The sequence below is a fragment of the Scyliorhinus canicula genome, chromosome 24 (genome assembly GCF_902713615.1).
Source record: "Scyliorhinus canicula chromosome 24, sScyCan1.1, whole genome shotgun sequence".
Lineage (NCBI taxonomy): Eukaryota > Metazoa > Chordata > Chondrichthyes > Carcharhiniformes > Scyliorhinidae > Scyliorhinus > Scyliorhinus canicula.
In genome coordinates, this window is record NC_052169.1 from 17,517,912 (window position 1) to 17,642,854 (window position 124,943).

Genomic DNA, 124,943 nt, shown 5'->3' on the forward strand with positions numbered 1-124,943 from the left:
GGTGGGTATCACTGACCAAGAGGACGCTCGAAGCCGCCCGGTTTGCTTCCAGTTATTTATTAAGACAACAAGCAACAGAAAGGCCATATATTCAAAATATATCCCGAGGCTTCCAACAAGGCCTGACGCTGGGAACGGAGATATCGGTGGGCGTCGATCGCTCACATCTGGTCGCAGTCAACAAAAGCGACGGAAGGAAAATTTAAAAAGTCTTTAAAGAGGAAAGCACTAGATGATAAATTGGGGAGATTCCGAGTGGGAATGTATCCCAGCAGTTGAATGACAGAGCCCTTTCACTGACTGTATCACAGTCACATGATTGTCATTATGCATCAGTAATGAGACACCGGAATATAAAGATGGCGGGGGGTTGGGGGGGGTTGCAGCAAGGAGTGGGGGGGGGGAGGGGCCATGGGGGTTGGTGAAGAAGGTTACATTCATGCAGTTTTATGATCAAGATTGCATAGCTGTTCAAGAAATGGTCTTTTTTTTCTCCTCGGTACTGGCGCTGTGCTCTGCCTGATAGTTAGCGAAAAGCCATCCAGCTGCCGCATTGCAAAATGCAAGGAGTAGAAAAACAGACCCTGTCACAATAACAATGTGTCCCCCCCTCCCCCTCCCCCCCCCCCCCTCTTGAGAGTGAGACATGTGTGTAAGTTTGCGTGTGTGTTTGTGAGTATGCATGTGTTCTTGGGCGTCTGTGAGTGGGTGCTTGTGTGCTCGTGTGTGTGAGAAGATGTGTGCCTGTGTGTTTGTAGGTGGCCGTTTGTGTGTGTGATTGTGTGCGTGACTTTGTATTTGTCTGTCTGTCTGAGTCTGTGTGTAGCTGTGTGTGTTTGTGTGCGTGTATATGTGTGTATATGATTGCTTGTATTTGAGTGTGTGCGTGTTTGTGAGTATGTGATTGTCTGTATGTGTATGTGTGAGTGTTTGTGTGTTTGTCTGTGTGTGATTGTGTATGTGCGTGTCTGAGTGTGTGTGTATGAGTGTGCATGTTTATGAGCATGTGTGCGTGTACATGAGTGTGCGTGTTTGTGAGTAGGTGTGTTTGTGTACATGAGTGCGCGTGTTTGTGAGTATGTGTGGGTGTCTGAGTGTGTGTGTGAGTGTGTGTGTGTATATATGACTGCGTGTTTATGGATATGTGTGTGTGTACATGAGTGTGCGTGTTTGTGAGTAGGTGTGTGTTTGTGTGTCGTCAGGTAATTTTGCACAAGTAAAAGGGACAGGGAGGTCGGGTGGGATAGGGATAAAGGATTGAAGTTTTCACACGCCAAACCTTGCATACCTGCGTAGAGCAGTCACCAACACCAGCCAGAATGTCTTTCAGGTAGGATGGGAGGGAATTTCCTTATCAGCCCGTTCACCATTCAATAAACAACCGTGAATAAACAGTAATACTTTAGACATCTGCAGCAAGCAAATAGAAAACTGTGAAGAAATAGAAATGTTTCCTTGCAACCCCGATAAAGCATCACTGCCTGTACTGATAGAAAATACTGACGTTAAAGAGTTTATAGCCCTAGGGGTTTTTCCTGTGCTTCCTATAGTGCGGACCTTCGCACCGTCACTGTCCATCTTGGCCTCCAGTAGAAAGTCCGAGAATAAACTTCTGAAACATAAGAAAATGTCAGGAGATTGCCAGATGCTCTGGAATGTCCATGGTCCCGGTGAAGTTCCCGGTTACAGAGGCCTCAGAATGTCAAATCGAGCAGCCGAGAGAGAGAGGGAGAGCAGGGAGCTCTCAATTTACCGCCAACCCAGCCAGGCTCCCTTTCTCAGTCCGGCAGACATGGAGGAGAGTTCCACAGGCTCCGTGTCTTCAGCTGAAGGGGGCTCCATCTCCCATCAAAGGGTCCCAAGAGGTTATGGCATCAGAGGGCAGCCAGTCGTGATCTCCTGTGTACCCATCGCATTGCCCGTCCCGTCAGATCCGAATGTGGAAGGTGCTGGAGAAGCAGAAGAGACAGAAAATGCAACTGAGAAAAGAGTTGAAATTTTAAATAATGATTGCCCCCCACCCCGATAAATAAACTCCACACCCTCCACCCACCCCTACCCCAACCCGCACACGCAACCAAAACGGGGCCGTCCTGGTTGGTAAGCGATCTTTACAAATTTGGGTCTCAATCGTCAGATGTTCTGGAAGGTCCATGTGAAGGTCCGGGCTACCTGCCTACCTCCAAATGAGCCATCAATTGCACGAGAGACGAGTTGCTTTACAAAAGTTAGGCTTTAATAAACTAGAACTTAGCTCTGCGGTTGTCTACAATAAAATGGACGACCGCCGGGCGTTTGACTATTTATACCTCGGCAAGGAGGCGGGGTTAACTCAGCCTCTCGACCAATCGGTCCAGAGGCACATGACCAACCAGGGCCAATGGTAAGCCGGTGTTCTGCCCCAATGGCAGACAGCTATGCAAATCATATCACCACACCTTTATTTCCTACTCTCTTTTCCCGACAGCCACTTACGTGGTGGCAGAAAAAAAAAATCGCTTTCATATTGCGTCACTGGCTAGGCCGGCATTTGTTACCCATCCCTAAATGCCCTTGAATCGAGTGGCTTGCTCGGTCATTTTAGAGGGCAGTATGGGGTCAGCCACATCACTGTGGGTCTGGGGTCACATGTAGGCCGGACCAGGTAAGGACGGCAGATTTCCTTCCCCAAAGGGTGTTGGTGAACCAGGCGGGTTTTTTGTGACAATGAATGATAGTTTGATGGTCACCATTACTGTCTATTCCAGATTTGAATTGAATTCAAACTCTATCCAGCTGCCATGGTGGGATTTGAACCCATGTCTCCATGTACTAGGGCCCAGGCCTCTGGTTGACCAGTCCAGTGACTCGGAGAAGTGAATCTTGATCTCAACGGTGGTGACCTAGTGGTGCACAAGAACTAGTAGCAGGAGTAGGCCATAGGGCCCCTCGAACCTGCTCCCCCATTCAATGAGATCATGGCTGATCTTTTGTGGACTCAGCTCCACTTTCTGGCCCGAACACCATAACCCTTAATCCCTTTATTCTTCAAAAAAACTATCTATCTATATCTTTAAAACATTTAATGAAGGAGCCTCAACTGCTTCACTGGGCAAGGAATTCCGTAGATTCACAACCCTTTGGGTGAAGAAGTTCCTCCTAAACTTTGTCTGTTTCCATAGCTAGTTATTCCTGGAACAGGTCGCTAGTCTGTCGCTTCAGAGGGAGCCACTCATCATCAAGCGAAGCTCTTACCGCCAGCCATTGGTGTGCTTGGAAGGATTTGCAACTTGATAATTATTTGGCTGCGTTACCTTCCTTCACCATCAAGTCCTGGAGCAGGACTCGAACCCGGAGCTTCTGAGAGGCCACCCACTGCCCCACAAGACGGCCAGAGAAGTGAATGTTACCTACTAAACCATCATTGGCACATGCTCTCTTAGGGTCAGGTCATTCCTTGGCACTTGGGGCAAATGTTATTTACCAAACCTGAATATTGTCCAGATCTTGCTGCATATGGGTATGGACTGCTTTAGTATCCAAGGAATTGCGAATGGTGCTGAACATTGTGCAATCATCAGCAAACATCCCCACTTCTGACCTTACGATGGAGGGAGATCCATTGATGAAGCAGTTGAAGATGTTTGGGCCTGGGACGCGACCCTGAGGAACTCCTGAAGCGATGTCCTGGGGCTGAGATATTTGCGTCCAACAACTACAACCAAACGTCCCTTGTGCCAGGAATGACTCGAACCAGTAGAGAGATTTGCCCCAGATTCCCATCAAATTCGCTCATGCCCCTTACTGCCACACTCGGGTCAAATGTTGCCTTTAGGCGAAGAGTCTTTGACCTTTAACCTGAGCAAGGGTCATAATGGACTGAACTGGTGGTGCAACTCTAAATATCTTCCCCTTTTAGAACATAGAACAGTACAGCACAGAACAGGCCCTTCGGCCCTCAATGTTGTGCCTAGCCATGATCACCCTACTCAAACCCACGTATCCACCCTATACCCGTAACCCAACAACCCCCCCCTTAACCTTACTTTTTTTTATTAGGACACTACGGGCAATTTAGCATGGCCAATCCACCTAACCCGCACATCTTTGGACTGTGGGAGGAAACCGGAGCACCCGGAGGAAACCCACGCACACAGGGGGAGGACGTGCAGACTCCACACAGACAGTGACCCAGCCGGGAATCGAACCTGGGACCCTGGAGCTGTGAAGCATTTATGCTAACCACCATGCTACCCTGCTGCCCATGAACTGGAGCTATTGAAATAGAAAATAATCTTCATCTGACAATGTATATTTAAAAAAGAAGCAATGTGCCTTGATGCAAGGGACAATTATTAATTTATGAACGAGTCAATATATATTTACAGATGTGTCAACTGATGTTATGAATGGATCAATGAATATTACTGAAAGGATCAATCATACATTATGAATGGGTTACCACGTTATCCATGAATGAGGTATTCTACATCATTCTGTGGAAACGATAGCTGGGCACTATTGGACTGAGTGAGTCGGCAGTGATTTTAAACGTCACCGGGGACATTTCTGGATTTTTGCACGTTTGAGATTGGTCTGATCACGGGCCATTCTTTAGGAGTAGAATGTGAGCCACTAATTCTATTCCTGTTCACTCATTTACTTCACCCCCCCCCATCTCTGCCAGGGAACACTGCCAGGCACACATCTCCGTTCTAACCTACCTGAGGAAGTCGGGTGCTCGGCCAATCATATTCTCGAAATCTGGATAGTTAAGCTTCCCGTCACCATCCAAGTCAGCTTCCTCGATGACTTTCTCACACACCAGGGTTACCTCTTCAGGAGCGAGTTCCTCCCGGGTCAACTTATTGAGGGTCTTCTCCAGGTCGGACTTGCAGATGAAGTTGTCCGTGTTGAAGTCTGTTGAAGGTAAGCAAAGTACGTTGCGAAACGTATACAAAGCCGCATAGGGAAAGAGCAACCTGTCCACCGAGCCCGCATCCTGCTCACAATGGCCAGTAGATCATGACTAGACACTTTTCAGCTTGCCCCACTCATCACAGGCAGGCAAATGCCTGGCAGAGGCAAAATACCCTGGAGAGCTCCTGTCCGATTCCCTAAGACACTTGCATCTCGTCTACTTTAACTGTTAATCCACTTTGTCCACCTCAGTCAAAAAACAGCCCACCTCCCTTCTGAAGGCCCGACTATTATCATAGATTATCATAGAATTTACAGTGCAGAAGGAGGCCATTCGGCCCATCGAGTCTGCACCGGCTCTTGGAAAGAGCACCCTACCCAAGGTCAACACCTCCACCCTATCCCCATAACCCAGTAACCCCACCCAACACTAAGGGCAATTTTGGACACTAAGGGCAATTTATCATGGCCAATCCACCTAACCTGCACATCTTTGGACTATGGGAGGAAACCGGAGCACCCGGAGGAAACCCACGCACACACGGGGAGGATGTGCAGACTCCGCACAGACAGTGACCCAAGCCGGAATCGAACCTGGGACCCTGGAGCTGTGAAGCAATTGTGCTATCCACAATGCTACTGTGCTGCAAATGTAGCCAACCTGACGGAATTCATTTGGAAATAAAAAATAACACTCTTGCTTGTTCTAGCTCATTTCTAGAATTAAACTCTGGGCACCGTTGAGCCTAGTTGGCTTAGACAGCTAGTATGTGGATCGGATTATTGCCAACAGCATTGGGTTCAATCCCTGTTCCGGCTGAGACAGACCTGGGGCCTATCTCTGACTGCCCACCTGTGGAGGAATATAATATTCGGTGGAGAAGAGAAGTCAGATTTTGCTCAAAGGGAGTATATATTTTTTTCTATTTTTGTTTATAAATTTAGAGTACCCAATTTTTTGTTTCCAATTGAGGGGCGATTTAGCCTGGCCAATCCACCTACCCTGCACATCTTTGGGTTGTGGGGGCGAAACCCACGCAGGCACGGGGAGAATGTGCAAACTCCACACGGACCGTGACTCGGGGCTGGGATCGAACCTGGGACCTCGGCGCAGTGTGGCAGCAGGGCTAACCACTGCGCCACCGTTCAGCCCCTAACTCATAGGGAGTATAAAGAGAGATGGTTGGGGCACTGGGGTGCTAAGTATAAGTCAGATTTGGTACAGTCTATCATCGAGGCAAAAGGATTAATGTCCAGTTTCATCCTTCTGGACTGGGGGTTTATTGGGACACATTCAGGGTTGTGGGGCTCAACATTTTGGACTAAGGTAAGGAGAAATATCTTCACTCGGAGGCTTAAGAGAGTTTGGAAATTCTCTGTCTTAGAGAAACCGTGGATGAACACGTTGAAGTATTTGAGAAAGGAGGGAATCCAGAGACCTGCGGCGGGATTCTCCGTTTTAGCGGCAGAGTGTTGATGCCGTCGTAAACGCCGGAGCGTTTTACAACAGCGTCACCTGGCCGCTAGGAGCAGCGACCCCCCAACCCACAGGGGGCCAGCACGGCGCTGGAGCGCTTCACGCAACTCCAGCTGCCGATACGGGCTCCAGCACGGCCGGCGTGGGTCCGCGCATGTGCGCCACGGCTGGCGCGGGTTCGCTGATGCGCGTGGGTTGTCGTCTCCGTGCCGGCCCCACACAACATGGCGGAGACCTACAGGGACCCGGTGCAGAGGAACATAGACGCCCCCCCCCCCCCCCACGGGAATGAGCTCGCCAGCCGATCGGTAGCCCCCGATCGCGGGCCTGGCCACCGTGGAGGCCCCCCCCCCCCCCCCCGGAGTCGGATCCCCCTCCCCCCCACCAGGACGGCCCCCCCACCAGAACGGTGAGGTCCCGCTGGGTAGGACCACACGCGAACAACGCCGGCGAGACTCAGCGGGCACTTGGCCCGTCGAGCGCGGAGAATCACTGGGGGACCGTGCCGGAGAATTGGCGGCCCGGCGTCGGAGCGGCGTGCTGGGATTCGTGGCCCTCCCACCGATACTCCGACCCAGCGCGGGATCAGACAATCCCGCCCCTGGAGATGATGCGGGAAAGTGGAATTGTGTAAACCTTCATCTATGGCGGAGCAGGTTTGAGGGACCACGTGATTTATCCTTTATTCGAACGCTCATCAACTACATGATGTTTATTCGTCCTCTCCATTGCTTTAGCAAGGCACATAATTAACCAAACACATTTTCTCTTTAACAAATCCCCGCTTGCTTTCATTTATCATCCCATATTCTACCGGTCAATTAATGGTGTCCCGTTTTGCTGCCTTTTAACGTTTCCCCAGCACTGACATTCGTTTATCATTGACGGTTTTAACCCTTGCTATTTTTTGCAATCCTCCAGCTGTCTGCTTCCACTGAGGAGAATTAAAGATGAGAGTGGGCGCTGTCTTATTTTATGTCAATAGAACGCCAATGTGCCAGCTTAACCAGCAAGTCAATGGCATTTTGACAGCGGGGTTCTCGTTAGATCCCGGAAGAGAGCCCGTGGGGTGAGTTTAAAACTTCACTTTGCCAAGCTAAGGACAGCAGGGGAACTTCATCCCAGGCCTCAAGAAGGAAGCGTGGGCCTTCCCTCTCTGGTCTCCCTCCCCAACTACCCGCTTCCCAAAATGCTGACTGCCCCAGCTCCCCCCCCCCCCCCCCCCCCCCCCCCCCCGCACTTGTTGGGCTCAACCTGCCACCAGCCCTCCGGCCATTTTGGTCACACATTCAGCCGGCCCCGTGCAATAAAAGTGACAGGGCTGCCTCCCAGACTCTCGCTAGCCCCGATTCTCACCCCAGAGTTAAAATGACTTCTCATTTAGAGATCCCCCTCAGACAGACTTCAATAATAAAGCAGAGGTTGTTTGTTCAAATCGCAGGATTGAAAGGGGAATATTACCAAGTGTGTGACTATTCTAAGTGTATTTCTGAAAGAGGATGGTGATGTGTTGGGCACTCTGGATCCGTGGAAACTGCGTTTACCTCAGCAGCAACACATACAGGCTACCAACACTTGAAATGGTACAACACTATTTTATTAAGCTAGGAACTGTTGAACATACTTTCACTGTGGGTCGACACTATGATAGATTAAACTAAAGACCTATGCCTATCCTCACCAGTCTATGCACTCAGCACATGGTGAGGATCTGTGCTGCAGGCTGTGAGCTCTGTCCTTCTGAGAGGCTGCATCCCGAATGAGCGGGAAAGCTGATGCCCTCTGTCTTTATAGTGAGTGTGCTCTAACTGGTGATTGGCTGCGGTGTTGTGTGTGTTGATTGGTCTTGCTGTGTACCAATCAGTGTGTGTGTGTGTCTGTGACAATATTGGGTTCTTTACCCGTCAGTCCGGCCTCAATAAAACTCGAGATGGATTTGTAAGTATAGTATTATTTATTTTTAACCAACTTGCAAGGCTGACTCCCTCCACAGAGGTTCAGAACACACAGGCGGCCTTCTGAAGCTCCAGAACCGAGTGAAATCGGAGACAAAGACGTTTCACATACAAGATTCCCATAGGTCATCCGATACACCTCCTGACCTGGCCATATATCCTGATTGGCTCACTTTGCATTCCTCAACCCTGGGGCCTCTTGTTACCCAGCATCCTTTTCCCCATCCTCCACGAGGCGCCCCTCCCCCCTTCCTTGCCATGCTTTCTCAATCCCTTTGTCCTTTGTTTGTGAACTCACTCCTATCCGACTGGCTCACATCTACATTATTGTAACTAATATTTTAACTAACTATTTTCTATCACATTCGTCTGTTCAATTCCTCATCTGCACCAGGATATACTGGTGTATGTTATGACAGATCGGTTATGATGTGAAACGTGTTGTCTGGCCCTGTGTTTCTGATGGCCCTGTTTTGGTTCGTGTGCCCGTCTTGTTCTGCTGTGATGGAAGTCACAATGGGTTCAATAAATAGAGGAAGTGGTTTCCCATACCATAGATTTTAAAGGCATAAATGGCCTTCAGCTCCCGTGGAGCCATTTCACTGAGCACAGAGAACATATCCACAAAGTCATTGAAGCTCAGATTGCCAGCTCCATCCTCGGAAAACGTCTTCACAATTTGTTCTCTGAAGGGATTCTCCTGTGGAAACAAACGTGCCGGGTTTTAGTCGGAGCGAAAGCTTTTGGGGTTCTCTCCCTCATTCCGGCGCTCCCGATCGGATTTATTCTGCTCGGATTTCACCTGACAGCACCATTCCGCCATTAACCCTTTGTGCCCCCCCCCCCCCCCAACCTCGGAGGCTGTGGTCACCATGACCCTGAAAGCTGACTTTGTTACGATGTGAAATGTGAAGACTGGTTGAAAATATTCATGAGGGAACAGATTGGGGAGCTCAACCAGAGGCTGGGATAAATTCTTTATGAAGGCAATAAAACGGAGAGCTGTAAGTTCAGGGAGAGCGAAATTAGATCAAAGGACATTCACTATTACAGCAAGCAATTAAAAAGTAATCTTCAAATTGTCCTCAGTGTTTTTACCTGGTACCATGTTTGCGTACTGCACTGAGTGATGTCTTGCTTGAAGTTTGGACCATTTCCACTCGGGCTCTGCCGAGTGTAGCAACCTCTGCAAGGGAGGAAGATTGCTACGCTGTGTTATTGGGGTCTGGACACACCACGCTGTCAGTGCAGTGTCCACCCTGAGCGATTACATTAGATCATTTGCTCGTCAGTCAGGAAGGCAAATGCAATGTTAGCATTCATGTTGAGAGGGCGAGAATATAAGAGCAGGGATGTACTTCTGAGGCTGTATAAGGCTCTGATCAGACCCCGTTTGGAGTATTGTGAGCAGTTTTGGGCCCCGTATCTAAGGAAGGATGGGCTGGCCTTGGAAAGGATCTTGAGTGTGGTGATATGCATCACTGTAAATACACAAGGGGTTAATATAGATACACTAAGACTGAGTAAACACTAGAGGGAGCACTAGAGACATCATGACACACAGACATTCAACCAATAGGTCAGTAAGATAGGACACGACCAATGGGCAGTCAAGACAGACCCAGAGGTGACACTACCACAAGGGGGCTACCCATATAAAAGGACAGGGCACACATGCTCTTTCTCTTTCCATAGGTGACACTCAGAGACACGGGGCAGATCAGGGAAGCATCACACCCACCACATGGCTTAGAGCAGACTGGTTAGTTAGACTGAGTTACTACAGCAAGATTAGCAGGAGAGTCGAACCCAAGTAGGAGAATTATTAACTGTTCAATAAATGTGTTAAACCTATCTCCAAGTCTGAACCTTCCTTTGTCAGAGCATACATCAAGGAAGCAACTTATGCTACATGAACAAACATAACACAACATAGAGGAGGTTGACAAGAATGATCCCGGAATGAAGAGCTTGTCGTAGGAGGAACGGTTGAGGACTCTGGGTCTGTACTCTTGGAGTTTAGAAGGATGAGGGGGGGACCTTATTGAAACTTACAGGATACTGTGAGGCCTGGATAGAGTGGGTGTGGAGAGGATGTTTCCACTTGTAGGAAAAACTAGAACCCAAGGGCAGAGCCTCAGACTGAAGGGAGATCCTTTAAAACTGAGATGAGGAGGAATTTCTTCAGCCAGAGGATGGTGAATCTGTGGAACTCTTTGCTGCAGAAGGCTGTGGAGGCCAAATCACTAAGTGTCTTTAAGACAGCGATAGATAGGTTCTTGATTAATAAGGGGGTCGGGGGTTATGGAGAGAAAGCAGGAGAATGGGGATGAGAAACATATCAGCCATGACTAAATGGTGGAGCAGACTTGATAGGCCGAATGGCCTAATTCTGCTCCTATATCTTATGGTCTTATGGTCAGATCTTTAACGATGAAACATACATACCTATTAGGTATCCACAAGCAATAAATAATATTCCAGTCACACAGCATTCCGACTCTCCAGGAATGATATGCATTTGGTACGAATGCATGTTCCTTTGCACAGAATCCAATTATTTTAAAATCAATGGGTGGAAGTTACTAACCAAAAAGAAAATGCTGGAAAATCTCAGCAGGTCTGGCAGCGTCTGTAGGGAGAGAAAAGAGCTGACGTTTCGAGTCTGATGACTCTTTGTCAAAGCTAACAGACAGAGAGAGTGGGAAATATTTATACTGTGGAGTGGGAATGAAAGATGAGTCACAGAAACCCAGGGAAACCGGGTGCTAATGGACACAGAAACCCAGGGGAAAGAGTGTTAATGGCAGTCCCCAGAGAGAACAAAAGATGTGAAAGGCCAAGCAGCAGAGAAACTGACATCAGAGGGTGAACTGTGACAGATGTAGATGTGGGGGGGGGGGGGGGGGGGGGGGGGGGGGGGGAAGCAAAGTGGAGAAAGGGTAAGGAAAGGTGGATAAGATGGAAGGTGTTTAACATATATTAAGAAAGACAAAACAGAAAGAAGTGGTAAAAGACAGTAAAAATGAAATGGGATGGAAACAAATGGGCCGAGGTGGGGCAGAGCTGATCATCTGAAGTTGTTGAATTCGATGTTGAGACCGGAAGGCTGTAGCGTGCCTAACCGGAAGATGAGATGTTGTTTCTGCAGTTTGCGTGGATTTTACTGCCCTCCCTGAGGTGAGTTTGTTGACGGGGGGCTGATGGAGGTGGTGTCCCACCATTTTCCCGCTTCCACTGCGATTAAATCTAGAGCAGGAAGGCTCCCTGCCCCGCCGCCTATTAAGTGGTCAGTTAATCCCGGCGTAAGGTCCTCATTCCTGCATCCGCAGGTAGGAAAGTCGCCGCAACCTGTCCTCACTCACCTGCGGCCTAGATTTCTGGGCAAACCTAGGCCTCTCCCTGGGCGCATTGCAAACAGCTGACAGCCCTCCCGCTGGCACTGTCTCCAGTTGGAAGGTACCGACTGATGTGTTGGGCATGTTGGCTCGATGTGGACTGCACTCGATGCAGGGAAGTTAGAAACAGACGTCTAACACTGGAGAAGATCCAACACTGTTTTATTCAACTATAGAACTGATAAACATATTCAGCTGTGGGTCGACACTATACTGAATTGACTGGAGACCTAGTAATAGCCTGACCAGACTTACTAGCTACCGCATGGTGTTTGCACTGGCTAGCTCGTGGACTCTGACTGTCTCAGTGGCTGGGTCCAGAGAGAGCGGGAAACTTATTGCCCTCTGGCTTTATAGTGGTAGTGTCCTGTCTGGTGATTGGCTGTACTGTGTTGTATGCTTACTGGTCACCCTATGTGTCAATCACTGCCTGTCTGCATCTCATTATATACATGAGTGGATATTATGACACCGGCCTCTGATTGGTCTGCAGTTCTAAGTGGCTCGGATTTCTGCCCCAGGGCACCATTGGCAACTAATACAGGGGCCCTTCCACAAAGGAGGTGAAATGCTGCACTCTCGTCACCAGCAGGTCTGACCCCTTGTGCCTGCAGCAACTTCTGCCCAATATGCTACAAGAAGACTCTAATGCTGTCTCAAACTCAGGAGACGCTTCAGGACTGGGCGCAGGTCATTGGTTTCTGGTCCCTTCCTGGTGAAGATAATGTCCACGTGATCCATTTTCGCTAAATCAGTCCATATATTCAAGATGTGTTTGATTTAACATTGGGGCTTTTCCACCTGCCCTCTCCCTGTCCATTAATGGTTCAGTCCAGCATGACTTCATAATCACATGGATTCAGAATTGAAGGAACCAGGAGCCCTGGTAAAACGGGCCAATAAGGATTGGGGAGATGGGGTATTGTTTGGGATGATTGGAGTCAGACTTGGCACACAGAAAGATAGTAGTTGATTTTGAGGTTAGTCAGGGTAATGTTCTCGGCCCAATCATCTTCAGCTGCTTCATCAATGACCTCCCTTCCATCACCAGGTCAGCTGTGGGGTTGTTCGCTGATGACTGCACAATGTTCAGCACCATTCGCGATTCCTTAGATACTGAAGCAGCCCATTTGCAGCAAATCTGGGCAACATTTGGGCCTTTGCTTGAATAGTGGCGAGGAACATTCACGCCACACAAATGCCAGGCGATAACCATCTCCAACAAGAGAGAATTTAACCATTGACATTAAATGGCATTACCATCACTTAATCCGCCATTATCAACATCCTTGGGATTACCATTCACCAGAAACTGAACTAGGCGAACCATATAACTACTGTGGCTACAAGAGCAGGTCATAGATTGGGAATTCTGCAGTGAATAACTCACCTCCTGACTCCCCAAAGCCTGTCCACCATCTTTGAGGTACAGGTCAGGAGTGTAATGGAAAACTCTCCACTTGCGTGGACGAGTGGGCAGCACGGTAGCACCGTGGTTAGCACAGTTGCTTCACAGCTCCAGGGTCCCAGGTTCGATTCCTGGCTTGGGTCACTGTCTGTGCGGAGTCTGCATGTTTTCCCCGTGTCTGCGTGGGTTTCCTCCGGGTGCTCCGGTTTCCTCCCACAGTCCAAAGATGCGCAGGTGAGGTGGATAGGCCAGGCTAAAATTGCCCTTCGGTTAGGTAGGGTCACTGGTTTATAGGGATCGGGTTGAGGTGTGGGCTTGGGTAGGGTGCTCTTTCCAAGAGCCGGTGCAGACATGATGGGCCGAATGGCCTCCGTCTGCACTGTAAATTCTATGAAATTCTACTCGACACCATCCAGGGCAAAACAGCCCGTCTGATCAACATCCCATCCAGAATTTGAAACATTCACTCCCTCCACAAGCGACACACAGTGGCAGCCGTGTGTACCAACTACAAAATGCACTGCAGCAACTCACCAACAGTCCTTCGACAGCACATTCCAAACCTGCAATGTCTACCAGCTAGAAGAACAAGGGCAGCGGATACATGGGAATACCACCATCTGGACGTTCCCCTCCAAGTCATACACCATCCTGACTTGGAAAGTCATCGTTCCATCACTGTCTCGGGATCAAAATCCTAGAACGCCCTCCTTAACAGCACTGTGGGAGTTACTTACGTCACATGGACTGCAGCGGTTCAAGAAGGCAGCTCACCATCCCCTTCTCAAGGGCAATTAGGGATGGGCTGCTGGCCTACGCAAAATTGGCTGCAGGTCAAGGTTGAATTAAAAAAATAGACATTTTTAAAATGTAGGGTGTGCAACCAAGACATTTTGGATGGTTTAGTGCAGGCCTGAGCACATAATGCTCGATAATACAGGTGGCCGATGCCCAACCGCATTTAGTATATAGATTGTCAGATTATATAGACTGTTAGATTGTGATAAAAATCCAATTGGTTTCTGTAAAGTATAGGGAATGACCTATTGATAATGAATGTCGCCAACTTGGGTGGCACAGTGGTTAGCACTGCTGCCTCCCAGCGCCAGGGACCCGGGTTCGATTCCAGCCCTGGCTCGCTGCCTGTGCGGAGTTTGAACGTTCTCCCCGTGTCTGCTCCGGTTTCCTCCGGGTGCTCCGGTTTCCTCCCACAAGTCCAAAGATGTGCGGGTTAGGTGGACTGGCCATGCTAAATTGCCCCTCAGTGTCCCGGGATGTGCGCGTTAGCTAATGGGGTTACAGGGATGACGGGGGAGTGGACATGGGGAGATTGCTCATTCCAGGGGTCAGTGCGGACTCGATGGGCCAAATGGCCTCCTTCTGCACTGTAGGGATCCTATGACTCCAGATCAATCAGATTATTGCCAATGCTGGCAAGTTATCAGAATGGTGAGAGGCTGTTTTCTCAGCACCCGCTTAAAAAGAAACAAACACTGCCTCTTTGCAGTGAGCTGAATTAACAATGTGACTATGTTTGATGCATCGAGGGTAATTGGTTTGCTTAATGGATAGTTTGTGCCTGTTTGCTTGAACTCAGCTGGTCTAATAAACGGCTCACTTATTCCCTGTCTGCCAGTTCATTATCATATTCAGATTGCAACATCTTTATCTAATGTCTTTGCACGGGCCAATATATTTCTTGATGTTGCGCTTGCTTTGACTCAATGTTGTCACATCAATAAGTAATTTGCTTTATGAGCCAAATAGATCAAGGCGCCAGAGATTCCAGCCTGGCTCATCCTGAAAGAGTCTCTGTCGTCTTGTGTGAGCAAAATGCTTATTATTTTTCTTTTGCGGGGAAGATTTGGCGCTTTCAGCTCACTGCAAAGAGGCAGTGTTTGTTTCTTTTTAAGCGGGTGCTGAGAAAACAGCCTCTCACCATTCTGATAACTTGCCAGCATTGGCAATAATCTGATTGATCTGGAGTCATAGAATCCCTACAGTGCAGAAGGAGGCCATTCGGCCCATCGAGTCCGCACCAACCCTTGGAATGAGCAATCTCCCCATGTCCACTCCCCCGTCATCCCTGTAACCCCAAGACAGGGACTGCGACCTCAGCATGGGAGCCAGGTAGAGCACAGAAGGAGGCCATTCTTACCCTCTGCCTGTGCTGTCCCTTTGAAAGAACTTATCTGATTGTTCCCACTCTTCCCTGCTCTTTCCTCAGAATCCCGTAACTTGTTTTTCCCTTTTCAAGCATTTATCAGGTTCCCTATTGGGGACTGGCTGCGCATTCCAGATCATAACAGCTCGTTGTATTGAAAAGAGAACTTCTACATTTTTCTCTGGCTCTTTTGACAATCTTACTGTTTGGGCCTTCAGCCGATTTACCCACCTGCCAATGGAAACGGCATCTCCTCGTAGAACCGATCAATTGTTCGCAACATCGCACACCTACATTAAATCTCCTCGTAACCTTCTCTACGGACCTGCGGCACAGTGGTTAGCACTGCTGCCGCACCGCGCCAGGGTCCCAGGTTCGATTCCTGGCTTGGGTCACTGTCTGTGCGGAGTCTGCACGCTCTCCCCATGTCTGCGTAGGTTTCCTCCGGGTGCTCCGGTTTCCTCCCACTGTCCAAAAAGGTGCAGGTTAGGTGGATTGGCCATGATCAATTGCCCCTTAGTGTCCAGGGATATGCAGGTTAGGTGGGGCTGTGGACATAGGGTGGGGGAGTGCGCTTAGGGAGGGTGCTCTTTCGTTCGGTCGGTGCAGACTCGATGGGCCGAACGGCCTCCTTCTACACTGTAGGGATCTACTCTGATGAGAACAATCTGGGCTTCTCCAGGCTTTCCATATTAAAGTCCCTCATCCTTGGTACCCCACTCCCTTTAACGCCCTGACATCCTTCCTAAAGTACGGCCAACAGAACTCAATACTTCAGCTGAGGCCATAGCAACGATTTATAAAGGCATTACTTTCTCGCTTTTTTATTCTCAATCTCTATTCTTAAACCAGTGTCTTGAAGAAGCCTGACCAACTTGTCCTAGCACCTTGTGATACTTGTGCACACACAGCCCTGGGTTTGTCTGCAATTGTGCCATTTGATTTATCTTGTTCCTCCCTATTCTTCTTTCCTCATTGGAGGGACTTCTATGAGATGATGGTGTCCTGCCTCTGGCAGCTGAGGGCCAGTGAGAGACCCACGTTGCTTTCATCTCTCATCAAGGCCTGTGGGCGATGAGCCAATCAGGCACGTAACTGGCCACCAGGGGGCTTTCTTTGGGATCAGGATGTTATGCCTCACTTGTACAGGGCATTGGTGAGACCATGGATGCGATTCAATGGGCTCAAGCTAAAGTCCGCTGAATGGCGCCTTTCGTGGGGTGCTTCTGGGCGCCGTCATTTGCTGCATTGCTGGGTTTTTTTTGGTCTCGGGAGTTTCCACTGAGACTGCAATTAGAGGGCTTTCCCGCTCAGCGCCGGCCCTAGGGTTGCTGGCGCCCTGGGCAAGCTGAACTTCGGCGCCCTTCGGGAGGGGCGGGGGAGTGGGGGGGCGGGGGGGGCGGGCGGGGGAGGGGGAGCCGGGGGAAGGGGGGGCCGGGGGGGGGGGGGCGGGGGGGGGGCGGAGGGGGGGAGGGAGGGGCGGAGGGGCGGGGGGGCCGGAGGGGGGAGGGAGGGGCGGAGGGGGGGGAGAGGGAGGGGCGGAGGGGGGGGGCTGGGGGGGGGGGGGGGGGGGGGGGGGGCTGGGGGGGCGGAGGGGGCGGGGGCCGGGGGGGGCGGAGGGGGGGCCAGAGGGGGGGGCAGAGGGGGGGGGGCCGGAGGGGGGGAGGCGGAGGGGGGCCGGGGGGGGGGGGGGCCGGAGGGGGGGGGGCGGAGGGGGGGAGGGGGCCGGAGGGGGGCGGAGTGACCTGGTACATGATTGGGGCCCACCGATCAGCGGGCCGGTCTCTCTGTCGGCAGGCCTCCTTTCTTCCACCGGCGAGCCTGGATCCATCCGCCATGTTTGTGCTGGGCGGCCTGGGGGAGGGCGGCCACCGCGCATGCGCTGGTTGGCACCGGCCCAACTGCGCATGCGCGGGACCCGAGTCTTTTACGCGGCGCCGGGTCTCTGACGCCGGTCACGCACTCCTTGATGGCGCCCCCTAGCACATGGCGCCCCGGGCGACTGCCCGAGTTGCCGGTACCTTGAGCCGGCCCTGTTCCCGCTGGTGAGCTTTGCAGTTCAGCGCGTCATTTAAAAAAAAAATTAATTTAGAGTACCCAATTATTATTTTTTTTCCAATTAAGGGGCAACTTAGCGTAACCAATCCACCGACAATGATCATTTTTGGGTTGTGGGGGTGAAACCCACGCAGACACGGGGAGAATGTGCAAACTCCACACGGACAGTGACCCAGGGCCGGGATTCGAACCTGGGACCTCAGCGCCGCAGTCCCAGTGCTAACCACTGAGCCACATGCCGCCCTATCAGACTGCCATTGTGACCAGTTACCCCGATCTTTCTCCCGCACTTTAAAGCCCACCCAGTTTCTGTGACACCCCTCACCCCCTCCCCTCCCCCTTCCAACCCGGGGAAGCTCTCTTCTCTTCCCCCTCCCTTCCCCCTTCCAACCTTGGAGAGGCAACAGGGAAGCTCTCCTCTCCCCCCACCCCCCCGCCCTACACCCCTCCCCCCCATACCTGGAAAGGCCCTTGGCAGTGTTAACCTGGCATCCTGATACCCTGGCAGTGCCACCCGGGCACCTGGCAGGGTGGCACCGCCAAGGTGACTGGGTGCCGGAGGAGCGTCAGGATGTCACCCTGCTCTGTCCCTGACAACCCACCGGTGGGGGGGGGGGGGGTCTGCAATGGCCCAGGAGGCCTCCACAGGTGCCATTACGACGAGTCGCAGTTTGTGTGGGCCAGTATTAAACGGAGCCCTGACGAGATCTCCCAGACACGGCAGGTAAGTCCTGGCCATTGGGTGAATCCGTACGATCTGGATCTCGGCCGGCGAGGGTTGCACCTACATCCACTTAGATGGGGCCTTGGCTTAAGATCTCAAGTGAAAGACGCCCCATTTAACAGCGCAGCACTCCCTCAGTACTGCACTGGAGTGTGAGCCGTTTGGATTATTTTCTCAACTTTCTGGAGTGGGCCTTGAACCCACAACTTTCTGACGGAAGGTTTGCGGGTCAAGCAAAGAGTTAAGTTTCAATGGAGCACAATCAGGTTCAGCACGATGGCTCATAAACTCGCTCCTATGTCTTATGGTCTTATAGCTTGAGGGCCGACACTCCACATCGGGCTGATCAGGAGTCTCTCCCGCTCTTACCGCCAGTCATTGGCGTGTTTGGAAGGATTTACAGACTCGATGGGCCGAGTGGCCTAATTCTGCTCCTATGTCTTATGGTCTTTGCAGCCAGGAGCAGTTGACGATCCGACTATTAGGAAAAGTGTTGAATTCTTAACATTTATTGAGGGGGATCGAATACAAACGTGTGGGGGTGGGGGTAGGACAAGTGGTACAGGACTCGAGTGACACCACATTTGTAGTACGTTGAACAGTATTGGACACCTGATTGAAGGAAGGCTGTTGGAAGCATTTCAGAGAAGGTTTACCAGACTACTATCGGGATTGGTTGGACAGGCTGGGCTTGTATCTGCTGGAGTTCAGACGAATGAGAGGTGACCTGATTGAATCATGTAAGATTCTGGGATGGGGGAGTGGGGGGGGTGGAGTCTTGACAGCGCCAATGTGGAGAGGATGTTTCCTCCTGTGAGAGATTCTAGAACTAGGGAGTCACTGTTCAAAAATAAGGGCTCGCCCATTCAAAACAGAGATTAAGGGGGAGATTACATCCCAAAATTTCTAAGTTAATTTGTTAATTCGTTTCTCACGGGGCAGCACGGCGGCGCAGTGGTTAGCACTGGGACTGCGGCGCTGAGGACCTGGGTTCGAATCCCGTGTCCGTGTGGAGTTTGCACATTCTCCCCGTGTTTGCGTGGGTCTCACCCCCACAACCCAAAGATGTGCAGGTTGTGGCCCCCTATAGGGGCCAGAATTGCTGACCCTGAGGCCATGTTGACGCTGTCGGGAAACGTGCCAATGGGCCACCCGAGGATCAGAGAATCCTGCTCCTTGTCACTGCCCAGCTGGCATCTTGGCATCGCCACCCTGGCACTGCTAAGGTGCCCAGGTGGCACTGCCAAGCCAGCAGGAGCACTGCCTGGGTGCCAGAGTGGCAGTGCAAGGGTTCCCTAGTACCAGGATGGCACTGCGGGTCGGGGGTGAGGGGGGGTCATGCCCATGAAATGAGAGTTGAGGGGGGGTTTGAAGGGTTGCGGAGTGCAGGGCAGGTAAGTAGGGGCCTTTGGGAGGTTGTGGGTGATGGGTGGGGGTCCTAGAAGGGAGGTGGTTTTGTAAGGGGGCTTGGGGGGGGACTTGAAGAGGCCAAGGGGCCCCATAGCGGGCTGCCCTCACTTGGGATGTGTGGGGTAGTGTCCTTGTGTGTGGAGGGTGACATTGCCCATGGGTGCAGGTGTGTGGGTATGAATATGTGTGGACATACGTATAAGACCATAAGAAATAGGAACAGTAGGAGGCCTATCAGCCCCTCAAGCTTATTCCACAATTTAATAATATCAGGGCTGATCTAACACACACCAAATCCACTTTCCTGCCTTCTCTCCGTAACCCTTAATTCCCCAGCCAGGAAAATGCTCAAGGACTCACCCTCCACAGCTTCCTAGGGTTAAGAATTCCAAAGATTCGGGCGGCCCAGTGGCGCAGTGGTTAGCACTGCTACCCAATAAAAACCCACCCAATAAATTTACACCCTGGTAAAACTTGCTGACATAATGCGCAAGTGTATTGGTGTCTATTTCTTTTGGTCTGTTTAGATTCAGGATACATTTCGAGGCCAGGTCCAATGAGATATAATTCCTATTGGCAGTAATGCCAAAATATTATGCTAATGGTTAAATTTGAAATGTTTTACACAAGTCTGATAATTGGTTTCCTCATCAGAAGACGCTTTACTGTTTCAATAAATGTTCACCTGGCATGTTGCAGCTAAATCCTGCCAGGAAGTGACTCTCTGTAAGATGAGTCGGAATTATCTAGTTGTCCTTGATTCATGAGCTCTTTTTTTCTCTGTGTTCTGGGCGTCTCTGATGAGGCTGCCGTTTGCTGCCCACCCCTAGTTTTACTCTTCATTGGTTCTTGGGATCTGGGCCACCAGCCCTTTATTGCCCTTCAGAAGGTGGTAGTGAGCCGCCTTCTTGAACCGCTGCTGTCCATGTGATGTAGGTACACCCTCAGTGCTGTTAGGGAGGGGTATATTTCCAAGTCAAGACGGTGTGGGCAGGCAGTGGTACTCCCCGAGAGGTCATGGGTTTGGAAAGTGCTGCCATAGGAGCCTTGGTGAGTTCCTGCAGTGCATCTTGTAGACGGTACACACGGCTGCCACTGTGCATCAGTGTGGAGGGAGTGAATGTTTGTGGAAGGGGTTCCAATCAAACGGGGTTGCTTTGTCCTGGATGGTGTTGTTGGAGCTGCACTCATCCAGGCAAGTAGAGAGTATTCCATCACACTCCTGACTTGTCCCTTGTAGATGGTGGACAGGCTTTGTGGGATCAGGAGGTGAGTTACTTGTTGCAGGATTCCTAGCCTCTGACTTGTATCCACAGTATTTATAAAGCTATTCCAGTTCAGTTTCTGGTCACTGTTAACCCCTTGTTGATGTTGATAGTGGGGGATTCAACATTCAGTGACGGCCTCGTCAGCTCACAGAGCCAGGGTCCCGGCTTGAATTCTGGCCTCAGGTCACTGTCTGTGTGGAGTCTCCACATTCTCCCCGTGTCTGCGTGGGTTTCCTTCGGGTGCTCCGGTTTCCTCCCACAGTCCAAAGATGTGCAGATTTGGCAGATTTGCCATGTTAAATCACCCCTTAAGTGTCCAGAGATATGCAGATTAGGTGGAGCTATGAGGTAACGGGAATAGGACTGAATAGTGGGTCTAAATAGGGTACTCTTTCAAAGGAGTATTGCAGACATGATGGGCCGAATGGTCTCCTTCTGCCCTGTCGGGAATTTGTTCTAAGTCAGGAAGTAACAAAGGCATGGTTAGGTCTTCAGTAGCAGCTCAGATGTGATGGTGGTGGTTTTAACGATGACGTGGCTGGAAGCTCATTTCGGGATTGACCATCGCACTAGTGTGATTCTTCACATCTTCTGCCTGGGACATTTGGGCAGAATTTAATATATAGGTGACAAGGGTTCAGCCCAACCATGGGAGAGCCAGGGGGAAGCTCCTGCTGCCTTACCAAGGGGTACCTGACACTTTACTATAATCAGCGCCGGGCCCCCCACAGAATTAAGTCCCCAGTCTTGTGGCATTCCTGCTCCTAGTGAGCTGGCAGCCAATCAGAGGCTGGCGGCGCCCCGGGGAGGGGCAGCTACTGCCAGTGATTCAGTGGGGCCTTCACCAGGGGGGGGCATCCTTGGAGACGGGTGATGAGTGAGGGTGGGTTGAGGGGTCACGGGGAGGGGGGTCATCAGTGAGGGATGTAGGAGACGGGGTCAGGAGCAATTAAGATCGGGGGTGGTTGGCTCTCATTGGGCAATCCCCCCCCCCCCCACCCACGCTCCACCCACCTCCCTCCCCCGCAGGGTAAGGTAAACCCGGCTGGGATTAGCAAGCGGCCTTCAAGAGGCAGGTGTGACTTTGTGAGAATCGGCGAGCAGAATGAGCCAGGAGACGGGCTCCTCGGAGTCAGCCCATTCCCGCCACCGAATAAAATGGGGGTCAGTTTTCCCGTGGGCGGGAATCGGGCTCTGTCACAATTCCGTGAGGCACCTAGCTTTGCTCCGGCAGACTCCATTCAATCCCAGCCATTATTTCGTATCTCGGTGTGCCTGTTCTTCATTCCCAATAACATAAAGACTCAAAGCTCCCAAGTCCCCACCCAATGGCAGCACAACCCATTATTCTCAACGCATCACTCGGCAGCCGACTCAATGATCCAGTTTGTTACGGAATGCTGAGCAAAGGCTCCTCCCGGAGTCATGAAAATAACTGTTCGTCTCCTACAATTCCTACCTTGTTAGATAATAAAGAACAACACTGACATTAGAAAAAAAAAAATGAAATTCGCTTTATTGTCACGAGTAGGCTTCAATGAAGTTACTGTGAAAAGCCCCTAGTTGCCACATTCCGGCACCTGTCCGGGGAGGCTGGTACGGGAATCGAACCGTGCTGCTGGCCTGCCTTGGTCTGCTGTAAAAGCCAGCGATTTAGCCCAGTGAGCTAAACCAGCCCCATTAGCTGCGTGGCTCAGTTAATATTACCCTCTTCAATGATGGAAGCACTTCAGATTGATGGAGGATGTGTTCGACAGTGAGTGGAGCTGTTTACGAGGATGCCTCACCCCCCCCACCCACCCCTCTCCCCCACCGTCCACCCCCCCCCCTCCCCGTCCGCCCCCTCCCCACACCCCAGCCCCCACCCTCACCCCCACCCCCACCAATCCAGTACCTTTAGTTCTGGCATGTTTGTTATCAGCTGTATTGGAATTTTGACATCTGGCTCTTTGGTGTAATCCATTGGCACTATGTGTGGGGCCATCTCATGGTATCTACCGTGCAACCTGCAGAGAGACCAGAGATAACCTTAAAGAACCTTGACAACGTCCATGCTCAATTCCGACTTGGCACGCCCCGAGGCTTTGCCAGCTTTACAATCACAGTACATCTGCTCCGCACTTTGTAATTAAGCCTGTAATCGCCGAAGCTGGGACAATTTGGCAGCGCCTACAGTTTTATCCAGCTTAAACGACCCGGGTGGACAGGAGTCGAGGAAGTAAAATCCACGCCTTGAGAGGGTTTTTTTTTTAAACAGCCTTCCTGCGTTTCTACATACTTGTGCTGACTTGCATTGCCATGCAGGACAGCGCATCAGCGTGCAGGAGGAGGCCATCGAGTATGCATCGACCCTTCGAAAGACCACCCCACCTAGGCCCAAACCCCCGCCCTATCCTCGTAACCTAGTAACACTAAGGGGCAATTTTGTTATGGCCCATCCACCTCACCTGAAATGGAAAATGGAAAATGAAAATCACTTATTGTCACAAGTAGGCTTCAAATGAAGTTACTGTGAAAAACCCCTAGTCGCCACATTCCGACGCCTGTTCGGGGAGGCTGGTATGGGAATGAACCCGCGCTGCCGGCCTTGGTCTGCTTTACAAGTCAGCTATTTAGCCCACTGTGCTAAACCAGCCCCTGAACTGGGCAGCACGGTAGCATGGTGGTTAGCATAAATGCTTCACAGCTCCAGGGTCCCAGGTTCGATTCCCGGCTGGGTCACTGTCTGTGTGGAGTCTGCACGTCCTCCCTGTGTGTGCGTGGGTTTCCTCCGGGTGCTCCGGTTTCCTCCCACAGTCCAAAGATGTGCAGGTTAGGTGGATTGGCCATGATAAATTGCCCGTAGTGTCCTAAAATGTAAGGTTAAGGGGGGGGGGGGGGGGGGGGGGGGGTTGTTGGGTTACGGGTATAGGGTGGATACGTGGGTTTGAGTAGGGTGATCATTGCTCGGCACAACATCGAGGGCCGAAGGGCCTGTTCTGTGCTGTACTGCTCTATGTTCTATGAACCTGCACATCTTTGGACTGTGGGTGGAAACCGGAGCACCCGGAGCACAGACACGGGGAGAACGTGCAGACTCCGGGGAGAGCGTGCAGACTCCGCCCACACAGCTACCAGACGTCGGAATCGAACCCGGCTCCCTGGCGCTGTGATGCAGCAGTGCTAACCACTGGGCCACCGTGCCGTCCCTTCTGAGCTGTCATTTCAATTCAATCCAATCTCCTCCTCACTCGGCGCGGGTTTGACCGCCTTTCAGCTGGACCCGCCCACACCCACGTTGGTGAATCTGATTCTGGGTGTGCCAATGTAAAGGGCAGTGTGCCCCGAAGTACCCCAGGGCTATTTGCCTGATCTCCCAAAGCAGAGCAAAACGTCTTACAACACCAGGTTAAAGTCCAACAGGTTTGTTTCAAACACAAGCTTTTGGGGCACGGCTCCTTCCTCAGGTAAACTCAGGTCCCAAAGCAGGACTGCTCCCTGGGTGGGGCACTGTTGGGCAGTACTGATCTCATTGCACCACGGGTCAACGAGTGAAGGAGAGCTGGGTTGAAGAGGGGCAGGATCGGGGGAGGGAAGCTGCTTATTTACACGGATTTAATTATTCAGATGCACCAGGGGGGAGGTGACAGGTTGGAGTGGAGATGACTGCATTAAAAAAGAACAGTAAGAGGAAGGAGCAGTGCTCCGAAAGCTAGTGTTTGAAACAAACCTGTTGGACTTTAACCTGGTGTTGTAAGACTTCTTACTGTGCTCACCCCAGTCCAACGCCGGCATCTCCACATCTTAAAAAAGAACAAAGCACTTAACGAGAAACAGTAACATCGGCAGTATTGGATTAAAAATAAATGAGGCCCGATGGATTGAAAGAAAATCAATTGAGAATAAAATCCACAGAGATACATGGGACCCGCAGGGAAGAGCGTTTGTTACACAGGAGATTGGTAACGTGTTGGGGAGCCACTGCCTACGAGGGTGGCGGAAGCAGAGATGGCCCACGGTTTCAAAAGGAGAATTGGGTGGAAACTGGAGGAAAGTATGCTTGCGGGACGATGGGGGTCGTGTGGGGAATGGGACTGAGGGGAGACAGCATGGACTGAATGGGTCAAATGGCCTCTTTCTGTGTCATAAGCAACTCTACCAACTCTGTCGTTTTAGAAGAGGGAATACAAAGCTAATTTTTCTTGTGTGTCTGTGCTGAAAGCCTTCGCTATGAAGGCCCCAACTTAGGAATTAAGGCCAGGGTTCAGATCGCACTTTCTCTGATGGGATCGAGATCGCAATAAAGTAATATTCTATTGCGTCTTTCAATCTCAGGTAGAATCATAGCATAGCTTCAGCACACAGGGAGGCCATTCCTTCCATCGTGTCCATGCTAGCCCGCTGAAGGGGCAACTCTCCAATTTCCTGCCTTTATCCCACAGACCTGCAAATGTTTCCTCTCAGATAATGATCCCGAGTCTCTATGTGAAAGCCTCAGTTGACCCTCGCCTCCACTACACACACCAATGGACATCTTTACCTTTTGCCTTCTCATTTTAACCTTTGGCCAGGTGCTCAGCTGGTTTGCAGTGGAATTTGGAACCACAGGAACCACATTGGATGTAATGTCCAGCGGTGACCTTCCCTGCTCCCGTTTCCAGGGAGTAGCATTCTTCCATACAGCTCTCACCTGGCCACAGCCACCTTCAATCCATCGTCCTCTGTTTAACCTGGCTTTGTCCAACCTACCATTTCTCAACTTAGAATTGTGACAAAACCATTTCTAACCAATAGTTTTACAGTGGCAAGGTGGTGGATTTTTGCAGTTGAGAATTACAGGGAGCTTGTTGATGATATTGTTCAGGTTTGTTTATGCCAATCACATTGTTAAGGTTAAGAGAAACAGGTGATGGGTATTAATTGTCTTTGCTCACAAACATAAATAGGGGACGACTGGGACAGTGGATTGGGTGGGAGGAGAGTCAATAGACACTCTCAATAAAATAAATCTCTATGTCTTGGTTTTGGCTACAGTGAAGGGACTCAATTCTTTGAGGATACCCGATGGCAAGAGGAGGCCCAGAAAAGGAGCGTGAGAAAGGTATGCTAGTGGTCTGGAGCACAAATACCGATATTATTTACCGGAAACACCTACCAAGTGTGTGGTCGAAGATACGGTTCTGGCATTGGGCTCATCAGCCGTGCAAGAACCCACAGAACCCGTGACCAGTAACATGGAGTTTCTTAGGTAGACAATCATACTTGGTTAGTGTTATAGACGCCTGATCAGCTCTCAACAGTGCCTGACAGACTGAACCAGAGCCGTAACCTTTTTTAATTTTTAATTTTTAAAAATAATTCTTATTCAAATTTTTCAACAACAAATTTTCTCCCAACAGTTAAAGTAAACAAGGTGTAAAATTAAACTGAAACAGAAACCCCCCCACTACAAAGTAATAAATTAATAACTAATAACACGCCGTCGCAAAAACAAACCCCCTTAACAAATCCCGAGCCCCCCCCCCCCCCCCCCGGGTTGCTGCTGAGACTGACCACCCTCTACCTCTCCACCAGGAAATCGAGAAAAGGCTGCCACCGCCGGTAGAACCCTTGTACCGACCCCCTCAGGGCAAACTTGACCTTCTCCAGCCTGATGAACCCGGCCATGTCATTGATCCAGGCCTCCGGGCTCGGGGGCTTCGCGTCCCTCCACTGCAAGAGAATCCTACGCCGGGCTACTAGAGACGCAAAGGCCAGAATGCCGCCTCCTGCACTCCCGGCTCCGATGCTACCCCAAAGATCATGAGCCCCCAGCCCGGCTCCACCCTGGAACTGACCACGTTGGACAAAGTCCCCGCCACCCCCTTCCAAAACCCCTCCAACGCCAGACATGCCCAGAACATGTGGGTGTGGTTCGCCAGGCCTCCCGAACACCTCCCGCACCTGCCCTACCCCCCAAAGAACTGGCTCATCCTGGCCCCAGTCATGTGCGCCCTATGCAGCACCTTCAGCTGAATTAAGCTGAACCTTTTTAAATTTTTAAGACGGTGCAGAAGATCGTTCATTCCAGGAGTGACAATATAAGAAATAGGGTTTGGTTATTTTATAAACAAACTTTATTACAACAAAAGAAAATAAAACAATATTTAAGCGTTTAACCTTCAACCCTAATAATAGATTACATGCAGTTTCTGAATCTTAACAGACTAGTTCTCATTAAACAGCACTATATCAGAACATGCAGCTCTCATGCCACTCTTATAGACAGGCAAAGATGAGACTTGTATTTACAGCGCACTTTTTCTTCTGTCAGGGTCATTCTTTCAGAACACTTTTCTAAAGCCTGCCTCGGTGGCAACTTACATTACCTCTCTCGGTGAATTTCCAAAGCCTTCTCCTCTGTAACTGTTCAGCACAGCCTTCTTTCTCTCCGTCTCCCTAAGCTCTGCCCAGCCCCTCAAACAAAGGTTCTCTGATGGGCTTTGCAGACTTGCACCCATCAGCAGATTGATCGCCCACCCCCGTTTATCACAGAAACACAGAAAATACAGTGCAGTTGGCCCTTCAGCCCATCGAGTCTGCACCGGAGCATGTAAAACCACCTGGCCTGCCTACCAAATCCCATTTGCCAGCACTTGGCACATAGCCCTGAATGTTATGATGTGCCAAGTGCTCATTTGGGTACTTTATAAAGCATGTGAGGCAACTCGCCTCTACCACCCTCCCAGGCAGAGCTTTCCAGACTGTCCCCACCCTCTGGGTAAAAAAGATTTTCCTCACATTCCCCCTCAACCTCCTGCCCCTCACCTTGAACTTGCGAACTTGTAACTTGCCCTTCAACTGAGCTGAACAGCTGTTCCCTATCCACCCTATCCACGCCCCTCACAATCTTGTCCACCTCGATCAGGTCACCCCTCAGTCTTCTCTGCTCCAGCGAAAACATCCCAAGTCTATTCAACTTCTCTTCATACGGCAGCACGGTAGCATAGTGGTTAGCATAAATGCTTTACAGCTCCAGGTTCGAATCCCGGCTGGGTCACTGTCTGCGCGGAGTCTGCACGTCCTCCCCGTGTGTGCGTGGGTTTCCTCCGGGTGCTCCGGTTTCCTCCCACAGTCCAAAGATGTGCGGGTTAGGTGGATTGGCCATGCTAAATTGCCCGTAGTGTCCTAAAAAGTAAGGTTAAGGGGAGGTTGTTGGGTTATGGGTATAGGGTGGATAAGTGGGTTTGAGTAGGGTGATCATTGCTCGGCACAACATTGAGGGCCGAAGGGCCTGTTCTGTGCTGTACTGTTCTATGTTCTATGTTCTATAACTTGAATGTTCCATCCCAGGCAACATCCTGGTGAATCTCCTCTGCACCCCCTCCAGTGCAATCACATCCTTCCTATAATGTGGTGACCAGAATTGCACACAGTGCTCCAGCTGTGGCTTCACCAAAGTTCTATACAGCTCCAACATGACCTCCCTGCTTTTGTAATCCATGCCTCGATTGATAAAGGCAAGTGTCCCATATGTCTTTTTCACCACCTTATTAACGTGACCTCCCGCCTTCAGAGATCTATGGCCAAACATGCCTCGGTCCCTTTGTTCTTCGGAACTTCCCGGTTTCAGACCATTCATTGAATACCACCTTGTCAAATTACTCCTTCCAAATTACTCCCCACACTTTTCAGGGTTAAATTCCATCTGCCAGTTTTCTGCCCATTTGACCATCCCATCTGTATCTTCCTGTCTCCCAAGACACTTGACCTCCCTGTTAACCAACCAGCCAATCTTTGTATCATCTCAAACTTACTGATCCCACTCTCCGCATAGTCATCTAAGTCATTTATATAAATGACAAACAACAGGGGGCCCAGCACAGATCCCTGTGGTACACCACTGGACACTGGCTTCCAATCACTGAAGCAGCCGTCTGTCATCACCCTCTGTCTCCTACAGCTAAGCCAATTTTGAATCCACCTTATCAGGTTACTCTGTACCCCATGTGCATTTGCCTTCTTTATAAGTCTCCCATGTGGGATCTTGTCAAAGGCTTTGCTGAAATCCATGTAAACTACATCAACTACACTACCCTCATCGACACACCTGCCTGGTTACATGCTCAAAAAATTCAATCAAGTCTGTTAGGCGTGACCTCCCTCTGAAAAAGCCATGCCAACTATTCCTCATCAAACTTTGCTTCTCCAAAATTCCTTCAGAATTTTCTCCAATAGCTTCCCTACCTCTGATGTGAGACTCACTGGTCCGCTGTTCCCTGGCTTATCTCTACAACCTTTTTGTAAATGGTGGGACCACGTTAGCTGTTCTCCAGTCCTCTGGCACCTCCCCTGTTTATACAAACAAACAGAGCCATGCTATGGATATGCAACTAACCTCCCATTAGCGGACAAAGAGGCCTTCAGACTCTGTAATGGGCTAATAGCTGGTCAGGCAGGAATGTCCCGAAAAACAATGGATCTAGGTATCCTGTGTATTGCCATTAACATGTTTAAGGCTCTTTATTAAGTCAAAAATATGAATTAAATGAATTAAATAAGCACCAGAAAATCCCACCCATTGTGTTTATTTCTTCATAATAGGCAGGGTACAGACAATATCAGTTATCCTTGATTGCAATCCCCACCTGGAATAGTGTCCATTGTTAACTATGCTCCCAATCCTGTTGTCATCTTTTAATAATAATAATAATAATAATAATAATAATAATAATAATCTTTATTGTCACAAGTAGGCTTACATTATCACTGCAATGAAGTTACTGTGAAAAGTCCCTAGTCGCCACACTCCGGCGCCTGTTCGGGTACGCAGAGGGAGAATTCAGAATGTCCAATTCACCCAACAAGCACGTCTTTCGGGACTTGTGGGAGGAAACCGGAGCACCCGGAGGAAACCCACGCAGACAACGGGGAGAACGTGCAGACTCCGCACAGACAGTGACCCAAGCCGGGAATCGAACCCGGCACCCTGGAGCTGTGAAGCAACAGTGCTACCCACTGCGCCACCGTTTTAGCACTCAGGCCTAAAAGGTTTCCATTCTCGAGCCTGCCAACAAATGCTACAATCTCCATTGAATGCAGCCCTCAATAAATCGCAAGAGGCGGACCACATCTAAATCCTGTTGGAGGTTTTGTGTGCCTCCGCTGTGGGGGTGGGGAATGCAGGCAACCTTAAGCTGTTACCGTAGCAACGTGAGTCCCGTCTGATTAATGAAACAAGAGAGTGGAAGTGTGCAATGTTATTGGCGAGCAGAGCACGCTCTTTGGACTGTTATATATATTACCCGCTAATGTTTCTTCATATTGGCATAATTTGAATAGAATTTACATAATCTTTTACAGAACAAGCCATTCGGACTAACTGACCTATGGGATGGTTTGCATGTTCCGCGTGAACCTTCTCCCACTCCTCTTTATCTCACCACATCCTCCATGTCCGATTGAATTTTTCTCCCTCAAGCTTCCCCTTAAATGTCTCTATATTATTCACAATTTTAAATAATCTGTGTGGTAGAGAGCTCCACATGCTAATCCCTCATTGAGTAAAGAAGGGCTGGATTTGGCACTCCCACTGTTGGTCGGTTTGAGGTTGGGGGAGGTGGGATGGTGGTGGGGTGTGTAAAATTCAGCGGGTGGCATTTCCTGTCTGACATTTCATGGGGTGAGGAGGGGTGGCTGTGAGGCCCACACCATGGGCTGGCTGCTCCGGTCGCCATTTCCGCTGAAATCGGGGGGCGGCGCCACTTTCGCGATACTCCGCCCCCTCCAAAGCAGCAGAGTACGCCGCGCTCGACGGCCTCAGGACATTGCCTGAGGCCCGCCCCCCCCCCCCCGATTCTCCGGCCCCGACCGGCCGGGTTCCCGACGGCGCGGGACACGTGTGGCCTCATCCGTCGGGAACCCGGCGTGGCGACTGCGGACTCGGTCCAGCGCCGCCATAGCCGGGGGAGGGCCGATCTGCGGGCGGGGGAGGGGGGACACGGACGGACATTATTCAGGGCTGGAGACACTGTGGGGGGAGGGGGGGGTGGTCCGGGGCCGCCGGCTGGCCGAAGGAGGGGGAACTACTTCACGGGCCGGATCCACAAGCGGCCACAGCCATGAAAGCACGGTGCGGACGCTGCAGGCCGCCGCCCTGCGCATGCGCGGCCACAGACCCGACAATTCTCCAGGCCGTATTGGCAGCTCGAGACGGGTGCTCTACGCTGCCTCCCTGCTCGCCCCCACCAAACAGAGGATCGGTGGCCGTTATTGCGCCAGTTTTCTTGGCATAAAACGGCACCATTCCCACGCCAGCGTGGATATATAGCCCCAGAATTGGAGAATCCAGCCCCATGTGGCAGCTTTAGCTGTGGAGGCTGGTGTTCCTGACAAGGGCGGCAGAGGAATCTCCTTTGGCTGTCCCTTGAGGCACCCTCCCCACCCCTCGCCTCCCTCAGAACCCCCCCTCCCCCAACATTTTATTCCTACCCCCAACCGCTTGACCATCCGCCCCCTCCCACCATCCCCACCCCCTCTCTGAGTCCCCCCCCCCCCCCCCCCCCCCCCCGGGGTCCCCGGCCTACCTGGGCTCCTCAGCGCGGTGGGACAGCCTGTAGTACCGGCAGTGGCCACTGCTCCTGGCTGGTGCTGCTGGGATTCCAGGGTCGCCGGCCTCTGAATGGCCAACGGCTCTCTGAGGCGAGGCTTCCGAGGCGAGAGAGAGGCGGAAATCCCACCTTAAAGTGATCAGTGCTGTGGGGTAGCCATCGGAATCGAGGGCAGGCTCCACCCCTGAGTGTTATGGGTAGGGGGCGGCCCCGGGGGGGGGGGGGGGGGGGGGGGCAGCTTGCCGTTCCATAAAATATAACCCCAGATTTTTCATGAATTCCATATTGGATTCATTTCCCTCACAGGACGGTGGAAGTCTTTGAATATTTATAAGGCTGAGCTAGGTAGATTCTTGATAAGCAAGAGCGTGAAAGGCTATCGGGGGTCGGCAGGAATGTGGGGCTGAGGTTACAGTCATGATCTTATTGAATGGTGGAACAGGCTAGAGGGGCCGAGTGGCCTCCCCCAGCTCCTACTTCGTAGGTTTGAAACATCAAAGCCTTTCAGTTCTTCCGAGGAACTCTTTTAAAGCAACTGTCATGTGAGAGTACCTTTAAGAAATAGGTGTTTATTACTGCAGTGATGTCAGAGAGTGGGTGGAGCTGGGCTGTCTGTCAGCTTTTTACTTTCGTTTTAGGCTGTTTGCTGCAGGGTACTAATAACAGTAGTGACTTTAACCTGATGTGCTTCTGGTAAAAGGTGTTTTGAGTCTTATGGATGTTAAAAGGAGAGCTTACGGATTACTTAGTGTTGTATTCTTTGGGGGTTGTATTTGAATTGATGGTTGCTACGATGTTCACTGTATGTTTTAAAAAGGTTAACTTGGGTTCATAGAATAAACATTGTTTTGTTTTTAAAAAATACTTTTCCATTTCTGCTGTACCACACCTGTAGGGTGGGTCGTGTGCTCCCCATACCACAATCTATTCAAAGTTGTGGGTCAGGTGAACTTCATGATGCACTTTGGGGTTCTCTACACTCTGGCCCACAACCCTTTTCCCCCTTGGATGGGTGGCAGTCTTAAAAACAAAATAGTAGGGAAGGTATCTCCAGTCCTGACTGATCGCCATCCCTCAACCCGCATTGCGAAAACAAACCTTACGGATTTTGGGATCTTGCTGTGCACAGGTTGGCAGCAGAATTTCCAACGTTGTGTCGAATATACAGACAGAATCAGCATGACCAGTTTATGCCGGTGCCCATGTTCTCTTGAGCCTTCACTCCATCTTCATCTCAATCTGTCATTGTAACCCTCAGCTCCCTTCCCCCACCATGTGGATTGTCCCACTTCTCTTTACACGCAACGATATTATTCACCCCGACCCACTCCCTGTGGGAGCGAGTTCCACATTCTCACTTCTCTTTGGGTGAAGCGGTATATCTGAATTCCCGATTGGATTTCTCGGTGACGGTCTCTACCAATGCTCCTCCCCCAACACGTTTGATGCTGTAGGGTCATGGCCTTGAGGTCAGGATCAAAATCCGGATCCTGATCCCCCGGTGTGCTGGTAATAGTCATTCTAAATAATCTCCCAAAGAAAGGTCAGCTGGTAGCCGGAGGGTGCGCTCGCTGTCCATTTAAGGCCATGTTAGAGAGAAAGAGGGCGCCTGGAGGTGAAGGTGCCTCTCAGCACCTACACACCTTGGGTGACCTGTGGAGCACCATGGTGTAGGGGAGGGCCCCTACATGGTCTGTAGAGCAATCCAGTGTAGGGGGCCTCACAGGACGGCCTGTCAAGCAACATGGCTTAGAGGGCTTAACAGGATGACCTGTGGAGCACCGTGGTGTTGGGAAAGGCCTCACAGGATAGGCTGGAGAGCACCATGGTGTCGGGGAGAGCCTCATAGGACAGCCTGTGGTGCATTGTGGTGCAGTGGGCCTCACTGGATGGCCTGTGGTGCATTGTGGGGTAGGGGATGGCCTTACAGGGTGGCCTGTGGAGTACCAGGGTGTAGCGGGGTGAGCGAGCTCACAGGGCGGCCTGTGGAGTACCAGGGTGTAGCGGGGTGAGCGAGCTCACAGGGCGGCCTGTGGAGCACCGTGTTGTAGAAAGCCTCACAGGACAGTTTGTGGAGCACCATGATGGAGGAGTGGGCTTCATGGGGTGGTCTGTAGAGCACATGTTGTAAGGACGCCCTCTCAGGGCGGCCTGCAGCCATGTGAGAATGGCGACAACAGGGGGTTTGGTCTCTAATTTGATTTGGGATGCTGGCTCTCCACCTCAGCAGCACGGTAGCACGGTGGTTAGCATGATTGCTTCAGGGTCCCAGGTTCGATTCCCAGCTTGGTTCACTGTCTTTGCGGAGTCTGCACGTTCTTCCCGTCTGTGTGAGTGTTTCCTTCGGGTGCTCCAGTTTCCTCCAACAATCCAAAGATGTGCGGGTTAGGTGGATTGGCCAGGCTAAATTGCCCTTAGTGTCCAAAATTGCCCTTACTGTTGGGTGGGGTTACTGGATTATGGGGATAGGGTGGAGGTGTTAACCTTGGGTAGGGTGCTCTTTCCAAGAGCCGGTGCAGACTCGATGGGCCGAATGGCCTCCTTCTGCACTGTAAATTCTATGACTCAGATCATCGGCCTGAACAGACCCTTGAATGATGTTAACAAGATAACTCCTCCCCCCCCCCCCCCCCCCCCCCCCCCCACACACACACACAGCTGCCATCCTGTCTAACCAGCTTTCAGAATAATAGCCCGGAGGCGGGTAGATAGCAGCAAGCCTGCTGGCCGACAGTGAGACATTCACCGTAATATCTGTGATCCACACACAAACCAATGGAACTTCCGACAAACCCACAGCAACCAGAAACGTAAACACTCATAAAACATCCTCATAAAAGACGATCGCAATAACTTCCTTCTTTTTTTGATGTAATATGCCTTTAAGAGAAAGCAGCATATTATCACTTTAAGGGAAGTGGGTCATGTGATATTGAGGGAGGGCAGCCTATTTCTTGTTGAGTTCGGGGATGATTTGCTTCCACTGTGTTTCGATGGGTTCTGGGGTGGCTGATCGAGCCAATGTGGCATCGCCAGACCCGGCCACATGTGGGGCAGGTGCTTGGCGGGTGGAGCAGATGGGTCATTGGGAGGTCTGTGCGCTCCCTCCGACGCCTCAACTTCGCCTCTGTGTCCCCGACAAAGCGCCTCGATGTTTTTGGGTGTCTTCCCGAATGAACCTTCTCCATTTTGGTCGTTGACAAGCCAGGGACTCCCATGGGTCAGCAGGGTGTTTGGTCATGAAGATTCTCGGGGAATTTGGCCGGTTTTCGGGGTATAAGCTAAATATGGGGAAAAGTGAGATGTTTGCGATCCAGGTCCCCTCCCATGACCAACCCGTGCGAGTCCAAGTCCGGTATCTTCCCCAGCATCCTCTTTATAAACTCCACATCAGCCCAATTTGGCGCATACACATTTACTAATCCCACCTGCACCCCCTCCAGTTTCCCACTGAGCATAATGTACCGACCTCCCACATCCGAGACTATTCTACCCGCCTCAAACACCACCCGCTTATTGATCAGGATCGTGACCCCTCTAGTCTTTGAATCCAGTCCCGAGTGAAAGACCTGACAGACCCAGCCTTTCCTCAATCTAATCTGGTCAGTTGCTCTAAGATGCGTCTCCTGCAACATTACCACGTCCGCCTTCAGTCCCCTAAGATGCGCGAACACACGTGCCCTCTTGACCGGCCCATTTAACCCTCGAACATTCCAGGTGATCAGCCTAGTTAGGGGGCTCATTGCCCACCCCCCCCATTCGCCGATCAGCCATCCCCTTCTTTGGGCCCGCCTCCAGCCCATGCTCCGCGCTTCCACCGGCCCGCCCCCAGGCAGCCTCCGCCCCCAACCTCCTCTCTGTCCCTTGGCCCAAGTCCCTCACTCGTCAGCAGAACATTTACCCCCCTCACCCCCAGTAATCCAACCCCTTTGATACACCAAGCATTTGCACCCCCCCCCCCACTGCGCTTCAGTGAGCTAGCCCGCCCAGCTAGCTTGGTGGCCCCCATCCCTGGCGCCGGATAGTCTCCCACCTATTGTTCCCTCCCTACCCTCCCCCCCGCTCATACAAACATACTCCAACATCAAACAATCCCCACACAATTGCCCGACAGAAAATAAAAACAAAATCTAAACAAGCACACCTCCATCCCTCAACAGTACAAATGAAAACCTTAACTCACTCAGTTCTACTGCTGGTCCCAAATCAATGCAAAAGGCATTACAAACAGCTTCCACTAAACAAAAAACAAGAAACTTTTTTTTTTAAAAGAACAGAGAAACAGGAAGAAAAAAAAACATGAACACTGCAGCCAAGTTCAAAAGTTCTCAGTCCACCATCTTTTCACAAAGTCCAGCGTGTCCTCAGGCGACTCAAAATAAAAGTGTTGTTTCTCGTACGTGACCCAGAGACGGGCCGGGTACAACAGTCTAAACTTCATCTTTTTCTTAAAAAGGATCGAACTAATCTGGTTGAAGCCTGCTCTTCTCCTGGCCACCTCCACACTCTGGTCTTGGTAAACCCGCAGGATACTGTTGTCCCACTAACAGCTCCGTGTCTCCTTGGCCCACTGTAGAATGCGCTCCTTATCCAAGTACCTGTGGAATCTCACCAACATTGCCCTCGGGGGGGGGGGGGGGGGGGGGGGGGGGGTCTCCCATTCGCGGCTTCCTCGCGAGTGCTCTGTGAGCCCTGTCGACCTCCAAGGATCAGGAGAATGCCCCATCCCCCAGCAGCTTCTCAAACATATCTGCAATGTCTGCCCGAATGTCCGTTCCTTCGGACCCCTCCGGGAGCCCAACGATTCTCAAATTCTGCCGACGGGACCTATCCGCTAGGTCCCCCATCTTCTCCAGGAGCTTCTGCTGCTGGTCTCTCAGCATCCCCAACTCCAGCTCCACCACAGTTTGATGTTCCTCCTGCTCAGCCAGCGAGGTGGAGGTGGAGCCTCCTTCTCCACCTTCTGGATCGCCCGATATTGGACGTCCAATCTAAGCTCCAGCCGCTCAATCGACTCTTTTATCGGGTCCAAGCAGTCCCGTTTCTGCTTAGCGAAGACTTCCTGAATAACCTGCATCAGCTGCTCCGTTGACCGCTGGGTCGACAGACCAGGGGTCCGGTCCCCCGCCATGCTGTCTCCTACTGCAGCTTCAGCCCAAGCCTTCTCTGTCTTTCTGTTTCTGCCTTTACGAACACTTCTAGTCCTTCTCTCCATGCGCCGATGTGGGAATTCAGTACACAATTGCCTCTGTCATCAGTTTTACAGTTCAAGTCCGGTAGAAAATCAGGGGAAAGGTCCAAAAGTCCGACCCGAGCGGGAGCCACCAAATGTGCGACTTACTCCTTCATAACCGCCACCGGAGGTCAGCCATGATCTTATTAAATGGCGGAACAGGCTGAATGGCTTACTCCTGATCCTTGTTTGTACGTTCATCTTACCCAAGATGCCCCATCTTACAGACACCATGTTACAACCCAGGATAATCCTATCCCATCATGCATTTGAATGTTAATCAGACACTCTGCTGCTCTGTTATTCTCGCTGGAGTTCTTTGTGTGGTCCATCTACTATTTATAACCTGCGAGACGGACACTTTGGTTTCACGTGTCTGCACATCTAATGCTGGCTGGTTGAATACTGTGAGCGATGCAGTGCCATTTCTTCTGCCCTTGGCCAATCATTCTGTTGCTCTGAACGTGTCCACCCTGGGTCTGCGCGGATCAGTGCACCCCCCCCCCCCCCCAACCCCCAACCCCCTAACTGACACCCCCGAACTGTGGCAGCGTCTTCGAAGCCAACCAACTGTTCTGGGCAGTGCAACATCCCAAGGTTTCCAGACGTTCGTCAAATTTCCCCAGCAACATGGCAGAGAGTAGATGCCCCCCCCCCAACCACCACCACCATCGCAACCCCGACTACAAACCTCATTGGCCATTTGAAAGCCGTTGCTAAGCTATTGGAGCAAACCATAAGGCGTTGGGAATCACCACCTCTCCTCTAAGGAGCTGGATTTATATAATGCCTTAGACAAGCTTAGGACTTCACACAGCACTTTCAAACCAATTAAATTCTTTTGAAGAGTAGCCACTGAGTAATGGTGATAACATGTCAGCCAACCCCACTGCAGCAACCCCACAAGGCTCCTTCGACAGCACCTTGCAAACCTGCAACCTTTACCACCTAGAGCAGGGGTGGGCAAACTACGGCCCACGGGCCGCATGCGGCCCGCCATAGGTCTTTATGCGGCCCACCAAGATCAAGTCATTAAAAAAAAAAATTAAAAAAAATAAAAAACTTTAATTAAAAAATTATTTTTTTTTAAAATAAGGTTAATTGGGGGGGGGGGGGTGTTGGGTTATTGGTATAGGGTGGATACGTTGACTTGAGTAGGGTGATCATTGCTCGACACAACATCGAGGGCCGAAGGGCCTGTTCTGTGCTGTACTGTTCTATGTTCTCTATGAGGCGCCCAGAATCATAACCGGGTGAAGCGCCATTTTTGAAAAGTAGAGAAAAAGAGGGCTAAAGGCAGGATGCCGCCGGGGGAAGCGCTGAGGTATATGCCGCACGCTGATTGGTTACAACCGGGACTATTAATTAATATACTATGCGGCCCTTTAAAATTGTGAATTTCTGAATGTGGCCCTTGCACAGAAAAGCTTGCCCACCCCTGACCTAGAGGGACAATGTCAGCAGACACATAGGGACACCACCACCTGGAGGTTCCCCTCCAAACCGCACACCATCCTGACTTGGAAATATATCGGCCGATCCTTCACTGTCACTGGTTCAAAAATCCTGGGACTCCCTCCCTAACAGCACTGTGGGTGTACCTACACCACATGGACTGCAGCGGTTCGAGAAGGCAGATCACCACCACCTTCTCAAGGGCAATTAGGGACGAGCACTAAATCCTGGCCTAGCTAGTGACTCTCACGTCCCATGAATGAATAATATTTAAATAAAAGATCAGATAATCTATCCTTATTGACGTTGGTCAATTATCAGAAATGGCTGGGTGGAAAGTAGTTTGCCACAGTATGAATGAACTCCAATCACTTTGAAGCTATTTTTAATTCTAGTTGGTAAGAATCACCCACAATGTTATTCAACGGATACTTAATGAGGTCTGATCAAATTTCCCCTCTCTGTCAGTTTAACAAAGTCTGGAATGACATCTATAAACTAAATACTATCCAGCCTGCCATGCAGAGTGAGAGACTTGAAGCAAGAGTCTTATGCATCTGTCACTGAGATTACTGGTTATTTTCAGGCTCATATTTTAATTATTTATCTGGACCTCCCAGCTTATTGGTCAAGAGACCAAGGGAAGCCATTTTAACTCGCACTGGCTGGCACATTCCAGTCGATCATGCTGGTGAACTGGCAAGCAGGAACTTACTGCCCTGTTTGTGTCTCAGCCATTATTATTGTGATAGGGCGAAGGGACTGAACGATATGCCCCCTGAGTGTGGGAATGGGGGTTGTTTCTGTTGTGTTCTCTACTCTGCTTTACCTCGATGGCTTGGATGCGCAGTGTTGAATAAAGAACACAAAGCTTTGTTAACGAACAAAACTAAATTTATTACACTACTAACTAAGATTCGTTCACATTCCTGAAGTAGAAGATTTCTATATTAAACAATGCTGTGTCTAACTAATAGACTTTCTCAAGTACAACTGTTCTCTATGCCTGACACTCTTCCAGCTCTCTCCTAACTCGTGACTCCAGAATCCCTGAAGTCACATGATATATATGACTGTTCTGTGGTTCCCTCTAGTGGTAAGAAGCATTATCATTAACTTGTTAACTCTTTACATCCCAGTCAATAGACATATCATTATAGTTTCCTTTGGCAGGAAGTGAGGAGTCGACCCCTTCGCATTCCTCCCTCCACCCTCCTGATCGAGGGTCCTGTGCTGCCCTATGGGAAGAAGACCCTGCCCTCTGCACTGACCTCCCTCACAATACCCGTCCTCCCTCACCGGTGCCTGACTGACCCCGACAAGACCACCTCACTGCGGTGATATGCATCACTGTAGATACACAAGGGGTTAATGTAATGTAATGTAAGTACATGTAGACCAGCTAGACACTAGAGGGAGCACCAGAGACATGACACACAGGCACTCAACCAATAGGGCAGTAAGATAGGACACGACCAATGGCCATTCACAATACACACAGAGGTGACACTACCACAGGGGGGCATTACACCAACCCATATATAAAGGACACAGCACACATGATCTTCCTCTTTCCAGTGGAGACACTCAGTGAGTACAGACACAGGGTTGATTCAACATCACACCCACCCTGTGGATTGTAGCAGACTGGTTCGTCAGTCTGAGTAGCTATAGAAGGATTAACAGTAGAGGCGAACCCGAGTAGGAGAATTGTAAATAGTTTAATAAACGTGTTGAAGTTATCTCCACGTCTGAACCTTCCTTTGTCAGAGTGAACATCAAGGAAGCAGCTTATGCTACGCCAACAGCATAACAAGACACTCACTACCTGCATGCTGTGGTCATTTGTGGTTGCTCCTTGTCCAGGTCTTCCTGCAGTCCCAGCAGTGGCCACCACTCCCAGTGGTGCTGCTGGGTCTGAACAGCAGCCAATCTCTGATTGGCTGATGGCTCTTAGAGGTGGCATCCTTGCCCTGAAGGCTTCAGTAGCCCTGACAACAGATAGTCAAGTACCCGACGGGGATCCTTGACAAATCCCAGGAATGTCTGCAGTAGAGCTGGCACTACATCTCCAGGTTGGGGGGGGGGGGGGGGGGGGGGGGAGGGAATGGGGCACCACCACGACCATTAAATTCAGACCAGTGAATGATTTCTGACATCTGAGTCAGATCCACAGTAGGGGGCACTATTCTATCTTCGTTTGCATCATGAGGAACAGAGCAATGCCACAGTAGGTCATCTAGTGATGATAAAAATACCCTTCATTGCACCAGAAACAACATCTTAAATCTGTTTTCGCCCCCCCCCCCATTTTTGATAGACTGCGCTGCACTGTCAGTGGATTAGATGTTAAATTGAGGTATCGAGTTTAACATCATTTGAAGAAGAGCAGGCGTGCTTTCCCCTGTGTCCCGCCCAATATATATCCCTCAAGCAACATCAGCGAATCAAAAAAACACAGGTGGTCTCAATACCATTTGTGGGATCCTTCTGTGCGGCCCGCGGCTGGCATGAGCTCTACCTTACTTCATGAACAAAGTCATTGACTGAGATGCTGAGGTACTATAGAAATGCAGGAGATGTCCTTCACAGAGCAAGACCAGGATGAAACTGAATTGAAATCGACAGTTAATATACCAGAAATGGCAGACTGTGTGCCTCCAGTATTTTTTTTAATTAAGGGGCAATTTTCGCATGACCAATCCACCTAGCCTGCGCATCTTTGGGTTGTGGGGGTGAGACCCATGCAGACACGGGGAGAATGTCCAGTATTTTATTTTTGACGTGTCAAGTCCTTTGCCTCTTGGCGGGCACAAGGGGGTTTCCATTTTTATTGTGACTGGCTCTGCCCACAGGGAATGATTTTTTGATCCTAACTCTCTGGGCAGGAATCCTATGGGATGGGTGGGTGGGAACGCTGGCCCAGTCCGACATTGGGCCCCCGCTGCTTCTAGTGGATTGTGGCGGATCACATGAAAGTAAGTGAAGTCTCCATAATCCCACCAGATGACCATTGACTGCTTTCCCCTTTGGAGACAATGGGGGAGGAGCTGACTGGTGGTGATTTAACCTGAGGATCGCCGCACCTCAGGCGAGAGGGGCTAGAAGATCAATCTTCTCAGCATCGGCCACGTCATCTAGGTTGGGTGCTACCATGTAAATCTCAAATCTCTGTTTGAGTGCACGCCAGTTGGCACTGAGATTGCCGTTGTACCTGAGCTGCTGAGGAACCGGATCATCTTGCCTGGGTGCTGTTGCTGGTAGTCACGGATCTTGCTGATTTCAACTATATAGATTCAACAGGCACTACTGGTACCATGTTGTGTTATGTGCTCTGGGATAACACAGGCTGCAACTCGATGCAGCTTAGACCAAAAGATACTCCAGACTTTGAAGTAAGTTCAATGTGATTTATTGAACCATTAGCACAGTTCTCTATGAGTTCCACTCTCCTGCTAATATTGCTATAGTAACTCAATCTAACTAACCCGTCTGCTCTAAGCCACGTGGTGGGTGTGATGCTTCTGATCTGCCCCTATCCTACTCTCTAAGTGTCGCCTGTGGAAAGAGACAGAGCATGTACGCCCTGTTCTTATATATGGGTTGTGTAATGCCCCCTTGCGGTAGCGTCACCTCTGGGTGTCTTGACTGCCCATTGGTCGTGTCCTATTCTATGTGTTCATTAGCTTCGTGTCTGCATGTCATGACATCTCTGGTGCTCCCTCTAGTGTTTACTTAGTCATACTGTATTTACATTAACCCCTTGTGTATTTACAGTGATGCATATCACCACAGGCGGGGCCTTCATAATAATAATAATCTTTGTTGTCACAAGTAGGCTTACATTAACACTTTAGTGAAGATTCTGTGAAAAGCCCCTAGTCACCACATTCTGGCGCCTGTTCGGGTACACAGAGGCAGAATTCAGAATGTCCAAATTATCTACTAGCACGTCTTTCGGGACTTGTGTGAGGAAACCGGTGTGCCCGGAGGAAATCCACGCAGACACGGGGAGAACGTGCAGATTCCGCACAGACAGTGGCCCAAGCTGGGAATCGAACCTGGGACCCTGGAGCTGTGAAGCATCAGTGCTAACCACCGGGCAACGTGCCGCCCATAACCTCAGCCGGTACGGGAATTGAACCCTCGCTGTTGGCCAGGTAACTGAGCTAAACCGACCCCCGCAGTGATTACTGCCGAACACATAACCTATCCTCAGACAACATTGCTGAAGTTAAGCGAACTTGTGCCGAATCTAGTGGAGCAGAAAATGGGGGATGGGTCGTTAGGCTCTTGACTTGATCAGATCAACCATATGGATCGTCTTCACCCCTGACCTTTGACAATGCCCAGCTATAATTCCAAAATAACGACAACCGCTCCACAGCTCTGAACACTGGAAGCAAAAGATTAAGCCATATAATCCCTCAATAGTGAGCATAAACAGCGCTTTTGATGACCATTAAAAGTTAATGTATGAAAACATCTCATTAAGTAACAGATGACTGAAATTAATCTTGTATTCCAAGCCATTATCTTTTCTTTACAGCTTCAAACGAGGGTGATTGTGCTCGCAGTTAAAGGGAACAATGTGGATGTTGACAAGGGAGCAATGTTAAGAGCTACAGGACTGGAATCGAAACGGAGGAAGCACAGCTGGCAAAATGTTTCACTCGGAGTGGAATGTTGTTGCTACCTGCCGGCTGATTCAGCAAAGACTTCCTCGTAAAGTGAGGACAAAGGGGCAGACTGGCAGAGTTCCATCGGCTTAGAGAATCATAACATCCTCTTGCTTACTGATCCTGAACCCTTGGAAGATTCACTCGCACGGCGATTCTCACAGCCAACAGCACTGAGCAAAATATCTCACTGTTACTTCAGCATTTGCAGCGTAACAGCCTTTTTGGGGGCACGCATCCCCCCATTTTAAGGGGGGAAGGGTACAGTACCCGCGTGAAACTCGTAAATGGACGAACCCAAACTGACCGCGCACCGCCCCTCTCAGCCTCCTCTCGATCATCGGCAACGTGATAGAAAGCGTCGTCACCGGTGCTCTCAAGCAGAACGGTGCTCAGCAATAACCCACTCGCTGATGATCAGTTTGGCTGCCGCTAGGGACACGCGGAGCCTGACCTCATTACAGCCTTGGTCCCGCCGTGCGCAAATGAGCTGAACTCCAGAGGTGAGGCGAGAGCGACTGCCCTTGACGTCAAGGCAGCATCTGACTGAGTGCGACGTCAAGGAGCCTGAACAAAATCAACATCGGTGGAAATCAGGGGGGCATTTCTCTACTGGTGGGGGTCATTGCTGGCGCAAAGGAAGATGGGGCTCTATCATCTCAGTCCCAGGTCATTGTTACAGGAGTTCCGCAGGGTAGTGTCCTATGTCCAGTCACATTTAAGAAGCATTTAGGTGCGCACTTGAAATGCAGTAGCATCTAACACAGACCAAGTGCTGGAAAACGGGATAGAATAGACGGGATAGATAGTAGGGGCAGCGCGGTAGCATGGTGGTTAGCATAAATGCTTCACAGCTCCAGGGTCCCAGGTTCGATTCCCGGCTGGGTCACTGTCTGTGCGGAGTCTGCACGTCCTCCCCGTGTGTGCGTGGGTTTCCTCCGGGTGCTCCGGTTTCCTCCCACAGTCCAAAGATGTGCGGGTTAGGTGGATTGGCCATGATAAATTGCCCTTAGTGTTGGGTGGGGTTACTGGGTAATGGGGATAGGGTGGAGGTGTTGACCTTGGATAGGGGGTAGGGTGCTCTTTCCAAGAGCCGGTGCAGACTCGATGGGCCGAATGGCCTCCTTCTGCACTGTAAATTCTATGTTGGGTTACGGGTATAGCGTGGGTTTGAGTAGGGTGATCATGGCTCGGCACAACATCGAGGGCCGAAGGGCCTGTTCTGTGCTGTACTGTTCTATGTTCTATGTTCTAGACAAGTGTCTGATGGCTGGCACCGACACGATGGGCCGAATGGCCTCTTTCTGTGCTCTAAAACACAATGACTCTCCGATTAAGCAGCAACTGTACTTTTCCCAAAGTGTCTTGTGGTGCCCTCTAGTTGTGAAAGGTACAAACATACGAACAAGGATTAGGAGCAGTCCACTCAGCCCCTCAACCCCCGCTCCACCATTGAATTCATGGCCGATCTGATGGCGTCATGAGAATGCCGCTTTAAGAAATGATTGGCTGCTCATGTTACTGCAGTGACGTCAGAGTGTGGGTGGAGCTGGGCTCTGCTTTTTAGTTTCACTTTGAGAAAAGTTTGGGTGTGTCTGTGTTTTTCTGGCTTCGTCTCCAGTGTTGGAGCTGAAGCCAGACAGAGCAGACACGGGGAGAATGTGCAAACTCCACACGGACAGTGACCCAGGGCCGGGATTCGAACCCGGGTCCTCAGCGCCTCTCTGCCACGAAAAGATCAGCTGGTGAATTCAGAATTATAAATGCTCTCAGTAGTGAATGTAAACCTGATGTGTTTCTGTTAAAAGGTGTTTCCTCTGTCTGCTGATTGTTGTTTGGGAAGTTATTAAGGATTACTTAGTGTTGTATTCTTTGGGGGTTGTATTTGAATTAATGGTTGCTAAGATGTCCACTGTATGTTTTAGAAAGTTTAACTTGAGTTCATAGAATAAACATTGTTTTGCTTTAAAAAATACTTTTCCATTTCTGCTGTACCACACCTGTAGAGTGGGCCGTGTGCTCCCCATACCACAATCTATTAAAAGTTGTGGATCAGGTGAACTCCATGATACACTTTGGAGTTCTCTAAATCCTGGCCCATAACAATAGTAACCTCAAATCTGCATCCCGCCTACCCCCCATAACCTTACTCATCAAGATGCTATCCACCTTTGCCTTTAAAATATTCAAAGATTCCACTTGCACCACCTTTTCAGGAGAAGAGTTCCAAAGACTCAAAACACTGTGAGAAAAACGATTCTGCCTCATCTCGGTTTTAACTGGGCGTACCCTTATTTTTAAACAATGAGCCCCTAGTTTTAGATTCTCCTGCAAGAGTTAATGCCCCCCTTCAGGCGAATTCACTGTTTTATTTGCCCTCTTCTTTGTCTCTTCCCTCAGTCCCCATCCCTGTTCAGCTGCAGCTCAGTGAGTGAGTTAGTAGGCTGTAGGCTCAAGCCCCACTTCAGGTGCACGATCTCGGGCGATGGCTCCAGTGAAGCACTGCTGTCTTTTCCCGAAGATCTTAAATCGAGGGGCGGCAGGGTGGGGCAATGGTTAGCATTGCTGCCTACGGCGCTGAGGACCCGGGGTTCGAATCCCGGCCCTGGGTCACTGTCCGTGTGGAGTTTGCACATTCTCCCCGTGTCTGCGTGGGTTTCGCCCCCACAACCCAAAGATGTGCAGGGTGGGTGGATTGGCCACACTAAATTACCCCTTAATTAGAAAAAAATTAATTTAAGAAAAAGGTCTTAAATCGAAGTCTTGCCAATCCTCTTTGGTGGAAATGGCACGGTCTGGATGAAGAGCGGTGGCGGGTGAGGGGGGGTATCCACGATGTTCATTTATCCCTCGGCCAATATCGGGAATAAAATGGATTCGAGAGCCATTGTCACATTGCTTTTTTGTGGGATCTTGCTGTGCACAAATTGACTGCCGCCGAGTTTCCCGCATTACAACAGCGCTTTCAAAAGTGCTCCATGGGCTTTAAAGCACTTTGAGACTTCCAGTAGGTGCTATATGAATGCAGAAACATCTTTTTGTTTTCAGGGTATTTTGATTGAAGTTGTTCCATTTTAATAAATAACAGAACAAAACAACAGGACTGGTAATTGATGTGTTGGGTAAGCTGGATCTATGTGGACTGCGCTTGATGCAGTGTAGAGAGAGACAGCCTTCCAACACTTGATGAGATGCAACACGATTTTATTTAACATCTAACTATATTACATGCTTAACTGTGGGTTGACACTGTGCTGACTTGACTGGAGACCTGAGGGAAGCCTGACCAGACTAACTGACTACCACATGGTGTTTGCACTGGCTGCTGCTCACGAGCTCTGACTGTCTCAGAGGCTGGATCCCGAGAGAGCGGGAAAACTGGTGCCCTCTGGCTTTTTAGTGGTTGTGTCCTGTCTGGTGATTGGCTGCTGTGTTCTGTGTGCTCACTGGTCATCCTGTGTGTCAATCACTGCCTGTCTGCGCTCCATTATATACTTGGATGTATATTATGACAGTAATGTCTCAACATCCGTAGATACAGAGGAGCACAGAAAAACAGCAGTAACGCTGGCCCAGTACAATCACTAAACTCAACTTGGCGCCTCTACACGCATTACCTGAGGACAAGGGAGTTGAAGACAACGTAAACATGGTAAAATGGGCAACACCTTCCCACACGGCGATTGCTCACAACTGCCGTGAGAATTCGGGATAAGATCTTCGCGCCTTGTTCGGGCTCGATTACAAATCTCCCTCAACGCCAGCATCACCAGAGGCATCAATAAACACACTGTGATGTCCTCTCAGGTATTGGATCTGTCTGCACCCTTGCAGGAGCCAATTACGAATTCTTCACCCCACAATAACCTTTTGGCAACCAAAAATATTTCATGAGAACACCAGTTCTAAACGGAGGTTTAACATATACCACAAGACGTGACAAAAGCCCTCAGGCACAGTACAGACCAATCACCAGTCCGCATATTTATACAGAGAGGACCAGAAAGCATCTCACTCTGATGTAAACTCCATACAGACACCCAAGATCTGGCCAATCATTATGGGGCTGGTGCAGGACATTGTGCGCTATCAGTGCGTTTAACATTCCGGCAGCATTTACACCGGCTCCTAATCACCCCAGCCTGACCTCCCACAAAGAGATACGACCATGCCCCCCAATCGTACGCCCACAAGCGAGCGCGGCGAGGTGAAATATGGGTTGCATAGAAGTCATCGCAAGTGTCGCAATGGCTGAATTTGATGAGGCGATGTTTTCATTAAGATATTAACTCGGCAAGTGGTTTGCTGGGGGAGGTGTGTGGACCCACCCCTTCACATCTGTCAACAGCGACAGGAATCCTGTTACAGCAGGTTTTGCGCCTGCAATGTTAATTATATCCCAGTCTGCCTTGCTGCTACATTAGCGCAAATTAAGAGTATTCCCCTTAGGATCTTTGACCACAGTAAGCAATCAAAACCCTCCTGTAAATGGTTGAGAGATAATATACATCTGGTGATAATATATTCCTTCCAGCCATAGTGAACTCAAGGGGGAAGAATTGTATAGAATCCCTTGGGCTCTATGACTCACATTGAATGTATACGGTGAATATTACACGTATGACAACTGGATTCAGAATCACAGAATAATACAGCGCAGAGGAGGCCCGACAGCCCATCGAGTCTGCACCGACGTGTGAAAAACACCTGACCTGACTACCTAATCCCATTGGCCAGCACTTGGCCCATCGCCTTGAATGTTATGATGTGCCAAGTGCTCATCCTGGTACTTTTTAAAGGATGTGAGGCCACCCGCCTCTACCACCCTCCCAGGAAGTGCGTTCCTGACCGTCTCCACCCTCTGGATAAAAACGTTTTCCCTCAAATGCCTCAAATGTAGGAGTGGGTTTAGCACAGTGGGCTAAATGGCTGGTTTGTAATGCAGAGCCAGGCCAGCAGCGCGGGGTTCAACTCCCGTACCAGCCTCCCCGAACAGGTGCCGGAATGTGGCGACTAGGGGCTTTTCACGTAAAGTAATTGAAGCCTACTTGTGACAATAAGTGATTATTATTATTAAATCACCGCTAAACCTCCCGCCCCTCACCTTGAACTTCTGCCCCTCGTAACTGACCTTTCAACTAAGGGTATTATTCTTACTAATGGTATTGAAGCATCTCAGAGTGCAATTTGACTGAAGGAGACAACTTCAATACCATTGCATCATTTGTAATGACCATTTTGAAATGCCTGTAATGTTCTTTTGATCGTGTTGAAGCACTTCAGAGTGCAACAAGGTTTACGTTTAGACAACTTGAATATTATTGCACTTACTGCGACGGCCATTTTGAAATATTTGTGATGTTCTTCCAGATATTTTACAAATAAAGTATATTTTTGCAAAAAAAAGGATAGTAATAAAAAAAAGAGATATTTGTGGAAATTAGGCACCAATTTTCAAATATGAAAGCTCCCACAGAATACCGATGAGATAGTGACCAGAAAAAGTGTTTTTGGTGTTGGTTGAGGGATTGGTATTGGCCACGAGACTGGAGGAGGCTCCCTTGTGCTTCTTTGAATGGCCCGTGTGATTTTATTTTTCCTTCTCGAAGAGCTGGCGTGAGTTAAGACATCAGAAAGAAGGAACCTCCAACAATGCAGCGCTCCCTGAGTACCGGACTGTGAATGTCAAACCTAGATTACGGACCCATGTTTCCAGAGTGGGTCTTAACACTCACAATCTTCTGACTCAGGAGGTTAGGGTGCTCCTCGCAAAGCCATGGTTCACAGCCCATGTCCATGTGCATCCAGGCAGCTGTATGTGGAGCAAAGACAGACCTTTCTCTGCAAAGACCTGTCATTGAGGGGTATGAACACTTCTACTTCACCCTACAATGCTGGGGGATCCTGTGATACTCCTCAATTCCAGACTGAACGAATGACTTACCACGTGGGAGATGACAGACAGCCATGTCCACGAAGACCACCAGTGAAAACCAAGAATGGGTCTGGCTCAGCGACTGATGGGCTGAGTTCTACAGACAAACAAGGGGCGAGATTCTCTGAAATTGAGGCCAAGTGTTCGCGCTGCCCTGAACATCGTCGCGTTTTACCTTGGCGCAAAAACGGCTCGGGCACGACCTATTCTGGTCTCCCACAGGGGGCCAGCACGCTGCTGGAGCGGTTCACGACCACTCCAGCCTCCTTACGCGGCGCCCATTTGGCGCCGCGCCAACCCGCGCATGCGCAGTTGGGGGCAGCTCATTCCCGCGCATGCGCAGTTGGGGGCAGCTCATTCCCGCGCATGCGCAGTTGGGGGCAGCTCATTCCCACGCATGCGCAGTTGGGGGCAGCTCATTCCCGCGCATGCGCAGTTGGGGGCAGCTCATTCCCGCGCATGCGCAGTTGGGGGCAGCTCATTCCCGCGCATGCGCAGTTGGGGGCAGCTCATTCCCGCGCATGCGCAGTTGGGGGCAGCTCATTCCCACGCATGCGCAGTTGGGGGCAGCTCATTCCCGCGCATGCGCAGTTGGGGGCGGCTCATTCCCGCGCATGCGCAGTTGGGGCAGCTCATTCCCACGCATGCGCAGTTGGGGCAGCTCATTCCCGCGCATGCGCAGTTGGGGGCGGCTCATTCCTGCGCATGCGCAGTTGGGCCGCGCCATCCTGCACATGCGCGGGGAATGTCTTACGCGCACCGGCTCCTCACCAACATGGCAGCGGGGTTCTGGGGCCGGCCGCGAAAGGAAGTAGGCACAGGGGGGAGGGGAGAGGCCGGCCCACCGATCGGTGGGCTCCGATCGGCAGGCCAGACCCCATCGGAGGCCCCTTCCCCCCGGTGAAGGAGCCCCCCTTCCCCCCCCCACAGGCCGCACCCCCAGCGTTCCCGCCGGCAGCGACCAGGGGTGGAACGGCGCCGGCGGGACTGTCATTGTTTTCTCAGGCCACTCGGCCCATCCAGGCCGGAGAATCGCAGCTTGCCGTTTGCATCGATTCTCCGAGCGGCCCGGCGCGATTCTTGCGCCACTGGTTTTCGCGGGGGGGGGGGGAGAATCGCGTGCGGGTGTTGAGGCGGCGTGGCGCGAATCGCGCGGCACCCCGGCGATTCTCACACCCGGCGTGGGGGGGGGGGGGGGGGGGGGGGGTAGGGTGGGGGGGAGAATACCGCCCTAGGTCTAGTATTCAATCTCAGGAGTATTTTTGAATTGGCAACCTTTACTAATGTCATAAGGAATAGCTCGCTTGCAAACAAATATTCCCAGTTTTGGAATATCAAAATATAAACAGCGCTCTATATCATGGTTATTTTACAAGACTTGACACACATAATTCATAAATAAAATTAATCATGGCCAATTTTATAGAATGTGCTCTTGGCAAAGGATCTTACCCAGCAGAATGCACCATCTAAAGTTTGCATAACCCATTGCCAGCACAATTTCCATTGATTAGTTTAAATTGACCTGCATTTCATAAATTTACTTGACTATTATAACCTCGACAGCCGCTCGCTGTATTTCCCAGTGTACTCCCGCCCACCTGTGGCGTCCCCATTTCCCTGATCTAAGCCTCTGAACGGCAAAACTCCTCGTGGTTAACGTTAGGTAAAGCAAGCCAACACCAACCTCGATGAAGATGAACATAGAACAGGCCCTTCGGCCCTCGATGTTGTGCCGAGCAATGATCACCCTACTCAAACCCACCCTATACCTGTAACCCAACAACCCCCCCCCCCCTTAACCTTACTTTTTAGGACACTACGGGCAATTTATTAAGGCCAATCTACCTAACCCGCACATCTTTGGACTGTGGGAAGAAACCGGAGCACCCGGAGGAAACCCACGCACACACGGGGAGGACGTGCAGACTCCGCACAGACAGTGACCCAGCCGGGAATCGAACCTGGGACACTGGAGCTGTGAAGCATTTATGCTAACCACCATGCTACCGTGCTGCCCATGAGTCCAGGAACTGTTAGGATCCCCAAGGGGAACCCAACTATTTGAAATTTGTAAAGCAGAGGAAATATTGCTGCACTGCAGGAGTGATAACACTGACCAATAGGTAACTTTTATGTCCAAACAATTTTTATTTTAAACACAGAAATAACCACACCGCCACCTTTTCAAGGGCAATTAGGGATGGCCATCAAACGCTGGCTCAGCCGGCGTACCCACATCCCACAAAAAAACCCCTTGCGGTAATCCCATGTCACAATTTATGCCTTGCTTATGCACACATTTCAAAATTCTGCCATTTGTAGGACGGGTTTAGTGTCCTTTATCCGCAATTCCGAAAACCACATCCAAAAACCAGGCGGTTTTGAACCTCATCGACCTTTAGCACAGGAAGTGTTTGACCCAAGACGTCACAACCCAACCCTCACCGACCGCACCTGTCCTTTGTTGCGGGAAGATTAACATTTTGTCTGCGCCGTTACCTTGTGAACCCTCAGCTACAAGCAGAAGCACGGATCGCGCTGGGGACGGGAACCTATTATAGGTTCCCCATATTTATTATTCAATGATAGATCTTACTTTTCCAGACATTTTATTTACTTTAGACCGCAGCTAGCCTAGGCTCCAGTCATCGTAATATAAGTAGGTCGAGGCGGTATCCGAAAGCTGAAATTGTCTTGAAATCCGAGACGCAATCAGCTTGGAGGGTTTTGGATAACGGATACTCGACCTGTAAAAGTCTTTCCGTATTAATCCTGCAAAAGACGTGATAAAGTATTGTGTCTGGTCCAGACTAGATAAAGCCCAGTGCAGCGTTTAGTCTAGCTAAGTGTCAAAAGCTGCATCCAATGAAGAAATGAAGTGGAGACTTGGGAATGTGAATTGATACAGTCGTAAAGGATAGTGGTAGATATAGGCTTATACGTAGCTGCAAGGAAACGTACACTGAGAAATCAAAAAGGACAACGCACTATGAAGCATCATCAGGGGTTAGGCCAGTTCTAAATGGCTGTCAGTAATGTCAGCGAGATAGATTTTACCACCCAGGTGGCAATTTATGAAGGAAACTGTCAATCGCTTCCATTAGGAGCATGTGGGACTTCTTTTTTTTTTAAATTTAGATTACCCAATTATTTGTTCCAATTAAGGGGCAATTTAGCGTGGCCAATCCACCTACTCTGCACATTTTTGGGTTGTGGGGGCAAAACCCACGCAGACACGGGGAGAATGTGCAAACTCCACACAGACAGTGACCCAGAGCCGGGATCGAACCCGGGACCTCAGCGCCGTGAGGCGGTTGTGCTAACCACTAGGCCACCGTGCTGCCCTCCATGTGGGACTTCTTAAACATTCCTCTATAATCTTCATTGAGATGATGGTTAATAGCCAGGCAATAGAAATGGTAATCTATCCCAATTTCCTTAAGAATCTCTTCGTCCACAAGTTTGACAGCGAATCACTGATTCAGTTAGGAAGGGCAGCACGGTGGCCAAGTGGTTAACACTGCTGCCTACGACGCCGAGGTCCCAGGTTCAATCCCTGCCCTGGGACACTGTCCGAGTGGAGTTTGTACATTCTCCCCGTATTTGCGTGGGTCTCACCCCCACAACCCAAAAGACACGGTAGCATGGTGGTTAGCATCAATGCTTCACAGCTCCAGGGTCCCAGGTTCGATTCCCGGCTGGGTCACTGTCTGTGTGGAGTCTGCATGTCCTCCCCGTGTGTGCGTGGGTTTCCTCCGGGTGCTCCGGTTTCCTCCCACAGTCCAAAGATGTGCGGGTTAGGTGGATTGGCCATGATAAATTGCCCGTAGTGTATGGTTAATGGGGGGATTGTTGGGTTACGGGTTACGTGGGTTTAAGTAGGGTGATCATTGCTCGGCACAACATCGAGGGCCGAAGGGCCTGTTCTGTGCTGTACTGTTCTATGTGCAGGGTAGGTGGATTGAACACGCTAAATTGCCCCTTAATTGGAAAAAATGAATTGGGTACACTAAATTTATTTAAAAAAAGATTGTTCAGTAAGGGCGTGACGACCACAGCCAAGTGATTGGAGAACAACTGGTAACTCCCACTGTTATTGGAGTTTAGCGTAGGAATTGCTACTCTCTCGTTTAAGTTACACTTTTCACTTTAAAACCATAGATCCTTCCAATGTGCAGGATTGGCTAACTGCACCAAATTCCGATGGCTGCTTCCGTGGATACTGCCTGGCCGTGTTTCCAAAATCCTGGCTGGGCTTCTCCCGGCCCACACCGGGCTTCTCCCAGCCCACACCGGGCTTCTCCCAGCACACACCGGGCTTCTCCCCCAGCCACACCGGGCTTCTCCCAGCCCACACCGGGCTTCTCCCGGCCCACACCGGGCTTCTCCCCCAGCCACACCGGGCTTCTCCCGGCCCACACCGGGCTTCTCCCGGCCCACACCGGGCTTCTCCCAGCCCACACCAGGCTTCTCCCCCAGCCACACCGGGCTTCTCCCAGCCCACACCGGGCTTCTCCCAGCCCACACCGGGCTTCTCCCCCAGCCACACCGGGCTTCTCCCCCAGCCCACACCGGGCTTCTCCCAGCCCACACCGGGCTTCTCCCAGCCCACACCGGGCTTCTCCCCCAGCCCACACCGGGCTTCTCCCGGCCCACACCGGGCTTCTCTCCCAGCCACACCGGGCTTCTCCCGGCCCACACCGGGCTTCTCCCCCAGCCACACCGGGCTTCTCCCAGCCCACACCGGGCTTCTCCCCCAGCCACACCGGGCTTCTCCCCCAGCCCACACCGGGCTTCTCCCAGCCCACGCCGGGCTTCTCCCAGCCCACGCCGGGCTTCTCCCCCAGCCACACCGGGCTTCTCCCAGCCCACACCGGGCTTCTCCCCCAGCCCACACCGGGCTTCTCCCAGCCCACACCGGGCTTCTCCCCCAGCCACACCGGGCTTCTCCCCCAGCCCACACCGGGCTTCTCCCGGCCCACACCGGGCTTCTTCTCCCGGCCCACACCGGGCTTCTCCCCCAGCCCACACCGGGCTTCTCCCCCAGCCCACACCGGGCTTCTCCCAGCCCACACCGGGCTTCTCCCAGCCCACACCGGGCTTCTCCCGACCCACACCGGGCTTCTCCCCCACCCACACCGGGCTTCTCCCCCAGCCCACACCGGGCTTCTCCCAGCCCACACCGGGCTTCTCCCCCAGCCCACACCGGGCTTCTCCCGGCCCACACCGGGTTTCTCCCAGCCCACACCGGGCTTCTCCCCCAGCCACACCGGGCTTCTCCCAGCCCACACCGGGCTTCTCCCGGCCCACACCGGGCTTCTCCCAGCCCACACCGGGCTTCTCCCGGCCCACACCGGGCTCCTCCCAGCCCACACCGGGCTTCTCCCAGCCACACCGGGCTTCTCCCGGCCCACACCGGGCTTCTCCCGGCCCACAGCGGGCTTCTCCCGGCCCACACCGGGCTTCTCCCAGCCACACCGGGCTACTCCCGGCCCACACCGGGCTTCTCCCAGCCACACCGGGCTTCTCCCCCAGCCACACCGAGCTTCTCCCCCAGCCACACCGGGCTTCTCCCAGCCCTCACCGGGCTTCTCCCACAGCCCACACCGGGCTTCTCCCCCAGCCCACACCGGGCTTCTCCCCCAGCCACACCAGGCTCCTCCCAGCCCACACCGGGCTTCTCCCAGCCCACACCGGGCTTCTCCCCCAGCCACACCGGGCTCCTCCCAGCCCACACCCGGCTTCTCCCGGCCCACACCGGGCTTCTCCCCCAGCCACACCGGGCTTCTCCCAGCCCACACCGGGCTTCTCCCCCAGCCACACCGGGCTCCTCCCAGCCCACACCCGGCTTCTCCCGGCCCACACCGGGCTTCTCCCGGCCCACACCGGGCTTCTCCCCCAGCCCACACCGGGCTTCTCCCCCAGCCCACACCGGGCTTCTCCCCCAGCCCACACCCGGCTTCTCCCGGCCCACACCCGGCTTCTCCCGGCCCACACCGGGCTTCTCCCCCAGCCCACACCGGGCTTCTCCCCCAGCCCACACCGGGCTTCTCCCGGCCTTCTCCCCCAGCCACACCGGGCTTCTCCCAGCCCACACCGGGCTTCTCCCCCAGCCACACCGGGCTTCTCCCGGCCCACACCGGGCTTCTCCCGGCCCACACCGGGCTTCTCCCCCAGCCACACCGGGCTTCTCCCCCAGCCCACACCGGGCTTCTCCCAGCCCACACCGGGCTTCTCCCCCAGCCACACCGGGCTTCTCCCAGCCACACCGGGCTTCTCCCAGCCCACACCGGGCTTCTCCCAGCCACACCGGGCTTCTCCCGGCCCACACCGGGCTTCTTCCAGCCCACACCGGGCTTCTCCCCCAGCCACACCGGGCTTCTCCCCCAGCCACACCGGGCTTCTCCCCCAGCCACACCGGGCTTCTCCCCCACCCACACCGGGCTTCTCCCAGCCCAAGCCGGGCTTCTCCCGGCCCACACCGGGCTTCTCCCCCAGCCACACCGGGCTTCTCCCAGCCCACACCGGGCTTCTCCCAGCCACACCGGGCTTCTCCCGGCCCACACCGGGCTTCTTCCAGCCCACACCGGGCTTCTCCCCCAGCCACACCGGGCTTCTCCCCCACCCACACCGGGCTTCTCCCAGCCCAAGCCGGGCTTCTCCCGGCCCACACCGGGCTTCTCCCCCAGCCACACCGGGCTTCTCCCAACCCACACCGGGCTTCTCCCGGCCCACACCGGGCTTCTCCTGGCCCACACCGGGCTTCTCCCCCAGCCACACCGGGCTTCTCCCCCAGCCACACCGGGCTTCTCCCCCAGCCACACCGGGCTTCTCCCAACCCACACCGGGCTTCTCCCGGCCCACACCGGGCTTCTCCCCCAGCCACACCGGGCTTCTCCCAGCCCACACCGGGCTTCTCCCCCAGCCCACACCGGGCATCTCCCGGCCCACACCGGGCTTCTCCCAGCCACACCGGGCTCCTCCCCCAGCCCACACCGGGCTTCTCCCCCAGCCGCACCGGGCTTCTCCCCCAGCCACACCGGGCTTCTCCCAACCCACACCGGGCTTCTCCCGGCCCACACCGGGCTTCTCCCCCAGCCACACCGGGCTTCTCCCCCAGCCACACCGGGCTTCTCCCACCCACACCGGGCTTCTCCCGGCCCACACCGGGCTTCTCCCCCAGCCACACCGGGCTTCTCCCACCCGCACCGGGCTTCTCCCAGCCCACACCGGGCCAGAGAATCTCTGGGCCGGCCGCGAATAGCGCGATGCCGCCCCGACGCTGGTCCGCCGATTCTCCTGGTGAGTGGAGAATCGACGCCATTGGCGCCAGCACGGTCGGCGTGGTGCCGGTTGGGGGCCGCTCTCCGCCCCCCCCCCGCCGATTCTCCCGGGATGGGCCGAGCGGCCGCTAAAAGAATCCGAGTCCCGCTGGCGCCGTCCACGTGTGGCCTTACCCGGCGGGACCTGGGCGTACATCCATCCGGGGGCCGCCTGGTGGGGGGAGGGGGGGGGTCCAACCCGGGGAGGGGGGGTGGGGCCTCCGCTGTGGCCTGGCCCGCGGTCAGGACCTACCGATCGGCAGGCTGGCCTCTTGGGCTGGGGGACTACTTTGCTCCTACAGCCCTAGGCCATGTTGCGTTGGGGCCAGCAGGGATAAGGAAGGCACTGCGCGTGCCCGTCGGTCGCAGCTCGAATGCACAGACCCGCGGCGCCCATTTGAGGCCAGTATCGGCAGCTGGAGCGGCGTGGGTCACTCCAGTGCCGTGCTGGCCTCCTGTAGGGCTCTGAATAGCTGCTCCTGAGGACCTGTTGACGCCGTCATGAACTGCGTCGGGATCCGAGAATCTTGCCCTCTGTTTTTCTCCACTTGCTCATTAATTCAGGTTTCCTCATTTGATTAGTTCTGCCGAAGATTCATATCCCACTCTGGAAGATCCATATCCTACTCTGGAAGATCCATATCCTACTCCAGAAAATCCATTTCTCACTCTGTAAGATCCATATCCCACATGAAGATTCATATTCCACTCTGGAAAACCAATTTCCCACACTTAAAGGTCCGTAACCCATTCTGGAAGATCCATATCCTACTCCCGAAAATCCATATCCAACTCTGGAAGATCCATATCCCACTCTGGAAAAAAAAAATCCGGCAATGCAGCACGGTAGCATTGTGGATAGCGCAGTTGCTTCACAGCTCCAGGGTCCCAGGTTCGATTCCGGCTTGGGTCACTGTCTGTGCGGAGTCTGCACATCCTCCCCGTGTCTGCATGGGTTTCCTCCGGGTGCTCCGGCTTCCTCCCACAGTCCAAAGATGTGCAGGTTAGGTGGATTGGCCATGATAAATTGCCCTTAGTGTCCAAAATTGCCCTTAGTGTTGGGTGGGGTTAATGGGTTATTGGGATAGGGTGGAGGTGTTAACCTTGGTTAGGATGCTCTTTCCAGGAGCCGGTGCAGACTTGATGGGCCGAATGGCCTCCTTCTGCACTGTAAATTCTATGAAATCCAACTCCAGAAAATCAATTTCTCAGTCTGGAAGATCCAGGTCCAACTGGATATCCTACTTCTGAAGATCCATAACCCACTCCTGAAGATCCAATTCTCACACTTGAAGATCCATTTCCTACCCCTGAGGAGTGTGGGAATGTAGCAGGAGTGGCAAGTTCCCTCTCTGAACGACACGAGTGAACCAGTTGGGTTTGTACAACAATCACCAGCGTTTCACGTTAACTTTCCTTGTACCAACTAACAGATTATTGAATTCAGTCTCACGATTTACCACAGTGGACTCTGAACTCAAGACCACTGGATGTTCTGAGTTCAGTACGGCAGCCATTAGCCTCCAGTCCCTAACTGTACTTTATAAATGGAATTGAGATGTCAAAAGACACACTGGCAGGAACCCCACGGCGAGGGTTGGCCGTCGGCAGGACCAGGCGACCCCACCGGCCAGGAGGGCTTGAAAATTCACACCTAAAAGAGATCGGAGGCAGAAATCCTGGAGTTTCATAGATCATCGATCATAGATATAGAATTTACAGTGCAGAAGGAGGCCATTCGGCCCATCGAGTCTGCACCGGCTCTTGGAAAGAGCACCCTACCCAAGGTCAACACCTCCACCCTATCCCCATAACCCAGCAACCCCACCCAACACTAAGGGCAATTTTGGACACTAAGGGCAATTTATCACGGCCAATCCATCTAACCTGCACATCTTTGGACTGTGGGAGGAGACCGGAGCTCCCGGAGGAAACCCACGCACACACGGGGAGAACGTGCAGACTCCGCACAGGCAGTGACCCAGCCGGGAATCGAACCTGGGACCCTGGAGCTGTGAAGCAATCGTGCTAACCACTGTGCTACCGTGCTTCCCTCAAAACAATTGGATATGGCAATGGATCCAGGCTGGGCCTTTCTGGGTGGATTTTCATTTTTATTCTCGTCCGGGGATGTGGGCCTCATTGGCCAAGACGAGCATTTATTGCGCCGCCCCCCCCCCCCCCCCCCCCCGAATTCAGTTAGAACAAAGAACAATGCGGCACAGGAACAGGCCCTTCGGCCCTCCAAGCCTCTACTGGTCATGATACCAACCTTGGCCAAAACCCTCAGCACTTCCTTGTGCTGTATCCCTCTTAAACCCATCCTATCCATTAAGAAGTCTTACAACACCAGGTTAAAGTCCAACATGATTGTTTTAAACACTGTCTTTCGGAGCACTGCTCCTTCCTCGGGTGAATGGTTCACCTGAGGAAGGAGCTGCGCTCCGAAAGCTCGTGTTTGAAACGAACCTGTTGGACTTTAACCTGGTGTTGTGAGACTTCTTACCGTGCCCACCCCAGTCCAACGCCGGCATCTCCACATCATCCTATCCATGTTAGACGAGGGATGAGATTTTATGTTTAAATCAATTCATGCGATTTGGGTTTCGCTGGCTGGGCCCATCCCCACTTAACCTTGAGTGGCTTGCTGGGCCATTTAAGAGCCGATGGCGACGCCCCCTCCCCCACTGTAGCGGGACGGGCGATCCACACAAATGCCGTCGGGAACCAATGGCGGACTTCCTCCGCTGCGGGAAACACGGAAAATCCTGCCCAGAATCACGAGAGCTTCCTCTGCAATTAAAAAAACATTCTCTTCATTTCCCTTCTGGTTTTTGTGTCAATTCTCTTCCACCTGGGTTATCTGGGACCTGACCCTCCTACCAATGGAAATAATTACTCTTCATAAAACTCTCCGTGATTCTGAGCTCCTCGTATTAAATTGTCAATTAAACCTTCTTCTGATCCAAATCGAATATTCCTAGAGTCTCCAGTCTCTCCATGCACTCAAGGGCTGGATTTTCCATTCTCCTCTGGGAGGGGAGGGGTTAGGGGTGGAGGGCAGGGGAAGGTGGACGCACATAATACCTAGCGGGTGACCTTCCTGACACTGACCGACCCACCCCTGATCTATCATGGGGGCCAGGAGAAGGTGTGGGACCGCACTCTGAATCCACGTTGGCCGGAATGCTCCGGAACCTTCGCTGGCGACCGGATTCCCTGGTCCACATTTCCCGGCGGTGTGGGGTGGCTTCAATTGGGAATTCTCATCGGCAGAGAATCCGGCCGCCTGCGAGCGGCGCGCCGTCTCCCGCCGCCGGGAAGCACGCGGCTGGGAGGCCGCAGAATCTGCCGCGTTATTTCTGTGAGAGGAAACCTTTCCACACAGCGAGTGGCTGAGGTCTGGAATGTGTGGCCTGGAAGTGTGGTGGAGGCAGGTTCAATTGAGGCATTCAAAAGGGCATTGGATGAGTATTTGCATAGAAACAGTGCGCAGGGGTGCGGGGGGGGGGGGGGGGGGGTGAAAAGGATGGCAATAAAGCCATGATGCTTGTTTGGAGGGCCAGTGCAGACACGATGGGCCGAATGGCTTCCTTCTGCACTGTAGCGATTCTGTAATTCTGATTTGTTGGTGTCGAATGCAACGACATTACATCTTAGATGGATGTCTACTTCTTTACTGGCCTGAGGTTTACTGGATTGATACCGCAATGAGCGGGTTGTCTTATGAGGAAAGGTTGGACAGAGTGGGCCCGTTTCCACTGGACTTTAGAAGAGTGAGGGGGCGACTCGATTGAATTATATAAGATCCTAGACGGTCTCCACAAAGTGGACGTGGAAAGGATGTTTCCTCTTGTGGGTGAGTCCAGAACAAGGGGGCACCGTTTTAGAATTAGGCGCCGGCCTTTTAGGACGGACATGAGGAGATTTGTTTTCTCTGAGGATTGTGCAGCTTTAGAACTCTCGGCCTCAGGGGTGGTTGAGGCCGGAGAGCCGGGGGGGGGGGGGGGGGGGGGGGGGGGGGTTGGGGTTTGGGGTCACTAAATATTTTTAAGGTGGAGGTAGATAGATTCTTGTTGGGAAAGGGAATCAAAGGTTATCAGTGGGGGGGGCGGGGTAGATGGGAGTGTGAAATTGGAAACACAAACAGATCAGGTATGATCTTATTGGATGGTGGTGCAGGCTCGAGGGGCCGAATGGCCTACTCCTGCTCCTATTTCATGATTCTTCAGCATCCAAGATGAGTTGGTATATATGCATATGCACATATATAAATATATGCACAGGTACCGGTATTAGCACAGCACATTTCGCAATCTCAGGACCAGCCATGGTGTTTAAGTGAAGTTCTTTTTAAAATGTAGTCATTGTTGCAACGGAGGTACTGGGATTGAAAGCAGGAGATTGGGTAACAGAGGCCAAGACCGTGGAACAAAGCAATAAATCTGACAAACTGATCTGTCTTGAGCCAAGTTGTAAATCGAGCAGTCTACAAATGAGAAGATCTCTGAGTTATGTCCTATGTTACATCGAGGACCGGGTGACTTCCAGGCAAAAGTGAATGACTTGTAAAAGTAAGAACTTGCAACGAGGTTGGGTGGAATGGCGGAGTACGTCCCAGGGTGCAAATGGCCAACTCCCGTTCCTCGTAGGCCAGCTTTGAACTGTGTCATGTGAGAGTACCTTTAAGAAATGGGTGTTTATAAATGGGTGTGTATATAAATATCTGGAGTGAGAGTACCTTTTAGAAATAGGTGTTTATTACTGCAGTGATGTCAGAGAGTGGGTAGAGCTGGGCTTCCTGTCAGCTTTTTACTTTCATTTTAGGCTGTTTGCTGCAGGGCGTGTTTTAGTTTCGTTTTCAGAGCTGGATAGCTGCAGTCACAGCCAGAAGGTGTATGAATCTCTCTCTCTGTATTCTAAAGACTGTAAATCGATCCTTTGGTGATTTAAAACTAAAAATTGCTCTTAATAGTGACTTTAACCTGATGTGCTTCCGTTTAAAGGTTTTTTAAGTCTTCTGGATGTTAAACGGACAGCTTAAGGATGACGTCGTGTTGTATTCTTTGGGGGTTGTATTTGAATTAATGGTTGCTAAGATGTTTACTGTATGTTTTTAAAAAGGTTAACTTGAGTTCATAGAATAAACATTGTTTTGCTTTAAAAAATACTTTTCCATTTCTGCTGTACCACACCTGTCGAGTGGGCCGTGTGCTCCCCATACCACAGTCTATTAAAAGCTGTGGGTCAGGTGAACCCCATGATGCACTTTGGGGTTCTCTAAACCCTGGCCCATAACAACTGTCTGTCCTATTAACTCAAAAGTATCTGGAGCCTCTGTGCTCAAGGTAGTCTTCAATTGCTGAATGCAAGCTAAAACCTTCAGAGCAGGGTCAATAAATCTAGTCTTCATCAGAACCTTCGGGGTTACGCACTATGGGTGTGTTATAACCCGTATGTGATCTACGGCATCGGAGCAATTATTCTCCCCGTGAATCTCGTTGAGTACTAGCCCCCCAGATAGTAGGCATTGATATAAAGGTCTGACAGACTTGGAACTGACGGCTCAGACCCGGCTGGGATCTGAAGCGTATTGTACACACTATTACTTTGCAATAAGATTAGTTTTATCCACTTGCCTTGGACTCGTCTGTGATCACTAAAGGGTGTTATTTAATCCAGACAGTGGTCTTGCCCGCCAGCCGAAGAGTTGGTGAGACCCCAGCGTCGCCACCTTTGTGGAAGGCCCACCAAATAAGCGACAATCAGGCACTACCAGTGCTGCTGATGCCCCCACTGGCACTGCCAACAAAAGGACCAGCTGCTGGCCCCCACGGCTGGTGGGCTTCGGGGACTGGATACTGCCCACCCCCCCCCCCCCCCCCCCATCCTCCCCCTGTCGCAGCACCCCTCCCCTCATCCCCACAGGGGTCCTTTATCCAAGAAAAGTCCCATTGCTGGCCACTTAAGTGCCCGAGAGGCATTTAATTCTGGCAGGGCTCCCCAAAAGGAACGACACGGGGCTGTCGCCCAGATCTCCGGCAGGCGGGCGAGATGCCCATCCTCCGCATTGAAGGCCACCCGACCTTTGGGCCAAGACGTCTCACCTTTCCTTCCATTCCGTCGGAAGACCCTGTGTCACTCGCCAGAAGATTGCCACTGACGGGTTCTGCTGATATTAGGGACGCCCTGCGCTGGGAATCCGACCATTGAAACACAGATTGAATAAACTAACTGGGCAGAATAAAAGAAACAAGGGCAGAAGAAACATTGCAGGGCCATGGGGGAGGGGGCGAGAGCAGTCAAGAGAAACTAATCGGAAAACGCGTCGAAAGAGCCTGTACAGACACGATGGGCCAAATGGCCTCCTGTCACATTCTCCGAGTCAAAGATTTTACATCCATCAATTTCCTTTCAACAAGAAGTACTTTCTTTCCTGGTTTTCCACACCTATTGCAGACATCTGCAAGAGTGAAAATGTCAATCAATTAGTGGGTGTCCAGTGGCATTGCTCATCCGTAGTCTCTGATCGGGAGTCGAATTCGCTCCTAAAGTGGGGTCATCTTTATTGTGACTGTTTTCCTTGAAGCCACTGGGAAACTGCAGCTATGGGACCCCCCCCCCCCCCTCCTGAGCGGGAGGGGGCCTGTTGTTAGCCAGCTACGGCATCTTCTGATCCCTCCGCTGTCAATGGGATTTTCAAATGCATCCACCTTCCCCCACCCCACCCAGAAAACCAGCGGCAGGGTTTCACCATTGGGGGGGACTGGAAAACCCCCTCTCTATATTTCCTCGGCACAATCATTTTCTCGGGGAATACCTATTTGTTTTTGAAAACTTATTTTTTTCCTAAATGGGATGTGGGCGTCGCCGACACTGGCCGGAATGTGTTGCCCGTCCCTAATTGCCCTTGAACCGAGTGAGTTTCAGAGGGAGGTCAAGGATCACCCACATTGCTGTGGGTCTGGAGTCACATGTCAGCCAGACCAGAATTCCTCCTGTAAAGGCGGCCATCAGCGAACCAGATTTGAACCCACGTCTCCAGGGCATTAGCCAGGGTCTCTGGATTGTTAGTCCAGTGACATTACCCCAGGGATCAGTGCTGGGTCCTCTGCTATTTGTGATTTTTATGAATGACTTGGAGGAGGGGGCTGAAGGGTGGGTCAGTTAATTTGCTGATGACACCAAGATTGGTAGAGTAGTGGATGAGGTGGAGGGCTGTTGTAGGCTGCAAAGAGACATTGACAGGATGCAGAGCTGGGCCGAAAAATGGCAGATGGGTTTTAACCCTGATAAGTGCGAGGTCATTCATTTTGGTCGGACAAATTTGAATGCGGATTACAGGGTCAACGGCAGAGTTCTGGGGAATGTGGGGGAACAGAGAGATCTTGGAGTTCATGTCCACAGATCTCTGAAGGTTGCCACTCAAGTGGATAGAGCCGTGAGGAATGTGCAGGAACAGAAAGATCTTGGGGTTCATGTCCACAGATCTCTGAAGGTTGCCACTCAAGTGGATAGAGCCGTGAGGAATGTGCAGGAACAGAGAGATCTTGGGGTTCATGTCCACAGATCTCTGAAGGTTGCCACTCAAGTGGATAGAGCCGTGAAGAAGGCCTATAGTGTGTTAACGTTTATTAACAGGGGGCTTGAGTTTAAGAGCCATGGGGTTATGCTGCAACTGTACAGGACCCTGGTGAAACCACATTCGGAGTACTGTGTGCAGTTCTGGTCACCTCATTATAGGAGGGATGTGGAAGCATTGAAAAGGGTGCAAAGGAGATTTACCAGGATACTGCCTGGATTGGAGGGTATCAGGAAAGGTTGAGGGAGCTAGGGCTTTTCTCATTGGAGCGAAGGAGGATGAGAGGCGACTTAATAGAGGTTTATAAGATGATGAGGGGATAGATAGAGTGGTAGACGTTCAGAGACTATTTCCTCGGGCGGATGTAATTGTTACAAGGGGGCATAACTATGAGGTTCGGGGTGGGAGATATAGGAGGGATGTTCGAGGTAGGTTCTTTACTCAGAGAGTGGTTAGGGTGTGGAATGGACTGCCTGCTGTGATAGTGGAGTCGGACACTTTAGGAACTTTCAAGCGGTTATTGGATAGGCACATGGAGCACACCAGAATGACAGGGAGTGAGATAGCTTGATCTTGGTTTCGGACAAAGCTCGGCACAACATCGAGGGCTGAAAGGCCTGTTATTATCATACAATTTACAGTGCAGAAGGAGGCCATTCGGCCCATCGAGTTTGCACCGGCTCCTGAAAAGAGCGCCCTACCCAAGGTCAACACCTCCACCCTATCCCCATAACCCAGTAACCCCATCCAACACTAAGGGCAATTTTGGACACGAAGGGGCAATTTAGCATGGCCAATCCACCTAACCTGCACATCTTTGGACTGTGGGAGGAGACCGGAGCACCCGGAGGAAACCCACGCGCACACGGGGAGGATGTGCAGACTCCACACAGACAGTGACCCAAGCCGGAATCGAACCTGGGACCCTGGAGCTGTGATGCGATTGAGCTATCCACAATGCTACCGTGCTGCCCATGTTCTGTGCTGTACTGTTCTATGTTCTATTACCGCTATGCCACCGTTGCATCCGATTCTTCGGAGCAAGTCTGCACCATACCCAGTGCAATGCCTCTCCTCTCACTGCTTCTGATATCAGTGTAACCTTATCAAACACAGAACTTCGGCGACCTTGACAATACAGCATTGAAGTGCAAAGTAGCTGATCCTAGACCTGGCTGGAATGGATGCGCGGTTACAAAACAATACATCTAGTGTCATCACTTTCCTCCTACCTGGTAGCACAGTGCTGATGTTACTTCTTGGCTCCAATCCTGGTTCTAGCAGCTGGTATCAATCATGTCCGGATTCCTGGCTGAGGAACACTGTCCTCAGTTCCAATTACTCTGTGACTCGCGGCCCAAGCAGACAATTACAAACCACACATCAGAGGTACCCCTGCTGGGCGCTTGACTAGTTGGTTCATAAGTTAGTTGATTGCTTGCTTGGCTAGTACATGGTTAGTTGGTTAACTGATCGGCTAATTTGTTGATTTCTAGATTGGTTGGTCCCCACCCCACTTGATGGCCATGGGCCAAGGGCTGGAAAATGGGATTAGAATAGAAAGGTGCTTGATGGCCAACATAGACATGATGGGCCGAAGGGCCTATTTCCATAATGTAAAAACTCTATGATTCTGAATGACCGCCCTCAAATTGCCTTCCAATCCCAGTGGACATAATCATTAAAGAAAATAATCCCTTCAAACAATCGTGTGAGGGACCATTGACGTTTAAATAATTAACTGACAGAACTACACCACAACAGTTCAACTTTTTAAATATAAACAATCATTATTGTATCTAAGAATTGAACAAAGCAAGCACTATTAACTTAACACAATAGTTTATAATTTTTAACAACTCAGTTCTACTTTTTACTTCCCCATCCCCTCCCCAAGAATTCCTCTGATATATTATAATAATTTTGAAGGTTCATTCACTTCTGTCGAGGTCAACCTAAAGGTATGCCACAGCCCCCCAGGAATCACTTTTATTTCTCCTCAGTGTTTTCAGCCATTCCCCAGGTTTTAAATTGCATTGGGATCCTTCCATTTTGGTTCAGCAATCCTCCAATTTGTCTTCAAGGACCTCGGGCGGGATTCTCCGGTGCACCAGCCGTGTTTTCTGATGCGGCGTGTCCCCGCCAGCAGTGGGATTCTCCGTTCCCGCAGCTGGCCAATCGGGTTCCCCATTGTGGTCACCCCGCGCCGTCGGGAAACCAGCGGGCGTGAGTGCGCTGCCGGCGGAACAGAGGATCCCGTCGATGGAAAATTCCGCTGCTTATGCCTGCCGTTTCTTCAGTTCAAGCATGGGCTTCACTTCCTTCACGCTCAGCAAACACTCCCAGGTTCATAAAGGTCCTCTATGCGCCCACAGTTGCTGGTCCCAGAGCTGATCCCCTGCTCCTTGCTGTCCCAAGCTAACTGAAAACTCTCCTGCCACAAGGTTCTGTGAGGACCACTCTACATTTCTCCCTCTAGCTTCGAGCTAAGCAAACCTTTCAGCTCCATTTCCCCTCATGAATTCCAAACTGAGCTCGAGCCTCACCCACATTCAATAAAGGATAAAGTTAGTACTTTTGCTACTTAAATGCAGGCCCGCCTAGCATTTATTCTCCTTAGCTCTTCCAACTCATGAACTCCAGTCTGTATCCAAACTGTAACTGTCTTCTGTGTGAAAAAAACTCAAATAAATTAAACCAAGGAACCTTTGACCCCCCCACAGACAATCTTTATGACAACATGGAATGCTTTTGGATGTCTTCAAATAGAACAGTAAACTCATAATTTACCTTCAAAACAACTCTTTGATTTGTTAACCCACACAAATATTGTATATTTCTAATGGAGTTTGATGACCCATTCGCCAGACAGGTTAATTAAGCCTAGACATGTTTAGGGTGTTCATCAGTTTTTCAGTTATCTTACATTTAATCCCTTAATTTCTAAAAATAAAAGTTATTACCTAAAACGTGAATTATGGACTACATATTCGCAACACCGTTAATGCAATGGATTTAGTAATTACTGCAAATATTTCAACGTTAGTTTCAAACATTTTCTCTTTGTCGAAAGGATTTCTGAGATAATATATAATATTATTTCTTTAAAACTATCTGTTGTAAGTTTTAGCTGTATGTGCGACATATCATTTAGCCATGCAGTTATTTGGTCTCCTTATTTAAGGAAGGATGTAAATGTGTTGGAGGTGGTCCAGATGAGATTTACTGGATTGATTATCATAGAATTTACAGTGCAGAAGGAGGCCATTCGGCCCATCGAGTCTGCACCGGCTCTTGGAAAGAGCACCCTACCCAAGGTCAACACCTCCACCCTATCCCCATAACCCAGTTACCCCACCCAACACTAAGGGCAATTTTGGACACTAAGGGCAATATAGCACGGCCAATCCACCTAACCCGCACATCTTTGGACTGTGGGAGGAAACCCACGCACACACGGGGAGGATGTGCAGACTCCGCACAGACAGAGACCCAAGCCGGAATCGAACCTGGGACCCTGGAACCATGAAGCAATTGTGCTATCCACAATGCTACCGTGCTGCCCTGGATACCTGGAATGAGTGGGTTGTCTAATGAGGAAAGGTTGGATAGACTGGGCTTGTTTCCACTGGAGTTCACAGGTGTGAGGGGTGACTTGATTGAAGGATATAAGGCCTTGAACAGTCTTGACAAGTTGGACGTGGAAAGGATGTTTCCTCTTGTGGGTGAATCCAGAGCTAGAACCAGAGAATAGAATTCCCACAGTGCAGAAGGAGGCCATTCAGCCCATCAAGTGTGTACCGAACCTTGAAAGAGCACCCCTACCTAGGCCCGACCATCCCACCCCATCCCTGTAACCCCACCTAACCTGTACATCTCTGGACACTAAGGGACAATTTAGCGCAACCAATCCACCTAACCTGCTACATCTTTGGACTGTGGGAGGAAACCGGAGCACCCGGAGGAAACCCACGCAGACATGGGGAGAATGTACAGACTCCACACGGATAGTCACCCGAGGTTGGAATTGAACTGGCGCTGTGAGGCAGCAGTGCTAACCACTGTGCCACTATGTCACCCTAAAATGGCTTTGTCGCTGGGTGGGATCGAACCACCAACCTTTCGGTTAACAGCTGAACACACTAACCGACTATGCTAACGGAGAGCTAGGGGGCAGAGTTTTATAATTAGGCGTTGCCCTTCTCAGGACATAGATGAGGAGAATTTTTTTATCTCTGAGGATCGTGCAACGTTGGAACTCACGGCCTCAGAAGGTAATGGAGGGCAGGGCCATTGAATATCTTTAAGGTGGAGGTTAATAGATTCTTATGAGGGAAGGGAATCAACGGTCATCGGTGGAATCAGAAACTTAAACAGATCAGGGAGGATCTTGTTGAATGGTGGGACAGGATTGAGAGGGCCAAGTGGCCTACTTCTTCTCCTGGATCATGTGCTCATTTGAAAAGGTTTGAAGATTTGTTAGCCATAGTCTATCCTGCCAACCCCTTTCCCCAATTCCCCGCCCCTGGCCCTGGCTACCACCCCATAAACCCCACCCCCACATCTTCTCCGTCTATTCGCTGGCGGTGGCATTCTTTGGTCGCTCAGACAGTGCACCCCCGCCCACGGGTTTCCCGGTGGCCTGGGGGCAGCTTCGATGGGAAATCCCATTGACAAGCGGCGGAGGTAGAAAACGGCACGGCCAAATTCTGCCTCCTCGCTGGCAACGGTAAGATAGATAGATAGAACAGTACAGCACAGAACAGGCCCTTCGGCCCTCGATGTTGTGCCGAGCAATTATCACCCTACTCAAACCCACGTATCCACCCTATACCCGTAACCCAACAACCCCCCCCCCCCCTTAACATTACTTTTTAGGACACTACGGGCAATTTAGCATGGCCAATCCACCTAAACCGCACATCTTTGGACTGTGGGAGGAAACCGGAGCACCCGGAGGAAACCCACGCACACACGGGGAGGACGTGCAGACTCCGCACAGACAGTGACCCAGCCGGGAATCGAACCTGGGACCCTGGAGCTGTGAAGCATTTATGCTAACCACCACGCTACCGTGCTGCCCCTAATGGGTAGGGTAATGGGGCGGATTTGCGACGGAGAATCCCATGTTCTCCAGTCTATCCACAGAATGAAAGACCCTCAGTCCAGGTACCATTCTAGCAAATCTCTGCAGCCTCTTCGAAGTCCAACTTAAATGACCAGGATTTCACTGGTGACTAATTTCTTGGTTAATTTTGATACATTGATGCTCATGTATCTCCCTTCTCAGTTATTGCATCCATCCAATCACACTGCAGATTGTATCGAAAGGGCACTAAATGATTCACAGGATCCCTAGGGATACTGTAAATGTGATATGGTCACAGTGCCGAGATATACCAGACTTTAAGTCATCAGCCACGATTAATTTCTTTAAATGGCCACTTGATCTATATCAGCAATCTAGCGGTACACGAAATTGGAAATACAAGAAGCTGACTCAAGCGATGTCTCCTGTAACATTTCACCGTTTCCCTCTTTGCTATTTCAGGCCTTGCTTTTATCCTGCTTGAGATAATGTAACTCTTTCTACACTCCTTTCCTGAGCATCTAATCCTTGAGCTCACCATCTCCCGCCTCCGTCACGTATACCCGCACTCGCAGGATTGACTTCCATTAAAAAGAAATTTGAGTACAGTTTCACACTCCATAGCTGCGTTAGGAACTGAAGGAGGCCATTCAGCCCCTCGGGCACAACCTGCCATTCAGCCCCTCGAGCCCAACCTGCCATTCAGCCACTCGAGCTTAACCTGCCATTCAGTCAGATCATTGCTGGTCAGCAATGAAACAGTGGTTTTTGAGGGTTTTAAGAGAAAATCATTCATGGGATGGGCCCAGCATTTATTGCCCATCCTTAATCACCCTTGAGGGCATTTAAGAGTCGATCTCACTCACATTGCTCTGGAGTCACGTGTGAGCCAGACCAGATAAGGATGGCAGATTTCCGGATGGGGTTTTTCAATGATTAACAAAGCGTTTTTAATTCCAGATTTTTATGGAAGTCAAACTTCACCATCTGCTGTGGTGGGTTTTGACCTTAGGCCACAGAGCCAGGGTCTTTGGGTTAACAGACCGGTGAAGATGCCATTTGCTACGTGTCATGTGAGAGTACCTTTTAAAAATGAGGTTTATCGAATAGCTGTAGTGGGTGTACCTTTAAGAAATGGGTGTTTATTAGAGAGCTGCAGTGATGTCAGGGAGTGGGTGGAGCTGGGCTGTCTGTCTGCTTTCCTTTCCTTTTAGGCTGTTTGTTACAGGGTGTGGTTAGTTTCGTTTTGAGAGCTGGATAGCTGCAGGCAAAGCAAGGAGCTGTATAAGGATCTCTCTGCAAACTAAAGACTGTCTCCAAATCAATTGGGTGATTTCAAAGTGTTACTGCTCTCAGTAGTGAATTTAAACCTGATCTCTGTGTTAAAAAGGGTCTTTTGTCTTCCGAATGTTGTTTGGGAATTTATTAAGGGTTATCTATCGAGTACTGTATTCTTTGGGGATTTATTGGTGTTGATAGTTGTTAAGATGTTTACTGTGGGTTTATAAAGTGTTAACTGGTTTCATAAATAAACATTGTTTCAACTTAAAAGTACTGTAGATTTCTGTTTGCATCACACCTGTAGAGAGGGCCGTGTGCTCCCCATACCACAATCTATTAAAAGATGTGGGTCAGGTGAACTCCATAATACACTTTGGGGTTCTCTAAACCCTGGCCCATACACATGGGCACCACAGACTTCCCTCCCTGGCTTTGTGGGTAGCTGACTTGATTGTGCCTGGTATCACATTTGACCCGGAAGTGATTTTCCAAACCTCCGCCTCATCACGATGACCCCCTGCTTCCGACTCTGACCTATGGCTCTGCATGTGAAGGGGACGCAATTCATAAAAAGCAGACCCCCCCCCCCCCCCTCACCTCTCCCCTGGCAAGATTTTGGAAGGTCCAGGCACCTGAACCACTTGAACATTTGAACAGCGATTAGTATCGTTTGAACGCAATTTGTGAATCCTTTTCGTTGAAGAAAATATGGTGTTGTCCTGGAACCATGTAAATCAGTAGAGGTGCCAAGGAAATCTATTTGATTAATAATGATAAATTTCGATGTAACCCAGCCAAAATGAAGATAAATTTTGTTTTCTTCATGTCAGACTCTACAAGATGAAAAATGCCTCACAGCACTCAACCGCCACTGCACTTGAAGCCCCTTCTTCGATGTTAGCGAATTAAACCAGCCAGGGATCTTTAGCATGCAGATTGCTAATAAATCCTTAAGGAAAGCTGTACAGAATGGGAATCGATGGGACGTGCAGCATCGAAGGCATCAGCAGGCAACCTGCTTTGAGACCTTTTTAGAAACTTTCACAAGGTATATAATGAGGATGTAGGACAGGGATTGCCAGGTGAGTGGAGGTTAAGGAGTAAGGTGAGAGATGAGGGGGCTGAGCGCCATTCTTTGACTCCTGCCAATTGCTTTGCTGCTACTTCGATGGGCCAAATGGCCTACTTCCGCTCCCATGCCTTATGGTTCACTGAACATTCGTTGCTAGCTTGGATGGGAACAGGAGGAGGCCATTTAGCCCTTCCAGACAATCCCACCATTCGATGATCTAGCTCCATACGCACCGACGAACAGTAGCAGCAGTGTGCACCATCGACTGTAGAACCTCACCAAGGCTCCTTAGGCAGCTCCTTCCAAACCCACGACCTCTACCGTCGAGAAAGACAAGGGCCGCAGACGCAGGGAAACACTGCCACCTGGCGATTCCCCTCCAAAAGTCACTCACCACCCTGACTTGGAAATATATTGGCCGTTCCTTCACTGTCGGTGGATCTTGGAACTCCCTCCCTAACAGCACTGTGGGTGTACCTACACCACATGGACTGCAGCCGTTCAAGGAGGCAGCTCACCACCACCTTCTCAAGGGCAATTAGGAATGGACAACAAACGCTGGCCCAGCCAGCGACGCTCACATCCCGTAACTGAATAGAATACGCTTGATGGCCTCATACCTATTAACACCAATCCTGAAGCATTGCAGTCCATATGGTGAAGGTACAGTGAAAGTGAAAATGGGCCGAATGGCCTCCTTCTGCACTGTGGGAATTCTATGATATGATGAGTCAAAGGCCTCTCCCTGTGCTGTTAAACTTCACTCCAAACCTTGCTGGCTCTCTTCGAACAGCTACTAATTTTCAAATTCTGAGTTATAGACACTGGTAATCTCCTCCAGCAGATAACAGACTAATTGGTCTATAATTCCCTCTCTCACCTTTCTTCAGCAGTGGAATGACATGAGCAATTTTCCATTCGAAAGGAATAATTCCCTGTTCAAGAGAAACTGTGGAAGATTATAATTAGAGGAACTGCAATGTTCTCACCTGTCTCATTTTAAAACTCAGAATGGAAATCACCTGGTCAGAGGGGTTTGTCACTCTGGAGTAGCATTCAGTTCTCCCGTTACTGCTATTTTGCTCACTTTAACGCTGGTTCCTGCCTCAATAACCATTTACATAGAAAATTACATAGAACAGTACAGCACAGAACAGGCCCTTCGGCCCTCAATGTTGCGCCGAGCTTTGTCCGAAACCAAGATCAAGCTATCCGTAGCTGTTACAAGGGGGCATAACTATAAGATTCAGGGTGGGAGATATAGGAAGGATGTCCGAGGTAGGTTCTTTACTCAGAGAGTGGTGAGGGTGTGGAATGGACTGCCTGCTGTGATAGTGGAGTCGGACACTTTAGGAACTTTCAAGGGTTATTGGATATGTCTGACATACTGGGGGCATATCGGACGTATATGGGCCGTTCCGTGCCTATCGCTGGGTCATAATCCCTGGAAATCCCTCCCTAACAGCACAATGGGTGCACCTACACCTGACAGGCTGCAGCGGTTCAAGAAGGCGACTCGCCACTACTTTCCTGAGGGGGAAGACAAACGCTGGACCAGCCAGCAACGCCCAAATCCAGTGGAAGAATAAACAAATACAGATCTCTCCTCCCTCCGCTTTCAATTTCAACTCCGCAAAGTAATTATTCAGCTGACCCGCCATCTCCTTGTTTTCTTTGACAACATCACCATTATGTTTCAGAGGGGCCCAGAACACTTTGGACCACCTTTTTATGGTTATTGAGCGGGACTTGTGAATACCAGATCACAGGGTCTTCTGACTGGGATGGTTGCGGGTTTGAATCCGGCTCCAGGCACCTGAAGGCCTGATCTAGGATCCGAGGTATTAGCATAACTATAAGCATGACAAGGGTTAATGTAGTACCATGAATAGCCACAAGAGGGAGCTGCAGGTACTACTATATAAAGCAGTGATCCTGGACCTGAGGGAAGGAGTAAGCAGGAGATAGCTAGTGAAGATCATAGAGCAGTTAGTGTGAGAAGGTTGGATTATAGTTATACTAGTGAGTGAGATTAGCACTAGGTGAGCGTAGTTAGAGGTTATTGATCAATTTTGTATTCTAAAAGGACTAAGTGTCGAAACCCAGTTTAGTAGGGCAGCATGGTAGCACAGTGGTTAGACTGTTTCTTCACAGCGACAGGGTCCCAGGTTTGATTCCCGGCTTGAGTCACTGTGTGGGGAGTCTGCACGTTCTCCCCGTGTCTGCGTGGGTTTCCTCCGGGTGCTCCGGTTTCCTCCCACAAGTCCCGAAAGATGTGCTGTTGGGTAATTTGGACATTCTGAATGCTCCCTCTGTGTACCCGAACAGGCGCCGGAATGTGGCAACTAGGGGCTTTTCACGGTAACTTAATTGCGGTGTTAATGTAAGCCTACTTGTGACAATAAAGACTACTGTGAATAAAATCATAGCCTTGTTTAAGTAAAAGCTACACTGTGGTCTGTGTGGAACACTATGTGATCCATTCTAAATAAGCAACACACAGAACACAGGAGGGTCGGATGGTCGGCGAGGTTCCCGGGAGGTGCGGCACTGTCCTGGGATGAGTGCCGGAATTCTCCAGCCATTGGGTTTTGCCTTTCATGGGATTCCCTGCCGCGTGGAATAGCTTCAATGGGAAATCCCATTGACAAGAAACAGGAAGATAGAATCCCTCGGCCAGGGAATGGCACGCAGCTAAGAAACACGCGTGTAATGAACTCCAATTGGCTTTATTGGTTGGCCAATTGGAGTATGAGCTCCCTCAATGATAACTCATTGAGGAAGCCCATATAATAACCTGTGTAGGCTTTGTGAGCCAGTCTTAAGTTGACTGGACTGCTAGCAGCACTGTTTGTAGCTGCTCCTGTAATATCGTTATTGTAAATAAATATTGGTGTGGTGACGGAACTCCTGCCTCCCGTGGATTACTACAACGCGGCTGGGGGGGGGAAGAATTCAGCCCGAGATGTTAAATTGAGTCCCCGGCAGCCCCCATCATGTGGAGATGGGAGGTCCCACGGCGCTATTTCAAAAAGGAACAGGGCAGGGGTCCCAGAACATGTCCCCAAAAGTTGATCTGGTCGGTTTAGTTTCACTGACGTCTGTGGGATCTTGCTGTGCACCAATTAGCTGCCGCGTATCCTGCACTACAACAGCGTCTGCACTCCATTGGCTGTCAAGAGCTTCAGGGACACCCTGAGGTGCTGTAAGAACTGGTTTTGTTTTTGGAAGAGACAGAGTGGCTCGTTCGTCGCCGATGGTGTGTCGTGTCACGTGATTGGCTGGAAAATGAGGGCAGAATTTCTGGGTTACCAGTGACCCAAAACTGGTCTCGCTACACAAACACCGTGGCTACAAGAACAGGTCAGAGGCTGGGAATCCTCCGGCGAGCGACTCACCTCCTGACTCCCCAAAGCCTGTCCGCCATCTACAAGGCACAAGTCAGGAGTGTGATGGAATACTCTCCACTTCCCTGGGTGAGCGCAGCTCCAACAACACTCAAGAAGCTCAACACCATCCAGAACAAAGCAACCCCGCTTGATTGGTATCCCATCCACCACTTTAAGCTCCCTCACTCACCTACACGCAATAGCAGCCGTGTGCACCATCTACAAAATGCACAGTAGCCACTCACCAAATCTCCTTTGACGGTACCTTCCAAACCTGTGACCTCTATCGACGAGAAGGGCAAGGCTATCATGTATTGGGAACACCACCACTAGCAAGTTCCCCTCAAAGTCACACAACATCCTGAGTTAATAATTAATAATAATCTTTATTGTCACAAGTAGGCTTACACTAACACTACAATTAAGTTACTGTGAAAAGCCCCTAGTCGCCACATTCCAGTGCCTGTTCGGGTACACGGAGGGAGAATTCAGAATGTCCCATTCACCTAACAGCACGTCTTTCGGGACTTGTGGGAGGAAACCGGAGCACCCGGAGGAAACCCGCGCAGACACGGGGAGAACGTGCAGACTCCGCACAGGCAGTGACCCAAGCTGGAATCGAACCTGGGACCCTTTCGCTGTGAAGCAACAGTGCTAACCACTGGACTAGCATGCCGCCCTTGGAAATATATCAGCCGTTCCTCCACTGTCGTTGGAACTCCCTCCCTAACAGCACAGCGGGTCTACCTACACCACATGGACTGCAGCGGTTCGAGAAGGCGGCTCACCACCACCTTCTCAAGGGGCAATTAGGGATGGGTAACAACTGCTGATCTGGCCGGCGACGCCCACATCCTGCGCAAGAAAAAAAAAATCAAGGCAGATCCAGTTTTGAGTTCGGGGGAGGCTTTCTGGGAACATATTGAGAGGCAGCTGGACTGGAACCGTTCATTTCGTTATTGTGGCAACAATTCCAATCCAAAGTGATGAGCAGGTCCGAGGAAAGATTAGTTGAATATTAACATTCAGGTGAATTAGTGATCACAAAATGGAGGATAATAGACTTTGCGAATTGAGAAACCATCCTCAATGTTGACAAACTTCCTTGGAAATCCCGTTAACTTCCTAAAGCGAGTAGAGGTCAACAGTCACTATTACACATCCTTCTCTGCCATGGTATATTTAATTAAACTGGATTTCCTTGTTATTCACACCTCAGTGTGTCCAATTCACAAGGGTTCTTCGTGCCCTGAAACCTCCTTTTAAAAAACTCCTTACGTCAACGGGTTCCCTGAAGAGTTCCATTGAGTGGGGCGTTGACAGATGTCATTAGTCTCCCAGCAGCCTGAGATCATTTGTATGGAAATGATTGATGCCTGAATCAATCCTTCATTGTTACTGAGTTGGCGTCTTCCTGCGGTGATTCACGAGCTCCAGATGGTCAGGCAGATAGGAGGGCAGGGTGAGCGAAGCTGTCCCATCTAATCAGAGGGTTGATATAAGATCGAGCACGACACTACGTGACGGGCGATGATTTGGAACACAAAGGCTTAAATAGATAGTGGATACCGCCTGCCCGTGAGCCAAGGGGTCAACAAACAAAAGAACAAAGGCCTGGCGTTCATATACCGCCTTTGTACAACCAGCAGATCTCTCACAGCTCTTTGCAACCAATGATGTGCATGTCAAAATGTACGCACTGTTGTGAGGTGGTAAGCACGGCAACCAATTTCTGCACAGGCAGGTCCAGCAAGCACCAATGTGATAATGAGCAGATAATTGTTTTTTGCGATGTTTGATTGAGGTTTCAATATCGGTAAGGGCAACAGTGAGAGCTCCCCCACCCTCCCCCGCCCTTCTCTCCTTCAGAATACTGGCGTGGGATCTTTGATATCTACCTGTGCTGGAGGACAGCAACTCTGACAGCGCAGCACTCCCTCGGCGCTGCTCCGTCCCCCCTGACCCGTATGAGTGAAGTTTAGTCTGGCTGGTGAGAGGGAAATTGGCCGCTCCCCATCATTACCCTGCAACACTGCTTGGCAACCCACGTTGAGCCAAAACGTGAGAGATTTCACGACGGTCTCCCATAATCAAACAGCCTGCCACCGCTCGCGACAGAGGACACTGCTGAAGAATGACCGATGTGAGGAATTATTGGCGGGGACGATGCGGGAGGGGGAGGGGATCATTTATAGTTCTGGATGAGAAGAGGAGCCTGTTCCCTGGGTGAAACCAACCAAAGATGATCGCAACAACGATCCTTCAGAGAAAGGCCTTACCCAATGTATCCAAGGGTACTGAGGAACCTGAGGGTGAAATCTGAGTGAATGGCCGTGGGGTGAATGGCCCCTCCTGCTCTGAATGAATCTGTGCTCCCCATGAGTGTCATCGCTCCATCGATAAGGGATTAGTGCCCAGGTGGCAGAGTTGAGAGGTCAATCGCTTCAGAATGACTGATTCCCCACTCGAAGGTGAGGAGCAGGATTGAGGTAAAATACATGCAAGGCCTGTCCTCATGGCTTCAGCCTTGGTGACAGGCCAGAATGCTCCTTCACTGATCAATCTCAAACCTTGACACACCGCGGTGCGAGGGTAGGTCTGAAACCCAGGCTTGCATTGATTCGAGCCAAATGAACACATTCATATGGATGAGCAAGGTGATACTGATCAGCAGGAGCAATCGTAATTCCCTCTCTGACCATCAGCAACAGTGACATTTTCACCTTCATTGCTGACATGTTAACGTTAGCTGTTATTCCGTCTGTTCCTTATCAATTGTCCCACATGCACACACACGTGGACGTGCCGTAATAAAGATTAGATTGGCGGGTCTGTTGTTCCTCAGCATGCTCGGCGATGATAAACGCCCTGTTCTCTAACGTTGGCCAAACAAAATGGCAGCCTCAAACCGTTTACTTTCTTTTGCTTTCTCTTCACTCTGAGTTGCCTCTGTGCCAATGGCACTCATTTGCACCGTGATCTCTTTCGGAACCGTTTGTCAGGGTTCTCCCTTCCATTTGCACCGTTTGAGGATCGTGCCAACATCTCACAACGCCTCATTCACTTGATCTGAAATCCGGTGTGCTCGCGCTGAGCAAGGTGCTGCACTCGGTGATGGCGGCAATTCGGACCGGGCGGCTACAGTTCCTTGGGGCTTCCCTCAATGCTGGATCAAATAAGGGGTCCTTGATGGCGTAAATTGGGGGTTATTTCGGCAATAAGAATCTATCTATGGAATTCCCTTCCTAAATCTGTCTACTCTTCTTGAAACCGACCTCTTTCACCAAACACCAGTCCCGATATTCCATTGTGTGACTTGCTGTCAAGTATGGACTGATAACACACAAGTGAAGATGCCTTAGGACATTTTACTGTATTAAGGACACCACAATAATGCAAACACGGTAGCATAGTGATTAGCACAATTGCTTCACAGCTCCAGGGTACCAGGTTCGATTCCCGGCTGGGTCACTGTCTGTGTGGAGTCTGCACATCCTCCCCGTGTCTGCGTGGGTTTCCTCCGGGTGCTCCGGTTTCCTCCCACAGTCCAAAGATGTGCAGGTTAGGTGGATTGGCCATGATAAATTGCCCTTAGTGTCCAAAATTGCCCTTAGTGTTGGGTGGGGTTACTGGGTTATGGGGATAGGGTGGAGGTGTGCAATTGGGTCGGGTGCTTTTTCCAAGAGCCGGTGCAGACACAATGGGCCGAATGGCCTCCTTCTGCACTGTAAATTCTATGAATTCTATGAGCGGTTACTGGAATAAGCAACAACTAACATGGATTCAGAGGGAGCAGGTTCAACCTAAGAAAATCCTGGACTTATTCAAAGAGCTAACATCTTAAGTGAAGATCACTGTACTTCAGGGTGGCATGTGGTGCAGTGGTTAGCACTGCTGCCTTACGGCTCTGAGGACCCGGTTTCGCATCCCGGCCCTGTGTCACTGTCCGTGTGGAGTCTGCACCTTCTCCACGTGTCTGCGTTGGTCACCCCCCCTCCCCCCTCCCACACACAACCCCAAAGATGTGCAGGTTAGGTGGATTGGACATGCTAAATCGGCCCTTAATTGGGAAAAAAAATAATTGGGTACTCTAAATTTATTTTTAAAATAGATCACCGTACTTCCAAAACGTAACTGATAAAGTTCCACATGAAAGGCTGTGGAGGCTGATGATCTGAAAATTTGTCATTTGAAATGGATTGTGTTCCTCTCAGAGACAGTCCACGAGATTAATTTCAGATATCTTGGTACTTATGATGCTGTTCTGCAACCAGAGAATTGTTAGTTTCTGAATCTTACAGCCAGCAACAAAAAGGTTCACTGTGATTTGAAAGTACGTACTGACCTAACCGGGGTGTAGCCTGGTGTGACCTTATTGTGATCAATCTTCTGGATTAAGCTGCCAGTGTAGAACGTAACTTACATCTCAGTATTTGATATCAAGAGTAACATACATTTCACTGTCAAGCTATTCCAATTCCAAATCTCTTCCCGCACCTAGGGATGTATTAAGGCAAACGTTATCATAGAATTTACAGTGCAGAAGGAGGCCATTCGGCCCATCGAGTCTGCACCGGCTCTTGGAAAGAGCACCCTACCCAAGGTCAACACCTCCACCCTATCCCCATAACCCAGTAACCCCACCCAACACTAAGGGCAATCTTGGACACTAAGGGCAATTTATCACGGCCAATCCACCTAACCTGTACATCTTTGGACTGTGGGAGGAAACCGGAGCACCCGGAGGAAACCCACGCACACATGGGGAGGACGTGCAGACTCCACACAGACAGTGACCCAAGCCGGAATCGAACCTGGGACCCTGGAGCTGTGAAGCAATTGTGCTGTCCACAAGGCTACCGTGCTGCCCCAAACTTGCAGCTGTTTCCATAGCTAGTTATTCCTGGCACTGGTCACCTGTCTGTCGTCAGAGGCTTCTTCAGCCAGAGGGTGGTGAATCTGTGGAACTCTTTGCCGCAGAAGGCGGTGGAGGCCAAATCACTGAGTGCTGAGTGGAGATTCTTGATTAATAAGGGGATCAGGGGTTATGGGGCGAAGGCAGGAGAATGGGGATGAGAAAAATATCAGCCATGATTGAATGGTGGAGCAGACTCGATGGGCCGAATGGCCCAATTCTGCTCCTATGTCTTATGGTCTTATAGGTTGAGGGCCGCCATTCCACATTGGGCGTGGCTGCTCTTTCCGCCAGTCATTGGAAGGATTTACAGGTTTACACTCTCAACCTGCTTGACCGCGTAATGGACACACCTTCCTCAGTCATCAAGCCTTGGGTGGGACTTGAACCCCGAGCTCCTGACTCAGTGGCAGGGTCGCTAACTCACTGCGCCACAAGACCGTCTCCACCGTTAACCTAAAAACTGCTCATTAACTTAACGTAAGCAAAATCGCTTATTGATGCAACATCCATGTTAGAATTTGGTGTTGATCCAATCTGATGGGGGGTTGGGAGAGAGAGAGAGAGGCGACTCACGTGGTGATAAGGAATACATACATACAAGCGTCCAGTGAACAGAGTGAGGGTTCATTCTGATGATCCCTGGATCACACTATAATTTACCGAGATATTGGACAGGAAAGGGCGTGCTCTGGATAATAGTGAGCACATGGTCCTCTTCTGGGCGGGGTCAGTTGACAGCATATCAGAAAGAATATTGAGTATCAAACCGACACTGACCAGCATTAATTTCTGAACGTAACCGAAAATGATTCCGTTCTAAGGAATGCTGCTCTCCGTTTCCAGGGTTATTCAAAGAGTTTCATAGATACCTTCACAGAATTTACAGTGCAGACGAAGGCCATTCGGCCCATCAAGTCTGCACCGACCCTTGGAAATTTCACCCCACCAAAGCCCACACCTCCACCCTATCCCGTAACCCAGTGACCCCACCCAACCATTTTTGGACACTGAGGGCAATCTTTGGACTGTGGGAGGAAATCGGAGCACCCGGAGGAAACCCACGCAGACACGGGGAGAACGTGCAGACTCCGCACAGACAGTGACCCAAGCCGGGAATCGAACCTGGGACCCTGGTGCTGTGTTGTGAAGCAACTGTGCTAACCACTGTGCTACCGTGCCACCCAAGAAACTTTAGTTGGAGCTGTCTTGCTAACAAGAGATAGATAGCAGGGCCACTGAAAATATTCTTGAGACTATAAGTAGCCATGAGGTTATAAGACTCACTATAAAGGCTCAGTTTTAGAGAGAAGGACAGGAAACTGCACAGTCACCCATGGTCGGAATTGAACCCGGGTCCCAGGAGCTGTGAGGCAACAGTGCTAATCACTGTGCCACGTGCCGCCACGGTTTTAAGTTTTAAGGAACTAAGACTCAGTTTTCGAGTCATCTGAATACAGAAAACATTGGCAGTGGGATTCTCCGATCCCCCTGTTGGGTCGGAGAACCCCCAGGGGGTGGCACGAATCCCACCCTGCTGCCCCGATGCCGGCAGCCGTTTTCTCCGGCACCGGATTTTCGGGCGGGGGCGGGGTTCACGCTACGCCGGTCAGGGGCCGTTGGTAGCCCCCCCCCCCACCCACCAATTCTCCAGGCCCCGATGGGCCGAGCGGCCGTCCGTTTCTGGCCAGTTCCACCAGCGTGGGTTAGACGTAGACATACATAGAACATACAGTGCAGAAGGAGGCCATTCGGCCCATCGAGTCTGCACCGACCCACTTAAGCCCTCACTTCCACCCTATCCCCGTAACCCAATAACCCCTCCTAACCTTTTTGGACACTAAGGACAATTTATTATGGCCAATCCACCTAACCTGCACATCTTTGGACTGTGGGAGGAAACCGGAGCACCCGGAGGAAACCCACGTAGACACGGGGAGAACGTGCAGACTCCGCACAGACAGTGACCCCAGCGGGGAATCAAACCTGGGACCCTGGCACTGTGAAGCCACAGTGCTAACCACTGTGCTACCATGCTGCCCATGGTCCCACACAGTGGAACCTGGCAGGTATGTCAGCTGGGACGGTCCTCAGGGGGGCGCGGGGGGATCCAACCCCAGGGGGAGCCCACCACGGTGGCCTGGCCCACGATTGAGGCCCACCAATTTGCTGGCAGGCCTGTGCCGTGGGGGCACTCCTTCCTTCCACGTCGGCCCCTGCCGGGCTCCGCCATGGCCGGCACGGAGAAGACAGTCCCCTGCGCATGCGCGAGATGACGCCGGCCCTTCAGTGCATGCGCAAACCGGCTGGCACGGCGCCATTCCCTCTGGCATCCACCTAGCCCCCGGACGTGCGGAGCATTCCGCACTTTCAGGGGCTGTTGACGCCGGAGTGGTTCGCACCGGTTTTCCCGCCGCCGTGGGGACTTAGTCCGGGAAAGGAGAATCCCGGCCCGGATCTGGGGTAGAGACAGAACAGAGAGATTCGTGTTGGAGCACAGTCTCTCATAGTGTGTGTTATTAGACCACTATCTGCATCTCTTAGTTTGGAATTATGTGCCTTACAACTTGCGGGAAATGTGAGCCAATAACAGACTATTGGACATCTTGGGTGTGGGGAATAATGGGACCAATGAGCTGACACATGAACCAATCAGAATGATGGACTGAGAAAGAAAGAGGAAATGATGGAGAAGGAAATAGTCCTATCCGCTGCACAAAAAGAACGTAAGAGAGGGGAGGAAAGAGAGGGAAGAGCGAGTCAAGAATATTAAGAAAAAAATGTGGCAATTTGAAATGAGACCATTTTTTAAATGAATCACCAACAATTCTCTCTGTAAAGGAATGAAAATCCACAGTTCTCTTTCTGGGCCAAAGAGGTTGATTGGCAGTCATTATCACGTCCTTAAAAAATACTTGTGCGACTGATTGCCAAACTTAATTTTCTGTGGCGTGCTTAATGGGCAATTAATGTCCAAATCCATCAAGTCCTTAAAAATAGCAGATAGGCAAAGTGCGATTTGTTTATGTGAAGCAGTAAATTGACCACCAGGGTCATGACCTTTCTCTGTCTCACTACAATCTTGGTTGATTTGCGCATTAATAATAAAGCCTCGATAATAGGCCTTATTTTTCAAGCCACTATTCACCTGCCACTGATATTTACTGAACTTTTCTTTATGTATTCAATTTTTAAATCCGTTATTTTGAAAATTATTTGACTGTGATTAGCTAACGTAAGTATTTTACATTATTAATTGGCCAGCCCAGTGTGTGTTTGTGTGTGTGTGTGTGTGTGTGTCACTCTGTTTCATCACCCAGTGTCTGAAGCATTCCAAGTTTGGAAGAAAAACAATTTTTTTCCTTGCCTCTTCAGGGTCGCCACCTGCTAATCAGGCTCGCAGGGAGTCTGCACGTTCTCCCCGTGTCTGCGTGGGTTTCCTCCGGGTGCTCCAGCTTCCTCCCACAGTCCCAAGATGTGCCGGTTAGGCGGATTGGCCATGATCAATTTCCCCTTCGTGTCATGGCTAGGCGGGGTTACAGGTTAGGGCAGGGGAGTGGGCCTAGGTAGGGTGCTCTTTCGGAGGGTCAGTACAGACTCGATGGGCCGAATGACCTTAGAACATAGAACATTACAGGCCCTTCGGCCCTCGATGTTGTGCCGAGCAATGATCACCCTACTCAAACCCACGTATCCACCCTATACCCGTAACCCAACAACCCCCCCCCCCCCCCAACCTTACTTTTTAGGACACTACGGGCAATTTAGCACGGCCAATCCACCTAACCCGCGCATCTTTGGACTGTGAGAGGAAACCGGAGCACCCGGAGGAAACCCACGCACACACGGGGAGGACGTGCAGACTCCGCACAGACAGTGACCCAGCACGGGAATCGAACCTGGGACCCTGGAGCTGTGAAGCATTTATGCTAACCACCATGCTACCGTGCTATCTTCTTCTGCACTGTAGGGATTCTCTGATCCTATAAGTCAGTCATGTGCAGGTAATGGCTTCTGGTCACATTTGGAGCTTTATTTTCTCAGTGTGTCCCATATTTTTTTTCCTGTTCATTGATGGGATGTGGGCGCCGCTGGCTGGGCCGGCATTTATTGTCCATCCCTAATTGCCCTGGATCTGAGTGGTTTGCTGGACCATGTTACAGTCTACAGTAGACTGGGACTGTACTCGTTGGAATTTAGAAGGATGAGGGGGGATCTTATAGAAACATATAAAATTATGAAGGGAATAGATAGGATAGATGCGGGCAGGTTGTTTCCACTGGCGGGTGAAAGCAGAACTAGGGGACATAGCCTCAAAATAAGGGGAAGTAGATTTAGGACTGAGTTTAGGAGGAACTTCTTCACCCAAAGGGTTGTGAATCTATGGAATTCCTTGCCCAGTGAAGCAGTTGAGGCTCCTTCATTACATGTTTTTAAGGTAAAGATAGATAGTTTTTTGAAGAATAAAGGGATTAAGGGTTATGGTGTTCGGGCCGGAAAGTGGAGCTGAGTCCACAAAAGATCAGCCATGATCTAATTGAATGGCGGAGCAGGCTCGAGGGGCCAGATGGCCTACTCCTGCTCCTAGTTCTTATGTTCTTATGTTCTTATGTTCAGGGGGCGGTTAAGAATCAACCACCTCAACATTACAAATGCTTCAATAAAATGTGTTCTAAAAAAAATAGAATCAACCACCTTGCTGTGGATCTGGAGTCACATGTAGGCCAGGCCAGGCAAAAACAGCAGATTTCCATCTCTAAAGGGCATTAGTGAATCAGGAGGTTTTTTGCGCCAATTATATTCAGACACCCAATTCCAGATTTTCATTAAGATCAAATTTCACCATCTGCTGTGTTGGGATTCGAACCCAGGTCCCCAAAGCATTACCCTGGGTCTCTGGATTAATAGTCCAGTGAAAACACCACTGCGCCACTGCCGCCCCATTTGAAGACAATAAGAACAATGAGAGAAAAGGCTTGCAGTTATAGCACGACTGTCATGGCCTTTGCTTGTTTCAAAGTGCTTCACAGCCAATGAGTACAATCAAGTATAGAACATAGAACAGTACAGCACAGAACAGGCCCTTCGGCCCTCGATGTTGTGCCGAGCCATGATCACCCTACTCAAACCCACGTATCCACCCTATACCAGCAACCCAACAACCCCCCCCCCTTAACCTTATTTTTTTTAGGACACTACGGGCAATTTATAATGGCCAATCCACCTAACCCGCACATCTTTGGACTGTGAGAGGAAACCGGAGCACCCGGAGGAAACCCACGCACACACGGGGAGGACGTGCAGACTCCGGACAGACAGTGACCCAGCCGGGAATCGAACCTGGGACCCTGAAGCTGTGAAGCATTTATGCTAACCACCATGCTACCGTGCTGCCCACCTGAGTATCTTTCATTCATAACTCCAAAAACTGCACCTTTCCTAAACCTCACTGACCTTCAGCACAGGCAGGCAGTCTATGATTTTATGACGAGTCATAGATTCAGACAGGTCTACAGCACAAAAAAGGCCCGTCAGCCCATCGCATCTCCGCAGGTCAAAAACAACCACCTAACTGTCCTAAACCCATTTTCTAGCTCTTGGCCCATAGCCTTGTCTGCCTTGGTATCACAAACGCACATCAAAATACTTCTTCAACGTTATGAAGCCTCCACCGCCCTTTCAGGCAACGAGTTCCAGACTCCCAACTCCCTTTGGGTGAAAAGGCTTTTCCTCATATCCCCTCGAAGCCTCTTGTTTAGCACACTGGGCTAAATCGCTGGCTTTGAAAGCAGACCACGACATTCTGAGTTCATGTAAGAAACTATCGAAATACGGTTTTCTTATTTCCTTGCTGGAGCTCCCTTTGTGTAGAAAGAGGAACAGAGAGAGAGAGAAGGAGAGATGGAAAGAAAGAGAGAGAGAGAGACAAAGAAAGAATCAGGAGGGAAGGAGAAAAAAAGAGAAAGTGAAAGAGCGAATTAAAAAATGAGCGAAGGGGGGGGAGAGAGACAGGAAGAGACAGAGATGGAAAGAAAAAGAGGAAGATTATGCGAGAGAGAAAGAACGACTGAAAGAGAGAGAAACAGAGGAAGAGAGAGTTCAAAGGTAAAATTGAGTGATGGAGAGCTGGAAAGAGAAAAGTGAGGAGGTGACAAGTAGGTTAGACCAGGGAAACCCAGTGGATGTGGTCTATCTGGATTTCCAAAAGGCCTTTGATAAGGTGCCACACAGGAGGCTGCTGAGTAAGGTGAGGGCCCATGGTGTTCGAGGTGAGCTACTGGCATGGGTTGAGGATTGGCTGTCTGACAGAAGGCAGAGAGTTGGGATAAAAGGTTATTTTTCGGAATGGCAGCCGGTGACCAGCGGTGTCCCACAGGGTTCAGTGTTGGGGCCGCAGCTGTTCACCATATATATTAATGATCTGGATGAAGGGACTGGGGTCATTCTAGCGAAGTTTGCCGATGATACGAAGTTAGGTGGTCAGGCAGGTAGTGCTGAGGAAGTGGGGAGGCTGCAGAAGGATCTAGACAGTTTGGGAGAGTGGTGCAGGAAATGGCTGATGCAATTCAACGTGAGAAAATGTGAGGTCTTGCACTTTGGAAAAAAGAATCCAAGCATAGACTACTTTCTAAACGGTGAGAAAATTCATAAAGCCAAAGTACAAAGGGATCTGGGAGTGCAAGTCGAGGATTCCCTAAAGGTAAACATGCAGGTTGAATCTGTGATTAAGAAAGCGAATGCAATGTTGTCATTTATCTCAAGAGGGTTGGAATATAAAAGCAGCGATGTGCTACTGAGCCTTTATAAGGCTCTGGTTAGGCCCCATTTGGAGTACTGTGTCCAGTTTTGGGCCCCACATCTCAGGAAGGACATACTGGCACTGGAGCGTGTCCAGCGGAGATTCACACGGATGATCCCTGGAATGGCGGGTCTAACATATGATGAACGGCTGAGGATCCTGGGATTGTATTCATTGGAGTTTAGAAGGTTAAGGGGAGATCTAATAAAAACTTACAAGATAATACATGGCTTAGAAAGGGTGGACGCAAAGAAACTGTTTCCGTTAGGCGAGGAGACGAGGACCCGTGGGCACAGCCTTAGAATTAGAGGGGGTAAATTCAGAACAGAAATGCGGAGACATTTCTTCAGCCAGAGAGTGGTGGGCCTGTGGAATTCATTGCCGCGGAGTGCAGTGGAGGCCGGGACGCTAAATGGCTTCAAGGCAGAGATAGATAAATTCTTGATGTCGCGAGGAATCAAGGGCTACGGGGAGAATGCTGGTAGGTGGAGTTGAAATGCCCATCAGCCATGATTGAATAGCGGAGTGGACTCGATGGGCCGAATGGCCTTACATCCACTCCTATGTCTTATGGTCTTATGGAACCGCAGAGAGATAAGGAAAATGTCAATGGGCAGAGCTGAAATGATTGGGGTGTATCAGAGGGGGCCCATTGACCCTCTTTGGCAGCAATGATGCATTTCTGCCCCACACACTTTTACCAGTGTGAGTAACAACTCCACACAGGTTAAGCATTTCCGACATCCCACTCCAAGTCGTACCCGGCCAGTTGAGTGGTTGGTGCAAATCGTTTGATTGCAATTCGTCTGATTGAAATGCGGTCCCAGATTCGGCAGACATGAATGAGAAATAGCGAGTGTGAATTTGGGGCAATAATAAGCAATTTCATTGCTGTGACATTCCTCGCAAAAGTGCACGACTCCAAGAGATAACTTTGTGCAATAGATTACAGCACAAGGCAGAGACGATTTATGTGCCTGGCAGGCTGATTAACTTGGTGCGGGGCTCCAAACAGACAAATGCCTTACACATGTCTCACTGGCCAGAGAGTGTAGCTCCACTGAGAGAAGGAGGCAGAGCGGGTGCTCCACGGCTGCAGTGGGAACAAGTGGAGGTTCTATACTGAGGCCAGTGAACTGAGGGAGTGCCGCACTGTCAGAGGGTCAGTACTGAGGGAGAGCTGCACTGTCAGAGGGTCAGTACTGAGGGAGTGCCGCACTGTCAGAGGGTCAGTACTGAGGGAGTGCCGCACTGTCAGAGGGTCAATACTGAGGGAGTGCCGCACTGTCAGAGGGTCAGTACTGAGGGAGTGCCGCACTGTCAGAGGGTCAGTACTGAGGGAGTGCGGCACTGTCAGAGGGTCAGTACTGAGGGAGTGCCGCACTGTCAGAGGGTCAGTACTGAGGGAGTGCTGCACTGTCAGAGGGTCAGTACTGAGGGAGTGCCGCAGTATCAGAGGGTCAGTACTGAGGGAGCGCTGCACTGTCAGAGGGTCAGTACTGAGGGAGTGCTGCACTGTCAGAGGGTCAGTACTGAGGGAGTGCCGCACTGTCAGAGGGTCAGTACTGAGGGAGTGCCGCACTGTCAGAGGGTCAGTACTGAGGGAGTGCTGCATGTCAGAGGGTCAGTGCTGAGGGAGTGCTGCACTGTCAGAGCGTCAGTGCTGAGGGAGCGCCGCACTGTCAGAGGGTCAGTACTGAAGGAGTGCTGCACTGTCAGAGGGTCAGTACTGAGGGAGTGCTGCACTGAAAGAGTGTCAGTACTGAGGGAGTGCTGCACAGTCAGAGGGTCAGTACTGAGGGAGTGCTGCACAGTCAGAGGGTCAGTACTGGGGGAGTGCTGCACTGTTAGAATGTCAGTACTGAGGGAGGGCTGCACTGTTAGAATGTCAGTACTGAGGGAGTGCCGCACTGTCAGAGGGTCAGTACTGAGGGAGCGCCGCACTGTAAGAGGGTCAGTACTGAGGGAGTGCCGCATTTTCAAAGGGTCAGTACTGAGGGAGAGCTGCACTGTCAGAGGGTCAGTACTGAGGGAGTGCCGCACTGTCAGAGGGTCAGTACTGAGGGAGTGCCGCACTGTCAGAGGGTCAGTACTGAGGGAGTGCTGCACTGTCAGAGGGTCAGTACTGAGGGAGCGCCGCACTGTAAGAGGGTCAGTACTGAGGGAGTGCCGCATTTTCAGAGGGTCAGTACTGAGGGAGAGCTGCACTGTCAGAGGGTCAGTACTGAAGGAGTGCTGCACTGTCAGAGGGTCAGTACTGAGGGAGTGCTGCACTGAAAGAGTGTCAGTACTGAGGGAGTGCTGCACAGTCAGAGGGTCAGTACTGAGGGAGTGCTGCACAGTCAGAGGGTCAGTACTGGGGGAGTGCTGCACTGTTAGAATGTCAGTACTGAGGGAGGGCTGCACTGTTAGAATGTCAGTACTGAGGGAGTGCCGCACTGTCAGAGGGTCAGTACTGAGGGAGCGCCGCACTGTAAGAGGGTCAGTACTGAGGGAGTGCCGCAATTTCAGAGGGTCAGTACTGAGGGAGAGCTGCACTGTCAGAGGGTCAGTACTGTGGGAGTGCTGCACTGTCAGAGGGTCAGTACTGAGGGAGTGCCGCACTGTCAGAGGGTCAGTACTGAGGGAGTGCTGCACTGTCAGAGGGTCAGTACTGAGGGAGCGCCGCACTGTAAGAGGGTCAGTACTGAGGGAGTGCCGCATTTTCAGAGGGTCAGTACTGAGGGAGAGCTGCACTGTCAGAGGGTCAGTACTGAAGGAGTGCTGCACTGTAAGAGGGTCAGTACTGAGGGAGTGCTGCACTGAAAGAGTGTCAGTACTGAGGGAGTGCTGCACAGTCAGAGGGTCAGTACTGAGGGAGTGCTGCACAGTCAGAGGGTCAGTACTGGGGGAGTGCTGCACTGTTAGAATGTCAGTACTGAGGGAGTGCTGCACTGTCAGAGGGTCAGTACTGAGGGAGTGCTGCACTGTCAGAGGGTCAGTACTGAGGGAGTGCCGCACTGTCAGAGGGTCAGTACTGAGGGAGAGCTGCACTGTCAGAGGGTCAGTACTGAGGGAGTGCCACACTGTCAGAGGGTCAGTACTGAGGGAGCGCCGCACTGTAAGAGGGTCAGTACTGAGGGAGTGCCGCATTGTCAGAGGGTCAGTACTGAGGGAGAGCTGCACTGTTAGAGGGTCAGTACTGAAGGAGTGCTGCACTGTCAGAGGGTCAGTACTGAGGGAGCACCGCCCTGTCAGAGGGTCTGTACTGAGGGAGTGCCGCATTGTCAGAGGGTCAGTACTGAGGGAGTGCCGCACTGTCAGAGGGTCAGTACTGAGGGAGTGCTGCACTGTTAGAGGGTCAGTACTGAGGGAGTGCTGCAGCGTCAGGGGGTCAGTACTGAGGGAGTGCCGCACTGTCAGAGCGTCAGTACTGAGGGAGTGCCGCACTGTCAGAGGGTCAGTACTGAGGGAGAGCTGCACTGTCAGGGGGTCTGAACTGAGGGAGTGCCGCACTGTCAGAGGGTCAGTACTGAGGGAGCACCGCCCTGTCAGAGGGTCTGTACTGAGGGAGTGCCGCATTGTCAGAGGGTCAGTACTGAGGGAGTGCCGCACTGTCAGAGGGTCAGTACTGAGGGAGTGCTGCACTGTCAGAGGGTCAGTACTGAGGGAGTGCCGCACCGTCAGGGGGTCAGTGCTGAGGGAGTGCTGCACTGTCAGAGGGTCAGTGCTGAGGGAGCGCCGCGCTGTCAGAGGGTCAGTACTGAGGGAGTGCCGCACTGTCAGAGGGTCAGTACTGAGGGAGTGCTGCACTGTCAGAGGGTCAGTACTGAGGGAGTGCCGCACTGTCAGAGGGTCAGTACTGAGGGAGTGCCGCGCTGTCAGAGGGTCAGTACTGAGGGAGTGCTGCACTGTCAGAGGGTCAGTACTGAGGGAGCGCCGCACTGTAAGAGGGTCAGTACTGAGGGAGTGCCGCATTTTCAGAGGGTCAGTACTGAGGGAGAGCTGCACTGTCAGAGGGTCAGTACTGAAGGAGTGCTGCACTGTCAGAGGGTCAGTACTGAGGGAGTGCTGCACTGTCAGAGTGTCAGTACTGAGGGAGTGCTGCACAGTCAGAGGGTCAGTACTGGGGGAGTGCTGCACTGTTAGAATGTCAGTACTGAGGGAGTGCTGCACTGTTAGAATGTCAGTACTGAGGGAGTGCTGCACTGTTAGAGGGTCAGTACTGAGGGAGTGCTGCACTGTCAGAGGGTCAGTACTGAGGGAGTGCTGCATTGTCAGAGGGTCAGTACTGAGGGAGTGCCGCACTGTCAGAGGGTCAGTACTGAGGGAGTGCCGCACTGTCAGAGGGTCAGTACTGAGGGAGAGCTGCACTGTCAGAGGGTCAGTACTGAGGGAGTGCCACACTGTCAGAGGGTCAGTACTGAGGGAGTGCCGCATTGTCAGAGGGTCAGTACTGAGGGAGTGCCGCACTGTCAGAGGGTAAGTACTGAGGGAGTGCCGCGCTGTCAGAGGGTCAGTACTGAGGGAGTGCTGCACTGTCAGAGGGTCAATACTGAGGGAGTGCCGCATTGTCAGAGGGTCAGTACTGAGGGAGCGCCACACTTCAGAGGGTCAGTACTGAGGGAGTGCCGCACTGTCAGAGGGTCAGTACTGAGGGAGTGCCGCACTGTCAGAGGGTCAGTACTGAGGGAGTGCCGCGCTGTCAGAGGGTCAGTACTGAGGGAGTGCTGCACTGTCAGAGGGTCAATGCTGAGGGAGTGCCGCATTGTCAGAGGGTCAGTACTGAGGGAGCGCCACACTGTCAGAGGGTCAGTACTGAGGGAGTGCCGCACTGTCAGGGGGTCAGTACTGAGGGAGTGCCGCACTGTCAGAGGGACAGTACTGAGGGAGTGCTGCACTGTCAGAGGGTCAGTACTGAGGGAGTGCCGCACTGTCAGAGGGTCAGTACTGAGAGAGTGCCGCACTGTCAGAGGGTCAGTACTGAGGGAGTGCCACACTGTCAGAGGGTCAGTACTGAGGGAGTGCCGCACTGTCAGAGGTGCCATCTCTCAGGCGAGTGGTGGACCAAGGCTGCGTCTGCTTTTCCGATCCCGCGATACTATTCGAAGGAGAGGAGTGGGTTTTATCCCTGGTGCCCTGACCAATATTTAATCCTCAACTATATGATCATATATAATAGACATTTTTGTCACCAGTTGGCTTACATTAACACTGCAATGAAGGGTGGCACGGTGGCGCAGTGGTTAGCCCTGCTGCCTCACGGCGCTGAGGACCCAGGTTCGATCCCGGCCCTGGGTCCCCGTCCGTGTGGAGTTTGCACATTCTCCCCATGTTTGCGTGGGTTTCGACCCCACAACCCAAAGATGTGCAGGGTAGGTGGATTGGCCACGCTAAATTGCCCCTTAATTGGAAAAAATTAATTGGGTACTCTAAATTTAAAAAAAACCCGACTGTAATGAAGTTACTGTGAAAAGCCCCTAGTCGCCACATTCCAGCACCTGTTCGGGTACAGAGGGAGAATTCAGAATATCCAATTCACCTAACAGCACGTCTTTCGGGATTTGTGGGAGGAAACCGGAGCACCCGGAGGAAACCCACGCAGACGCAAGGAGAACATGCGTCTCACAGCGACCCAAGCCGGGAATCGAACCTGGGACCCTGGAGCTGTGAAGCAACAGTGCTAACCACTGTGCTACCGTGCCGCCCTGAGCATCGTGGAAACAGATTTTCTGGTCAGCTATCTCACTGCGGTTTGTGGGGCGTTAGCTTTGTACAAATTGACTCTCATATTAGAACGGTAACAACACCACAAATGTGGTTAGCGGATTGTCAAGCAATGATGTCCAGAAGTCATTAATTGGCTCGAGACATGCAAGTTCGTTCTTCCAATCAAGAGGAAGTTTGGATGAATCCAGTTCTTAAAAATGTCAGATCACATTATTATTTTCGTTCGTTTATGGGATGTGGGCATCACTGGTGGGGCCTGCATTTATTACCCATCCCTAATTGCCCTTGAACTGAGGGCATTTAAGAGTCAACCACATTGCTGTGGGTCTGGTGTCACATGTAGGCCAGACCAGGTAAGGACGGCAGATTTCCTTCCCTAAAGGGTCTGAGTGAACCGGATGGATTTTTACGTTTCACGGTCATTATTCAACTCTTAATTTTGATTGAGGTCACAATGTGACCCTCTGACATGGTGGCATCGAATCCAGGCACCAGAGCATTACCCTGGATTACCAGTCCAGTGACCATACCGCTGCCTCCCCTCCGCTGCCTATGGCTAATAGACAGATCCATTGACATCCATTCAATGCCAGACGGGGTGTATAACAGGCAGGAGATTCTGCGCAGCGGAGCCCCAAGCGTAACCCAGTGATGTTGTCACTCACCGAAGGATCTCTTTGCGAGTAAAAAACGTGCAGTCCTGAAAGAGAGAAAACAGCAATTGTTACTCCGCGTGCATGGGAGATGGTCGCCATGACAACCTATCACTGTACTGAGGGAATCCATGCCATGACAAAAGTTTTTCCCAAGGCACTCAACATCCACAGCCCTGCCCCAAATGACAAGTCTGTCCTTCAACCGTTAATAATTCAGGGGCGGAATTCTCCGACCCCCCCCCCCCAACCCCCCAACCCCCCCACCCCCCGCCGGGCCGGAGAATCAGCGCCACGCGAATCGCACCACGCCACCCCAACGCCGGGACGCAATTCTCCGTAGTACGGAGAATCGGCGCCATTGGCGCCGGCATGGTCGCCGCACGTCAATCCGGGTATGCGCCGACTCTCCGGCACAGGCCAGTGTGCCGATTCTCCGGCCCGAATGGGCCGAGCGGCAGTCAACAAAAAGCCAAGTCCCGCCGGCTTTCTAACATCCTCCGAGCTAGCGGGACCTCGGCATTGAAGGGCCCGGGGGGGGGGGACCAAGCAGACCAAGACAGGCCAGCAGCGCGGGTTCAATTCCCGTACCAGCTTCCCCGAACAGGCGACGGAATGTGGCGACTAGAGGCTTTTCACAGCAACTTCATTTGAAGCCTACTTGTGACAATATGCGATTTTCATTTCATTTCAATGTGACTGGGACTTGACGCAAACGTTTAAATTAAATAATCCTGTGTTTTTCCGAGACCGTTCCTTGGATTGGATTGGGACCTCTCCGTTGCTGGGATTGTCATATTAGATAAACATCGAAGGGGCAGCACGGTGGCACAGTGGTTAGCATTGCTGCCTCACGGCGCTGAGGACCTGGGTTCGTATCCCAGCCCTGGGTCACTGACCGTGTGGAGTTTGCACGTTCTCCCCGTGCCTGCGTGGGTTTCACCCCCACAACCCAAAGATGTGTAGGATAGGTGGATTGGCCACGCTAAACTGCCCCTTAATAAAAAAAAAATTTTTTGGCAGACCATCCTTTCCTGGGACAGCCACACCTCGCTCCCCCCCCCCCCCCCCGTCAAAAATCACGCCATCTTGATCAACAAAACCCCCACTCGTGGGGCATGATTGTACTTTCTCCCCGCCAACAGGTTAGTAGGCCAGGGTGAGGGGGGATGGGGAGGTATTGCGGGGAGGTGCTGCAGGGGGGTGCTGGGGGAGTGGGCGAGGGGAGGGGTGCTGGTGGGAGGGTGCGGGTGGGGGAAAAGGGGGCTGTTGGGGCTGGCGGCAAGGTTGAGTGCAAAATTTCTCGGAAGGCCTTCCTGCTGGGTATCCGCCTATCCTAACCTCTCCATAATTTTACACTTGGACAGGTAAGGCCTACACCCCAATTGAGGCCCTCAAGCGGCCAATTTGTTGACCCCTTGAAGGGCCATTTTCCGCCCGTCCTCAATGTTTAAGCCATCGGGAGGAGCTCTGGGATGGGGGACGCGGTGGGGAGGCGGGGAAGCTCGAAACCAGGTAGCAGCCTGGAGACTCTAGGCCAGGGGTGGGCAAACTACGGCCCGCGGGCCGCATGCGGCCCTCCAGAGGTCTTTATGCGGCCCACCAAGATCAAGTCTTTTTTTTAATGTTTTTTTAAAATTAAGGTTAATGGGGTGGGGGGGGGGGGGGGCTGTTGGGTTACTGGTATCGGGTGGATACGTTGACTTGAGTAGGGTGATCATTGCTCGGCACAACATGTGTTTCATGTGAAGTTTCTACTTTAAAATATTAATTAATAAAAATTAATTGCTTTTTTTTTCTTTAAAAACCTTTTATTTTGGCTATTTTAAATATTAATTATTTTACTTAATATACTATGCGGCCCTTTAAAATTGTGAATTTTTGAATGTGGCCCTTGCACAAAAAAGTTTGCCCACCCCTGCTCTAGGCCAATCCCGAAGGATTGGCAGCCTCACTGTAGAGGCAACCTTTCAGGAAAAAGCACAGTTGAACTTTGAGGCCCTTGTTCCCTTCTGGTCACATTTGCATTTGCATTTTTAGCACATACAGATTAACAATCCGATTCTGGTTTAAAATACTTTCAAACTGGGAGATAACACAGCCAGAATAAGAATTAAAACCCGGCGAATCTCGAACCAAATAATTAAAAGGGACAGCGCCAATAATGCGGACGGTAAAAACGCCAGCCTGTTTGCTTGAGTAAGCCATGTTCAATATAATATCACAAAGGAAGTTTGCTAATGTTCTTATAAGTGTAAAGAAATTTGTCCAAAACATTTACTGTCTGGGGACCGATATTGGCGAAGGTTTGACGGGCGACTCTGATATTGCACGGGGTGAAATGTGAAACCGATGGTTGAGCACTTCAATTAAGAAGACTGAAGTCAATCTAGACCTAGGGCAGGATTATTTAAGATGTCTAGTGTTTCAAGATGATCTCTTACACCTGACTCCCTTTAATTATTAACCTTCTCCACGACCCCTTATGCGCTCTTCCATTCCCCAGCTAGTCATCAGATTGTGTTACTCCAGTTGCCTGGCAGTAATAATGGTGACTGGAGCTGAAACAAGAGCCAGATTCAATTTAACGTTCAATTACTGGTGTAAACGGCTGCGAGCCACGGAACATCCCCGCCCTTCTCTCTCTATTTACAAGGTAGAACTTTCAGAGTTTACTTCCCAAAAAGCGACGCACTTTCAGAAATGTGAAATGAAAAGAAATTTGCTTATTGTCACGAGTAGGCTTCAATGAAGTTGCTGTGAAAAGCCCCTAGTCGCCACATTCCGGCGCCTGTTCGGGGAGGCTGGTACGGGAATTGAACCCGTGCTGCTGGCCTGCCTTGGTCTGCTTTAAAAGCCAGCGATCTAGCTCAGTGTGCTAAACCAGCCCCAAATGTGGCCTGTGTCGTGGGTTCAGTCCTTCTGCAGGGTTTTACACTCCCTCGTCAGCAGGTTTGTAGGTTTGGGGTGGTGGGAGCCATAGGATTTCTCGGATGGCCTTTATCACTGGGTTCCTGCCTGCTCCAACCTCTTCGCAACTTCATACTAGGACAGGCGTGGTCTGGTCCTGGATGGGGTCACCCCTACTCCACGGCCCATCTCCCGCTCACCCCCCCATCACTCCCTGCTGCCCACCAGGCCTGGCAGAGCATCCTCCCCTCCATGCCCCGCCAGCAGCAGCCCACGCTCATGCCTCTGCAAGTCCGACCTCCTCTCTTTCCCTCATCAGCCATGGTACCCCTTCCCGATTTTCAAAACCATAAGCGAAACCCGTCGTTGGTAATTCCCATCCCCCCCCCCCCCCCCCCCCCCCCCCCGAGCATCGCGGAGACCCTGGAGAATAAGAATAATCTTTATTATTGTCACAAGTAGGCTTACATTAACACTGCGATGAAGTTACTGTGAAAAGCCCCTAGTCGCCACATTCCGGCTCCTGTTCGGGTAGACAGAGGGAGAATTCAGAATGTCCAATTCACCTAACAAGCACGTCTTTCGGGCACCTGGAGGAAACCCACGCAGTCACGGGGAGAACATGCAGACTCCGCACAGACAGTGACCCAAGCTGGGAATCAAACCTGGGACCCTGGTGCTGTGAAGAAACAGTGCTACCCACTGTGCTACCGTGCCACACTACCGTACCAGGTCAGGTACGCTAATGATATGTGGACAGCATTTAGAACAAAGAAGAATACAGCGCAGGAACAGGCCCTTCGGCCCTCCAAGCCTGTACCGGTCATGATATCACCCTTGGCCAAATCCCTCAGCCCTTCCTTGTGCCGTATCCCTCTATACCCATCCTATCAATGTGTTTGTTGAGATGCCTTTTGGACGCTGTTAATGTATCTGCTTCCACAACCTCCCCAGGCAACGCGTTCCAGGCACTCACCACCCTCTGTGTAAAAGACCTGCCTCGCACGTCTCCTCTAAACTTTGCCCTGTTGACCTTAAACCTATGCCCCCTGGTGACTGACCCCTCCGCCCTGGGAAAGAGTGCCTGCACATCCAATCTATCCATGCCCCTCATAACCTTGTAGCCATTTACTGTACGTGTGGAGTAGAACACATTGACACCGCTGTCGAGGTACCAGAGCAGGGCATTCGGATGCCTGCCGTGATTTTTTTAAATTATAAATTTAGAGTACCCAATTCTTCGTTTTCCAATTAAGGGGCAATTTAGCCTGGCCAATCTACCTACTCTGCACATCTTTGGGTTTATGGGGGCGAAACCCACGCAGACACGGGGAGAATGTGCAAACTCCACACGGACAGTGACCCAGAGCCGGGATCGAACCTGGGACCTCGGCGCCATGAGGCAGCAGTGCTAACCACTGCGCCACCGTGCCGGACACCCGCCGTGATTTTGGCTTCACCACCGATACTATGCCTAATCGCCCCTCCCTACTTCGACGTTGGCCGACAGAGAACCCCGCCCAGTTTGAGATCTTTCTTTAGGAAATGTGTATTGCATTTGGAAAATCATCGGAGTGTATGCCCCGGGATGGTTGTCTAGTAACGACATGCCATTTGCCACTACACAAATGTTCAGCAATATTATCATTCATGATGGGCCGAATGGCCTCCTTCTGCACTGTAAATTCTATGATGCTATGATCAGCAATGAATTTGGAAAAATAAATGTAAAATGATCAGATTCTGTCCAGCAATTTCTGTTCCCTTGGTTTTATTTATGGAGCGCGATCAAGCGATTGCGTTGCGCCCGAAAGGTGGCTGGTCATGGGACTCCAATCTGGTTAGATTGCGCCCAAAGTCTCTCACTCTCCCTTTGTCTTCTGTCCATGACATCTTTATCAATCTCTCCCGAGTTCCCACCTATCCCTGTCCTTCTACTCTGCTCCACTTTCCCCGCCCTCCTCTCCAGCTGTCGGATCCATCACATTTCTGTCCCCTCTTTAGCTCCGAAAAAGACTCGCGCAGTCAACCCCATGATCAAGCGAAGAGTGAAGATGCAAATTTGCCTCAGGAATTGAAGAGATTGCAATTGTCGAGACGAGGGAGGATCTGATTCAAAATCCGAGGAAAAGTCTACCCCAGGATTGGGAATTTGACTGTCTTACAATGATTTTGCAGACAGAAAAAAGATTACTCCTCAAATATTAATCTGCTTGTATATAATAGTCGTGTTAGCCTTTAACTTTTCTCTGTTATCTGAGGGAATACAAGTGGATTTGGATACAGGGACCTTTAGACTGTTGAGTAAAGATAGACGTTAAAGCAATGGGTAGTTAAGTACCGAGCCCACCGATCATCGGGCCGGCGTCTCTAAAAGACGCACTCTTCTCCCTCCGCCGCCCCGCAAGATCAAGCCTCAAGCTGCCATGTCTTGCGGGCCAGCGGAGGGGAAGACGGCAACCGCACATGCACGGGTTGGCGCTGGCCAATCTGTGCATGCGCGGCTGACGTCACTTTGGCGGCGCCGGCCCATCATTCCCGGCGAGCCACTTTGACGCAAGCGTCAAGGCCGAGCGCTCGGAATTCACGCGCCTCCGCTCCTAGCCCCCCCGGGGGGGGGGGGGGGGGGGGGGGGGGGGGGAATAGGGGGCGAGGAGCGGCCTCCGACGCCGGAGTGAAACACTCCGGGTTCCACTCCGGCGTCGGCACTTAGTCTCCCGTTGGGAGAATCGCGCCCAAGGTCTTTCCGACCTTTCAGTCGCACCTTCCTCCTTGTCGCTGGGGGGGGGGGAGGGGGGGGGGGGGGATGTTGTCGGTGATGGAGTTGGGGGGGGGGGGGTCGTCTCGGCCATTTATCGGACGATTTTGGAGGAAGATGGTGAGGGGGGGGGTGGTTTTGTGTTGGGTTTATTTTGTGCTGTAATGTTTTTCAAATGTTGAAATGTGAAAAATGTGAATAAAAATACTGCAGATAAAGCTGAGGGTGGAGTTTCATAGCCGCATCGTGATGGGGTCAGACGCAGCAAGCCGAACCATTCGAACGTCGATTGGCTTTGGTGGGAGGGGCCGTGAAATCCCATTCCGATTCTTTCAAACTTACGTATTGGATCCGGGACCAGCTGATTGAAATTCTCGATATTTCGGGCGGGATTTGACGGGCTGATGAAGTTGCCGATCAGTTGGAAAGCCAGCCCGTCGGAGCACCTGTCAGTCCCTCGGGGGAGGATGGACATAGGATTGTTATGGTGCAGAAGGAGACCATTCGGCCCATCGTGTCTGTGCCAGCTCTCCAAACGAGCATCGTGACTTTGTGCTGTCCCCCTGCCTTTACTCCTTGGACCCCTCACATTGTTCCGATTCAAATAGTCATCTAACGCCCTTTTGAATGCCTCGATCGACCCTGCCTCCACTACACTTCCAAGCCGTGCAATCCAGACCCCAACCACTCTCTTAACTGCTCAGCATGGGGCTGTCCCGCAGGTTGAGAACCCCGGCGGCAGAAACCCCGCCCACCGTGAGCTGCTGACCAATCAGAGCTCAGCAGCTCCTCAATGTCATCAGCTCTGCTTGGAGCAGTGCCAGTTGCCGGCAATGCACCCACTCGAGACCCAGAATCGACAAGGGACCCCAGGCCAAAGGTGAATGATGGCGGGCTGAGGGGGGGGGAAGGGGGTGGTCACACGTTGGACATCATGTGCAAAGGTGCCATTGCGGTCAGATGCAAGGGGCGGCCCATATAGGCTTTCAGTGCCCAAAACTGGGTCCCCTAATCAGGCCGCCTGGCCGAAATTCTCCCTCCGTTCTCCAGTCCCGCGTAATCACCCCCAGCCAACAATAGAATCATGTGCGGCACGCTCGCGATTAAGTGAACGTGGTCGCCATATTTCCTGCCTGGATGGATTGCATTCAACCTGGCTTGCGGAGATGTATGTAATGTCGATATTTATGGATTGTCAAATAACGGGGGGACGGTAGAGAAGGATAGAGAAAAATGAGTGTCAGAACAGATACATGGAACTCATAATGGCCTAAGATATCAAGGCCAGAATGGCCTGAGATCGCTGATTAGACCAATACATACTGCTTTTTAAGTATATGTTTAACGAGTGTCTAAGTAATAACCTGTGACATCTGACGTTCAGTGTTTATGAACCGTATTGATTTAAGGAGTAAATTATAAGCAAGAATATATCGAGCTTCTGTCAAAAACTTCCCCCAAAAATGCACTCCTATTCTCTGTGAAAGGAAAAACAATTGCTGCTTTCCAAGGAGCAAGGACAACACGGTAGCACAGTGGTTAGCACTGTTGCTTCACAGCGACAGGGTCCCAGGTTCGATTCCCGGCTTGGGGCACTGTCTGTGCGGAGTCTGCACGTTCTCCCCGTGTCTGCGTGGGTTTCCTCCAGTTTCCTGCCACCAGTCCTGAAAGATGTGCTTGTTAAGGCAAATTGGACATTCTGAATTCTCCCTCTGTGTTACCGAACAGGTGCCGGAAAGTGGCGACCAGGGGAATTTCACAGTAACTTCATTGCAGTGTTAATGTAAGCCAACTTGTGACAATAATAAAGATTATTATTAAACCCTGTCTGATCAATGAGATGGATGTAAAGGATCCCATTGCATTTTCCAAAATAACAGGTGGAAACAAATGGACTCATAAGCGATAGACAGCACGGTTTTGTGAAGGGGAGGTCATGCCTCACTAACTTAATTGAGTTTTTTGAGGAGGCATCAAAGATGATTGATGAGGGGAGGGCGGTGGATGTTGTTTACATGGACTTCAGTAAAGCCTTCGACAAGGTGCCTCGTGGCAGATTGGTACAAAAGGTGAAGTCACACGGGATCAGAGGTGAGGTGGTAAGATGGAGACAGAACACGCTCGGTCACAGAAGGCAAAGGATAGCAGTAGATGGGTGTTTTTATGAATTGACTAGTGGTGACTAGTGGTGTTCCACAGGGATCTGTGCTTGGGCCTCCACTGTTTGTAGTGTACATAAACATTTGGGCAGCACAGCACACAGTGGTTAGCACAGTTGCTTCACAGCGCCAGGGTCCCAGGTTCAATTCCCAGCTTGGGTCACTGTGTGTGCGAAGTCTGCACGTTCTCCCCGTGTCTGTGTGGGTTTCCTCCGGGTGTTCCAGTTTCCTCCCACAGTCCAAAGATGTGCAGGTTAGGTGGATTGGCCATGATAAATTGCCCTTAGTGTCCAAAACGGTTAGGTAGGGTGACAGGGTTACTGGGTGGAGGCATGGGCTTAAGTGGAGTGCTCTTTCCAAAGGCCGGTGCAGACTTGATGGGCTAAATGGCCTCCTTCTGCACTGTAAATTCTATGATTCTATGATTCTAAACGATTTGGAGGAAAATGTAGCCAGTCTGATTAGTAAGTTCGCAGATGACTCCAAGGTTGGTGGAGTGGCAGAGATTGTTGAGGATTGTCAGAAGACACAGCAGGGCATAGATAGGTTGGAGACTTGGGCAGACAAATGGAAACTGGAGTTTGATCCGGATAAATGTGATGTAATGCATTTTGGTAGGTCTAACATTGAGGGGAAATATACCGTAAATGGCCAAACACTTAGAAATATGAAAAGTCAGAGAGATCTGGGCGTGCATGTCCACAGATATTTGAAGGTGGCAACACGTGGACAAGGCAGTCAAGAAAGCAAATGGAATGCTTGCCTTTATTGGACGGGGCATTGAATATAAAAATTGGCAAGTCATTTTACAGTTGTCATAGAACCTTGGTAAGGCCACACTTGGAATGTTGCGCACAATTCTGGTCACCACACTACCAGAAGGACGTGGAGGCTTTGGAGAGGGTGCAGAGGAAGTTTACCAGGATGTTGCCTGGTCTGGAGGGTGTTAGCTAAGTGGCAAGGTTGAATCGACTTGGTCTGTTTTTATTAGAAAGACAGAAGTTGAGGGGTGACCTGATAGAGGTCTACATGATTATGAGGGGCATGGATAGAGTGGATGTGCAGGCATTCTTTCCCAGGGTGGAGGGGTCAGTCACCAGGGGGCATAGGTTTGAGGTCCATGGGGCAAGGTTTAGAGGAGACGTGTGAAGCAGGTTTTTTTACGCAGAGGGTGGTGAGTGTCTTGAAAGCGTTGCCAGGGGAGTTAGTGGAAGAAGATACATTAACAGTGTTCAAAAGCCATCTTGACAAACAAATAGATAGGATGGGTATAGAAGGATACGGCACAAAGAAGTGCTGAGGGTTTTGGCCAAGGTGGCATCATGATCGGTACAGGCTTGGAGGGCCGAAGGGCCTGTTCCTGTGCTGTATTGTTCTTTGTTCGTTGTTCTCCCCAGTGTCCTGGTCAATATGAATCCTTATATTTCTTACGACTGATTTGAATTTTTGTTATTGACAATGTTCCAGGATTCTGGCACAACAGCAGTGATGGAACAGTGAGAAATTTCCAAGTCAGAGTGGTGAGTGGCTTGGAGGGGAAACCTCCAGGTGGTGGTGGTCCCCATGTATCTGCTGCTCTTGACCTTCTAGGTGGTGGATGTTGCAGGATTGCAAGGTGCTGTCGAAGGAGACTTGTTGAATTACTGCAGTACATCTTGTAGATGGTCTACACGGCTGCCACTGTGCCCTGGTGGTGGAGGGAGTGAATGTTTAAGTTGGTGGATGGGATGTCGATCAAGTGGGCTGTTTTATCCTGAATGTTAAGCTTCTTGTGTCTTGTTGGAGCTCTATGCACCCAGGCAAGTGGAGAATATTCCATCACACCCCTGATGTCTCCTTTGTAGATGGTGGACAGGCTTTGAGCAGTCAGGAGGTGAGTTACTCACCGCGGGATTCGCAGCCTTTGACCTGCTCTTGTAGCCACAGTATATATATAGCTAGTCCAGTTCAGCAAGGGTAATCCCTCAGGACATTGATAGACGGGGATTCAGCGATAGTAATGCCATTGAATATCAATGGGAGATAGTTAAGTTAGATTCTCTCTTGTTGGAGATGGCCATTGCCTGGCACTTGTACAACAGCACAGTGGGTGTACCTACACCCCATGGACCGCAGCGGTTCAAGGAGACAACTCACCACCACTTTCTCAAGGGCAATTAGAGATGGGCGATAAATTCTGGCCTCGCCAGCGATGCCCATGTCCTATAAATAAATACATTTAAAAAATATATGAGGGTGACCTCCATGCATGAATCTTTTTACCTCCCTCAGTCCTTCCTCCTCCCCCACTGCCTCTCGGCTTTGAAAGTTTACATGATCAGGACACTATGTCTTGATTTATCTTGCTTTCATTCCAGCTCATTCAAATGTGGCTGGTAACCTGCACTATGACCTTGACCTTTCACCCATGCTGCTCTACTTCAAAGAAAACGGGTGTCACATGGCTGTAGTTCAATTTAAACCTCATCAATAACTGCTGGACCATTCAATTGGCCTCACATCATTGTCCTGACTCTCCCAGAATCTTTACTACATTGGAGCAAATGTTTTTAGTGGTTCAAAGTATATAAAAAATAAGCATAAGGCTCATTAAAAAGACACGTATTAAATATTCCTGAATAATAAGAGAGAATGAATTTGAGGTGCAAGATGTCAACAGTGTTGTTTTCTGATATTATCTGAAACAACCTTTGATGTATCCAATGCCCTGCTCCCTCTTAAGATCTGCCGTGCTCGTCACTGAAACCACCCTTAGCAATTAATGAAACAACTCAGTTTGCTTAAACAATGAATTTTAAGAGTCATGATTTCTTTTGACGTCCCTGCACACTAGATTTCCTAATTTCCTTTGGTTAATGGGTATCATATTTACTTAAAAAGTGGAATCAGATAAATTGACAGCAAAGGTGAAATGAAAATCGCTTATTGTCACAAGTAGGCTTCAAATGAAGTTACTGTGAAAATGAAATGAAAATCGCTTATTGTCACAAGTAGGCTTCAAATGAAGTTACTGTGAAAAGCCCCTAGTCGCCACATTCCGGAGCCTGTTACAGGAATTGAACCGTGCTGCTGGCCTGCCTTGGTCTGCTTTCAAAGCCAGCGATTTAGCCCTGTGATAAACCAGCCATTCAGTATTTTGTGTCTGGACTGAATCAGCAGCCTTAGTCCCTACCCTTTCTTTTTGTCTGTCATGCATCCCTGAGAGTTCCTCATCCTCAAGAATCTGCCCAATTATTTATGGAATTGGCTCCTGCCATCTGACAACTTTTAGTGTAAATATCTGTCCTCTTTGCTACGGATCTTTTCCCAATGACTTCTGAATATAGCCCCGCTTCGCAGAGGGAATTGTTTTTCCATCCGAAATCTCATATCATCTTGAAAAGCCGGATATCTCTCGGTTCTAAGGAGAAAACAGGCCTAACTTTTCCACATAGCTGACGTCCCTCTTTCCCTCGTCATTTACAGGCAAACCTCCTCCGTAGCTTTTTGAATCGCTTCATTTCTTTCCCGAAAGGAGGTGGCCCAAAATGTCCCCTCTAAATCCTGCCTGACCAGTGATGTGTGACAGTGGGTGGGCATTCAGTTTAGTCTGAAATTATTTCGATTTCCTGGTTGACGTTCAAAAGGATCAAAATTCAAATTTCCATTATGCATCAGCCGGGATTATTCAGAAAATATAGGGGGCATAGGTTTAAGGTGCGAGGGGCAAGGTTTAAAGTAGATGTACGAGGCAAGTTTTTATAACAGAGGGTAGTGGGTGCCTGGAACTCGCTGCCGGAGGAGGTGGTGGAAGCAGGGACGGTAGTGACGTTTCAGGGGCATCTTGACAAATACATGAATAGGATGGGAATAGAGGTATACGGACCCAGGAAGTGTCGAAGATTGTAGTTTAGTCGGGCAGCAAGGTCAGCACGGGCTTGGAGGGCCGAAGGGCCTGTTCCTGTGCTGTACTTTTCTTTGTTCTTTAAGATAAGGGCAACCAATCGACATATTTTAGAAGGATGAGGGGGGATCTTATAGAAACATTTAAAATTATGAAGGGAATAGATAGGATAGATGCGGGCAGGTTGTTTCCACTGGCGGGTGACAGCAGAACTAGGGGACATAGCCTCAAAATAAGGGGAAGTAGATTTAGGACTGAGTTTAGGAGGAACTTCTTCACCCAAAGGGTTGTGAATCTGTGGAATTCCTTGCCCAGTGAAGCAGTTGAGGCTCCTTCATTACATGTTTTTAAGGTAAAGATAGATAGTTTTTTGAAGAATAAAGGGATTAAGGGTTATGGTGTTCGGGCCGGAAAGTGGAGCTGAGTCCAAAAAAGATCAGCCATGATCTAATTGAATGGCGGAGCAGGCTCGAGGGGCCAGATGGCCTACTCCTGCTCCTAGTTCTTATGTTCTTATGTTCTTATGTTCTTATATGATAGCATTTGTTCGGTAGTATCTTGCCTTGTTCTTCTATAAATAATAGAGGTGACATTATATGAATGGATGTAGTCCATAGGCTACCAGCTCATGGGAAATATATCCTTACTCCTCATTCTGGTACCATTCCCGACGAGGGTGACTATAGACTTCCATTGAATTGGCCCATGATGATGCTTGACGGAGTACCTCAGTTGTTTACCATTGCCTTCTGCTATTCGGCTGAACAGGAAACACTCCCACTCTTACCGCCTGCCGTCAGGCATGTCAGCAGAATTTACAAATCAACCGGTTTGTCCACATTATAAACACACCTTGCATGGCCATTCAGTCCTAGGTGGGACTCTAACCCAGAACTTTTGGCTGACTGCGTCTCAAGACCAGGAAAGATAGAGAGGAACATATGGAGAAAAACCAAAGAGATGCACTCAACAGTATTGATAATGAGGGTCTTTAATTGTACAAATATAAACTGGAATAGCAGTAGTGTACAGGGCAGAGGGAGAGAGCAGACTCTGAAATCTGTTCAGGGATGGGCGGTGCGGTGGTACAGTGGTTAGCACAGCTGCTTCACAGCTCCAAAGTCCCAGGTTCAAATCCCGGCTTGGGTCACTGACTGTACGGAGTCTGCACATTCTCCCCGTGTCTGCGTAGGTTTCCTCCGGATGCTCTGCTTTCCTCCCACAGTCCAAAGATGTGCAGGTTAGGTGGATTGGTCACGCTAAATTGCCCTTAGTGTCCAAAAAAAAGTTAGGCGGGGTTATCGGGTTGCGGGGATAGGGTGGAGGTGCGGGCTTAGGTAGAGTGCTCTTTCCAAGGGCAGGTGCAGGCTCGATGGGCCGAATGGCCTCCTTCTGCACTGTAAATTCTATGATTCGATGAAAACTTTCCTGATCAATATGTTCCTGACCAACTGAGGACAGAGGTATTGCTGGTTCTGCTTGTGGGGAATGAGGTGAGTTCAGTAGAGTGAGTGTCAGCAAGGGAACTATTCGGGGACCATGATGACGGTATTGTAAAATTCAGGTGAGCCGTGGAAAATGAGAAGGAGAAGTCAAGAGTAAAAATGCTTAATTTGGTCAAATTCATTGGGTAAATTGGAATCAAAGTTTGACAGGTAAAACTGTAGCAGGACGACAATAGGGGGTTTTGATATAATAGAGCTATGTCACATTTATCGATCTAGATGGTTCAAGTATAATATTTCTCACAAGGGGGAAAAGGTATGACAAACAAAGCCAGGGCTCTCTGGATGAGATAGTGAGTAAGGTACGCCAGAAAGAAAGAATGTGTATGACAGATGTCAGCTCGATATTACAAATGGGAGCAGGTTAAACAGAGGAAGTTCAGAGAGAAGTGAAAAAAGGAAAAAAGAGAAGCAAAGAGGTGGTGTGAGAAGAGCCTGGCAGCTAACACAGGATGATGTAAGATATACATCATAGAAACAGATCATTCAGCCTAACCAGTCCATCCTGCGGTTTAAGCTCCATGCATTCGTCCTCCCACCTTCCCACCTATCCGCATCTAATACTAAATTCAAATCCTCTATCCGTTCTTCCTTGCGTACGTGTCCAACATCCCCTTAACTGTGTTGATTCTGTTCGCTTCAGCCACTCCCTGTAGCAGCGAGTTCCACATTCTCACCACTCTTTGGGTCAAGATGTTTCTCCTGAATTCCCGATGGAATAAAGAACAAGGAACAGTACAGCGCAGGAACAGGCCCTTTGGCCCTTCAAGCCTGCGCCGTTCATGATGCCTGTCCAAAGTAAAACCTTCTGCGCTTCCGGGACCAGTATCCCTGTATTCCCAGCCTATTCATATATAGATCAAGATGCCTTTTGAAATGAGAATGAAATGAAAATCACTTATTGTCACGAGTAGGCTTCAATTAAGTTACTGTGAAGAGACCCTCGTCGCCACATTACAGCGCCTGTTGGGGGAGGCTGGTACGGGAATTGAACCGTGCTGCTGTCCTGCCTTGGTCTGCTTTAAAAGCCAGCAATTTAGGCCAGTGTGCTAAACCTTTAAACGTCCCATCATGTCTGCTTCCACCATCTCCCCAGGCAGCGCATTCCAGGCACTCACCACCCTCTGTGTTAAAAACTTGCTTCACACATCACTAAACTTTTCCCCTTGTACCTTAAGCCCATGTCCCCTAGTAATTGGCTTTTCCAGCAAAGAACAAAGAACAGATTGGATTTCTTGGTGACTGTCTGATATTGATGACCTCCAGTGATGCCCTTCCCCATAAGAGGGAACATTCCTTCCATCAAAACCTTTCACAATTTTAACGACCTCTATGATTTCACCAGTCGGCATAGTTTGTTTGAGATCCCGTCTGTCAATCCTTTTACGATATTTCTACCTGCATATTTCTGGCTTTACCCTTGTAAATATTCTCTGCAGCCTGTCCACTGCTCCTATATCCTTTTTTACAATCTGGTGACCAGACCTGCACATGGTGCTGACGTTTAGCCTAACCAAGGTTCAGTACATCATTTCCCTACTTTTCAATTCTTTCCTTTAAGAAATAAAGCCTGGTGCTTGATTTGCTTTTTTTCTGTGGCCTTTCTAACTTGTGATTTGCGTTTTAGTGATTGATGTATGTGAGATCTCTTTCTTCCTCTACACCGCCGAGACTCACCCCTTCCAAGTAATAAGTGACCTCCCTATCCTTCTGTCAAATGTGTACTTTGTAAAAATTCAGGGGAGGTGGGCGTCGCTGGGCTGGGCCAGCATTTGTTACCCATCCCTAATTGCCCTTGAACTGAGTGGCTTTGCGAGAGCTTTTTCAAGGGGCCATATACGAGTCAACCACGTTGCTGGGGGTCTGGAGTTACATGTAGGCCAGACCGGGTAAGGACGGCAGATTTCCTTCCCTAAAGGACATTAATGAGCCACATGGGTTTTTATGGCAATCGTCAATGACTTCATGGTCATCGTTCGACTTTTAAATACCAGATTAAATTTCACCAATTGCCCTGGTGGGATTGGAACCCAGGTCCCCAAAAGAGAATGAACCTGCTCTCTGGATTAGCAGTCCAGTGACAATACCACTATGCCACTGTCTCCCCAGTGAGCTATGTCACATTTATCGATCTTGATCTTCTACAGGCACATCAATAGTAAACGGTCGTAAAAGGAAGATTAGGGACTGAAAAGGAGATGAATGCAAGGACACGGGGGACTTGGCGGAGGTATTCAATGTGTATCTGGCTCTGCATCCGTCTTTACCAAGTCTGAAGATACTGCTAAAGTCATAGTGAAGGACAGATGTAGTTAAGAAAAATGATGAGGAGGCATTAGAAAGACTGGCTGTACTTAAAGTTGGTAAGTCACCAGGACCAGATGGAATGCATCTGAGGATTCTGAGGGAAATTTGCAGAGACACTGGCCAGAATCTATCAATCTTCTAGATAAAGGACTGGTGTCAGAGGACCTCATTCCAAAAGGGTGTAAAGGTAATGCCTATGACTGAACTGGAGGCGAGTCAATTTAACCTCGGTGGTGGAGATGCTTCAAGAAATTATCATCCAAGACAAAAACAATAGTCACTTGGACAAGGGCAGATTATGGACAGCACGGTAGCACAGTGGTTAGCACTGTTGCTCCACACCACCAGGGACACGGGTTCGGTTCCCGGCTTGGGTCACTGTGTGCGGAGTTGGCACGTTCTCCCCGTGTCTGCGTGGGTTTCCTCCGGGTGCTCCGGTTTCCTCCAACAAGTCCCGAAAGATGTGCTGTTAGGTGAATTGGACATTCTGAATTCTCCCTCAGTGTACCCAAGCAGGCGCCGGAGTGTGGCGACTTGGGCATTTTCACAGTAACTTCATTGCGGTGTTAAGCCTACTTGTGACAATAATAAAGATTATTATTATTAATTCAGGAAAGCCAGCAAGGACTTGTTCAAGGCAAATTGCATTTAAATAACTTGGTTGAGTTTTTTGATGAAGTAACAGAAAGGGTTGGTGAATGTGGTTGATATGGTGGATATTCACTTCCAATAGGTGTAAAGTTCAGGCCGATGGGCAGTGGCAGCATGGATATGAAGTTGACCGAGTGACAGGAAACCGAGAGTATCATTAAATAGTTATTTTTCGGACCGGAGGTGGGTATACGTTGGTACTTCCCAGGGGTCCGTATTGAGACCTCACCTCTTCTTGATGTATTACTTAGACTTGGGCAGAAAGTACACCACTCCTTACTGAAGGCCAGGCGTGAGGTGTTCAAAACAGGCAACCCTGACCTTTTCAAGAAACCTAGGTACGACCTCCGCAAAGCCACCAGGAACACTAAGAGATAATACCAGACTAAGCTAGAGTCACAAACTAATGGCAGGGACTCTTGTCGATTTTGGCAAGGCTTAAACAACACGACAGAAACTAAGGAAATTTGGCATGTCCACATTGACTCTTACCAGTTTTTAGAGATGCACCATAGAAAGCATCCTATCTGGCTGCATCACAGCCTGGTATGGCAACTGCTCAGCCCAGGACCATAAGAAACTACAAAGAGTCATGAACCCAGCCCAGCCATCAAATGAGCTCACCTCCCATCCATTGACTCTGTTTCCACCTCTCGCTGCCTTGGGAAAGGGGACAGCATAATCAAAGACCCCTCCCACCTGGATTATTCTCTCTTCCTACCTCTTCCATTGAGCAGAAGATACAAAAATTTGAGAACACGCACTAACAGATTCAGAAACAGCTTCTTCGCTGCTGTTACCAGACTCCTGAATGACTCTCTTATGGACTGAACTGATCTCCCCGTGCATCTTCACTTCTGAGTAGTATTACATTCCGTAAAAGCAAATTACTGCAGATGCTGGAATCTGAAACGTAAGAGAAAATGCTGGAAAATCTCAGCAGGTCTGGCAGCATCTGTAGGGAGAGAAAAGAGCTAATGTTTCGAGTCCAAAGACTCTGTATCAAAGCTAACAGACAGAGAGAGTGGGAAATATTTATACTGTGGAGTGAGAATGAAAGATGAGTCATAGCTACAGAAACCCAGGGAAACCGGGTGCTAATGGCCATAGATACAAAGGGGAAAGAGTGCTAATGGCAGTCCCCAGAGAGGACAAAAGATGTGACTCTCAACAACTTCTCCTTTAACTCATCTCACTTTCTCCAAATCTAAGGTGTAGCAATGGGTCCTAGCTACGCTTGCCTTTTTATGGGGTATGTGGAACATTCCTTGTTCCAGCCTATCCAGCCCCCCTTCCACAACTCCTTTACTGATATATTGATGACTATTTTGGTGCTGTGTCATGCTCTCACCTGGACCTGGAAAAATTCATCAACTTCGCTTCTAGTTTCCACCCCTCCATCACTTTCACCTGGTCCATCTCAGACACTTCCCTTCCCTTCCTTGATCGTTCTGTCTCCATTTCCAGCAATAGACTATCCACTAATATCCACTACACGCCCACTGACTCCCACAGCTATCTGGACTACAGCTCTTCACACCCTACGCCCTGTAAGGACTCCATCCCTTTCTCTCAACTCCTTCACCTCTGTCGCATTTGTTCTGATGATGCCACTTTCCAAAATGGTGCTTCAAAAATGTGTTCCTTCTTCCTCAACCGTGATTTCCTACCTACAGTTGTGGACAGGGCCCTCAACAGTGTGCGGTCCATCTCCCGCACCACTACCCTCGCCCCCTCCACTCCCTCCTAGAACAACCAGTCCCCCTCGTTCTCACATTTCACCCCACCAGCCTCCGTATGCAAAGCATAATCCTCCGCCATTTTCATCAACTCCAGCGTGATCCCACCACCAAACACATTCCCTTCACTCCCTCTGTCAGCTTTCCGCATAGACCATTCCCTCTGAGACAATCTAGTCCACTCCACCATACCCAGTACCTCTTCCATCACCCATGGAACCTTCCCATGCAATTGCAGAAGGTGTAACACCTGCTCATTTACCTCTTCCATGCTTAACATTCCAGGCCCAAAACACTCATTCCAGGTTAAGCAACGTTTCACTTACATCTCTTCCAATTTGGTCTATTGCATTCGCTGCTCCCAATGTGATCTCCTCTATATCGGAGAGACCAAACGCAGACTGGGTGATCGCTTTGCTGAGCATCTTCGGTCTGTGCGCATTCAGGACCCTGACCTTCCTGTTGCTTGCCATTTTAACAAAAGAGCCTGCTCCCATGCCCACATGTCTGTTCTTGGCCTGCTGCAATGTTCCAGTGAAGCTCAATGCAAACGGGAGGAACAACATCTCATCTTCCGGTTAGGCACGCTACAGCCTTCTGGCCTGAACAACTTCAGATGATCAGCTCTACCCCACCTGGACCCATTTGTTTCCATTTCATTTTAACTGTCTTTTAACAGTTCTTTCTTTCTTAATATATATTTAATTCCCCCCCCCCCAATCTTATCCACCTTTCCTTCACCTTTCTCCTCTTTGCTGCCCCCTTCCCCTCCCCCCACACCTACAGTTCATCCTCTGATGTTAGTTTCCCTGCTGTTTGACCTTTCACATCTTTTGTCCTCTCTGGGGACTGCCATTAGCACTCTTTCCCCTTGGTTTCTGTGGTCATTAGCACCCAGTTTCCCTGGGTTTCTGTGGCTATGACTCATCTTTCATTCTCACTCCACAGTATAAATATTCCCCACTTTCTCTGTCTGTTAGCTTTGACAAAGAGTCATTGGACTCGAAACGTGAGCTCTTTTCTCTCTCTCCAGATGCTGCCAGACCTGCTGAGATTTTCCAGCATTTTCTCTTTCGTTTCAGTGCCACACTCCGTATGCTTCACCCGATGTCTGTGTCTATGTACTTACATTGTGTATTTATCGTATGTCCTATGTTTTTTCATGTACGGAACAATCTGTCTAGACTTTGTGCAGAACAATACTTTTCACTGTACCTCGGTAGATGTGACAATAAATCCAAATCGAATTTCAAAATATGCCGATGACACAAAATGTGGACATACTGCAACTTGTGAGGAAGATAGTGGTAAACTTCAAGAGGAAATAGAGAGGCTGACAGAATGGGCAGACATGTGGCAGTTGAAACTTAATGCAGGAAGTGTGTAGCGATTAATTCTGGTAGGAAGACTGGAGAGACAAAGGGTACCATTCTAAAAGAGGTGCAGGAGCAGAGGGACCTGAGTATCTATATGCATAAATTATTGCAGGTTGCAGGACAGGTTGCAAAAGTTTTAATAAAGAATATAGGATCCTAGGCTTTATAAATAGGAATATAGAGTATGAGAGTAAAGAAGTGATGTTAAAGCTGTGTAGAACACTTGTTCAACCTCAACTAGAGCATCATGTCCAGTTCCCAGTGCCGGACAGGGAGAGTTCAGAAAGGATTCACTAGGATGGTTTCCAGGATGAGTAACTTCAGTTATGAGGATAGACTTGAGAAGTCTTGAGTGGCATGGTGGCACAGTGGTTAGCACTGATGCCTCACAGCACCAGGGACCCAGGTTCGATTCCGACCTCGGGTCACTGTCTGTGTGGAGTTTGCACGTTCTCCCCGTGCCTGTGTGGGTTTCCTCCGGGGCCTCCGGTTTCCTCCCACAGTCCTAAGATGCGCAGGTTAGGTGGAATGGCCGTGCTAAATTGCCCCTTAGTGTCCAAAGGTGAGGTGGGGTTATGGGGGAGTGTGCCTAGGTGCTCTTTCAAAGGGCTGGTGCATGCTCGATGGGCCCAATGACCTCCTTCTGCACTGTAGGGATTCTATTCTATGATAAGCTGGGACCGTTCTCCTTAAAGAAAAGGTTGAAAGGAGATTTGATAATCACTGGACAGTGTAGGCAGGGAGAAATTGTTTCCATTGGCAGAATAATCGAGAACCAGAGAGCAGATTTAAGGTGATTGACGAAAGAGGCAATGGAGACATGAGAAAGGTTGCATTACATAGCGAGTAGTTAGGATCTGGAACACACAGTCGGAGAGTGTGGTGGAGGCAGTGTATTGGATAAAGGGTATTGAGTAAGAATCAGAAGATAAGAAGTGAGCAAAGCTAATGGTAAAGGGCAGTGGAAGCAGCTGAATTGCACTGGCTCAAAGCTGGTGTGAACTCAATGCACTGAAATGGCTCCTTTCGAACTGTAATCATTCAATGATTACAGATCAAGATTGGCAGTGAGAGGTAATCTGCATTCAGCACTTTCTACCCTGAAAGACTGCCTCATTCTGATTATATAGCAACCTTGTGTTTGCTCTAAGATTACTGGCAAGGCATCATCAATCATTTACTGCAAATGTTATAGAAATTTTATCAGTAAACACAATCAAACTTCTTCAATGGAATCTCACCACTGTTAAAATTTAGGATGGTTTAAAGAGTCTTTTATGTCATTCTAATCTTACTAGACCAAAAGTAAGAGCATCCTGATGCTTTGGAATTTAATTTTTAAAACGTGGGACTTGCGTTTTTTTTCTCACCATTCTTGACCTCAGTATATCTCTGTACAAACAGTACACATGCCCACAGTACACACCCTCACAGTACACACCAGCACAGTACAAACCCTCATGGTACACACCAGTACAGTACACACCATCACAATGCACAATCTCACAATACACAATCTCACAGAACACAGCCTCACAGTACGCACCAGCACAGTACACAGCCTCACAATACACACCCTCACAGTAAACACCCTCACGGTACACAGCAGCAAGAGTACACATTAGCATTACACACCAGTACAGTACACATTCTCACAGTTCACATCAGCATAGTGCACACCCTCACAGTACACACCACCATAGTTCACACCAGCATAGTGCACACCCTCACAGTACACACCACCATAATTCACACCAGCATAGTGCACACCCTCACAGTACACACCACCATAGTTCACACTAGCATAGTGCACACCTTCACAGTTCACACCAGCACAATACACACCCTCAGAGTACACACCAGCACAGTGCACACCCTCACAGAACACACCAGCAGAGTACACACCAGCACAGTACACACCAGCACAGTATTCACCCTCACAGTGCACACCACCACATTACACAGCAGAACAGTACACACCAGCAAAGTACACACCAGCAGAGTACACATCCTCACGGCGCACAGTAGCACAGCACACACCAGCACAATACACATCAACAGAGTACACACCCTCACGGTGCACAGTAGCACAGTACACACCAGCACAGTACACATCAGCAGAGTACACACCCTCACAGTGCACAGTAGCACAGTACACACCCTCACAATACACACCAGCAGAGAACACACTCTCACAGCGCACACCAGCACAGTACACACCAGCACAATACACATCAACAGAGTACACACCCTCATAGTACACACAAGCAGAGTGCATACCTTCACAATGCACTCCAGCAAAGAACACACCCTCACAGTACACACCATCACAGTTCACACCAGCACAGTACACACTCTCACAGTACACACCAGCACAGTTCACACCAGCACAGTACACACTCTCACAGTACACACCAGCACAGTACACACCCTCACAGCGCACACCAGCACAGTTCACACCAGCACAGTACACACTCTCACAGTACACACCAGCACAGTACACACTCTCACAGTACACACCAGCACAGTACACACCCTCACAGCGCACACCAGCACAGTTCACACCAGCACAGTACATACCAGCACAGTACACATCCTCACAGGTATAATCCCTCAGAGAACACACTCTCATAATGCACACCAGCACAGTACACACCAGTACGGTATTCACCCTCACATTACACAGCAGCACAGTACTCAGCCTCACAGTACACACCACCACAGTACACACCAGCACAGTACACACCACCACAGTACACACCAGCACAGTACATATCAGCAGAGCTCAGACCAGCATAGTACACATCAGCAGAGTACATATCCTCACAGTGCACACCCTGACAGTACACACCAGCAGAGTACACACCAGCACAGTACCACACGCTCACAGTACACACCAGCAGAGTACACACCAGCAGAGTTCACAACAGGACAATGGGGTAGCTTTGACAGTGTTTTGGAGTATGGTGTGTATTGCGTTTTTACAAAGTTAACTGGGTGAATTCATGATTTCTTGCCCATTCTCCATGTAGACACCAGTAGCGCCCCCCACCCCGCCCAATGGCAGGGCATCCAGCCTGACCAACAGAGGACCCTGTGCAATGAATTATTGACGCGGAAATGTTCAATCTGTCGGTTGCCAGCTGGGCACTGCGGCTTAATGCAGCTCGTTAACGTGAGTCTTGGTCACTCCATCATCATGGACACAGCCTCACACACCGCACACAGGGATTTGGCTTCATTTCCCATCAATGTTCACCCGAAGTTTGAAGGTGTCTTGTCCCTGGTTCCCAGTGCCCCTGCCACCCTGCACATTTGTCTGAAATAAACACGCAGCCGCTTCCAGGAAATCCGTGTTTAACAGCGAGATCCCTCAATTCTTGGTGTTTAATCAGGCGGGAGAGATTTACGAAGGTTTATCTGAAAGATGTCTAAAACGGTGTGAGACAGGGAGAGAGAAACCGCCTCTGTGCTTAAGGTTCTGGAATGTGCAAATATTATCATTAGCAAATGGAAAAATAACTCGGAAACCTCCTCAATTCAACCCATTTACATTCCCCTCCCCCGGTTTAAACTTTGAATAGATCTGATAAATTTCAGGTTTGTTTGCTCCAGGGTTTGGGGAAAGGTTTATTTGGGGGGGGGGGGGGGGGGGTTGCGTTGACTGCTGCACTGAAAATCTCCAAAATTCACAGCGGGCAGAACGGATTCCCCCTCCCAACGAGTATTTTGAACAAGCAAGCCTGGGTTATACCAGGGATTTGAAAACAACAAGCTGTAGATAGGCTTCCCTGGTTAGTTTAATTCGGGGCAGTTTCAGTAAAGTGTTGGAGTTACATACACACAGGTAAACCCTCTCCCACCACCACACAGCCAGCTTTATCCCCTCTTACCTGATAGGCATCTAGTTGTTCATCAGTAAATATCGTCTGCTTATTACCCATCTTAAACCACTGATATTCCTCTTGAGTAGATGCATCACATTGATAGTCCCGGGCGACCCTTCTACCGTATGCATTTAGGGCATTTACACAGCGCGAAGCCACGCATGAGATTCCCAAACCCGCATTGAATTTCCAAAGCAGAAACGGGCATTAGTAAGTGGGTATTTATTTTTTAATTTTCCTTTCCTCTCTCCATGAAGGTTCTGCTGCTGCGGGCAGCCCTGGGCAAGGAGGGAAGGGTCACATTTTTCCCCCCGGCCACTTGGCGTTTTGTTTTTGTGGCGGGCGAAGGTTTCTCCTCTCCCTTGCAGCCGGTTTCAGTACTGGGTCAGGATGGACAGCTCCCCAGGGTCCGTTCTGTGCTTCCCGTTGTCTGTTTCAGCACTGGGTCAGGTTGAACAGCTCCCTAGGATCCTTTCTGAGCTTCCTTCTGCCTGTTCCAGCTATGCTTCGGGATGGACAGCTCCCTGCGATCCGCTCTGAACTGCCTACTGTCTGCTTCAGCACTGGCTCTGGATGGACAGCTCCCTGTGATCCGCTCTGAGCTGCCTGCTGCTGTTTCAGCTATGATTCGGGATGAACAGTTCACTGGGATCCTCTCTAAGCTTCCTTCTGCCTGTTCCAGCAATGGTTCGGGATGGACAGCTCCCTGGGACCCGCTCTGAGCTGCCTGCTGCTGTTTCAGCTATGATTCGGGATGGACAGTTCACTGGGATCCTCTCTAAGCTTCCTTCTGCCTGTTCCAGCAATGGTTCGGGGTGGACAGCTCCCTGGGACCCGCTCTGAGCTTCCTGCTGTCTGTTTCAGCACTGGCTCTGGATGGCCAGCTGCTGAGGATCCGCTCAGAGCTTCGCTTCCCAGTACCACAAAGCTTCCCAGAGGAGGGGAGGGAGGGGTCACTTTCTCTGATGAGCTGTGTCGGAAAGTGGTTTCAACTTTCCCGGCAGGGGTAGTTAGAATTTAGCGAGTGTCGATTGCAGCGTTAACAGCTTTGCTTCCCCATTTCCAACCCCCTTCCCCCCGCCCCTTGACTGAATGCAATGCTGAGGGGGTCCCGCAAAGTTGCAGTCTTTTGAGTAAAGCATTAAACTGTTCAGGTGTCATTTGTAGACGGGCACACCCTTCCCCCTTTCGCATCCTGGTGGGTACCAACTCCAAGATGCACTGCTCATCATGGCTCCCAAGACAGCACCTTCCAAACCCATGACCTCGGCATCCATAGAATCCCTACAGTGCAGAAGGAAGCCATTCAGCACATCGCATCTTCACTGACCCTTAGAAAAACCACACCACCTAGGCCCACTCTTCCAACTTATCCCCATAACCCCATGCATTAATCATGGTCAATCCATCTAACCACCTAACTGGAGCTGGTTTAGCACAGTGGGCTAAACAGCTGGCTTGTAATGTAGAACAGTGCCAGCAGTGCAGATTCAATTCCTGTACTGGCCCCCTGAACAGGCGCCAGAATGTGGCGACTAGGGGCTTTTCACAGAAACTTCATTGCAGCCTACTTGTGACAATAAGTGATTATTATTATTACTATTATTAATAACCTGTACATCCTTGGACTGTGGGAGGAAACTGGAGAACCTGGAGGAAACCCACGCAGATATGGGGAGAAGATGAAACTCCGGCACCCAAGGCTGGAACTGAACCCATGGTCCTTGGTGCTGTGAGGCATCACACCATGCCACCAGACACCATCTAGGAAGACAGGACATTAGATGCATGGGAATATCACCAACTGTAAGTGCCCCTCCAACTCACACAACATCCTGACTTGGAAATACATAGCCATTCCTTCACTGTCACTGAGTCAAAATCCTGGAACATCCTCCTTAACAGCATTGTGGATGTACCTACACCAGATGGACTGGTTCAAGAAGGCAGCTTAAATAAATGCTGGCCTAGCCAGATCCCATAGAAGAATATAACATCCCGGACAATATTTCTCCTTCAACTAACATCACTAAGACAGATAATCTGGTCAAAGTCACAATGCTGTTTATGGAATCTTGCTGTGCACAAATTGGTTGCTGGGTTATTGCCTGCATTGCAAACAGGGTCTGAACAGAAGTGTTCATAAAAGTGTTTCATTGGCTGTGAATCATTTTGGAACATCCTGAGGACTGGGTAGGTGCAATAGAAATGGAAATCTTTATTTCTATTTGTTCTCCTCCATTGTGTTCATTGGGAGTTTAGATGTTCAATTTGAATACGGAGCCAATATTTTTTTTTAAAAGACATTTGAACAGGAACACGGGTAAAACCTACTTATCGTTTATTAGTATGAAACAGCTGCATATGAAAAACCTCAGACCAAGATCAGCATTTTGTAATTTTCCTCAAATAAAATTAAACAACATGTATTTATATAGCATCTTAAACAGTAAAACATTCAAAGTAGCTGCAAAATCTGACACTGACCCCTAGAAGGAAATATCACAGTAGGTGATCAAAGCTTGACTCATTCCTCTGGCAACTACTTGAGATTAAATCAGTCTGTTCACAACCTTGGTGTTATACTTGATCCTGAGATGAGTTTCTGATAACACTGTCACCGAGATTGATTATTACCCCCTCCGTTACACTGCCCAAACTGCCTCCTGTCTCACCTAATCTGCTGCCGAAACCCTCATTCATGCCTCTGTTACCTCCAAACTTGACTATTCCAATACACTCCTGGTTAGACTCGCAACTTCTACCGTCCCCTAAACTGGATGTCACCTAAAACTCAGCTGCCCAAGTCTGAACTCACACCAAGTCCCATTTGTCTCTCACTCCTGTACTCACTAATGTACATTGGTTGGCTTTCTTTGTTTAATGAAACTCTGCCAATTCCCTACATTTGTAAAACTAGTTTCTCTTTTCTAAAACAAACTCAATGAGGAGTATATCCACCTGATTTGAAAAGGGGACACCTGCAGTTTGCAACAAGATGCTCCCAGGAGTGGGGAGGGGGGAAATTATCAGCCAGGTTTGTGCTCCCAATTACTAACCACTGACCCCTGCTGGTGAGCATGTGTGCGGCAGGTAATAATAATAATTTTTATTAGTGTCACAAGTAGGCTTATATTAACATTGTAATGAAGTTACTGTGAAAAATCTCCTAGTCGCCACACAAGGGCACTTGCTTGGGTACACTGAGGGAGAATTCAGAGTGTCCAATTCACCTAATAAGCTCGTCTTTTGGGACTTGTGGGAGGAAACTGGAGCACCCGGAGGAAATCCACGCAGACACGGGGAGAACGTGCAGACTCCGCACAGACAGTGACCCAAGCCGGAAACAAACCGAGTCCCTGGAACTGTGAAGCAACAGTGCTAACAATTGTGCTACTGTGCCATCCAATGTCATGGGACCAAGCTGCCTGCATGTCTATAGCAGCAACCACCTTTCAAAGAGCTGTCCTGAAACTCTGAAATTCTGAGGCAAGGCCAACAAAAGAAGACTTGCATTCTTGTAGTGCCTTTCATGATCGCAAGGTAACCCCCCCCCCCCCCCCAAAGTGGTTTATTGCCAATGAACTGCTCTGAAAGAGTAGAACTGCAAGGGGATTGGAATACAGGAATGAAGAAGTCCTGCTATAAATGTGCAAGGTTTTGATGATGCCACGCCTGGAGTAACAGCTTTGGCCTTCACATTTAAGAAAGGGTATACTTGCATTGTAGGAGGTACAGCAAAGATTCACTAAATTGTGCCCTGGGATGAGGGGATTGTCCTATGATGAGAGGCTGAGTAAACTGGTTTATATTCTGTGGAGTGCCCAATTCACCTAATAAGCATGAAAAGATTGTTGTATAAACCTTACCATTGTTCACTAATCATAGAATCCCTGCAGTGCAGAAGGAGGCCATTCAGCCCATTGAGTCTACACCCATCCTCTGAAGGAGCTCACTCCCCTGTAACCCCATAGTCCCATCTAACTTTTGGACAACTATGAGGCAATTTGGAATGGCCAATCCACCTAACCTGCACATCCTTAGACTGTGGGAGGAAACCGGAGCACCCGGAGGAAACCCACGCAGACATGGGGAGAAAGTGAAAACTCCACACAGATAGCCACCGAAGGTCAGAATTGAACCACTGTGCCACTGTGCTAAATGCTTTAGGGAAGGAAATCTGCCATCCTTACCTGGCCTGCCCTACACCCACTCCAGACCCACAGCAATGTGATTGACTCTGAAATGGGGGGTAGTTAGGACGAGCAATAAATTCTCAGAAGTCATACAGCCTCTGAATTTGAAGGTTGTGGTGGGTTAATGACTCCAGAGATTTGAGCCCAGGAGCCAGTCTGACACTCAGTACAATACTGAGGGAGTGCGATACGGTCAGAGGTGCTCTCTCTCTTACTCAATTAAGTCATTAAGCTGCGAACCCTCTCAGGAAGATGTGAGCGATCCCATGCAACTCATTGGTACTACACGTCCCCCTTGTATCCTCCACAATATTTACATCTCAACCAACATCACGAATGCAGAGTTATAATTTAACACAATATAAAACCCAAATTCTGCCGGTGCTGGAAGCCTGAAATAAAGACAGAAAGTGCTGAAAATGCTCAGCAGGTCTGGCAGCATCTGTGGAGAGAGAAACAGAGTTAACGTTGCAAGTTTGTTTAACTCTTCAGCTCATAGCTGGGTTGCAGTCAAAATTCCAGCCCTCTGCTCCCGACTCCAGCTGTGCACTACAAAAACTGCCACATTTTGGATCTTGTTGCTTCTCAGCTTAACAACAGCAGGCATTCGTATATTTTTTAATTCATTTCTGGGACATGGATATCACTGGTTAGGCCAGCATTTATTGTCCATCCCTCGTTGCCCTTGAGGAGGCAATGCTAAGCTGCCTTATTGAACTGTTCCTGACCCTGAAGAATTGGCACACCCACAGTGCTCTGGGGGATGGAGTTCCAGGATTTTGAGCAAGCAGCAGTGAAGGAATGGAGATATATTTCTAAGTCAGGATGGTGAGTGACTTGGAGGGGAAAACTTCAAGTGGTAGTGTTCCCATGTATCAGCTACTCTTGCCTTTCTCTCGATGGCCGTGGTCGTGGGTTTGGAAGGTGCTGCCTAAGGAGCCTTGGTGAGTTGCTGCAGTGCATCTTGTAGATGGTACACACGGCTGCTATTGTGAATTGATGGTGGAGGGATTGAATGTTTGTACAAGGGGCACCAATCAAGCGGGGCTGCTTTGTCCTGGATGGTGTTGAGTTGTTTGAGTGTAGTTGGATCTGCACTCATCCAGGCAAGTGGACAGTATTCCATCACATTCCTGACTTGTGCCTGGTGGACAGGCTTTGGAGAGTCAGGAGGTGAGTTACTCGCTGCAGGATTCCTACCCGCCGACCTGCTCTTGTGGCCACTGTATTTATAAGGCTAGTCCAGTTCAGTTTCTGGACAATGATAACCCAGGGTGTTGATGGTGGGGTATTCAGTGATGGTGGTGCCATTGAATGTCAAGGGACCACAGCACAGAAAAATGTGCCTGTGCTTTGTTGGGGCATAGAATCATAGAATCGCTGCAGTACAGAAGGAGCCCATTCTGCTCCCTATCTAGCCTCCACCTTATCCCCGTAACCCAGTAACCCCACCTTACATTTTGGACACTAAGAGGTAATTTAGTACTAACAAATCCACCTAACTTGCACATCCTTGGGCTGTGGGAGGAAACCAGAGCACCCAGAGGAAACCCATGCAGACACGTAGGGAACGTACAAAACCCAGACAGTCACCCGCGAATGGAATCAAATCCAGGTCCCTGACGTTGTGAGGCAGCAGTGCTAACCACTGTGACACCATTGTCAGGCAAAATCGTATACCAAGCCATAAAAGGAGGTATCAGCATGGCTGCAGCCTAGTCAAAGAGCTGAAGAAATTTCTTCTGAATTCCTCTTTGGATTTATTGAGATTGCCGGGTGTGTCATTGACCATGGGGGGGGGGGGGGGGGATTAGTGAGGGTGGTTCATTTCTGAGTAATCCATCATTGCAAGGGGACTTTGCAGTAGAGCACAGTGAGCAGAGACACCCCTGAGTCAATGCTGGGCATGGACACACCTTCCGTTGCGCAAGTCGATTGATGGTTTTGATTACCTTAATCCGGAGGCTGCTCGTGTTGTCCACAGGGACCACCGCAATTGGGGATCACTGGTAACCTTGGCCTCATCAGAATCGCTCCAACTCACAACAACCCCACTAAAATTTACAACTCCCATCTCGATTCCACGAACCTCAGCTCCAGGTCTGTGGCGAAGGACTTTGTGAAACGGTTTCTGACAGTCAAGATCAAAAACATTGCTTCCATCAACCAGCTGGGTTAGATCCTGAGAGGAATGCGGTAAATCACTCGGGGTCAGACAATCTCTCCAGAAGCCAGCATTAGTTTTGATTTATTCTGTCTTATTTTCCCTGATTCTTTGACCTCTCTGCCCCCTCTGCCTCTAATTCTGTATTAAAATACGATGTGAAGCTTTTCATACAGTGATGTTGACAGGAAGAATCACTCCCATGGCTCTTCTATTGAGAGGGAAGAAGCCAGGCTTTGGTAACTAGGGAAGACAATTTATCCCAACCATGTCACCCTTGAATCTTATCATTTCAATGTCAAACTGATATGTAACGGTCGATACTGAGCTTAAAGGGGTTAAATTAGAAGGTGAGATTACCAAATACCAGGTTTATATTCTCATGAGCAGAAAATATTAATATCTAATTCAGGTACATAAGATTTTTTTTTCCAGATGTATATTTATAAAATTGGTAAAGATATAGTTAAATTTGACATTATATAAAGTCAGATCAGTCTTTTTCCACACAGTACTGTTCTAGGTCTGGGCCATATCCTCATTTTAGTTTCTGGACTATAACCATTTGCATTTGGCAAAACTGTGAGGGAATTTTACTGATCTACAGGAGTGATACCACTGACCAATAAACAGCTTTTGTGTGAAAAATAAACTTCAATTTGAATATAGAATTCAGCACATTAGCAAAATAGAAATTGTTTTACAGCTAATAGATACATTTTTTAAAATAAATTTAGATTACCCAATTATTTATTCCAATTAAGGGGCAATTTAGCATGGCCAATCCACCTACTCTGCACATTTTTGGGCTGTGGGGGCGAAACCCACGCAGACACGGGGAGAATGTGCAAACTCCACACGGACAGTGACCCAGAGCCGGGATCGAACCTGGGACCTCAGCGCCGTGAGGCGGTTGTGCTAACCACTGCACCACCATGCTGCCCTATAGATACAATATCTTAACTTGCATCCTGAAACCTGTCTCGACATTCTGAAAGGGGGCTCAGGGTAAAAGACCGTTAGATAAAGGTAGTGAGGACAAAGAGAAAGATATAAAAGTATGGATGAATATGACAGCATGAAGACATGTGGCACATACTCAGGTTAATTTACTAGATAAAGACAATGAAATAAACAGTAGAAAATGTATTCCCTAAGCATAGACACAGTAGCACAGTGGTTAGCACAGTTGCTTCAGGGCGCCAGAGGCCCAGGTTCATTTCCTGGCTTGGGTCACTGTCTGTGCGGAGACTGCACGTTCTCCCCGTGTCTGCATGGGTTTCCTCCGGGTGCTCCGGTTTCCTCCCACAAATCCCAAAAGATGTGCTGTTAGGTGAATTGGACATTCTGAATTCTCCCTCTGTGTACCCGAGCAGGCACCGGAATGTGGCAATTAGGGGATTATCACAGTAACTTAATTGCAGTGTTAATGTAAGCCTATTTGTGACAATAATAAAGATTATTATTATTGTAGCAATCATTAACATTTAAATATGGGCGGCACGGTGGCGCAGTGGTTAGCATTGCTGCCTCACGGCGCTGAGGACCTGGGTTTGATCCCAGCCCCGGGTCACTGTCCATGTGAAGTTTGCACATTCTCCCCTGTTTGCATGGATTCCCCACAACTCAAAAGATGTGCAGTGTAGGTGGTTTGGCCACGCTAATTTGCTCCTTAATTGGAAAAAACTAATTGGTAACTCAAAATTTATTTTAAAAAGGCAATTAAATATATATAGCCCCGGGCCAAATTTGCGTTTGGCGTGGGGGTGGAGAATCCACTTTTACTCGTTAATTTGGCCCGGCGCCACTCCTGGGCTCCGGTCCTCGGAGAATCACCCGCGTGCGATTTATGCGGCGCGGCTGGGGAGGGCATTGCCAGAGACCCTCCCAGCGATGCTCCGGTCCTGACTGGCCAAATTCCCGATGGCATGGTTCCAACCACGTCTGGCCGGTCGGGACTCTCACGTGGCGTTGGGGGGGGGGGCTGATGGGCGGCCGGGGCGGCGATCCATTGGGTTTGATGGAGTGGCGTGGGGCAGATCGTTGGGATCTTGGTTGTTGGTCCAGGTCCACCGGCTGAGTCCGCCATCGCGTTCGGCTCGGCCACTGGAGGCCGCTGCCGTGCGCATGCGTGGACTCGGAACCAGAAGTGCGGGGGCCCGTATCCGCAGCTATAGCTGCAAGAAGCACTCCAGGGCCCTGCCAGCCCCATACAGGTAGGTGAATAACCCTTGAATTTTTTAAGGAAAGTCTGGCATGTACGTTTTTACATCGGCGTGGAGTCCTAGCCCCATTTTTGGAGAATCCAGCCCATACTCTTCAAGCATTGTAGTAATGAAACAGATACATTTTTCTCAATCATAAAATGCAAGGCATAATGGGACATCGCTAACTAAACTTGGCCATATTCTTTAGAAAAGAGGATTCACAAAGAATACAGCCTGTTCAGCAGGAAGCATTTCTTATCAGCAGCTCCATACAGCCCTTGCAAATATAGACAATGGTTCCAGTCAGGAAACAAGCTAAGATAGGAAGGATTGCAGACACAAAGAACCGAGGACAGTTAATAAGGGGTCTGAAAAAACATTTGGAGATCATGAGAAAAACCCTAAAGGCCTACGAGCTGGTCACGCAGCCCCAAGCTGCCTAGTCGCCAAAATCCATTGGTCAATGTATGTAATCTATAACAGTAATGATTGGATCGTGTCCAGCCAAGGTGGCCTACCAGCCTTTTGAAAATTATATAAGTACCGAACTAAGAACAATATAAATTGAAATGAAATGAAAATCGCTTATTGTCACAAGTAGGCTTCAAATGAAGTTACTGTGAATAGCCCCTAGTCGCCACATTCCGGCACCTGTTCGGGGAGGCTGGTACTAGAACTTGCCCCAGATTGCTTTCCCACGTACATTGGCCAAGCTAGAAAAATAACGGCCCACTTTAACCCGAGTTGCTGTCTACA

General features: G+C 50.1%; 1 protein-coding gene across 2 annotated transcripts; it reads right to left on the reverse strand.

The window, feature by feature from the left end:
* Window positions 1-1,075: 1,075 nt before the first annotated feature.
* Window positions 1,076-116,542, reverse strand: cib2 (calcium and integrin binding family member 2). Of its 2 annotated transcripts, XM_038784455.1 has the most exons (6): window positions 115,627-116,542; window positions 92,458-92,492; window positions 22,656-22,767; window positions 8,884-9,031; window positions 4,704-4,899; window positions 1,076-1,949 (listed from the first exon to the last, which is right to left on the reverse strand). In XM_038784455.1, the coding sequence occupies exons 1-6, from the start codon at window positions 115,675-115,677 to the stop codon at window positions 1,928-1,930; spliced, it is 564 nt and encodes a 187-aa protein (XP_038640383.1). In that variant the 5' UTR covers window positions 115,678-116,542; the 3' UTR covers window positions 1,076-1,927. The 2 variants fall into 2 exon arrangements, with proteins under 2 accessions (XP_038640383.1, XP_038640384.1); XM_038784456.1 differs by lacking the exon at window positions 92,458-92,492.
* Window positions 116,543-124,943: the final 8,401 nt, after the last annotated feature.

What these genes read in the sequence shown, in the direction of transcription:
- cib2 (XM_038784455.1), bottom strand. Translation starts at nt 115,677, where the DNA reads ATGGGTAATAAGCAGACGATATTTACTGATGAACAACTAGATGCCTAT. An exon ending in CAAACATGCCAGAACTAAAG is followed by an intron (nt 9,032 to 22,655) that starts GTACTGGATTGG and finishes TTGTTTCCACAG; the next exon opens with GAGAATCCCTTCAGAGAACA. An exon ending in CGAGCACCCGACTTCCTCAG is followed by an intron (nt 1,950 to 4,703) that starts GTAGGTTAGAAC and finishes CTGCTTCTCCAG; the next exon opens with CACCTTCCACATTCGGATCT.